The 124,749-nt window shown below is 36.2% G+C and overlaps 22 protein-coding genes and 1 long non-coding RNA gene across 29 annotated transcripts; 12 read left to right on the forward strand and 11 right to left on the reverse strand.

Moving 5' to 3' along the window:
• Nucleotides 1-8,802: 8,802 nt before the first annotated feature.
• LOC110224583 lies at nucleotides 8,803-9,742 on the forward strand. The gene is made up of 2 exons (XM_021010865.1): nucleotides 8,803-9,439; nucleotides 9,536-9,742. The coding sequence occupies exons 1-2, from the start codon at nucleotides 8,972-8,974 to the stop codon at nucleotides 9,623-9,625; spliced, it is 558 nt and encodes a 185-aa protein (XP_020866524.1). The 5' UTR covers nucleotides 8,803-8,971; the 3' UTR covers nucleotides 9,626-9,742.
• A 9,780-nt stretch (nucleotides 9,743-19,522) lies between these two features.
• LOC9327625 (keratin, type II cytoskeletal 2 epidermal) lies at nucleotides 19,523-21,934 on the forward strand. Its single transcript, XM_021010539.1, has 2 exons — nucleotides 19,523-19,549; nucleotides 20,600-21,934. The coding sequence occupies exons 1-2, from the start codon at nucleotides 19,523-19,525 to the stop codon at nucleotides 21,716-21,718; spliced, it is 1,146 nt and encodes a 381-aa protein (XP_020866198.1). The 3' UTR covers nucleotides 21,719-21,934.
• A 129-nt stretch (nucleotides 21,935-22,063) lies between these two features.
• On the reverse strand, nucleotides 22,064-24,540 carry LOC110224373. The gene is made up of 3 exons (XR_002328988.1): nucleotides 23,416-24,540; nucleotides 22,423-22,677; nucleotides 22,064-22,342 (listed from the first exon to the last, which is right to left on the reverse strand). It is a non-coding gene; the product is annotated as an uncharacterized LOC110224373 (long non-coding RNA).
• A 564-nt stretch (nucleotides 24,541-25,104) lies between these two features.
• Nucleotides 25,105-26,047, reverse strand: LOC9327626. 2 transcript variants are annotated; one of them, XR_002328987.1, is made up of 5 exons: nucleotides 25,936-26,047; nucleotides 25,720-25,852; nucleotides 25,537-25,640; nucleotides 25,345-25,453; nucleotides 25,105-25,301 (listed from the first exon to the last, which is right to left on the reverse strand). XR_002328987.1 is itself a non-coding variant. In XM_021010358.1 (4 exons), the coding sequence occupies exons 1-4, from the start codon at nucleotides 25,966-25,968 to the stop codon at nucleotides 25,409-25,411; spliced, it is 315 nt and encodes a 104-aa protein (XP_020866017.1). In that variant the 5' UTR covers nucleotides 25,969-26,047; the 3' UTR covers nucleotides 25,129-25,408. The 2 variants fall into 2 exon arrangements, 1 of the variants encoding a protein (XP_020866017.1); XM_021010358.1 differs by having other exon boundaries at nucleotides 25,129-25,453.
• A 7,869-nt stretch (nucleotides 26,048-33,916) lies between these two features.
• LOC9330306 (pentatricopeptide repeat-containing protein At1g50270) lies at nucleotides 33,917-36,362 on the forward strand. Its single transcript, XM_002891518.2, has one exon. It carries the CDS (start codon nucleotides 34,039-34,041, stop codon nucleotides 35,827-35,829), a length of 1,791 nt encoding a protein of 596 aa, XP_002891564.1. The 5' UTR covers nucleotides 33,917-34,038; the 3' UTR covers nucleotides 35,830-36,362.
• Nucleotides 35,690-38,594, reverse strand: LOC9327627 (BTB/POZ domain-containing protein At1g50280). The gene is made up of 3 exons (XM_002894199.2): nucleotides 38,247-38,594; nucleotides 36,990-38,165; nucleotides 35,690-36,191 (listed from the first exon to the last, which is right to left on the reverse strand). The coding sequence occupies exons 1-3, from the start codon at nucleotides 38,307-38,309 to the stop codon at nucleotides 35,859-35,861; spliced, it is 1,572 nt and encodes a 523-aa protein (XP_002894245.1). The 5' UTR covers nucleotides 38,310-38,594; the 3' UTR covers nucleotides 35,690-35,858.
• A 973-nt stretch (nucleotides 38,595-39,567) lies between these two features.
• LOC9330307 (transcription initiation factor TFIID subunit 15) lies at nucleotides 39,568-43,235 on the reverse strand. 2 transcript variants are annotated; one of them, XM_021014735.1, is made up of 8 exons: nucleotides 43,121-43,235; nucleotides 42,578-42,735; nucleotides 42,140-42,468; nucleotides 41,824-42,024; nucleotides 41,118-41,201; nucleotides 40,648-40,729; nucleotides 40,414-40,537; nucleotides 39,568-39,974 (listed from the first exon to the last, which is right to left on the reverse strand). In XM_021014735.1, exons 2-8 carry the CDS (start codon nucleotides 42,695-42,697, stop codon nucleotides 39,772-39,774), a joined length of 1,143 nt encoding a protein of 380 aa, XP_020870394.1. In that variant the 5' UTR covers nucleotides 42,698-42,735; nucleotides 43,121-43,235; the 3' UTR covers nucleotides 39,568-39,771. The 2 variants fall into 2 exon arrangements, with proteins under 2 accessions (XP_020870394.1, XP_020870395.1); XM_021014736.1 differs by lacking the exon at nucleotides 43,121-43,235 and having other exon boundaries at nucleotides 42,562-42,677.
• Nucleotides 43,236-44,768: 1,533 nt separating this feature from the next.
• On the forward strand, nucleotides 44,769-47,105 carry LOC9330308 (sugar transport protein 9). Its single transcript, XM_002891519.2, has 4 exons — nucleotides 44,769-45,004; nucleotides 45,116-45,438; nucleotides 45,675-46,304; nucleotides 46,426-47,105. The coding sequence occupies exons 1-4, from the start codon at nucleotides 44,866-44,868 to the stop codon at nucleotides 46,885-46,887; spliced, it is 1,554 nt and encodes a 517-aa protein (XP_002891565.1). The 5' UTR covers nucleotides 44,769-44,865; the 3' UTR covers nucleotides 46,888-47,105.
• A 185-nt stretch (nucleotides 47,106-47,290) lies between these two features.
• On the reverse strand, nucleotides 47,291-48,362 carry LOC9327628 (thioredoxin X, chloroplastic). The gene is made up of 2 exons (XM_002894201.2): nucleotides 47,950-48,362; nucleotides 47,291-47,655 (listed from the first exon to the last, which is right to left on the reverse strand). Exons 1-2 carry the CDS (start codon nucleotides 48,289-48,291, stop codon nucleotides 47,449-47,451), a joined length of 549 nt encoding a protein of 182 aa, XP_002894247.1. The 5' UTR covers nucleotides 48,292-48,362; the 3' UTR covers nucleotides 47,291-47,448.
• A 439-nt stretch (nucleotides 48,363-48,801) lies between these two features.
• Nucleotides 48,802-49,407, reverse strand: LOC9330309 (pectinesterase inhibitor). The gene has a single exon (XM_002894202.2). The coding sequence runs from the start codon at nucleotides 49,405-49,407 to the stop codon at nucleotides 48,835-48,837; it is 573 nt and encodes a 190-aa protein (XP_002894248.2). The 3' UTR covers nucleotides 48,802-48,834.
• A 2,078-nt stretch (nucleotides 49,408-51,485) lies between these two features.
• On the reverse strand, nucleotides 51,486-52,097 carry LOC9330310 (pectinesterase inhibitor 2). Its single transcript, XM_002894203.2, has one exon. The coding sequence runs from the start codon at nucleotides 52,059-52,061 to the stop codon at nucleotides 51,489-51,491; it is 573 nt and encodes a 190-aa protein (XP_002894249.2). The 5' UTR covers nucleotides 52,062-52,097; the 3' UTR covers nucleotides 51,486-51,488.
• A 3,083-nt stretch (nucleotides 52,098-55,180) lies between these two features.
• LOC9327629 (probable pectinesterase 56) lies at nucleotides 55,181-57,927 on the reverse strand. Its single transcript, XM_002894204.2, has 3 exons — nucleotides 57,790-57,927; nucleotides 56,668-56,932; nucleotides 55,181-55,959 (listed from the first exon to the last, which is right to left on the reverse strand). The coding sequence occupies exons 1-3, from the start codon at nucleotides 57,925-57,927 to the stop codon at nucleotides 55,262-55,264; spliced, it is 1,101 nt and encodes a 366-aa protein (XP_002894250.1). The 3' UTR covers nucleotides 55,181-55,261.
• A 4,492-nt stretch (nucleotides 57,928-62,419) lies between these two features.
• Nucleotides 62,420-64,774, forward strand: LOC9330312 (E3 ubiquitin-protein ligase RING1-like). Its single transcript, XM_021014469.1, has 2 exons — nucleotides 62,420-63,424; nucleotides 64,432-64,774. Exon 1 carries the CDS (start codon nucleotides 62,497-62,499, stop codon nucleotides 63,421-63,423), a length of 927 nt encoding a protein of 308 aa, XP_020870128.1. The 5' UTR covers nucleotides 62,420-62,496; the 3' UTR covers nucleotide 63,424; nucleotides 64,432-64,774.
• Nucleotides 64,775-66,407: 1,633 nt separating this feature from the next.
• LOC9327630 (myosin-3) lies at nucleotides 66,408-74,096 on the forward strand. Of its 3 annotated transcripts, XM_021012975.1 has the most exons (25): nucleotides 66,408-66,536; nucleotides 66,648-66,801; nucleotides 67,338-67,656; nucleotides 67,809-67,910; nucleotides 67,999-68,142; nucleotides 68,266-68,416; nucleotides 68,502-68,529; nucleotides 68,847-69,012; nucleotides 69,131-69,194; nucleotides 69,286-69,299; nucleotides 69,388-69,472; nucleotides 69,691-69,794; nucleotides 69,886-70,024; nucleotides 70,224-70,342; nucleotides 70,511-70,663; nucleotides 70,798-70,887; nucleotides 71,002-71,079; nucleotides 71,276-71,434; nucleotides 71,596-71,802; nucleotides 72,002-72,207; nucleotides 72,335-72,470; nucleotides 72,557-72,686; nucleotides 72,797-72,943; nucleotides 73,037-73,104; nucleotides 73,235-74,096. In XM_021012975.1, exons 3-25 carry the CDS (start codon nucleotides 67,342-67,344, stop codon nucleotides 73,889-73,891), a joined length of 3,462 nt encoding a protein of 1,153 aa, XP_020868634.1. In that variant the 5' UTR covers nucleotides 66,408-66,536; nucleotides 66,648-66,801; nucleotides 67,338-67,341; the 3' UTR covers nucleotides 73,892-74,096. The 3 variants fall into 3 exon arrangements, with proteins under 3 accessions (XP_020868634.1, XP_020868633.1, XP_020868635.1); XM_021012974.1 differs by having other exon boundaries at nucleotides 66,408-66,801; XM_021012976.1 differs by lacking the exons at nucleotides 66,408-66,536; nucleotides 66,648-66,801 and adding an exon at nucleotides 66,957-67,246.
• A 4,779-nt stretch (nucleotides 74,097-78,875) lies between these two features.
• LOC9327631 (phytochrome-associated serine/threonine-protein phosphatase 1) lies at nucleotides 78,876-82,551 on the forward strand. Its single transcript, XM_002891523.2, has 10 exons — nucleotides 78,876-79,308; nucleotides 79,766-79,912; nucleotides 79,999-80,066; nucleotides 80,281-80,338; nucleotides 80,897-81,007; nucleotides 81,122-81,172; nucleotides 81,273-81,416; nucleotides 81,511-81,606; nucleotides 81,697-81,768; nucleotides 82,169-82,551. Exons 1-10 carry the CDS (start codon nucleotides 79,228-79,230, stop codon nucleotides 82,250-82,252), a joined length of 912 nt encoding a protein of 303 aa, XP_002891569.1. The 5' UTR covers nucleotides 78,876-79,227; the 3' UTR covers nucleotides 82,253-82,551.
• Nucleotides 82,552-82,715: 164 nt separating this feature from the next.
• On the forward strand, nucleotides 82,716-87,001 carry LOC9327633 (protease 2). The gene is made up of 11 exons (XM_002891525.2): nucleotides 82,716-83,196; nucleotides 83,319-83,602; nucleotides 83,702-83,896; nucleotides 84,133-84,479; nucleotides 84,695-84,986; nucleotides 85,276-85,434; nucleotides 85,527-85,892; nucleotides 86,150-86,215; nucleotides 86,305-86,353; nucleotides 86,469-86,592; nucleotides 86,690-87,001. The coding sequence occupies exons 1-11, from the start codon at nucleotides 82,812-82,814 to the stop codon at nucleotides 86,766-86,768; spliced, it is 2,346 nt and encodes a 781-aa protein (XP_002891571.2). The 5' UTR covers nucleotides 82,716-82,811; the 3' UTR covers nucleotides 86,769-87,001.
• A 1,784-nt stretch (nucleotides 87,002-88,785) lies between these two features.
• LOC9327635 (probable mitochondrial import receptor subunit TOM40-2) lies at nucleotides 88,786-91,426 on the forward strand. The gene is made up of 11 exons (XM_002891527.2): nucleotides 88,786-89,082; nucleotides 89,428-89,509; nucleotides 89,601-89,700; nucleotides 89,794-89,889; nucleotides 89,995-90,045; nucleotides 90,140-90,205; nucleotides 90,395-90,496; nucleotides 90,636-90,704; nucleotides 90,787-90,870; nucleotides 90,962-91,057; nucleotides 91,145-91,426. Exons 1-11 carry the CDS (start codon nucleotides 88,956-88,958, stop codon nucleotides 91,196-91,198), a joined length of 927 nt encoding a protein of 308 aa, XP_002891573.1. The 5' UTR covers nucleotides 88,786-88,955; the 3' UTR covers nucleotides 91,199-91,426.
• Nucleotides 91,427-94,668: 3,242 nt separating this feature from the next.
• On the forward strand, nucleotides 94,669-100,197 carry LOC9327636 (helicase-like transcription factor CHR28). Its single transcript, XM_021011451.1, has 11 exons — nucleotides 94,669-94,841; nucleotides 95,355-95,491; nucleotides 95,573-96,162; nucleotides 96,628-96,699; nucleotides 96,772-96,849; nucleotides 96,934-97,864; nucleotides 98,207-98,337; nucleotides 98,547-98,765; nucleotides 98,886-99,464; nucleotides 99,564-99,773; nucleotides 99,867-100,197. Exons 2-11 carry the CDS (start codon nucleotides 95,401-95,403, stop codon nucleotides 99,969-99,971), a joined length of 3,006 nt encoding a protein of 1,001 aa, XP_020867110.1. The 5' UTR covers nucleotides 94,669-94,841; nucleotides 95,355-95,400; the 3' UTR covers nucleotides 99,972-100,197.
• A 163-nt stretch (nucleotides 100,198-100,360) lies between these two features.
• Nucleotides 100,361-102,632, reverse strand: LOC9327637 (scarecrow-like protein 3). The gene is made up of 2 exons (XM_021011452.1): nucleotides 102,431-102,632; nucleotides 100,361-102,220 (listed from the first exon to the last, which is right to left on the reverse strand). Exon 2 carries the CDS (start codon nucleotides 102,074-102,076, stop codon nucleotides 100,631-100,633), a length of 1,446 nt encoding a protein of 481 aa, XP_020867111.1. The 5' UTR covers nucleotides 102,077-102,220; nucleotides 102,431-102,632; the 3' UTR covers nucleotides 100,361-100,630.
• A 1,311-nt stretch (nucleotides 102,633-103,943) lies between these two features.
• On the reverse strand, nucleotides 103,944-107,674 carry LOC9330313 (7-dehydrocholesterol reductase). The gene is made up of 13 exons (XM_021011619.1): nucleotides 107,490-107,674; nucleotides 106,932-107,154; nucleotides 106,789-106,844; nucleotides 106,571-106,673; nucleotides 106,399-106,464; nucleotides 105,875-105,988; nucleotides 105,618-105,744; nucleotides 105,291-105,391; nucleotides 104,802-104,927; nucleotides 104,627-104,691; nucleotides 104,469-104,550; nucleotides 104,299-104,381; nucleotides 103,944-104,213 (listed from the first exon to the last, which is right to left on the reverse strand). Exons 1-13 carry the CDS (start codon nucleotides 107,573-107,575, stop codon nucleotides 104,147-104,149), a joined length of 1,299 nt encoding a protein of 432 aa, XP_020867278.1. The 5' UTR covers nucleotides 107,576-107,674; the 3' UTR covers nucleotides 103,944-104,146.
• Nucleotides 107,675-107,772: 98 nt separating this feature from the next.
• On the forward strand, nucleotides 107,773-109,732 carry LOC9330314 (E3 ubiquitin-protein ligase MARCH2). 2 transcript variants are annotated; one of them, XM_021011621.1, is made up of 7 exons: nucleotides 107,773-107,989; nucleotides 108,066-108,300; nucleotides 108,386-108,471; nucleotides 108,574-108,720; nucleotides 108,988-109,090; nucleotides 109,223-109,335; nucleotides 109,422-109,732. In XM_021011621.1, the coding sequence occupies exons 2-7, from the start codon at nucleotides 108,087-108,089 to the stop codon at nucleotides 109,509-109,511; spliced, it is 753 nt and encodes a 250-aa protein (XP_020867280.1). In that variant the 5' UTR covers nucleotides 107,773-107,989; nucleotides 108,066-108,086; the 3' UTR covers nucleotides 109,512-109,732. The 2 variants fall into 2 exon arrangements, with proteins under 2 accessions (XP_020867280.1, XP_020867279.1); XM_021011620.1 differs by having other exon boundaries at nucleotides 107,773-108,300.
• On the reverse strand, nucleotides 109,614-112,353 carry LOC9327638. Of its 2 annotated transcripts, XM_002894207.2 has the most exons (13): nucleotides 111,988-112,353; nucleotides 111,802-111,899; nucleotides 111,594-111,676; nucleotides 111,337-111,463; nucleotides 111,188-111,251; nucleotides 110,967-111,064; nucleotides 110,792-110,876; nucleotides 110,593-110,716; nucleotides 110,401-110,502; nucleotides 110,244-110,308; nucleotides 110,083-110,164; nucleotides 109,920-109,999; nucleotides 109,614-109,815 (listed from the first exon to the last, which is right to left on the reverse strand). In XM_002894207.2, the coding sequence occupies exons 1-13, from the start codon at nucleotides 112,206-112,208 to the stop codon at nucleotides 109,758-109,760; spliced, it is 1,287 nt and encodes a 428-aa protein (XP_002894253.1). In that variant the 5' UTR covers nucleotides 112,209-112,353; the 3' UTR covers nucleotides 109,614-109,757. The 2 variants fall into 2 exon arrangements, 1 of the variants encoding a protein (XP_002894253.1); XR_002329234.1 differs by having other exon boundaries at nucleotides 110,401-110,716; nucleotides 111,583-111,676; nucleotides 111,988-112,209.
• Nucleotides 112,354-117,636: 5,283 nt separating this feature from the next.
• On the forward strand, nucleotides 117,637-121,483 carry LOC9330315 (hexokinase-3). Its single transcript, XM_021014276.1, has 9 exons — nucleotides 117,637-118,322; nucleotides 119,049-119,199; nucleotides 119,298-119,477; nucleotides 119,708-119,782; nucleotides 119,967-120,122; nucleotides 120,215-120,313; nucleotides 120,419-120,546; nucleotides 120,708-120,786; nucleotides 120,875-121,483. The coding sequence occupies exons 1-9, from the start codon at nucleotides 118,051-118,053 to the stop codon at nucleotides 121,229-121,231; spliced, it is 1,497 nt and encodes a 498-aa protein (XP_020869935.1). The 5' UTR covers nucleotides 117,637-118,050; the 3' UTR covers nucleotides 121,232-121,483.
• Nucleotides 121,484-124,749: the final 3,266 nt, after the last annotated feature.

Below are 124,749 nucleotides of genomic sequence, written 5' to 3' on the forward strand. Positions count from 1 at the left end.
TACATACAGAAGTCGAGGCCCTTTTTTGGGCGATGAAGTGTATGATTGGCGCAAATAATCAAGAGGTAGCGTTCTTTACAGACTGTTCTGATCTGGTGAAGATGGTGTCTTCTCCAACAGAATGGCCGGCGTTTTCAGTGTATTTGGAGGAGTTTCAGAGCGACAAGGAAGAATTTTCAACCTTTTCTTTATCTTTAATTTCTCGCAGTGCTAATGTAAAAGCGGATAATCTGGCACGAAAAGTTCGTACAGAACCGCTTCATGTCACCTATGTAAACAACATTCCGCAGAAATGACTATTCTGAGTACTATTTAATTTCGGATAACAAAAAAAAAAAAAATCTTGACTATTTTATGATACAGTTATAGAGTATACTACACCACTATAATTTAAAACCACAATAGACTAATTGTTTTATTCAATAAAAGTTGGACATATCACATATGTTCTAACGAAAAATTCAATTTAATTTAAAAAAAACAACTTAAAGCATACCTTAGTATAACAACATATATATACATGGTTATTAATTTAGGAAATTAATGGGACCATATATTTACACAGAGATTCTAAAAAGATGTTATCTTATTATTTTATTGAATTTTTTCAAATTTACATTGCCCCGACTTAGGACCGAATAATTTTATTAATTTATAGTGTTTATTAATAATTTATTGAGTATTAATTTATAGAGGTTATACTGTATATACCTCTTTGTACACACCACATTAAAAAAAAAAAAGGACACACCCAAATTAAATAATTATAATTTCAGTTTTTACCAATCTAATATACAGAATCTCAAATTTAAATTGGAAAAACAAATACCGTTTCTCACACGTACAAATTGTAACATACATTCTTTTTTTTTTTCATTGGAAATAAAGATTTCATAGATAGGAATTCTCTGATAGATTACAAAGGGTGGAATACATAAGCCGGCAAGGAAAACAAACCTTCCAGAGACTAAGCCGGCGAGCAAACGAGAACTCCCGGAAACTAAGGGGAAAAAAACCCAAAACAAGTAAAAACACAAACTCTGAACCAAAACTTCCCAGACTCAAGATCCAAAGATTCAAAAATAAAATTACAAAGTCTAAATCAGAGTTAAAAGTAACAGATCTGAGACTAGAAACCCACAAACGAAAACAAATCCAAGACTCTCCTTACCACGAACGGCGGTGTGACAGATCCAACACCCCGAGACCTAAAGGAATGAAAGTCTCTTGAAGAAAGGAAGGAGATCGAGAACTTCGAAGGTGGGAAATCTACATCTGAGGCGGTGAAGGATCGATTAAAACCAGCCTCTGCCTTGGTTGGAATGGCCAGAACTGAAGCTGCATTTGAAAGAGACAAAAACAAGCAACAAAAACCCAAAGGCGAAAAGATTTAGACTTTATAATTCTAGATCTGAAAATCTAGAACTGAAACCGTTGAAAGAAGATATTTCAGACATGTGGGGAAGGAAGATAAAACAAAAATAAAGCAAAGAAGAAAAAAAGACCCCAGTTCCGGTGCTGAAAAAGCCACCGGAACCGTAACACAAGCCAACGGCGGCGACTGTTTTTTTAGAGAGTAGAGAGAGCTTTTAATTTAAGAGAGAGATATTCTTAATATCTTAAAAATGAAAACGATTGTAACATACATTCATTTTGTTGTTGTTGCTGCTAAAATAACAGATATTCTTTGATAGTGCAGAGACCTTGTCTAGTTGTCTTTAAAATAAAAAATGGTGATTCTAGCTAGGGACTAATCCGATTTTACATTTCATCATTGGTTTCTTATTAATATGAACTACGTTGAATGGCTCATTCTTCATTATATGTCTGAGATACATTGCTTTGCTTGCAGTCGATCATAATTTACGCCATTTGCTAATTAATATTTAAATATTAATGTATTCAAATATTAGAAATAAGAGTATTTTTGTTCGCAGGAAAGTGTTTTTTTTTTCCCGTTAAACTTTTATATATCATATCGTATTCCTCTTATCTTTTGTACGTTCTATTTGAAACAAAAAAAGAATTGAACGGCCTCGTATATATAATTTCTCAAAAATCAAATTAAATGACCATGCATGCAGCTCTGCAGCAAATATGCAACAACAATAAGATGGAATTGCGACTGAAGTTAACTACTTCTCAAATATGTGTTAGTGTTACACGCTTTCGCTTAACAAGTATTGTAACATGTTTCCTTATAAATATGTAACAAAAATTTGAATCAAATTTAACTTGGATTAACGACAAAATTCTGAGCAGAAAAATAAAAGAATTACTGGTTTTTTTTTGCTTTTTTCTTATTTTTTGTAATCCTAGTTTCTTAATTTTGCGGCATGATTCATTTTTAATCGCAAATATTCGTGAATTCACCATAAATATCCTTGAAAACTCTTGCATGCATTCAAACTAATAGCTTTCATTAATGGGGCGTTCCAGACCACCAACAACGGTGATCTCCTTTCAATCAAAGTCTTGAATTTGATTATGTTTTCTTTGATGCTTAACCTAAAATTATCTATTAAGATTTCTCTCTTGAATATATTCAGATCCTTATTTGGAATCTGATTAATAAAAAAAAAAAGCTTTGTTTCGAGTCAATTCTTTTTGGGAGTTTTCCAGTTTGCGATATATATGCGTGTGTGATTAAATTTTTTGGTTATTTGAGTGATTGTAGTACCACATGTTTATATATTACTTTCGTGTGATGTCTTTCTTCTGTTTCACTCTATTTTAAAAAATTATTCAGCGATAGCCTTCACTCTACTCTCGTGCAATGCATCGGAACGTGTGTCGGTAGACACCACGAGGTGGGAATTATAAGGAACATAGTATACTATAATAGTTGAAATTATAAGGAACCTCTCTATATGTAATAAGTTGGGCCTTTTTCTTTTCCAACCGTTCCAAAAGCAAACCCATTATATAAGTAAATTGAAATAGAAAATACTATTAAACAGCCATTATAATGATCGGTTGCATTAATTGAATATATATATATATATATATATATATATATATATATATATATATATATATATATATATAAAATAAGTCAGTTGCATTTTCCTTATGCTTCTAATTTTTATTTCCTCCAGAGAAACTACTTAATTTGCGAGCCATTTTTGTTCCATTTTCTTTGAGCATGCGATATCAAAGGAAATAAAATCTAGGCAGATTGATCTTGGTATAGGTAATATACAATGTATTAAGGGAGTCAATTGGCACATCAGTTCGCATTAATCTTAATCACAAAATTCTATTTATTTGGAAACAATCCAATTTTCTTACATAATTGGTATAAAAATTTTCCATTTAACTGGTAAAATAAAATAAAACCATTTTAGTTTCATTTCTAATTAGTATTTCAGTTGAAGTTATATATTAACTAGAGTTTTGTCTCATTAAGTTAGCAATTTTGGTAACTTTACACCATGATGTATATTAAGGAACACATAATTTTGAGCCTCATAGCCGAGTGGCTATTAAGAAGAATCAATCTATATACGGTTTTTTTTTTGATAAACCAAATCTATATACGGGTTGACGCATGAGTCATGACCATTCAAGTGGAAGTTTTTCTTTCCGTGTGTGCTGTGGATGGTTTCCAACTTTCCATTAATATTTTATTGATAAAAATAAAATGAAAATGTAGTTAATAGGAAATCGAAACAAGATTCATGATTCTTGCAGTTGCAGCGAAAGTTGAAGATCTTGAAGGTTGAGGTTATTACTAGTACTCAGGGCCGTGCCTATGGGCAATAAAAAAGACATTTGTTTCAGGTAACAAAAATATAAAGATTTTTTAGGGCACCCAAATTTCACAAATTTAGTGTATCAGAATGGTTTTAGAGAACTCTTTAATGGGTTAACAACCCAAGTTCAAATATGCAAATAATTTTTTTTTTTATATTTATACACAATTAAGCTTTACAATAAAGAAATCGAGATTTCCAAACCGGTAAGAAAACATATCTCAAACAAAAAAAGAAACCAGAATCCTAAATTGAAAAGGAATCGAGTAAAGGTTGTGAATTTTTGGAATTTTTCTATCGTTTGGAATTAAAAAAAAATTACTTAAAAATTATATTAAAAAGGTATTTTTTTGGGTCCCTAATTTCAACTTCGCCTTAAGCCTCGATAATCCTGGGCACGGCACTGCTAGTACTCTTAATTATTTATTATAACTCGAGGTTGAGGTCTTGCTTGCATGGATTGATTACACGCGATACTCTTAAACTAACATTTCTATATTAATTTTGTTTTTTTGTATCAAATATTTCTATTCCAAATTTTGTCCTGTAATATCTAACCTTAAGTTTTTTCCTCTGCCGGCCGAATGCATATATCTATAACTAGAGTTAATAAGTGTCTTGTATATTGGTCTGTATTTGACATGCATCTAATATATACTCCTTTAAACCATTTTTCCAGTTACATATTATCGTTTTCAAATTAATAAAGAATGAAGATGTTAAAAAAAAAAAAAGTTATCCAAGATATAGTCATGACTGTTAGTTTATGGATTTGTATTATCGTTTTCAAATTAATAAAGAATGAAGATGTTAAAAAAAAAAAAAGTTATCCAAGATATAGTCATGACTATTTGTCAAAACTATACGTACTACTTGGTTACACATATATAATTTATATAAATATTTTTATAATTTGATCGTTTGTCAGTTGAATAATGACTATTTGTCAAAACTATACGTACTACTTGGTTACACATATATAATTTATATAAATATTTTTATAATTTGATCGTTAGTATCACAGTTTTGTCTATAATTCCTTAAAAGTCGTAACCTAAATATTATAGTCATAAGAAGAAAAATCTAGTAGATTTGTCTATAAAAAACATTTCACCCTCATAAAAACCTGAGCTTTTGAAATAATTGAATACTTGTTATAGTATTAGATTAAAAGAGTATATATATATATATATATATATATATATATATATATATATATATAAAAGAGTAATTTTAAAAGTTATGATCATATAATATATCTTCACAACATTTAGTTACACGTTTGAATTAAAATTGTTACACTTAAAACAGAGAAACAAAAGACAATGATTTTTTTTTCTGTTACAAAATTAGTATCATCTTCATAAACATCTAAAAACCCAGTGACTCATAATAATAAACATCAGTCGCTTCAAAATTAACAAGAAGAAAAAAGCAACCTTTTTCCAAAAAGCAACCTATATCCCAAAACCCTCTTACAACCCTAAGGTAAAGAGCCTCACCCAAACAGCAGAATCTCATATATCTGAGAAATGAGAATGGCTTCATCTCGTGCCTTCTTCTCTTACCGTCGTAGCCTGAGAGCTTTAAGGAACCCAAACCTTGAAAAACTGGTGGTGTGTTATCATACTTCTGGCCGTCTGGTGGAAGAGAGTCTTGAGGTGAGTATTGCTTCAAAAGTTTGAAGCTTTATGTCCAATTTTTGTTGATTTCTTAACACCATTTTTTTTTGCAGACGAAAATAGGGTTTTTTCTCTCAAGGAACGTTTTTTGTCGAGAACAAGTTTATGGATTTTCTCTCAAGCACTGGTGGACGAAATCTCCGCCGGAAAATGCTTCTCGTCGGTGATAAAACAGAGGTAGCTAAAGCCATTGCTTGTTGTTTCCTCCCCTGACAAAGTTTGAAGCTTTTATGTCCAATTTTTTTTAGGGTAAATTGCATGTTATGGCAGTTGACCAACTTTTATTTTCAAGTTTTGGCAAACTGAGAATGGCCTTTCATGTTTTGACATTTTGGCGAAAATCTGACCATTTTACCCCTACCAACGGACCGATGTACTGTTCACTGTATGGTTCAGTTAAGCGGTTCAGTTACGTACACTGTTCCGGTTAAGCAATATATTTCGTTCATAATTGATTTGTGCGGGAGTACAGTGACAAGTTGGGATTAAAAACATTAAAACACAATGAGACATCAATATTTAATGCCCAAAAAGTTTAGACATGACTCATGTCACAATTAATGCAAAAGTCATCATTACTTTTTCTAATATTAGTTTTTATGCGTGAATAGTTGTAAGAGACAAACATGATCCATGAAACAAACAAATTTTTCTGAACGAATCTGATTTTGCATCGGTTTGATCTTCTTGATTTACAAAGTTTGGAGCCAAGACAAGCATTGAACGTGTAAGTAATGAAATTGGTTAAGAAGTTTTTTGTTTTAACACACTAGGGTCTTGATTGTGTGCTAAGATCAACATTGTTTTTATATAAAAACCCAGAATATTTTTATTTCCACTTTTTTTAGTTGAAATTGCTAAATGAGGATAGATTTATGTTTATAAGTGTGTAGTTGGGAATTCTTTTTGTTTTTTGTAGATATAATCATGCTTTCATTTGCATTTAATGGAGTTCTGCTGAATTTATGATGCAGGTTGGTAATGGATATTCTCGTATTTACTATGGTGGGTGAGTGGAAATGCAAAGAAGAAGAATGGAAATTTGAACCATGGGAAGGCTGGTTTGGTCGTTGTGTACGTGTTAGGCAAAACATGACGTACACGGCATTTGTACGTACATTATGCGAGGTTTTCAGTTTGAAGTGCACCGAATGCAATCCAATAATTAGTTACTGGATGCCGGGAAAGATGTCAGTGATTATAGAAAGTAAACGCCCTCCTGTATACATTGACAATCAAATGAACCTGGATACATTCTTTTTGATTCGTGGTGGGGATCCTAGTGTCACCTTGTTTGTCTCTTTCATTACAACCGTCAAGGCACTCGGGAATACTGTCCCTAGGACCGATGGTGAGAGTGACCGTGTGTGTGGGAGTGCAACGACACCAAATCCCATCGTAGCGGCTTCAAATGTAGATGGAAATAATGAGGCCGTAGATGAGCAAGACGACGTTGAAGACGATAAAACAGATGAGGATGAAGAAGAGGAGGAGGACAACGAAGATGGTGCTGGGTATGATGATTATCAGGGTGATGATGGATCTATGGGGGGAAGTACCCTCGATCCTACTATAGACGGTAGTGAAGGCAGTGGCGAAGATTACGATTACAACAAGTGGAACGATTTAATTATTGAAGAATATGGAATAGGGAATGTTGAGGAGGACGTCATTCTCACTCAACAAACGGTTCAACATCCAGGGGAATTCAGTCGTCTATTAGCAGAGTGTACGTACACAAGTCATCGTGTACGTGGAGGAAATAACTCGGTTGACCGTACACCAACGGTGACTCCAAGACGTACGTGTCAACATGGTTTGTACCAATATACGTACACAACAGAATGTGTACAAGATACAGGCAGCGAAGGTAACACCGATACCAATATTAATGGTATAGACGATGTCTCTGGGGATGATGTTATCGACCGTGGTATTGGAGATTCCCCAAGTGGGACACTGAATGATAATCGGCTAGTTACTGCACCTGGCGGAGATAACATTTCTCATTCGGGTGACCGTACACCAACGGTGACTCCAAGACGTACGTGTCAACATGGTTTGTACCAATGTACGTACACTACAGAGTGTGTACAAGATACAGGCTACGAAGGTAACACGGATACCAATATTAATGGTATATACGAAGTCACTATCGACCGTGGTATTGGAGCTTCCGCAAGTGGGACACTGAATGATAATCGGTTAGTTACCGCAGCTGAGGCTTACGAAGTGTATAATGACTTTTCTACATTACATGGTGGCGAGTTGGAGATTCTCGATAATGATGCTACTCCGGTATTCGATGATTTAGCCAATTTACGAGATGATGAGACACAAGTCGAACTGAGTACGACAGGTGAGACTTTGTATGTCGGGAGTGTTTTTATGAACAGAAAAGTCATACAACAAACAATGTCTTATCTCGCAATCAAACAATGCTTTTGCTACAAGCAACGTAGGTCATGTCCTACAAGATTGGAGATGGTCTGCGTTGATGATACTTGTCCATGGCATTTGACAGCTCAAGTTGTCAAGAATTCAGAATGTTTCAAAATCACATCGTATAATACCACCCATACGTGTGACATCGACACTCGTAAGAATTATAATAAACATGCTAGTTATAAGCTTCTCGGAGAGGTAGTGAAGAGCAGATACAGTTCTACGCAAGGGGGTCCGAGAGCTGTCGATTTACCACAGTTGCTCCTAAATGATCTCAATGTTCGGATTTCATATTCTACCGCTTGGAGAGCTAAAGAGGTTGCAGTGGAAAATGTAAGGGGGGATGATATAAAAAGTTACAGGTTTTTGCCTACCTATTTGTATCTTCTTAAATTAGCTAATCCGGGTACGATAACTCACCTACACTCTACACCTGAAGCTGATGGTACGCAGCGCTTTAAGTATGTTTTTGTATCTCTCGGGGCTTCTATAAAAGGTCTGAAGTATATGAGGAAGGTAATTGTCGTAGATGGAACGCAGCTAGTAGGACGTTACAAGGGATGTCTCCTCATTGCATGTGCCCAAGACGGGAACTTCCAAATATTTCCAATAGCGTTTGGTGTTGTGGATGGTGAGACTGACGCTTCATGGGTGTGGTTCTTTGATAAATTAGCTGACATTGTTCCAGACAATGAAGATTTAATGATTGTATCGGACAGACATTCTTCAATATATAAAGGCCTCAGTGTGGTTTATCCGAAAGCTCATCATGGTGCATGTGCAGTACACCTTGAGCGAAATATCTCCACCCATTATGGTAAGTATGGTGTATCTGGATTATTCTTCAGCGTTGCTAAAGCTTACAGAGTGAGAGATTTTGAAAAATACTTCGAACAGTTAAGGGCTAAGAGTGATGCATGCGCAAATTACTTAGAGGAAATTGGATTTGAGCATTGGACAAGAGCTCACTGTAAAGGGGAACGCTACAATATCATGTCTAGCAACAATTCGGAGTCTATGAATAATGTCTTAACAAGAGCCAAATCATATCCGATTGTGTACATGATATAGTTCATTCGAGAGGTCCTAATGCGATGGTTCGCAGCGAGGAGGCAAAAAGTGGCTAGGTGTAAGTCTTTAGTGACGCCTGAGGTTGATGAGCGTTTTCTCCAAGATTTGCCTGCGTCAGGGAAATTAGCGGTTAAGATGTCTGGACCGTGGAGTTATCAAGTTACAAGCAAGTCAGGTGAGCATTTTCATGTCGTTCTGGACGAGTGTACGTGTACGTGTCTTAGGTACACAAAGTTGAGAATCCCATGTGAACACGGTCTAGCAGCTGCAATCGAGTTTGGAATAGATCCGAAGGTTGTTGTAGGATGGTGGTATGGACTTCAAACGTTTTTCGATTCTTTTCAAGAACCGATTCTACCTATCGCGGATCCGAAGGATGTTGTCATCCCACAACATATATCGGATTTGATACTAATTCCTCCATACTGTAGACGACCACCAGGAAGACCAACAACCAAACGGATTCCATCTAGAGGTGAAAACCGGGTAAGTGCTATCATTCAAACGTGTACAGATTTTTCAAACATTATGTTTTGAGTATAAGATACGTAGATTATTAACTTATTGTTGTTGTCATTTCAGAAAAAGAGACAGAAAAGACTTATTCCGAATCAGTGCACACGATGTAGACAAGCAGGTCATAACAAGAAGACTTGCAAAAATCCTATTTAGTTCTCCTCATAAGCTTTATGTCTCCGCGAAGACAGTGTACGTTTATGTGTGGACAGTGTGTACCAAAGTGTTGTGACGGTGTACGTACGTTTAATGTTTGCCATCGTATAACTATGTACGTTTTTTGAGTGTACGTTTTTGTTAGTGTACGTGTTTGTTGTGTCTGTGTACGTATAATCTTCATGCAATAAACGGTTACAAACAGTTACAAACGGTTACACACTTTTGTATCTCAACCGTTGGAACACTTTCGCACTACCCACCGCGTCCGTTACGGAATTTCCTTATTTAAGCCACATCTCCTCCTCAATTTTATCCACGTTCCTTCAAACGAAAACCCTTTCACATTCGGCAGTTACATCAATCAAACACAAAGTCTTTCGATTGTTCTTGCTAACCGTGTGATGGCCGGGTATCACACCATCTCCGAATTGTGTCCTCAGATCACTGGGTGGACAATTTGTGTATTTGTCGTGAGAGTGTTTAAGAAGTTTGTTGCGCCCAACATCTTCGAACTCGGCCTTATCTTGGCAGATAATTCGGTAGTTTCCCTGTGCCGTGTTTGTGTTTTTTTATCATACGTTAGGTTCAATTCTATATAAATCTGTTATATATCATATTCTGTAGGGATCCCGTTCCCGTATCGAGGCCACCATTGATCGTCGCCTTGCTCCTTTTTACATAGACCGAATCAAAGAAAATGAGTGGAAAATTGTGACCACTTTCTTGGTCCGTAACGTCGCTGACCCAGTGAGAGCAACATCTCATGACTACGGCATATGGTTTATGGATCGGACCGTCGTTACTAACGCCTTACGAAGGGACCCAATATCGTTTTACGATTTCACTCAATTCGACTACATTTTGGAGAAAACAGTTGATAAGAAAGTTTTAGTCGGTGAGATGTTTTTTAAGTTACGTTTTATTTACACATTTTTGAAATTAGAAGTTTGTTTATATTTTTTGGCCCTTGATGTAGATGTCATTGGAGCGTTGTTGGAGGTTGGCCACTTGACCGGAGACTTTTACGGTCTCAAGCTTCCTTTCAAGATCAAAGATAGATAGTAAATGTTCTTTTCACATTTGATTCACTTACACTTTTTAATCTAAACGCTGACTTGATTCTTCTTTTAATCTAATGTAGCAACGAAGTTTTGGAATGCGAAGCACACAATGAACAGGCGTTGGAATTCCAAACCTTCTTTCGGAGTCTAGGTCAGCGCAATGTTGTTGTCGCACTCGTCTTCTGGCGTTTAACCGACAGAGCTAATCCTAAGGTTGTGAGTCATGGTCCTGTGTCAAAGGTCTTTGCCGATCCGGACACACCGGAAGTGGAAGAGATCAAGCAGGTCGTTTTTTAGATAGGGGGATTTGTTTTCCCCAGTCTTCTTATTATTAAAGACCAGATTTATATTAAGTATTGTAAAAATACATAAACTTGTTGTCGTTTTCTAATTACTTGAATTTGTATAATAAACTATTGGGTAACTGTACGTACATTTATACGTACAGTGTCTACAATTACAATTAATTTGCCAGTGTACGTTTTACTAGCTTTTTGGTTATTCAATCAGCAAATTGTACGAAACCCGTGTTCGTACACGAAAACATACATATATCATAATTGTTGTCCTCAAACAACAAAAACTTCATTCATTCATAATTAAATGCCCGAAGAAGGACATACATTTAAGAAAGACAAACTATATATTAGATGCGGAAGCAATAAACTAAAAAGTAGAGTCCGAAGCATACACATGAGCCGGAAAATTGTATGCCTCATCCGTCATTATCAAAGTCATATCTAATAGAAGACACACATCTCCCTCGCGTACCAGTAAAAGAAACACCCTCTGCAGCCGGAACTGTACGTGCAACGGCCAAGACATGCCGGTGTGTGCACATACCTCCATGAACGTTGCCAGAGCCGAGGACCTTCGGTGTGAAGCTGGCTTATGTGATACATCACCATCTCCCCCATTGCGTGAGCTGCCGCTAATGTGGGTGTCATCGCCCAGAACATATCGCTGACTGGAAGAAAGTCGACATGGTTGCCAGTACAAGTTAGGAATAAGCCGGTCGCGAAGCAGGCGAGAGGGTTGGATGGAGCGACGGAGTTGAGTAGTGTAATGCCGTGGGCCACCGTTAGGAAGCTGCTTGCCTGGCGGACACCTTCGAGGTATATAGCCGGGATCGCACCCCTTTCCAGCAAGAGGCTGAAGTAGGCCCTGAAGGGAGACTCCGGCTGCACGAAGTGAGGCCATGTGATGAAGTCGTCCATCACTATTGCGTTTACGTCACTTGCTTCGACCAATTGGTGGAGGGTCTCGATGGGAGTCTGGGATACGGGCAGGTAGTTGATGAGGACGGAAATCGGGTTTGGCAATTGTATTGCAAGGTACATCTCGGTTGGAGGGGTTGCGGGGAAAGCCATGTTGTTAACAAAGGAGGTTTAGAAATAATCTTGCAGTTGATGAAAGAAGGAAGTTTTAGAATAATGTGAGCAAATAAATTAGTGTGTGTGATATCGTTTATATAGGGCCTAAATATTGAGTTCATGTACATGGCTACATTTGGGGGCGGGAACGCATTAATAAAGTGTCATTATTTTAAAGTTCCTCTTGTCTGACAAATGCAAGTGTACAATAATTGCAAACCGTGTACGTAAAGTAAGGAGATTTATGGGAAAAGATAGAGGTCATTCTATGAATAGAGCTTGACAGTATGCATTAAATAACCACTCCAAAACTTGTAGATATGGGTTATTACAGGTCAAATCAATCAGCATTGCATCATCATTTACTACCATCTCGAAAGTCGCTTCTCATATTTCTAGTTTCAAACCAACTAAAATACGTGTACACAGTAACGTATACCCGTGTACGTATGTCTACCATTATTACGTTCTCTGACTAAAAGTTTGAGTTGATGTCTGTCGCCGAATTAGGGGAAAAGATTGAGTTCATGTATATGGCTAAATCTGGAGGAAACGCATTAAAAACCAAATCTCTTTCTTTTGCAATTTCGTTTTATCTGACAAAAGACAGTGTACATTAATTACAGGGATGTGTACGTATATATGTACATTAATTTGCGTTTTTTTTTTTTTTTTTGAAAAGATAGAGGTCATTATCAATGGCTAAATCAGGTCAGTATGTATTTACTGATAATTCGTAAGCCTGTGTAGACAAGGCACCATTATCTAACATTAAGAAACTTGTTTCTCAATTTAATATAAAATATTACAATTATTTGTAACCATTCATAAGATTGAGTAGTATATGAGAAACAAGCAAGGATGTAGATAAAAATATATTCATTACTGATAAGCCTATTTACAATTGCAAAGGCCACATATTATAACATAAAAACTTAGAAATTCAGATAATATTACGTAAGAAATCCCTAGAGAATTTGACTAATTCTTCTCGCACACCACCAGAGGTAACATACGTTGCACACATTCTTGAAGGGTCCAGATCTGATGTAACACAGCATCGCGCAAGGAGGCGTTTGAATACCACGTTCCTCAGGGTACGAAAAGGTTGCGTCGTATGTGTTGTTTAACCTAATTCCATAATTTTTTATTTCTTCTAGGAGTTCTTCACACATGTCACGTGTTTCTTCTGATTCCAAAGCGTAATGGTTGTTTGCGAACAGGCGTAGGTACACACCACCCATGTGAGCATTCCCGTCGCATATGCACAGAATAGCGCAGGCCAGGGTTGCATCGGCGTGCCTTGGTACATTCCGCTGTAAAAGTACAATGGCGCCCTTAATGTCAGATTCATGGGTAACTAGACGCAGTCCTTCATGGTAAATAGCAATCGGGTTACCAGCCTCTAGACACCTTTTGAAAAAGGGTCTATATCGACCTTCAGCGTTGATGTCATTCGGATCATGGCCTGCCGCATGGAAGTCATCGGGATCACTGCACATGCTATAAATATTAGCATCTTTCAAGACATCCGGCATATAGACAATGTTTCTTCCACCACGCCCTGATCTTAACAGAGGTCCGAGGTACCACCAACATTTTTCATCCATTTTTTTGGCTATCTTGGCTAGCAAATCTTCTGGTAGATTTGGTGTAGACATCTCTTGGAATTTGGTGTTTCAAAACAATGCAATTCCTACTCTTAAATAAAGAACAATGAAGTTAGTTGGTTAAGTTATGGTTGTAGTTAATGCAATCTTACGTAAGTGATGATGCAGTGGGGGAGGGTTGTCAAATCAATGTAAGTAAAGAAATAGATATCTTATTATGAGAAAAATCGACTTTGTGTAAAAGACGTACGTTATATAAGATGTACGTACACATGTTGGTTTTTGAATAAGTGTACGATGTGCAGATTGTTTAGAGAAGATAGTTATAACGATTACATAAATATTTTGAGGATCTCCATAATTAATTACGTTGTTCTAATTAGGTTGTTGAAATAAGGAAATAAGTACTTAGAAATAAAAATAATTCAACATCCAGGGATGATTACAATAAACGCCGATTACCACACTCGCGCTTGCCGTGCTCGTAGATTTCTGTTGCGTACACCTGACGGTAGGTGGCCATATCTGCTTCTTGAATATTCACCAAGTCTGACATTGGGTTACCAAACGCCAGCAACTCCAAGAACTTCATTGCGTAAGGCCCGCAATCTCCTGTACTTGGGTTTTGAGCGACCATAACATTTCTCTCATAGGCAAAAGGTTCAACTGAGTACTTCGCAGGCAATACATCCGCGCACATTGCTCTCACTAGGTACGGCATCATCTCGCAGACAGGCTGCATCTTTGACCATGCAACAGACTCCCGCGTGTGTTCTATGAGAGCGTCATAGACAACTATATTCCGGGCTCTGAGGTGGATTGCCAACCCAACCCAATGATCACCTTTCCAGTTCATCGGAGCATATACCACGTCGACATCCTTGAACCACCTAAGACTAGGTTCACGGTGTATGTGTATTCCATTGGCCATGTCGTATAGCCGGTCGCCCCATTTGAACCCAAGCTTATTTATACAATTCCTGAAGCTGACAGCACGCTTAGTAAGCTCATAAAGCAGGAAGGAGTCCAAAACAACGCATCGGTTTGCTATCATTTGTTGACCGTTCTTGTGCCACATCAAGATTGCGAGCATTTCCAAGACCTGAAATGATAATAGCATAGGCAGTCAGTGTACGTACAATTCAGGCATATTTAAAAAATGTACACAAATGTACTATTTCAACTTACCATATTATCCACCCACTGTCCTTGTGCTATAAGCATGGAGAAAAACTCGTTGTCCACTTTGCGATACCCGAAAAGAGTGTGCTTCCTGTATATCCAATATTATAGTATGACTGGTTGTTATAGAAAACCAATGTATCAATTAAGGGATAATTTTGATAATGCACGATACTTACAAATTCGGACCGCGGAGGACATTGGTTAAGAGCTCTAATTTGGAAGCATCAACCTTCTCCAAGGGGTTGTAAGGGACATTTCCAGCCGCTATAACCACCTCTGTATCTTCAGCTCGTCCAGGAACATCCTCCACGAGGACTGTTGTTTCCTTAAAACCTTCCGGAAGGGCGTCATCCATCTCAACAATTATTTGCTTCTTCACTTTTTTGGGTACAACCGGCGTAGGAATTTTAACTGCTTCGACTGCAGCATCGTTGTTTGGTTCATCCTGTAAAGAAGTATTATTGTAAACAGCATGATTAAACAATTTCAAAATGTAATGATAATATTTACTGGGAAGATACTCACAATATTTTCTAGTGTACCAACTGTCGTGTCTGCTTCATCTAACCCTGGGTTTGAATCCTCTTCTTCTTTCACCCCGTCGATAATCCCCTGCTGCTCCAACACTCCCTTTTCAAATTGACGTGCAGAATTATTTAAATGTACGCATACAATCCTATGTACGTATGTTAATAACTGTGTATAATTTTAAACCAAACACGAGATTTTTACCTCCTTTACATTAGCTGCATCCACATCCATGGAGGCTTTCGTTGCCAACTCCTGTAACACCTGCATAATAGAAGATTATAAATTTAAACAAGGCTACACTATTTTATCTAAAAATATAGTTAGCTTACATTCCTAACTACTGCAAATGGTGAAGGGGGATCCCCTAGGGTGCCCTCAAGTACTGAGTCATCCACTTTACTCTCTGCAACTACATTGGGTACATCTCCCGCATCAACCTGTGGCAGTAGTTATCAACTTCATCGGCTATATACTCTATTTTGTGATGTCTGAAACAATCATTACTTATACGTACACGAGAAATAAGAAAGACAAATGTACGTACACTTACACTGGGTTCCTCGTTGTATTCAGCCTGAGAAGATGTATCTCTATCATTATCCTCAGAAATTTCTGGTTGCTCCCCAACATTTGCTTCACTCTCAAGACCGGCACTACGTTCTTCTCCCTGAAAAAAATATACCATACACGTCATTCAGTGAGTACACATATGGAAAACTACATTTGACTATTAGCAGACCATATACCTGTCCAGATGTTGCAGGTAAACCTGATGGATTTTCTACCATCTCTGTGTCAGCAGTTGGTTTTTCATCTGTCCCTCGCTGTGTACCAACTACGACAGGCTCACCACCATCAATTGGTCCTTTATCCTAAAACATAGTAAACCATACACTTCTTAAGCTATATGTACGTGGAGAACTGAAAATAATTGATAATGGTACACTTATGGAAAACAGTATGTGACTATTAGCACAAGACATACCTGTACAGAGGTTGAAGGTACAGGAGATGGAATTTCTTCCATCTCTGTGTCAGCACTAGCTTTTTCCTCGGTCCCTGACTGTGTACCAACAAGGACAGACTCACCACCATCACGTGCTCCTTCATCCTGAAACATAGTATACCATACACTTCTGAAGCCTATGTGTACGTACACAACTGGAAATAATTGAAAAAAATATTTTTACACGACATACCTGATGGGAAGGTGTAGGTCCACCAACTGAAATGTTAGCTACTCCAGTGTCAACCATACCTTCGTCTCTGTTCGAAAAATCTCCTCCATCATTTACAGAAAAACCAACTTCATTGTTGGCTTCATCCTGTACCATAGCAGACAAGTTACAGTTATTAATCTTCATGTACGTACATTTAAAATACTATATATAAATGTACGTACATGCCATACCTGGTCATCTTCCTCAGAGGAAGAGTTACCATCAGAAAGCTGAGTAATCTCAGCAACTGACGTCATTATATTCTTCAGCCTTGAAGACTTTCTTGTTCCAGACTTGAAGACTTTCTTTGTAGACATCTTTTTAGATGCCTTCGTCACACTCATCGGTGCCTTAACCACCGATTTATTTGGGCCCTGTGAAGCATGGGAAGTTTTGGTTGGTTCTGTCTTTTTGACCTTTGGAACTAAGGCAGCACGAATCTCCTTGCGGACAAATTTCTTCAAGTCTTCTTGCATTTGTTTATTTTGTGCTTCCTGCCTCTTGAAACACCTCCTAAGTTCAACTACAAACTTCTCAAACTGGGGATCTTCAGAACAATCCTCAGCAGTGTCCTCATTTTCTTCTTCCACAACAGATTTCTGTTTTTTCAAAGCAGGTGCATTCGGGGCTGGTACATTTCTTTTCCTCTTCTTCACACCTACGATAGACCAGTTTAATCATTGATTGGTCTTCAAGGGACAATAATCAGAAAGTATAAAAACAACATTTACACTCACGTATCTCTCCAAGTTGTGGTGGGCGCTCCTGCTTTGGAAATGCAGCATTACCTCCAACCCATTCTTCCTCCTTCCACTCATGACCAGCTAACAACAGTCGCTCAATGTAAGCAACTCTTGGATCCTCAACTTCATCATCCCATGACAGGGATGGAGGACAAATATTGTCCTCTGGTTTCACAAGATAGGTTACCTCAACCTACACCAATAAGTTTGTTAACCACTTAGAGAATGTACACTTACTTTTTAAATAATGTACGTACATAAACAATTGTACATACCTCTTCAGCAGCCTCACACTCCAAGATGCTGGATGTCCTGATTGCCCGCAGAGAGGCAAGATGATGGATAGACCTCTGAGTAAATGTCCTGTTAGCTTCATCATCAGGTACTAGCTTAGCAAGGGATGGGATTGTTTCGAACGCAAACAGCTGGAGTGCTAATGGGAATCCATGTAGTGCATAAGACCCATCCTTTACACACCTTATCAGTTTTTGAGCATCTGAAGGGGTTTGGAATTTTGCTATCCTCTCCAAAGTACGGGTAAAAGACACCCTTCCCCAAGGGTATTTGCAGAAGAATTGCACGTCCTTCGTCATCTCAACAGTGAACTCAGAAGGCCTTATGGGGTTATTATGGCACCCTATCACACCATCTACCAAGATTATAAGAGATAAGGCCAGCTGCTTCCACCCATCCATGGTTTCCTCCTCCTTCAGCCAGACCACCAAATCATTCACTGTTGGATTCGGCTTCTCCCCAAACTTCTCCTCAAACAGAGTTTTCCAGACACTTTGACTACCAGCTTTAACCTTTAGCACATCCCTCACGTCTTTCTTGTTGGGATATGTCCCACATTCTAGACCAGTTACCAGACTAAATTCTCTTAATCCGAATTTTATTGGATGACCGCCGAAGACCATCCACATCTCATTCACTTTACTCGTCACTAACTGACGACATATTAGTCCAAGAACAAGCTTACCTGAGAAGGAAGACTTGTTAGCAGGTATCCTAAAAAGGTCCCCAAATGGAGACTCGAGAAGAAACTTCATCTCCTCTTTTCCCTTAAGAACTTGTGCTATGTCAGAAAGGTACTCCGGTTTGAAGTACGCGTTCATCTTCGTCTTCATAGGGTACCGGTCTAGGGCAAAGAGTCTAGGTGGTAACTCTTCAACTATAAGATCTTCAGTCGGAGCCACGCTTGTACTGCCTGCAATTACAAGTGATATACAATTAAGTACGGATGTATGAATTCGTGTACGTACACAGTAATTATCAACATTATATACTCAACATCTGAATTTTGGCGGAAAAAGAGATTTCCAATTCATCTTCTCAAATTTTCAAACTACAGATTTAGCAAAATCCGGCAACTTCTATCCCTTTAATTAAACAAGCTTTAAGATTCCGATACACCCAAAGAAACTACAAACGAAATAATATCAGAACTTACCCAATTCCTCCGGCGGCTTTGTCGGAGAGAGTTTCCTCCTCGGGGATACTCTGAGTACCCGCTTCTCCTTCTCGGGGCCTTCCCGCGTATGCTGCTTCCTCGGTACTTCGTCTTTTTGTTTATTCCCAGCCATCTCGAAGGTTTCTATCTCGCCGGAGGTTTCTCAAGTCGTCTTCGCCGGAAAAACTTCAACTTTCTATTCGCCGGTTTTTGGAGTTCAATGCGATGCCTCAAATCAAGTATCCAACAATTCGAACGGTGATGTCGAAAAACGAAGATGGATGAATGAATTTCGAACTGATTTCAACTTCTCTCTCGAATCTCTCCGTCTCTCTCTCCTTCTTCTTCTTCGTTTTCTTCGACAGTTTTTTTTTTTTTTTTTTTAAAACCGCAACAAAAATCAAAAGAAACTAAATCGGTCAGTAACTGTGCGGTTTGGTTTAATTTGTTAGGGGCATTTTCGTCAAAAAATGTTGTAACTGTCAAAACATGAGATTGAAATCTCACTTTGCCAATCTGTGAGACAAAATCTTTTTTTCCCCCAAACGTGAAAATTTCTTTTTTTTTTATATCTTAACACCATTTTCTTTTGCAGACGAAAATAGGGTTTTTTCTCTCAAGGAACGTTTTTTGTCGAGAACAAGTTTCTGGAATTTCTCTCAAGGACAAAGAGCCGATATTCGGCTGGAACAGCACCGGTGGACGAAATCTCCGCCGGGAAATGCTTCTCGTCGGTGATAAAACAGAGGTAGCTAAAGCCATTGTTTCTTGTTTCCTCCCCTGACTATTTCGTTTCCACCATGGGTTTTTCGAATGTAGGGTTTATAGGGGTTTTCAGTTTCTCAATTTCGAGGATTTTGTATCCTTTATTTTGGAGATTTTTGATGAATTTCGATTTTTTTTTCAAGGTTTGGGTTTGATCTTGGAGCCTAATTGGTTGATTTGACTTTTGTGAAAGCTGCATTGTCTGTTTCTCCATTATAATTCCTTTTGGTTCTGTGTAGCTTTTTGTTAAGCTCTTGACAAGTGAAACTTTAGGATCTATTTAGTTTCCATTCTTAGTGCAATCTTTATATCTTGCTTTTGGGGAGTTTTATGTTATCTGTTTTGGTGTAGGATTGAAAATGCTTCCTCTTCGACGTTTGTGAAAGCTGCATTGTCTGTTTCTCCATTATAATCCCTTTTGGTTCTGTGTAACTTTTTGTTAAGCTCTTGACAAGTGAAACTTTAGGATTTATTCAGTTTCCATTCTTAGTGCAAACTTTATATCTTGCTTGTGGTGAGTTTTATGTTATCTGTTTTGGTGTAGGTTCTGTAGGATTGAAAATGCTTCCTCTTAAACTTTATTATTTTGTTTGATGTGTGAATTATTCTTTCCTTTTAATAACAAAATATATCTCTCTAACCTATTTATCGGGATTATTGTTTAAAATGCCCTTTTTTGGGAAAAACTTATGAAAATGCCCTTTTTTGAATAGTTTACGGATTTTGCCCTTTTTTAACACTTAAAAATGTACGCATTTAGGATTTTTTTTTCCAAAAACACGTACTTTATACCAAATACTAAACCCTAAGAACAAATGGAACCGACTAAACCCAAACATAACGAGTGAAACGCATGTTAAATCATATTTTTGGAGCATGAAAAAGGGCAAAATGCATAAACTATTCAAAAAAGGGCAAAATCCACAAATGCCCTTATGAAAAAGGACAAAATCCGTAATTTATTCCTATTTATCTTTGTTAAATCTTTCTTAAAAGTCTCACCATCTCTCTTCTTTTCTGAAACGCAACGCAGAAGGTCCACTTTTCATCCAAAAGTGAGGCTGGTGATGGTGGATCCGGTAAGGCTGGTGATGGTGGATCCGGTAAGGCTGGTGATGGTGGATCCGGTAAGGCTGGTGATGGAGGATCCGGTAAGGCTGATGATGGTGGTGATGGAGGATCCGGTAAGGCTGATGATGGAGGATCTGGTAAGGCTGATGATGGTGGATCCGGTAAGGCTGATGATGGTGGATCCGGTGAGGCTGATGATGGTGGTGATGGAGGATCTGGTAAGGCTGATGGTGGAGGATCTGATAAGGCTGATGGTGGAGGATCTGATAAGGCTGATGATGGTGGTGATGGAGGATCTGGTAAGGCTGATGGTGGAGGATCTGGTAAGGCTGATGATGGTGGATCCGGTAAGGCTGATGATGGTGGATCCGGTGAGGCTGATGATGGTGGTGATGGAGGATCCGGTAAGGCTGATGGTGGAGGATCTGATAAGGCTGATGATGGTGGATCCGGTGAGGCTGATGATGGTGGTGATGGAGGATCTGGTAAGGCTGATGGTGGAGGATCTGATAAGGCTGATGATGGTGGATCTGGTCAGGCTGATGATGGTGGATCCGAGGATGATTATAAGCCTAATGAGGATCCTGAGTCCACTTGGTTCAAAGTGGTTAAACTGCTGATAACAAGATATGTCTACAAGGTGGCCAAACGATCATGTGAGAGGAGTGTAAACCGTCAAAAGAAGTTTATCAGCTTTATGAATGCTTCTCAAGCACAGAAGCTTCATTTACTCAAGAAGGCTACAGGGAAGGACAGCGAATTTGTGAAATACACCGGGTTAAAGAAAGCTTGCAGGGATTTTGCTGAGACATACACATCATTTTTCATATGGCTGGCTTTGGGATCATTTACCTTGATCTCCGCAGGTTGGGAGTTGCACAGTAGATCTCAAATGGAGAAAGGATTAGCATCACTAAGGGTGGAGATGAACAACAACGCTGTTGTTATTTCTGAATTTAAGAAGGAGATGAGTTCAAAAGATGCCTCTTATATGCATCGATTTGAAGAAATTACAAGGATTGCAAACCAAAAGCTTGAAGATTTGGAGAAGAAGATCGAGCTTCTCACATCCAAAAAGTGAAAGCCATGTTGGAGGGATAATTTAGTTCTGGATTTCTATCTATCAATGACCTAAACTATAGACAATTTGGTTGTGTTGTCATTTGTATTATGCTCTTTTGCAAATGATGTCTTTTGAATGGTTCAAATACTACTACTAGTTGCCACTGAATGAATCTTTGTTGTGAATCTTGAGGATGAAAAATTGATAACATATGTTCTTTTACCACCAATGCTCTTTTGCTGCCTGCATCTTCTCCCTTTCAAAACTTGGATGTCTTATTCTGGCTCCTGCTTATTCCCAAGCAAGCAGAAATAAACTCTCTTTTTGTTTCTGTAATCGTAATGTTTCCCAAGCAAGCAGTAGTACAATAATGAGGAAAGATTGAATTAATCGAGTCAACACAAGACAATAGAGGAAGAAATGTTTCTGTAGTTTTATCCTTTAACCTCACGACAAACTCTAAGCTACCTAAAAGCTGAAACTAGTAAAACATGAAACTATGTTTTCAGGTGCTTCTCCAATTTATCCACATGCTTTTCTTTAACTCCTTAGCATGGTCGGCTGCCTTTAACTCATCATGTTGCAAGCTTTGTCTGTGTTGGGAGCTTATAGACCATTTCACTTCGACATGGTTTAATAAGCCTGCACCAGATTTTAACTCTTTAGCGCCGTCACAGGTCATAGCACGCAAGTAATGGGTTTCTAAAATTTGATAACCAGACCTGTTTTAACTTCACTTACTGCTTCCTGCTTCAGTGTCCCATTAACTGGAGATAGTTCTCATTTGACGACATGAGGGGACTCCAATTCTGTTTTCCTCTTATGTGTGTTTTGCCTTCCACTTTGGAAAACTGCCAAGAATTAAATCAGACCTGAGAGCTGGATCTCAAGATAGAGAAGCTCAAAAGGTGTTGATATGCTTAGCTGAGATGTCTTCCCAATTATTTTCCCAATCTCGAAGCCAGAACCTCAGGAACCTGTAAAATGTCCACAAAGCAGAAAATCATGAAGTGTTATAATCATATAATGGTGGCAACTTAAAAATCAACAAACAGGTCTTGTTTAATTAGACGAGGCCGCAGAAGTACAATTCAAAAGATACCATGAAAGCCTGATATGCAGATGGAGAGATCATTTAATATGTGGCCACACGGCACCAGTCTCATTCCAATATGCAAATGGGGCCATTTATTAGTATATGGCAACACATTATCAGTCTCGTTCCAATAAGAGAATATTACCCTAAAGCAAGCAATCTACAAAGATACCAAACCAAAACCAAAGGGGATAGAAGCCATCTAATGGTAGCAACCGAACACAACTTAACACAAGAAACAGATCTGTTAAGGTAATTGAGAATTATGTGGTAAGATATATGTAGCTTTATAGTGAACTTATTTTCAGTAGAGACAAAGTAGTGATAAAACGGAGATTAGGCCACATAAACAAATTAAAAGTTTCCCTGAAAGCATGATATGCAAATGGTGAGGTTAAATAATATGCGGCAAACAAAGCATCAGTTTCGTACCAATACAAGAATTTGACCCTAAAACAGGCTATTTACAGAGATACCAAACAAGGGAGAAATATTCAGTAAAACGTCAAAGAATTAGAGAATGGTATGAAGTGTCAACAGATATTGGATAGCTAGAAAAATTCACATGTATATATACGTTTTTCCAACATATTTGAATAAGCAAAACTGTGAAACGTACCATGGCGCCATATTGCTCTGGTTTCGCTACAAGTTGCATACAGCAGTTATCGACAAGGATACTTTTTAGCAACCTCGCGACAAGATAGCAAGAACAAACAATCTGCAGGTTTCATGATGTTAGCCTTATGCACCGCTGCAATTTTCTTCCTGTTGTTGAGGTAGGCATACTCAAAAGCATACTCTGCAATACCCTCCGAACGGAACTTTGTGATCGCCTCTAGCAGAGAAATAGGATCAGAACAATTCACGGAAAGTGAAATACACACAACAGTGATAAGAAACTAGCTCATGCGTAAAGCTGCACTAACAACAAGATCATTTTCAAGAAGTAGGCATAATTTTCAGTCATAGATAGTTAGCCCATAATCGTCGATTTACGGCATACAATGTTCAACGAACAATGTTTCAAGTTTCAAATTAGATGCCAGTGGAAATGACCCTAAAGAACATGCCAATGACAGGGCAATTCCCCCCAAATCTTTATGGAATATACAGAAGCTAGCATAAAAAACCTTTGCTCTAAGCTAAGATTTCCACAAATTCAAGATAAGATGCAGGAATCTCAGACTGAAACCACACGAAAAGGCATAGCATAAGGCCGTAATCCAGTTGAAGAATTCACCAAAGAAGATTAAACAAAGAGCAGAATCAGAATGCCCAAATGAACAATAAATAGTGTACTCGAGTCCAAGTTGAGCTCAGCATTTAGCACTTACATATCCATGCTAAGTTGGATAATTCTATCTACAATTAGAGAAAGAGCTAGGAGCAATCAAATGGTAGCAACCGAGGGCAGCTTAAGACAAGAAACAGATCTGTTAAGAGTTAATTGAAAATCCGAGGGGCAAAGGAAATATATCTATGCATATAGAAACGATCGAGTTCATTTCCCGCCCCACGTAGACATCATGCAAAAACATATCCCACCGGCCAAGGTGCAAGAAATGAACGCATTATTGGGAAGGCTATCAAAAAGGAGAGAAACAAAAAAAGAAGGTATAGCAGTGAATTCAGAGGAACGATCGTTGGTGCAACAACGCCAACATTTTGACAGACGCTGCAATTCTTCAGGGCTGAAAGTTTTAACCTGTCAAGAACCAAGACCACATCTGAATCAGGTTTGCTAGCCAAAAGACCATGGAGTGGCACGCCAAGAACGAGACCACATCTGAATCAGGTTTGCTAGCCAAAAGACCATGGAGTGGCACGCCAAGAACGAAACCATAACATCAGCTTAGGATTAAGAATTTAAACATACCAACCATACCAACCAGCTACTGTAACGAGCATGTTGCTCTTTGAGAAGCACAGGGGATGCAGACAGGGATAAGGATATTTAGGTAGACAAGGCTGAGATGCAAACACAAATAACATATATCTTCACAATAGAACATGCAAGGATGGATATCAAGGTAGCCAGCGATGAGGTGCAAAAGACAGTAACATATTATCGCAATAGAACATGTGAAAGAGTCAGATGTTTTGTGGAACTGTTTATTTCCTTTCATAGTTGTGTCGGGTTAAGAAGTTGCATGGTTGGTTCCTCGATTCAAATGTGAGGGTGAAGCAATAAAGCACAAAGACCCTAACAGTAAAATATAGTGTGCAAAGTTCAACATCAAGATACCAGTGGTAAGGAAGGAAAAATGTCTAACAAATTAAGCAGAAAATGTAATTAGAAGAGAGATGGAAGAAAAACGGAGCCACACAATGCAAAATGAAGTCATCCAAGCAAGGCACAGAAACCACTATCTTAACCAATCATGGCCTTTCAGCAGCGAATATAAAAATGAAACGCTATGTGTAAACAACAAATTACAAAACCATTAATAGATAAGATCCATACATAGATACTGCAACTCCATTAACAAGAGTACTTAACAACAAACCCATAAAAGCATTACACAAATACATAGTCCAAAATAACATTGGATTTGGGGCAGAACATAGAACACCACAAAACAAGAAGATGCCGGCAAGGACTGAATTGTTCAGGGCCTGGATTTACCCTCCTCGAGCAAAAACAGCGTAATTGCCTGCAACAAGACCAGTAAAACATAATGGCTAGATTGAACACATTCATCTTCTTCTATAGGACAAGAATCAAACTATTACTTACATTACGATATCGGACAGATCTATCATACAGCTCCATCGTACGCTTGACGTGCTCCTTGTACATTCCGTCTACTTTGTGCAAATGCTCTCTTCTCTTGTAAAGATTTGAAAAACATCAATGTGCTTCACAACTGGGATTTGAAACGCATAATCAAAATTCATGCAATAAATTCAAAGACATTACTTCTGCAAGCATGGCCAAAATATCCGCCCAGAAATGCCACAGCAAGAACCAAGCCGTCCTGCTCCTTCCACCCATGCTTGACGCTCGAGGACAGTGGGGAAGATGCCATGGTTGAATACGCTCTTCCACAGTACTACAAATCTCGATTCAAACAATACAATCAAAAACAACGAAACTGTTTACAGAATCCGGACGAAAGGAATCATTTTTGCTTACCTTTGCGACAATCTTTTGCGTGTGCTTCATCATCTTGCTCCTGCGTCTCGCTGATGAATTAGGGATTCTGCTTTACCAATCTTCTTCCTCGACCAAGTTTCTTGTTTATTTATTTAAGATAACACATGAGTACAAGTTTGACCCAAAACAAATGAGTATAAACAGGCCCATTAATTTGAAACAGGCCCAATATCTTTTTTCACCTCAAGTGATTGTATGCAAATTGGTGATTTGGATCGCTGTTACACAAACCACAAATATTTCATGTCACAGCACTCAGTAAATATAAATTTACCTACGTTAAGTTTTCAAATGGTCGCGGTTGTGTCCAAATGCTTTGTGCCATGACACCGTAAGAAGTTGATTTATGACTACATGTACCAACCGAATATGCGGCAACACTGTTGAAGGTTGTTCTCTTTGATTTCTCCCGTAAAAAGAGAAAGACAACGAAAAGGGTGAAACTAAGATGATGAAGAACAAAGGGATTTGCAAGTAGAAGAAGAAGAAGACGTGATCTTGTCAATAAGAAAAAAGATTATGGGTTTTTGTATTTTAACGAAGGTCCAATCAATAAGTGTGTTTTGTTAGATTAAGCTTAGCTAAGGCCCTAAGTACAGTTGTTGGAGTTGCTAGACTTTTATGGTTAGTTGTTTCAACTTTGCTTGTAAAATTGGACTTCTCTTTAGACGTCTAAGTGGTTGTAGTTAATCTCAAGGTCTTAGTGTGTGTTTATAGTAAGTAGAGAAATCTACCTTTACTTAAGTATGTATGAGAGAACATGCCACATATATATATATACCACCATACTTTTGCCAACTTGGCCAAAATATCCACCAAGAAATGCCACATAAAAAACCAAGCCGTCATGCTCCTTCCACGCTTCCTTGACGCACAAGAACGATGGGGAAGAGGCCATTATATTGTTGAAAACGCTCTTCCACATTATTACAAAAATCGTCCGATTCATCGTCTTCTTGTTCCTTAGCCGATGATTTAGGGCTTTTTTTTTTTTTTGTAAATGCCATTTTTATAATAAGAAGTTTTAGTTTTTGGAAAAAAATATTTTTTTCTATGTAGAAAGACACTTACATCCTTCATAAAAGTTTCAGTTAATATGTTTGCTATAAATAAACTAAAATCATCTTACTATATAAAGTACTAGATAAATTTATGAATAGTAATGTGATTCGGCTACAATCCGTTATCCTATTTTTCTCGAATGACAAAACCATTAGGGTGCGATTAGATGGCAAAATTACTTAAAAAGGATATTAGTTTTATTATTATTGTTATCAATGCTTTACTTATTTATTTGATGTATTTTTCCGTAAAAACGAGTTTTTCATTTATTTATTTTTACTAAAAACACGATTCTATGTCTTTCCGCCAAAAATATGATTTCCGGTTTTTCCGCCAAAAACGTAATTTCATGTTTTTCCGCCAAAACGTGATATCCGCTTTTCCTGCCAAAAAAATATGATTTCCGGTTTTACCGCCAACACGTAACTTCTGGTTTTCTCGCCAAAAACGTGATTTCTGGTTTTCCCGCCAAAAACATGTTTTTCATGATTCCACGTTTTTCCGCCAAAAACTTGGTTCCACGTTTTCCCACCAACAACGTGATTTCCGTTTTCCTACTAAAAATATGATCCCACGTTTTTCTGCCAAAATTCCGTATTTTTCCGCCAAAAATGTAAATTTCTTTTTTTTTTTCTCGAAAAGATGTGAATTTCATGTTTACCGCCAAAAACAGAAATTTTGTTGTAATCATATTTATAATTATCAAATATTAAAATTTGTTAATAGATATAGTAATAAAAATTAAGAATATATTGGTAAATCTATACTATATAAAAGTCGAGGCTATAAGCCTCTCAGACCGTCCACCTAGGATTTTAAACCACCAATTGTAATTAGACATGTCATTAATTATTATTTTTAGATTTTTGAAATTGTCTATATTAAAATTTAAGTAAAAAGGAAAAGAAAAACAATGATGTGGTTAAAAAAGAATTTTAATTGACCAATAACACATGAAAAACAAATTTGTTAATTTTCCTTTTGGTTAAGAAAATTAATTTTTTTTAGATATAGACATATAAATTTGTTTACTTTTTTAGTTTTCCAATTTCTTTCAAGGCCAAAAAAGTTCACTATTTTCTAACACATGTCAACATCTGATCAATAAACTTGATACGTGGCACAATCCTATGAGTTATTAAGTTTGAAAACTATACTTTATATAATAAAGTATGGTTTTCAATGTTAGTAACTCAAACGATCGTGCCACGTGTCAAATTTATCGATCTTAGATTTTGATATGTGTAAATCAAAAAAATTCTACAATGTTTGCATCTAACTGGTCACCACGAACCTATATACAATGCCTCCACTACACCACCTGATCCAGCATCTTGGCTCATTGACAGTGGAGCGACGCACCACATAACAACTGATCTCACCAATCTCTCCATGCACTCACCTTACACTGGCTCGGAGGAAGTGATTGTGGGCAATGGAGATGGTCTTCAGATAACACACACTGGTTCCCTCTCTTTACCACACTCTTATCACATTCTTTCTCTCTATAATGTTTTCCGAATGCCTGCAATTGCCAGGAATCTAATCTCGGTGCGTAAACTATGTTCTTACAACTCTGTTTCGGTGGAATTCTTCCCCGATTGGTTTCAGGTGAAGGATCTCAGCTCGGGAACGCAATTAACCACAGAAAAGACGACTAATGGTGGATATGAATGGCCAGCTTCTGTTTCGGATGAATCTCCTTTATTTTTTTTGCTGCTTCAATAAAAAGTCCAATGCCTATTTGGCACTCTCGTCTTGGACACCCCTCTTCTTATACTTTACAAACAATTGTCTCTCATTATTCTTTGCCTATTTCTAATAAAGATTCATTCCTTCTATTCAATGCTTGTTCCACTTCAAAAAGTCATAAAATAACTTTCTCTATCTCCACCCTCACCTCAACTAAACCACTTGACCTCGTGTACTCTGATGTGTGGACTTCGCCAGTCTACTCCATCGATGGCTACAAATATTATGTCATCTTCGTTGACCACTTCACCCACTACGTTTGGCTATACCCACTCCGCCGAAAATCTGATGTTCTTGAAACCTTCACTCGCTTCAAAAAGCTTGTTGAAAACAAACTCGACACAAAACTCAAAACACTTTATTGATTATTCTGATAATAACGGCGAATACATAGCCATGACCAAATTTCTAGCCGAAAATGGGATTACCCACCTCATACAACACAGCATAATGGTTTCTCTAAACGCCGCCATCGTCACCTTGTTGAAACAGGTCTGACCCTCCTCTCTCACGTTTTCATACCCATATCCTATTGGAGCTTTACCCTCACCCCCACAACTTATCTTATTAACCGTATGCCCACCTCCACTATGGCATACTCCTCTCCTTTTGAATGCCTATTCGGCTAAACACTAAACTACACAAAGCTTCATGTTTTTGGTTCCCTGTGCTACCCTTGACTTCAGCCATACACCAATCACAAGTTCGAACCTCGCTCCACTCCTTACGTTTTCCTTGGCTATTCCCAAACACAAAGTACTTACCTTTGCTTAGACCCTTCCTCCCATCGCATTTACACCTCTCGCAATGTTCAATTCCATGAAACTTCCTTCCTATTTAGTCAAATCCCCTCATCTCAACCCTCTGCCCTGAACATCACTATATGGTTCCCGTCGACTTTACAGCTCCCTGGCCATTCGAATACACCGTCGTCCGTAGTTCAATCGTCCCTAGGCTCGGATCCTTCACCGCCGGCGACCACTCCGACGGACCAATTTCCCGACCATTCTGCTCCTCTGGCTGATGATGTCGTCTCTGGCCAAACAAGTCCCACTACAACGGGGCCTATTTTCGAAACTGGACTCAATTCTGTAAATTCTTAGGTTTCAGCAGATGCGTCAAGCCAAGATGTATCTGGCCCACTAACCTCTATGTAGGAGACTGCAGCTGGACCTACAACAAAACCCACCACCATCACGTCATCGTCTTCCTCATAGACCAACAGTCATCCGATGGTCACGAGAGCTAAAAACAAAATTATCAAGCCGATTCCAAAATTCTCGATGCTTGCCGCATCCACTCTAGAAACCGAACCCAAATCTCTAACTCATGCTATCGGTAACCGAATCCAAAATTCATGATAACAAAATTATCAAGCCGAACCCAAATCGGTAACTTATGCTATGAAGGATGCTCGGTTGCGTGTGGCTATGAGATCCGAGTACGATGCACAGATTAAACATCGAACTTGGGATTTAGTTCCTCATGATCCTTCATATAATCTTGTGGCACAAAGTGGGTTTTTCGCATCAAACAATTTTCTAATGGGAATATAGACAAATACAAGAAAGGATTTATGGTAAAAGGAATTTACCAACGACCCGATCTCGATTTTGAAGAAACTTTCAACCTCGTGATTAAAGCAGCTACGGTTCATCTTGTTCTTGGCCAGGTTGTTGATCGTGGTTGCGATCTCCTACAGCTAGACGTCAACAATGCTTTTCTGCAGTGCAAGCTTGATGAGGACATTTATATTGCCCAACCAGCTAGTTTTGTGGATCGTGATAAACCGGATCATGTCTGCAAGCTTGTGAAAGCGTTGTATGGCCTGAAACAGGCGGCTCGTGCATGGTACATGGAGTTTCCCACATTCCTTCTCAACTCAGGTTTCACTAATTCTCAATCCGACGCTTTGCTTTTTATCTTGCTTCATCCCGGTATTATGATCTTTGTCTTGGTCTATGTCGACGACATCGTCATCACAGGCAATGATTCATCTACTATTGAACAGTTCATTGGGCTCTTGGGTAAACTTTTTTCGCTAAAAGACTTGGGAGCTCTCAGTTACTTTCTTGGCATCGAAGCTCATCGAAATTCCAAAGGGCTCCTGCTCACGCAACAAAAATACATCACAGACTTGCTCGCTCGAAACAACATGTTGGATGCTAATCCTGCCTCCACACCTATGACATCAAAATTCACATTGAATCTCAGCTTTGGTTCTCCTCTTCTTGATGGATGAGAGTAATGTACCGTTGTTGGTAGCCTCCAGTACCTTCACTTCACGCGACCAGATGTGGCTTTTGCGGTGAACAAACTGTCCCAATTTATGCATAAGCCAAATGATCTTCACTGGCAGGCTGTTAAACGTGTTATTCGGTATTTATTTGCCACACGAGATCACATAATTTTTCTTTGCAGCAATAACAATTTGAATCTTCACGCCCTTTCGGATGCTTCATGGGCTGGTGATCATGATGGTTATTCTTCCATGGGGGCGTACATCGTCTATATTGGCTCCCACCCTATTGTCTGGTCCTCCAAGAAGCAGAAAACGGTGGCTCGGTCTTCTACAGAAGCTGAGTATCAGTCAGTTGCAGACACGGCTGCAGAATTTTCTTGGGTGGTATACTTGATGTCTGAACTTGGTCTGTCATCGTCTTTTCAGCTTCTTATCCACTGCGACAACGTTGGCGTCACATACCTAGCTGCGAACCCAATTTTTTCATTCTCTTATGAAACATGTGGCGCTTGACTGCCACTTTTTTCGTCAACTTGTTTAATCTCGGTTTCTTTGGGTTGTTCATGTTTCCTCCGATGATCAACTCGTTGATGCTCTCACGAAGCCGTTACCTCGTCTGCGGCTTCAACATTTAAATTCAAAGATTGGGCTCTCTAACGATCGCTCATATTGCGGGAGCGTATAGGAGATAAATGTAGATACATATTGTTATGATCCTCTCAAGGGATATTCTGTATATTGCAAGAATATCTCCATGTATATTGTTTGGCTAGATCTCTTCTTATCTCCAACCTTTGTATCTATATAAACGTTGTACTCTATTTATATTCAATAACACAGAACATACATTTCTCTCATCTACTACATTAGCAAAATCACGAAAACCCTAGCAGATTTTGAGAATATCCATAAAAGGAATTAACTTGCTCCTCAAGTTTATCCTTTCCATATGTTGATTAGGAGAATATTTAGTGAATCTTCGAATCAACAACCACACCAACAACGTGCCACATCAGTTACTTGCTTTGTCAGCATGTCGCAAACTCCTGATACAGACTCATGTTGACATCAACTGGATGTCTTCAACATCAGCTTGCTGTTTCAGAGTGAAAACTTTGTAGAACCAACTCACAAACTCACGACGAGATGTGGAAAAAACCAAAACTAAGACCTTTTAGGTACTCTTAAATGAACCAAACGGAGCAGTATTCTGTTTGCGTAGCCCCAATCTTCCTTTGCGAACCACGAACACGAACACGACCATCTGAACCAATAACTAGTTAAGCCCGACAACGACTAGATGTCTTCCCCTTTAAAGTTGAAAGTATGTAGATGAAAAACAAAAACGTGCTCTGTTTTGATCACTCTTCCCACTACAGAAAGGAGCAGTAAGAAGCACAAGTCAAGGTCTGTAAAATATTGTCAGTCGTGATGATCCTTTTAGTCTGAAAATGGTTTCGCAGTCTGTCACACACCTCAACAAAAGGACTCGCTTGCACTCTGGGGTATGAAGGTATGTAAACTACTCTTGTAGAATCAACATAAACAGTGTTATTGGAACAACAAAGTGATTTTTCTTAAAGGGTCAAAAAGTAAAGCTAAGGATTGTACAATCGACCATGGAGCTTCACAGACCTTAAAAACGGGAGATACGGTTGTGGTTGATGATGCTGAAAGAGACTTATTCGTGATGTCTAATGGTGGCTAAGAAAATTTGAGTTGGGCTTAAAGGTATGTTGTTCTATGAAATTTGATGTTGTTGTGATGTATGCATTAGATTAGGTTGATTTTGAATCAATTATGCCACTCAAACAGGGGGAGAGTTAATGGCATGATACAATCTGAACCTGTTTAAGAGGAATTTAGAATTCTGGGGGAGTTTAGGATTCAGGGGGAGTGTTTAGTGTTTGAACTTTATCTTGTATTTTGCATTTGGATGTTGCTTGGTTTTGTATGTTTTTGGTTAAGTTCACAAACATGTTGCATGTTGGAGGATGCTGCTTAGTTGATTTGAGGATTTGTCATGATCTTTAAGCCTACTGAAAATTACTTATGATTTGCTTCCGTGTGATATGATGTTTGCTTGTGAGTTTTATTGCAGGATAGCTTGAATCAACAAATTGGATCAAAATGGGAGAGATTGTAAGTGCATATAGTTCTTGGATCTGAAGAACGCACAAAGCTTTGCCGTAAGGATGCACAAAGCTTTGGTCTGAAGGACGCGGTCAAAGTTTGGGTCTGAAAGACGCAGAAAAGTTTGGCTTGACGGATGCGCCCATCCTGCTGTTGAAATTTGCAAGAAGCTGTTTCAGACTTGAAGAGTAATCAGCAAGTAAATTAGCTGACGTGGATACTCTTACTAACTGAAGACATGACGTGGATAACACGAGATTGGGGTCAGTTAGGAAAGAATATATTCACAAGAAAATTTGGAGAGATCCAAGATCCAAGCCACTAACCTAAAATGTTCTCTGTCCGATGAATATAAAAAAGGGCTGTTGTGAAGCTTGCTAGGGTTAGCCGTTTGAAGAGAGAAAAAATTGTACTAAGCTTTTTCTCTAGAGAGAGTAAGGTTTACTCTTGAATCGGTATACAAGAAGGATAAGGAAGAGCGTGTTCTTCATATCTGTTCTTGTTTAGGTTAGAAATCTCTGGTAACAAGCTAAGGTAGTTTAGATCTTGTGTAAAACCAATTAAGAGTGTTGTAAACATCTTAATAAGATTTCTAATAAAGGATACTCAATATTTCTGGATTTGGAGAAAACGGCCTTAAATTCATCAAGTTTTTTCACAGAGCAAAACGCGAGACACATCTCATGTTTCATAGAGCAAAACGCGAGACACATCTCATGTTTCACAGAGCAAAACACGAGACACATCTCATAAATAAATAGAAACTAAACCGACTGATTCAGAGTCAGTTCGGTTCAATTGAATGGGAATTTTGGTTTAATTCGGTTTGGTTCCTTTGAAATTTGAAAACTGGAAGAATCAAACTTGTCGTTTGCTTATACTTGTCAATTCTCATGTTTCATCAGCTCAAAGCCTTGCTCGATCTTCCATTACTGTTTCTTCATCTCAAGCAGATCCATTGCTTAGTCCTCACTTCTCCGATCTTCTACACTCGCCGCGATCTCTTTCTCTCCCGTCTTCTCCGTCGCTGCACCGCCGCTACTCAATTCCGGTACGCTCGTCGTTTATTATGTCAAATCCAAACTCCCAGCATTCAACTATGGGATTCGCTCGTTGGTCACTTCTCCGGTCGGGTTACTCTCAACCGTCGGTTATCGTTTCTTTCTTATCGTCAAATGCGGCGAAACGGCGTCGTCCCTAGCCGCCACACGTTTCCTCCGCTTCTCAAGGCGGTTTTCAAACTGAGAGACGCTAATCCGTTTCAGTTTCATGCTCATATCTTGAAATTCGGGTTCGATTCGGATCTTTTTGTGAGGAATTCGTTGATTTCGGGTTATTCTAATTGTGGGTTATTCGAATTTGGAAGCCGTGTTTTTGATGGAACTGAAGATAAGGACGTGGTTTCTTGGACTGCGATGATTGATGGGTTTGTGAGAAACGATTCTTCTTTGGAAGCAATGACGTACTTCGTGGAGATGAAGAGGTCTGGAGTCGCGGCTAACGAAATGACTGTTGTTAGCGTCCTGAAAGCTACACGGAAGGCTGAAGATGTTCGATTTGGGAGAAGCATTCATGGGTTTTACTTAGAAGCAGGAAGAGTGAGGTGTGATGTGTTCATAGGAAGTTCTCTAGTAGATATGTATGGGAAATGTGGTTGTTATGATGATGCCCAGAAAGTGTTCGACGAAATGCCTAGCAGAAACGTAGTTACTTGGACCGCATTGATTGCTGGATACGTGCAAGGCCGTTGCTTCGAGAAAGGGATGTTTGTTTTCGAAGAGATGTTAAAGAGTGATGTTGCACCTAATGAGAAGACTCTAAGCAGTGTTCTTTCAGCATGCGCTCACGTAGGGGCACTTCACCGAGGAAGAAGGGTGCATTGTTATGTGATTAAGAATTCGATTGAGATAAACACTACAGTGGGAACAACATTGATTGATTTTTATGCCAAGTGCGGGTGTTTAGAGGAAGCTATATTGGTTTTCGAGAGACTTCGTGAAAAAAATGTGTATACTTGGACAGCGATGATTAATGGATTTGCAGCGCATGGATATGCAATAGGCGCTGTTGATCTCTTTCATACCATGTTGAGTAGTCATGTTTCACCAAATGAAGTTACTTTCATCGTTGTCTTAAGTGCCTGCGCTCATGGAGGCCTTGTGGAAGAGGGTCGAAGGCTTTTCCTAAGCATGAAGGAACGTTTCAATTTGGAGCCAAAAGCGGATCACTATGCGTGTATGGTTGATTTATTTGGAAGAAAAGGTTTGCTAGAAGAGGCAAAAGCTTTGATAGAGAGAATGCCAATGGAGCCAACAAATGCGGTATGGGGAGCTCTGTTCGGGTCTTGTTTGATACACAAAGACTATGAGTTAGGTAAATACGCAGCTTCCCGTGTGATCAAGCTGCAACCTAGTCACAGCGGGAGATACACACTCTTGGCTAATTTGTACTCGGAATCCCAAAACTGGGATGATGTCGCTCGGGTAAGAAAGCAAATGAAAGATCAACAGGTGGTGAAATCACCGGGATGTAGCTGGATCGAAGTGAAAGGTAAGCTTCATGAATTCATAGCTTTCGATGATAAGAAACCCCTTGAATCTGATGATTTGTACAAGACTCTCGACAACGTAGGGGTGCAAATGAGATTGCCAGATGAATTGGAAGATTTGACTTCTCAATCTTGAGTCTTGACTTGGGACCTTTAGCATTTTCCTCATAAGCCTTCTCTGAAACTATCCATAACACTCAAGTTATATCCTCCTCTACTCTTCAACCTCTCGGCTAATTTCTCGGATATCTCAAGATGCAATAGCACAGGCTTCTTCTTCTCTTCTGAATATCTACAAGAAAAACTCTTGTTTGCAACTTTAACATCTGAAGTTGTGTGTTCTTGATTGTCACATCTGGACTTAAGTGCTTCAATGGCGATTTCTGGAGGGATCTTAGGGTTTCTGGCGAGCTGTTTGCACGTCTCCATTGTTAGTTTCTTGTAGTTGAGACATCGACATATCTCTGTTCGATCTTGGGGTGTTAGATTCGGATGAGACTGTACAACAACAACAACAACAACAACAAAAATTAGAAACTGACAAAATCATTATTTCCATAATTTGTTTTTGAAAATTTGAACTGTATCTTTAAATTCCAATAAAACATGTAAAATGAATAATATTTACGTGAAACTGTATATGAATAAAATAAACTGTTAGTTTTCACTTTTCGCATATACTATATCTTAAGTGTAACTGAGAGTACCAGAAATATTCCTTTTACAGATATTTTTACAAACTCCATAGTATTACTAGAAAGAAACAAGAAGAAGCATACAGTCAAGACTGTGGCCTTGTGGGTCTGAGTGTCTGACATGAACCCCACGGCAGTAACATGACAGAGTGAAGAATCTAAGGATGACTCCAAACCTTCTTAATCATATATATACATCCATGTGTGTATATTAATTCACATTAATCTCAAACTTCAAATCTTTTCTTTGATACATTTTCGGTTTTATATCAACACTGAAGACTTAGTTTGGCTTTATATCTCAAAGTCTCAAACTTCAAATCTTTATGATGAATAAAAGAATAGTTGACTCTATTTCAACTCTTCTTAATAAATGTATAAAGCCAAAATGTATTAATAAGCAAATGGTATTGAAATCTGTCTGGCACTTGTCATCTTCTATATGTCCAATACATATAGAAAATTAAAATTATTCTCTATTTTCTTGTCTCACTTTTGCAGAAGGAAAAAAATGTATCAAATAGTTGGTGAAGAAATTCAAGAAAACAAAAACATACTATAATATGGACTTAGAGAGGAAAATGCAAAAGAAAAAACTGACCTGTAGATAGATGTCAATTCCTCTGTAAACTCCATCAAAGCAATCTCTAGCTGAATCTGGCAAACTCTCTGCAACACCAAGAAACTTGGAGACTTTCAAATTCTGATCTGGAGATATCTCTCTCAAATACTTATCAATCAATTTCCCAATTTCTTTCATGTTCTTCTCTCTTGATATTTCTTCTTCTCTGTTCTTCACAAACACTTTTAGTAATCTTATCACAAGATCCACATTATAGAAACCGCTCTCTTTGCTTCCTCCTGCAGGTATCAGAAGATCATCAAGTGTTGCTTGTTCCAGCATTTCTCCTATTAGGGTTTCTAAACCAATTCTCGACTCTCTACTTAGGCTAAAACTGGATAAAACCCAAAGAACCCAAAAGAGTTTCCTGCAAGAAAACGCGGTTTTCCCTGCAGAAATCACTCCTTTAGCCGCTGTGTCAGCTAAATCGGAGTATTCGAGCTTGTTCCTCATAAGCTCTGTGGTAGTTCTTGATTTGGTTTGGAGTTTTGTCTTGAGATAATGGAGAAGAAATCTGGTTTGGACTAAGCTTTTTATGTTGGTCTTGTAAGCTCCAATGATCATGATTAGTCTCAAAATAATACTCGGGGAAAGAGTTGTCATATCGTCGAACCACCACTCGTTGCTTCTTCCGCAAGAAACAGACCGCGAAATATACCTACTGTCTGATTCCGGCGTGTTCTTGGTCATCTCAGGAGAAAGAGAGGAGGCGAAGGAAGAGAGCGAAGAAGAAGAAAATGTTTCTGAATTCCGAGAGATTTTGGTCAAAGCTGCGAAGATGAGTTTATCTACAAGACCATACGAATCTGCTTGGAAGAACACTTGCTCGCAGTTCTTGAGACACAAAACGATGTCGCTCCAAGACCCATATAACACTTCTTCTAGAAACTTCTCGGTCTGAAGGAAGAGATTAGAGAAACAGAACTTCTCCGACATGGCTAGAAAAACAGAGCAGCAGTACAAAGTCGAGACATTTGAGACATCGATTGAGATTTCTCCGTTGTTGTAACAGAACCTTGAAACCAGCTCAAACCCATCTGGTCCACCAGGAAAATCATCAATCTCGATAGTGATGATTCTCTTTTTCTTGTTTCTCTTCCTTTTGCTCTGTTTAATCATCTTCCTCAAACTTCCCGAGTACTTTGAGATCACGTCCTAAAACAGAGCACAAAGAGGTTTAAGCATATATAATCAAGATAGTGAATTTTGAATTGAGTTTTAGGTTTGGTTCTTTACCTGATCGAGGAAGAATGTGTATTGGCCATTGAGATTGATCTTAAGATCGTTGAGAGGAGACATTTCATAGAACAACTATGAAGCCTAATGAGTCTTGTGACTTGTGTGAGCTTTTTTTTTTTCTGTTCTTCCTCTGTTTTCTTTTCTTTTTTCTTTTGGATTGTATAGAGCAATAATTATAGTGGGCACATCTAAATGAGTGGAATATATAGTGTTTCATTTGTCTTTATTTACACCTGTAAAATTGCACACCAATAAATATATTAAATCTAACGTTCAAAGGGAAATTAGAGGGAAGTAAGACAAAGTTTATGTTGAACTAGTGTAATGTTACAACAAAATAAAGAAAACCACATAAAATTTCAAATTATCTCAAATTCCCAAAATTTTATTTTTTTTCTGCTTGTTATGTTTTGTTAATTTTTAAGAGAATGATATTGAATGTTGATTTCGATTTCTTTAAGAAGGATTGACTTTTATGAAATAATAACCATTTTAATATTTTCTTATCTTTTTTTCACTGAAATTATATTAGATTTCAAGGTTCGGAAAGGATTACAAACCATAAAAAAACGAGAATAAACTAAAGAGAAACACACTGCTCATCCTTAACCTACAACAAGAAGAGGAATGGAATTTACGAGAACCATTGCTAATATTTTCTTATCCAAGTGCACATTTTTCATGTTAGTAACCATAGTTTTTTACACGAGCTTTTCAAAATTAAACATGAATATAAAAACTTCAAATTATTTGAAAGGTCACTAAATGAATACATCATACTAAACTCAACATATATAAATATTTAATATTTTCTTTTCGTTTTTCCTTTTAACTTCTTTTTTTTTCAGTTTACTGAAGAATTTGGAATTTCGTTGTAGTGCATGTGAATATGTGGGGTCTAGGGGAAAAAGATTTTTCTGTTTTAAGTGCGAGTCCATGACGAGCTTTTTTCATCGTATTTCCATATCCGACCATGTTTATGACAATGAAATGACATAAATATTATAAATATAAATCCTCGTCATCCCCACAAATACAAAAGCCCAGTTTTTTCTTATCCTATTTTAGTTTCAGAAACTATATGATCCACAAAAATCTTCATGCTTTTTTCCATTAAAATCATACAGCGATGAAATGATTGGCAATGACCAAAAATATAAGACATTTAAGAAAAACCAAAGGGCAAAGGGACAACAAAAAATAACACAAAAGACAACTAATTAATACACATACATCTCAATTTGCAAATGGCGTCGCTAACCATATTTTATTTTCCGTCAATATTGGTGTTAATTTTAGTAAATGATATACTCCATGCTTTACCATAATATATCAATTTTCAAAACGATGACATGGGATATTCTCAGAACATAATCAGACCAAAACAAGTGAAAAACAATAGCCATTGATTGAAGTACCAAAAAGACTTTCACTTCACACAATAAGTAAACAAAAGGCCATGCCATTGTATAAGTCGATAAAACAGATGAGAAACTAAACCCTAACACTTATGAGCAATCTCTCAGTTACGATACCTGCTTCCACGTTCGCGACCATAGTCTCTGTCTCTGTCCCGATCCTGGTCATAGTCATAGTCCCGCTCCTTGCCTCTTTCCCTCTCCCGGCTTCTGCTTCTGCTTCTGCGTCTATCCTTATCGTAGTGATGATCTCTCCCACGGTCTCTTTGCCTGTCCCTGCTTCTCTCTCTTCCATCTTTACCAATACCTGCCACATGCATATAAACTATGAACAACCACATTGGATCATGGCCTTTTTATTTTGGGGAAGCAGCAGCAATATACATCTTTAATCTTTGTTATCTTCCTCTATATATAATCAGTTATCAGTTAAAAGAAGAAAACTCTAACAAGGAACAACACTGTTTATTGGAGATTCCCACAAGGCTTGGGCTATATAGGCCAGCTATCTGCAAGCTTAATGTGAAAATTCCAACAAATCCCTCCCTGCATATATGTTAAGTCTCACTAAAGTGTCTAGATGACAAGCGGAAACTTTCTTTGAAGACTATTTTACGACACAGCTAGTAGGTATATATCGAGCCAAATAAATTTCTATCATAGTGGAAGGGTTCTGTTCATAAGCTCAACCTATTTGATGATTGCACAGAGATAGCATTTATAAGTTAGAATTAAACAGAAATTACCTAGTTCCTCAACTTCCCACCCAGCACGACCAGCAGCAACAGCAGGTCTGGTGTCAGCTTGGCTTGCTTTGACACGGTACTTCTTCTTTAGATTCCCAAACTCATCATACATTTCACCATCATCCTGAAATATTTATGACAAGTCAAATGGTATATACCAAAAAACTGAGAACTCCTCCGAATTGCAACAAACAAACAAAAAACAAAGAACTCTTCAGGGAAAGCATATCTAACTTCTTCAGCCTCACGCCTGCGTCTCTTTGTTTCCTCTAATTCTTGTTCATCCAATTCCTTGTAACCACCACCACGACCTCCCCTATTTAGAGAAAAGAAATGAATAAGCACCGGTCTTTTAAGAGAACAACAGCCTTCCAAACTCAAACCTCAACGTTTCTTAATGCAACTCTAATTGGCAAAAATAAAACGTTACAAGTGGGATTATATAGGTTGTCAAAGAAAACAAGCACTCGTTCAAATTGCAGAAGAGAGTATTGAGACTTTTTCCCAGGTATCTATCAGGCCATGTGGCCCATATCTAAAAGCAGAATAAAAATACCCTGCTGACAACAAAACTACAAACATCGATGCAGAAAACCTAATCTCTTCTACATTCACTGTGAAAATCATTTATAATCCAAATTGTCATCTTGAACATTGCAAAATAACAATACAAAGGCAATCTTATCATTGGCATTGAGTCATACCTCACACCACCTTCATTCTGACCAGGTCTATTGGTATTGCAGATATTACATTTTAAACGCTTAGCCCAGTTGACATTGCCACACCTGAAAGAATTAAAACAAAAAGAAAAAGTTGCTTTTGGATTTCTCCTGGATTAAAAACCAAAGAACGAAACCAAAGCATATATTCTGACAAAACAAAAGTACATTCATAAGAACCCGCATTCACACAGAGCAGCCTCTTAGTTAAGCTACTAGAAGACACATAGCATAACTTGCATTTGATTTAAAACTCTTCACCAATATAACTTCCTAGAAAGATCAAGACTACAACCCACCCACGTTTCACATTCCATTTTTCAGATTAACAGCCATCTGAAGGAAAATTACGAAATTAGAATTAACATTCAAAAAGGGAGGAAAAAAAATGTGCCTCCACACATAATTTGGGCCGGTTTTAGTGACACTGACACAGTAGAGCGGGCCATCACTTCTTTCTAAGTAAAGAGTCAACTGACATCATCAAAAACATTGATATACAAGCTACATTACTTCACATACATCCAACAAATTATTTTATATCCAGCAACGCCATATGCCATCTGAATGTTCTCTTTTGCTACTGATGAAAAATAAATATCTATTGCAATGTGTTTTAATCAAGCACCAAACGCTCAATATCCTCTGAAACTGAACTAACTATTTCGAACCTAATAGGAATGCTTACATTGGACAGGCCCAATCATTTGGACCAAAGAGACCAGTAGGAGCACCACTGGGCTGCTTCCCCGGTGCCCCACCATCAGCGCCTCCACCTCGACCCCTTCCACGACCACCAGCACCCATGCTGCCACCAGATGCACCAGCTGGTCTAGCAGTTCCACAGCGGTTACAAACCCCACGGAATGCAAAATTCACATTTGTACAACTGCCAATAGAAGAGTATGAGAACACTAGGGCTAAAAACTACGAAATATAAAAAACTAACAATTTAACGGAAACAAGAGCTAGATGAAGCTCCTCACCGATGTCAAATCACAGACCTTGTATTTGGGCACATCCAGTCACCATCTTGCTGCCATGGCTTTGCCGACGGATCAGCCTGACCTCTACCCCTTCCAGCACCTTCATTTGTTTCCTGAGCACCTCCATCGAATTCAACAAACTCAACTGCATCACCAGCACTTTTATGTCTCGACTCAGCCATAAAAACTCCAATAGTGTTTCCATGAAAATCTTTGTTATTGAACCATTCAACAGCAGCCAAAGCAGCATGCGGATCCTCATAGGTAACAGTAGCATCTCCCTTGGGCTCATCAGTCTCTTTATCCCGGTACAGCCATACCTTAGGAGTGCCAGTTCGTTTGTCTCTCTAAAAACCATGTAGGACAAACGTAAGAAACTCTAAAATCTTGTGACCCATAAAAGATTGCAATGAGGTCAAAACAAAAGCAACAATTAGTACCTGGCCAATACCATACCTTAAGCAACCCAATGGTCCCAAAATACTCAGCCAACATATTCTCGTCAGTTCCTAATGGAAGATTAGAAACGTAGACTGATCCATTAGTAGGAGCTCCTTTGGTTGAATATCCAGCCATCGTAATCCAATTTCATCAAAAACAAAGGCGTCACGAATCTGTAAAAGACAATCCCACAACTTCACTTCAATTCACCATCATAAACACTCACTTCAATTGTTCATCGTAAACATTCAAACAAACAAAGATAGAGACTATCAACATTGAAACCTCATCAAGAATCGTTATAGTCACATCAATAAACATTCAAGATAGAGATCGATAATAAACTTGAAAGCGAGTAAACGCGTGATAGCCATTTCTTATACAAGTCAAGAACGAGCCATAGGACTAGGTACAAATAACATGGAGGCATTGAACCCCAAATTTTGAGCTAAACAACAAACCATGAGAACAAAAAGAAGATTCGATGATACAGCATAACGCAACGAGAGAGGGGAAAAGAAGATGAAAGGAGAAGAGCGAGATAGAGAGGAATCTGACCGGCGATGAGGATCTAGCGGCGAATGAGACCTCGTCGGATTAGGGTTTGGAAGTGCGTCGAGTGAGAGAGAAAGAGAGAGAGACGTAGATCTCGGCGAATAAAGATTATTTTTGGTGGTTATTTGCAATTTCATATATTATTTTTATTTTTTTCCCTTGAACTTGTAATTTTCGTGGTTAAGGAATTAATCCACACATTATTAAATGAGTCAATTATCTGTATGCTAATTATTTGAGAAATAATTAGCTTGTACATACACAACTTTTATTCTTTGCAAAACAAGAGAGATAAATCTTTGGTTTCGAAAAAATCGGACGAATTTATCCCTGAAATAAATTTACAGTGGTTAAGTTCACTTGACTCCGCCTTCCCCACCGGAGTTCGACTCCACTAAATTGCGTTACCCCGTGTAGTAGGGACTGGTTATGGATCGGGCCTTGTCGAATATATGGTCGTTGGAGATTTTGAACCCAAGTTTGAATGTGTAATGTTCAATCTAGGTTGGATCAGCAAAAAGCAACTCGAGCTCTTGAGAAGAAGACGTCGTGGTTTGATTAATCAGGACACACCGAGATTTAGTGTGCTGGTTATAGGTAATGAGAGGGCGGGTGGTAAGGGTTCATGGCTGTTGGGTCAAGTCATGATCACATAACATGTTTATTGGGCTGAATTGAAACGTGATTAAGTTTTCTTGGTCTATCACTTTTCATTTAGACTTATCAAGTAGTGATAAACTTAATTTGTAACATCTTTTTCCATGTTACAAACTCGGACTTCTCTCGTCCATGAGCCTGATATTTGATGATCAAGGCTAATGATATTGAACTGATCCAATCTTCATTCTCGATCAGTTGTTCCACAAACTTACCGATCACATTCCGGAGGTTTTGCTATGTGTTCTTCGTCCAGCCCATCGTCTTAATTAATTACACCGTCACTGACATGATTCAAACTTGGGAACGTTGTCTTTGATGTTGCGTTTTTTTTTTTTTTTTTAATTTGCATCAATCTATTAAATTATATATTTTTTCACGTCATTTTAGAGAAAAGTTACAAAGATAAGAATATCTTAAACATATCTAATCAGAGAACAGTGTGTTTTCATAATGACCATAAGCATTTCATATTTTTACTTTGGTTTTTTCTTCATTTTCAATTATCTTTCTTTGCATTGCAATGTTGTCTCTCAAATTAGCTGGAACAACGATGTACATGCAATGACGTGTATCTATTTACCAATCCTAAATCTGAACCAAACTAAACTAAAATTAATCTCCAAATTAAATAGACTACATTATATATACGTACTAAACTAAAGCACAGTTAGTTCACAGTTAAATGCGATTGTTTTATTATTACAAGTTCCTATTTTAGGGTTAATTAGACTGGTTTTTTCAACATATCTCTTACAGTCTTATATGTAATAAAAATTAAAGAGAAAAGAGCGGAAGTTGTCCCTAAAAAAACCAAAGAAACTGTCAAAAAAAGACTCTAAGATCTCCACTAAAACTGGGTTTAAAGAACATGAAAACAAAAAACAAAAACCACTTCCCCTATTCATAAGCCAAGATAAATCTCAAACAGGTCATATTACAACCCATACCTAATAATAGATCACGAAAACTCTTATATTTAAGAAGCTCACAAGCTCTTCAGTTTTGGATTATAAGCTCACAAGTTCTTGTTTGAATAACAAAGCAAAAGGCACTAATACTAACAATCAATAAGTGAAGAATAAATAATAATGGCTGGAGGAGCCTTTGTATCAGAGGGTGGTGGTGGAGGAAACAGCTATGAAGGCGGAGTCACCGTCTTTGTCATCATGACCTGTATTGTGGCCGCTATGGGAGGTCTTCTCTTTGGTTATGACCTCGGAATCTCAGGTTTGTAAATTCCACATTCGCCTTTTTCTTCTTCGGGTTGAGTTATTTTGGTTTGCTTTTGCTGTCCACTCTAGCTTCGGGCAATGTAATGTGATTTCTTTTGCTGTATAGGAGGAGTGACATCTATGGAGGAGTTTCTGAGCAAGTTTTTCCCGGAGGTGGATAGGCAAATGCACGAAGCGAGGCGCGAGACTGCTTACTGCAAATTCGATAACCAATTGCTCCAGTTGTTCACTTCCTCACTCTACCTCGCGGCTCTCGTGTCTTCCTTTGTAGCTTCGGCTGTCACAAGGAAGTACGGACGTAAAATCTCCATGTTTGTTGGAGGGGTTGCTTTCCTCATAGGTTCTCTATTTAACGCATTTGCCACCAATGTCGCAATGCTCATCATTGGTAGATTGTTGCTCGGAGTCGGTGTTGGATTTGCTAATCAGGTGAGTCAACAACTCAACATGGTCATAGTGTGTTCATTATGTAGTTTAGATCTAGACATTCTGCTTTGGACTCGGTTTGGTTCAATTTTTTTTTATGCGGTTTGTTTGCACAAATCTGGTTGGGATATTTGATTTGTTTGCTATAAAAATATTGTTACCGCTTAGTTTGAAATAAAGTCGGATTTGGTTTCGGTATGGCTAATCTTTCGATCATGGTTAACTTTATTTTTCCACAGTCTACGCCGGTTTATCTCTCGGAGATGGCTCCTGCGAAGATCCGAGGAGCACTTAACATCGGGTTTCAAATGGCTATAACCATCGGGATTTTAGTTGCGAACCTAATCAACTATGGAACATCTCAAATGGCTAGGAACGGATGGAGAGTGTCCTTGGGTTTAGCCGCTGTTCCGGCAGTTGTTATGGTTATCGGATCTTTTGTCTTGCCCGATACACCAAACTCGATGCTCGAGAGAGGCAAGTACGAGCAAGCGAGAGAGATGTTGCAAAAGATTCGTGGAGCTGATAACGTAGATGAGGAGTTTCAAGATCTATGTGATGCTTGTGAGGCTGCTAAGAAAGTGGAGAATCCATGGAAGAACATTTTCCAACATGCAAAATACAGACCCGCGCTTGTTTTCTGTTCTGCAATTCCTTTCTTCCAACAGATTACTGGTATCAATGTGATCATGTTCTACGCCCCGGTTCTCTTTAAAACACTCGGTTTCGCGGATGATGCCTCGCTCATCTCAGCCGTTATTACGGGTGCTGTCAATGTTGTCTCTACCCTTGTCTCCATCTATGCGGTTGACAGATACGGAAGAAGGATTCTCTTCCTTGAAGGAGGCATCCAAATGATCATTAGCCAGGTAAAAATGCTAGTTCCGAAGTTTCGTATACATGTTGGAAAAATGAAATATTTTCAGTTCATAATGTATATAAATGATGACTGCGTTCCTTACATGTATTGTTTGATGGGTCATTCTGCAGATCGTTGTTGGTACCTTGATTGGTATGAAGTTTGGAACCACAGGATCAGGGACCTTAACACCTGCAACAGCAGATTGGATCCTAGCTTTCATATGTTTGTATGTTGCAGGATTTGCATGGTCATGGGGTCCATTAGGATGGTTAGTACCAAGTGAGATCTGTCCATTGGAAATCAGACCAGCGGGGCAAGCCATCAACGTCTCTGTCAACATGTTCTTCACTTTTCTCATTGGACAATTTTTCCTCACGATGCTTTGCCACATGAAGTTTGGTCTCTTCTACTTCTTTGGAGGAATGGTTGCAGTCATGACCGTCTTCATCTACTTCTTGTTGCCGGAGACAAAAGGGGTTCCTATTGAAGAAATGGGAAGAGTATGGAAGCAACATCCGTTCTGGAAACGTTACATCCCAGATGATGCTGTTATTGGAGGAGGTGAAGAAAACTATGTCAAGGAGGTTTGAAGAGCCAAGAAAGTGAATGTTTCAAAGTCTAGGCATTGGTTTTGCTTAAGCACAGGGTTTTTGGTTGCTTTTTCAAGGGAATAAGGCAGCAAGATGTGAGAATCTGCAGCCGAGACGAAAAGAAGAAGAAGAATGGAAGTTGTTGAAAAAAATCTTAAATGTTGAATTCTTTTACCTGATTCATTCCAATAAATCCAAGCAGAATTTGTTTCTTTGCATTCAGTTGCATTTGATTTTCTATTCTTTTTACCACCAAATGGGAATATTTCTAAAAAAATGCAAAAGCCAAATGTGTTCACAGGGAACAAGACTGCAATGATCAGTCATGCTTCCTGTGAACAATCTACGAAAAACCTAACTAGACAATGCCAAGCATAAGCAAATAATTTCCCTATGATGCTTGTTTGGTTCTGATAAGAGCTCAAGTCTTTTCTATTCGTAAAATTCGTTGCAAGATATACACATCAAATGAGAAATGGGGGATGAAGATTACAATTGAAGAGATTTGCTTAAACAAAATCCAGTGTTGAGACAGAGGAATACCGGTGGGAAGAGAGACAATTAAGCAACAGATATCGAGTTCAAGAGACCGTCAATGTACTCCTTAAGCTTGGCCTTTGTAATAGCACCTTCCCTTCTGCTCCCTGGAACTTCCTTCCCGTCCTTGAAGAGAATGAAATGCGGTAAACCGTAAACCTTGAAATCCGCTATTAATTTTGGGTTAGCGTCGTGATCAATCTTTACAATCGTCAATTTGTCACCATATTCCTGAGAAAAAAAGGAAACATTTTGAGTTTTAGAAACCAAGAAAACTCAGAATTGAATCTATTCTCTAAGCACTTCCAAAAAAAACTCACTCGCTGACATTTTTAGCAGTTCTAGAGCTAATGGTATATGATTAACAATAGTTTCTCATACATTAAATCTAAAATTCCTATTTTGGATCACCAAATCATGCGTGAAGTCTCTGATTTCAAATAAACTGATCTCGTTCAATTTCAAACTCTCACGATTCTCCAGCAAGAACTGATGATTACAAAAGAGAGAATCGATATATCAAACCTGAGATAAGGCTTCCATAGCGGGATAGATCAATTTGCAGGGACCGCACCAAGTAGCGACGAATTCAACCAAAACCGGCCGGTCTGATTCGAGAACCGTACTCGAAAACTCACTCTCTCCAATCTCTTTGATTCCGCCGCATCTTATCGCCGAACTAGAGAATTTCTTGCTTCCTCTACCACCGGAGCTTAAGGAAAGCAGGTGGCGGTTAGCCGCGACGGAGGTGACCTGGACTGAGCTCACAGATTTGACGGAAACGGAGGTTGCCGAAGAACATGAACGGACCGGAGGAGTGAGATATGATCGAATAAGAATCGTTGAGCTGGAGACGATAGAGTCCATGGCTTCTTCTTCCACGTTCTCTCCTAATCCTCTGTGTTTGACTCATATTCAGTCAGAAGAAAACGATTGTGTGGCATAGGAAGGAAAGCAGGTGATGACTTTTCTCAAGGTCCACTACTTTTTTATTCTCTTAATTTTGCCCCATACTTTGAGAAAATCATTTAAAGCTCCTTACTAATTGGGCCTATGCCCATTATTGAAAAAAAAGTCCTCGCCAGAGTTTGTGTATAACAATGACTTTAGAACCTCCCTCTAAAGTCGTTCGAGCAGAGCTTTAAAGAAAAATACTTAGGTTTTTCAGTATAGTAATTTTCATTGTTTAAAACACAAGTCGTTTGGTATTTTGGACAAGTCAAAGTCGAAAGCCGGTCCAATCCGATCTATTAAACAAGCTTATTCGTGATTTGGTGTGCTCTTGTGGCGGATTTCGATTTTTTTAACACCAAAACAATTAATTATCGGCATAAATCGGTAATGACAACAACATACCAAACAACATTATTATTATTATTATTTTATTATTATAGATTTGGGTACTGATTCTTAACAGAAAGTTTTTTCTTTTACTAGAAAACATTCCAAAATTACAAGAACAATGTGACCTACATTTTCGACAATAGAAACCCCTTTTAAGAGCTGTGGAATAGGCTTGATGACACTTGACAGCTCGCTTCCACATTCCTCCGCATAGGCAGACATATTACCAACGGTCCTGTTTAAGGTGTCATAGTCATTGGTTGCCAAAGCTTTAAAAGCGATTTCAAGCGAATGGATACCAAGGCTAAAAAGTTCTGAACATAGCTTATAGGAATCCTTAGAACTGCGATCGGTTGTGCTGTTTGTGAGTGACTGGAAATGCTTCATCAGATCTAAGGCTTTTTGAAAATCATAATTGATCAAAAATTTGGCGAGATCAGAAATATCCATTGTTGCAATTTGAGGGTATGATTTCATGAACTCATAGCAAAATGACGCATTGACATTTCTGTGTGTGCAGATGCCCCTGATTTCACTTGTTGTAACCTTCGTACTAAATTTTGCATATGATGAGACAACAAAAAGAAGTAAAACTACTATAGGAACCAATAAAAAGTTGTTCTTGATGTATGCAACCATTTTTTTTTTCTAATTTTCGAGAACTTATGTGAGATTATTATAGGGTGAAAACATATCTTTGAATTTAAAAACTAAAAGATTTTGTTTGATTTTTGCCGTAAATGCTGCAGATTATGTACCATGAAAAAATGATTTGAATTTAAATTCGAAGATATGATTATGATTCTCCTATCTTTGTTTCATTTTTTTCCTAATTGCTTTAACTTATTATATCACTAAATAAGATCCACGTAAATACGTGGGTTAAAAATAAATGAAAAAACTAGTCGACACATTTTTTACAAGATTTAATGTGATAATTTTTGTTTTTAACCAGATTTCAGTCTTACACATTACATTTTTCAAACAATTTGACTATTTTATTATTATAAACCGGATTTTAATAATATACATTCCATATTAACGAAAAATAGCTAAATATTTTAGATAAACATAGTAATGCATTATATCAAATTTATTTATTAGTTATATAGTATTAAAACAATTCAAAAATAAGAAAACATAATAGTAACAAATAAAATCCACAAAAGAATTTGGAAAACCAACATTAATTTAAATATAATTTATATAAATTGTAATCTCATACGTAATAATTTTATCTCATGTCAAACTATTTTGAATGATTTTAAAATAATAAAATAAAATATATGTTAAAAATTTTAGAAATCCTAATATTATCAAGAGGAAATGTTAGAAATGCCTCTTTTAAATACTACTTTCAAAAATACCCCATTTTCTGGCCAATTTTATTTTTTTCCTCTTTTAATTTAATAACTATTTAACCCTCATTTGAAAAATACTTAAGCTTGCAAATAAAAAATTAAATTTTCCCGTATTTTTTTGGCGGGAAACGTGATTCCGTAATTTTGGTTTTAAAATGATTTACAAAGGTTTTTAAAAGGGAAAAATGTCATTTAATCCGCTAACTTTCAAATTGTGGTCATTTTAAACATGAAAGTCATAATAAACCATTTTAAAAATCAACTAAATGTTGACTGCCGTATTGTACATCAGACTGCGTTGACTTAGCCAATATAGACATGACGTTAAAATCTGATAACATAACAACTAGAGCCGTTATCAAGCATTAACTACTCTGTTAGTTGAATCACCAACTTTCAAATTTAAGTCATTTTAAACATGAACTTCGTATGAGACCATTTTAATCATCAACCAAAAGTTGACTAACATATTGGACATCAGATTACGTTGATCTGGAAAAAAAAAGACATGACGTTAAAATCTGCTAACATAACCACCAACAGCTATTATCAGTCGTGAACAACCAACAAAATTAAAACAAAAGAAGACACAATACGTAGAACCAAGACACAAACCAAACACCAAAGACACAAAGACACTAGCAACCAAGAACAAATTTCTCATTTGATGCCTATCACTAAACATCCATCTAGGTGAATTCCACATCATAAACACTCTCATAGAGCATTTCTGCTTTCTAAAAAAAAAATCCATAAATTTTGAAAACGACAAACTCGGTTCTATTTTCTCAATTTTCTTATCATTGTCTAATGTCTTACTTTCACCTTTCTTGATCTCATTATTCGTCTGCACACTAGTAACCAAGAACAAATTTCTCATTTTTGGTTACTAGTGTCTTTGTGTCTTTGGTATTTGATTTGTGTCTTAGTTCTTTGTATTATGTTTTCTCTTGGCTTAGTTTTGTTGTTCATTAACGACAAATAACGAATGTTAGTGGTTATGTTACATGATTCTAACGTGATGCCTTTTTTGGTCGGGGGTCAACGCAAGATCTAGTGTCTATTATGTTAGTTAATGTTTACTTGATGATTAAAATGGCCTAAATTTTAGGGTGAATATCTCAAAAATAATACAAATATCTTATGTTATTGGTAAGATTACTTTGAGAGTCTAAAATAGTCATTAACGAAGATAAGTTATGGGGTGGCATTTTTCGTGATTTGGTGTGCTCTTGGTGGATTTTGATTTTTCTTAACACTAAAGCAATTAATTATCGGCGCCAATCGGTAATGACAACAACATTATTATTACCCTTATTATTATTATTAATTTATTATTATAAATTTAGATACTGATTTTTAACATAAAGTTTTTTCTTTTCTTAGAAAACATTCCAAAATTACAAGAAAAATGTCAGATACATTTTGGACAATAGAAACCCCTTTTAAGAGCTGTGGAATAGGCTTGATAACACTTGACAGCTCGCTTCCACAGTCCTCCGCATAGTCAGACATATTACCAACAGTCCTGTTTAAGGTGTCATAGTCATTGGTTGTCAAAGCTTTAAAAGCGATTTCAAGCGAATGGATACCAAGGCTAAAAAGATCTGAACATATCTTATAAGAATCCTTAGAACTGCGATCGGTTGTGCTGTTTGTGAGTGACTGGAAATGCTTCATCAGATCTAAGGTTTTTTGAAAATCATAATTGATCAAAAATTTGGCGAGATCAGAAATATCCAATGTTGCAATTTGAGGGGATGATTTCATGAACTCATAGCAAAATGACGCATTGACATCTTTGTGTGTGCAAATGCCCCTGATTTCACTTGTTGTAACTTTCGTACTAATTTTTGCATATGATGAGACAACAAAAAGAAGTAAAACTACTATAGGAGCCAATAAAAAGCTGTTCTTGACGTATGCAACCATTTTTTTTTTTCCAATTTTCGAGAACTAATGTGAGATTATTATAGGGTGAAAACATATCTTTGAATTTAAAAACTAACAGATTTTGTTTGATTTTTGCCGTAAATGCTGCAGATTATGTACCATGAAAAAATGGTTTGAATTTAAATTCGAAGATATGATTATGATTCTCCTATCTTTGATTTTTTTTTCCTAATTGTTTTAATTTATTATTTTACTAGATAAGGTCCACGTAAATACGGGAGTTCAAATAAATGGAAAAACTATTAATGTTATTTGAATTCTAAGTAGTAGTCCCCACATTTTTTATAAGATTTAACCTGATAATTTTTATTTTAAACCAGATTTCAGTCTTACAAATAACATTTTTCAATACAATTTGACTGTTTTATTATAATAAACCGAATTTTAATTATATACATTCCATATTAACGAAAAATAGCTAAATATTTTAGATCAAAAAGAATAGATGCATTATATCAAAATTTATTTATTAGTTATATAGTATTAAAACAATTAAAAATTAAGAAAACATAATCGTAAAAAAATAAAATCCACAAAAGAATTTGGAAAACCAACATTGTTTTAAATATAATTTTATATGAACTGTAATCTCATAGTAATAATTCTATCTCATGTCAAACTAATTTGAAATGATTTTAAAATTATAGAATAAAATATATATTAAAAATTTTAGAAATCCAAATATTATCAAAAGGAAATGTTAGAACTGCCTTCTTTTAAATGCTATTTTCAAAAATGCCCAAATGAAATATACTTAAGCTAACAAATGAAAAATTGAATTTTCCCGTATTTTTTTTTGGCATGAAACGTGATTCCGCAATTTTTGGTTTTAAAAGGATTTACAAAGGTTTTTAAAAGGGAAAAATATCATTTAATTCACCAACTTTCACATTGTGGTCATTTTAAACATGAACTTCATAGTAGGCCATTTTAAACATCAACTAAACGTTGACAGTCGTATTGAACATTAGACTATTATATGGTGAAAACATATCTTTGAATTTAAAAACTAACAGATTTTGTTTGATTTTTGCCGTAAATGTTGTAGATTATGTACCATGAAAAAATGATTTGAATTTAAATTGGAAGATATGATTATGATTCTCCTATCTTTGTTTGATTTTTTTCCTAATTGCTTTAACTTGGTGATGGCACTATGGTAAAGGCTTGGTATGATCCATGGCTTCCATTACACCCACCAAGACCACCTGTTAAGAAAACGAGGGTATACAAGATGCTATGGTCTGCGATTGGTTCAATGAAACAAAAGAAGATTGGGATGTTGAAAAGGTGCGAGATTCTGTAGTTCATGAAGACGCTGAAAAGATATTGGCCATAAGATTTGCCCACAAGCGACAGGGGATTTACTTGGTTGGCACTACACAAAAGATGGTTTACATACTGTTAAATCTGAAATTTGGATGAACTCAGAACCGTTTTTCCCCAAACTCAGAAACACTGAGTATTACTTTATTAGAAATCTGGTTAAGAAATTACAACTCTCTTAACTGGTTTTACACAGACATAAAACTACTTTAGGTTGTCACCTGAGATTTCTAAGACTCACAAGAGAATTACAAGAACACACTCTATAATCTCTCTTGTAACAAAAATACAGTAAAGCTTACTCTCTAACATAACAAAAAAGCTTGACAAAACGGCTAACCCTAGCAAGAGCCTTAGCACCCCTTTTATATCCACGAGGTCTTCAGATCTTGTAGGTTTAGTCTTCTCGATCTTGGATCTTTCCAAATCTTCATCGAATATCTTCTTGCCAAACTGAACTCATTTTGTTGTGATCACCACGTCATTCATTCATTTGGCGCCAGTACACGTCAACAACAATTACTTGGTCATTACTCATGTATTCAAGAACAACTTCAATCATGTTCCGGCAACTTGTGCGCCTATCTGAGCTCCTGGTATAGAGTGCACTTACAAAATCTTCTTACTGGTTGGCTACCCATTTACAGCAAGGCATCATGGATCAAGCTCCACGAGGAGATGTGAATATAAAGAAAATCCTCTGGAAAGTTAGAACAGCTCCTAAACTGAAACATTTCTTGTGGAGAATGATATCAGGGGCTCTAGCTACAGGGGAAATTTTAAAGTACCGTCACATTAGCCAACATTCGATGTGTAGGAGATGTTGTGCAGCAGCGGAAACAACGAAGCATATCTTCTTTGATTGCAACTATGCAAGATCAGTTTGGCGAGCTTCGGGTATCCCGGATGCAACCATCTTACTACCGAGCTTCTCTTTAGAAGAAAAATCAAAGCAGTGTGTTTTTCAACACGTCTTCTCGAACTCAACATTTTAACCAACTACCATTTTTGATCCTTTGGAGAATATGGAAGAGTAGAAACATTTTATGCTTTCAACAAAGACACATTCCATGGAGAACCTGTTTGGCGCTTGCGAAAGCTGATTCAAAGGAGTGGCTGGAGGCGGAGGATTACACTACTACATAGAACCAATTTGGACAAGATCACATTGTGCTGAATCTGAAAAGGCATCATTGGAGTGCCCCGGAACCAGGTTGGATTAAATGCAACTTTGATGGATCTTTTGTCAATTCAGGAGTTCCTTCTGAAGCAGGCTGGATTTTACGAGATCAAAACGGAACTTATATTGGTTCTAGTCAAGAAATCGGACGAAACACTGAAACAACACTTGAGAGTGAACTCCAAGAACTCCTTATTGCTATGCAACATTGCTGGTGTAAAGGTTACAAACAGACTTGTTTTGAAGGAGATAACTAGAAAATGATGGAGCTGATAAAGGGGATGAAGCTCAACTTTGTTATCTTTAATTGGATCAGGACCATTCGACAATGGAGCTGCAAGTTTGACGATACTCAATTCCTAATAGCTCTTTATATTTCTATCACAATTTCATTCCTAGTGTAACCTCTGATGCGCTAGCTACATTGTGATTATACTCCTTACTTTTAATCTAATAAAATAGATGTTCAAAAAAAATACAAATATATGTTATTGGTAAGATTACTTTGAGAGTCTAAAATACTCGTTAGACTCATTACACTTACGTGAGCAGGAAGCACAGGAAGATAAGTTTACCAGTTAATATATTTTTCACCATTTAATATCTTTTGTTTATGGATTGACAGATACCATTTTCTTGAATGTTTTAAATACTATTGGTAAACACGATCTAATCAGAGACCCTCGTAAAACGGAACTCCGGTGGCGTTCAGCCAAGAGTCTCTGTTTATGAATTCTCCAACAGTAAACTTTCCCGCTTCTATCGGATCCGTAATTACCTTGAAGCCCTTCCAGTCGACTCTCTGGTTTGTGTTTGCTCCGGGGCCTTTGTTTCGATATTCTCCATAGAATATTGTGGACAATCGTCTAGTGGTGCTGCTATTCCACGGAGTCCATCCAGTAGGATCTATCAAATCATCCATATAAGATTCCATGAACACCACAGTTGAGAGATCACCCCACGGTCTTCCCAGGAACGTTTTCACCATTCTTTTTAGTGGAGCAAGATCTGAACTCGCCTTGATACTGCAGTTCTGAAATGTAAAACCCGAATGTTTGTCATCCTTGCCACGTTGTTGAGCAGTTATGACGTTACTCTGTCCTTCCGTTGGCTTTCGGGCCTCAATCTGACAGTTTTGGAAAACTGCTGATGCACGTCCGCATATGAAGTCTACGGTACCCGTGATGAAGCAGTCACGGTAAAATTGTGTGTTTGAATGGGCATAGAGTGTATCCTGATAAGCATCAATGCGACACTGATAGATGACTACATAATTACCGCTAACTCGAAGAGCAACAGCCTGTCCCTTTGCCGGTCCAGCCGTGTTCTGTATCCAAAGATCCTGGGCCATGAACCAATCTCCATCGATGGCTGCAAGTTTATAAATCACATGAGAGTTTAATTAAGAAATACAATAATAGATAGCTTCGGACATATGATCAAGGTATTTATGTGAATGATATAATAAACCAATTTATGATCAATTCCTTAGATCCATTTGGTTTAATTCGGTTTCTTTTCAATTCACTGATCTATTATACTACGGTTTACACCTAAATTTAAATAATCCATATTGTCATTTTTACAGAAACAAATAATGACATTAAAAGCTTAACTATCGAAGAGCTAGCATACACAGATAAATGATAGAAATACTTTCATAAAACTGATTTGGTTTAATACGGTTTAATTTTTTATTCAATAGTTATGTTTACCAATATATATATATATATATATATATATATATATATATATATCAAAAATATCTAGTCCTATTTTCTTTTTTTGAATACAAACTAGTCCTATTTTCCTGTTTAGAGCAAACAACAAATTCAATATAATCTTATCCATCGGATATTTATTATTTAACAAGAAAACATACTATACTCAACGAATATAGTCCAACACTAAATATGATCAGAATGTAAAACCAATCGAATCTTAGTAAAAATCCAACTATCTTTTTCCTAGATTTCTAATTAGATTAAAAAAAAAATGCATATAATACTATCCAAGATTTTCTCTTATTCTTCACAAGTTAAGAATTGAGTAATAAAGATAAAAAAAGATACTACGTACCGACGGTTGCAGAATCGAAAGTTTTAGTGCCATCTTTGAAATTTAAACTCCCGGTAAGAATGGTTGCATCGCTTCCGTCTCCAACAATTGTTAAGTGTGTTTTCAATTCACCAATGTGGACGATCTCTTTGTAAGTTCCTCTTTTCACATAGATAATGAATCGTGTTTTGCTACCCGTTGGTGCCGCCGCAACCGCCTCGTTTATGGTTTTGTAATCACCCGTACCATCTTGAGAAACGATAAGATCCGCATGACCCCTGAGTGTCTATACAATGAACAACATATAAACTTTTAATAAGCAATTGACAAAAACAAGAAAAATGTGTCAAAATTTATCTCTCCGTTGTTGCTGATTTGAAGACTTCGGGTTTTTTTTAGCTATAGATATTTGGGATGTTCTTCCATGGGGCCTCATTAGTGTATGTTGGATTCTTTCTTTGATATTTTAAATATCTCCTTTGTGGGCTTTTTCCAATTATGATGGGCTACATTTTGTTCTTTTAAAATTTAATGCAAAACATTTTACAAAAAACCCCGAGGAAATAAAAACTGAACATGAAACCAACTTTCAAATACAAACGTTTTCGATTCAAATTGCACTATCTAGAAATTTAGTAACAACAGTTATCAAAATAGTTTTTAAACCCAAGAAAAAAATGAAATCAAACCAATGTTTTAAGAACAAACATTCAAAATAAAATATGTTGGGTATCATCACATCACATGGGTCCTTTTTGGTTCATGGTGGATTCTTTCTTGGATAATATTTTGAATATTTATTTTGTGAGCTCTTTTTTAAATGTAGTGTAAAACATCTATCAAAACAAAATTAAGAAAAACGGGAAGATCGATATTGTTTACTGAAAAAGACCATTTGTAAGAACACACATTTAATTTTAAAAAAACAAGTTATCTTGGTGTTGATATCACTTTTGGCCATGAAAGTATACATTTTAATAGTGGGATTGTTAGCAAATATAAAACACATTTCAGTATTAAGGGACGTTGATAGAATTTGTTATAGGTGTATACATATAAAATTCCAATTTAGAGACAAACAAAATAATATATAATGTTTTAGTAATGAGATTAATGGAACAAATGATGTTATTTTTTAATTACCTTTGTAGGGTTAAAGTCTGTTAACCAGGATGGAAAGTCATCAGAGGGAACAACCATTTCAATCACATCAGAAGTTGAAGATGCAAGTGCAAAAAAAGGTATTAGAGAAAGAATGAAAACTGAGAGCTGAATCTCCATTGTTTAAGGTTTTTTTTTTCTCTAATGTGATGATTTTAGAGAAAAGGTGAAAGGTCAATCCTTTTAAATAGAGAAAACTTAGAACTTATTCTATAAGTTCAGGTATAAATGTGTCATTTACTTCATTTTATAAGAAGAAAGAACTCAACTGTAACATTACTAGCCCCTTCTGATAAAGCTTGTTCGTCTTGAATATATTTTGTTGACCTCGTATAAAAATTATATATAGAGGTGGAGAAAAAGACAAGTAGATTTTGACATAGAACTATTATCTTGTACTTGTCCAGTGGAATATATAGATAAAAATAATAATAAAAGAATTGTGTTGACCTCTTATAAAAATTAAAGTTTGTATTGATTAGCCATAGTACTTCAGGAATTCTGAAACTTAGAGCATCTATTTTTTCAACTAACTCTCCCTTTTTAATTTATTGTAAGAAGACAACTATACTATAATCCCTAAATAATGGGTTGGACCATATGTTATAGTCAGACTATAATAGTCCCTTCAAATATTAGGACTTTAATTCAACATTATATCTCTTCGTTTTCTTGAGAGACCTAGCTTTAGCAAACATCATTACTCTAATATTGAACCAGACAAAGTAGACCTAATAATTAAAATAACTCCAGTTCTGTAGTTTGATCTGCTTTATCTGCAAATGTACTATCTGACGAATTTATAGAAAACTGGTTTCATATTAAAAAAACCCAGAATTACAAACGTTTCTAGGATATTCGTTTTTTCTAACAACTTCTTCCACACAAAAAAACTTCACTTCATATATCACAGATTCGCAACTATATCTAGTCCTATCACAAAGACACAAAGTATAGAAACGTATAGCTTTAAATTAGTATTTGGAGCTAAAGTTTAGTTAGTTATTTGGTCTAGTGGCAATTTCTTATTTTGGCTAATGTTCATGGCAGCTATGGCATATGGGCTATGGTTCAATCCTCAGCCGCACTAATCGAGCATTTTTTTTCTTCCAGTTTATTTATTTGGTTTCTTTTTTTTGTTCTCCCATAATCTCTTTTTATATTTTCGACAAAAAAAGCAACAAGTATCATTTACTATAAAATTTTTATTTTTTAAATTAATTTAAAAGCCATTCGTTTTTTTTTTTTTTTTGAATACTACTATTGATAAATATTATAGTATTCATGAAAATACTCTCCAATAATGAAAATGGAATTTTGTTGATGCTGAGAGTCTGATTAATTATTTAAACATTCTAAAGAATACTTTTAGAGTCAAACACAAAACAGAAATACTTTTTTTTTTCATCTGTTGAATATTGATAAGGAATGTTTACAAATTACAATCAAAAAAGAAAACAACTTAGAAACACAAGAGAAACAAATGACATTTCCAGTCCTACACCTAGGACAGATTTTCACAATGCTGCGATGGTTCCACAAAATAGAAATACTTATAAGACACATATTTGCGATTTACAGTTTTAGTAAAACATGTATATTTATAAATTAAATTTACAATTTTAGTATTGCTAAAACATAAAAATAGATTAGGAGATTAAACATTACTAGATCTGGACCCGCACGTTCGTGCGGGGTAAATTTTAAAAAATTTTAAATCTTAAATTTTTTTAAAAATAGTTAAAAATTATATAAAATGTGAAAATATTATAGTTTTGATTGATATACAGTAGTGTTACAAAAACAATTTTATTTTATGTAGTGTATTAATAGTTTGGTGTAAATGGAAAATTTATGGTTAGTGAAGAGTTGTGTGTAGATGTTTTAAAACAATAGTGTGTTAACCATGGGAAAACACATGATAATTTTTTAATTGTTGTAATAATAATTTTCTAAATTAATCTTTAAACTGATTATATTATTATATGGTCCGACAATTTTAATGTAGTGATACATGTGTTACATATGTTATTTTTTATGTAGTGGGCAACATTTTATAGGTTACTAATAAAGTCTTATTAGCCTAATATATATTTACTGAATTTTTAAAATTATTATATTTAATTAAATAAATCAAAACATGAGATGAAAGTTTGGATTGTCTAGAGCTTATGAATTGCATTCAAATCAGAAAATATTTCGAGATTTTGACGAATCTAAAATCTCTAATTTATTCGAGGAATATTCTATATTTCAAAATACAAAATATCTAGTTTATATTATATTTGGGAAATATAATAACTGTTTCTTAAAACATTGGAATAATCAAATTTGCGTTTTTATTTCTTCCATCTAAACTAATCAAAATTAATTAGTATAGTTTTATTATGGAAATTTTAAAAATCAAAAATAAACTATTGTTTGTTATTTTTCAATTATATTAAATTGGACTGTCGTTTCCGAAAATATCTAACATTACCTCGCCAAATTAAATAAGTTAACATATCTACAATTTCAAAAAAAAAATTCTTCCATTAATCATAATTTTTTTTTTGGTCAAACCATTAATCATAATTTATTTTTATATTTTCTTAAAGAAATAAATTAAAATCGAAAATATATGATGATATTAAATTGATTTTTTTGTTTTCCGGAAATATTTCAAAATATATTACGAAATTAAATAAGTTTACATATATACAATTTTGAAATTAATAGTTAGATTTTTTATGGAAACTACTTTAAAAGATTTCTATAAATTTTGGGTAGTTATTAATTTGTTTATTTTATGGGAACTACTTCAAACAATTTCCATAAATATTGGGTAGTTATTAATTTGTTGATTTAATTTTGGATTTTGTTTTATATAAGAAAACAAATATCAAATGGATATTATATTTTTATTCTTTTTCAAATTTAAAAATACCAATGGCATTCTTTGTAATTAATCTACCAAAATAAGGTTACTTATGTTTGAGTGATTCCCAATTAATAGTATAGATACGAAGAATAGTTTTAACTGTTAACATTAACTATATAATTTAAAATCACTTCAAAACACTATTTATTTTGTCCCAGAACAACGTTAGCATTCAAACCTATAAATACAAAACACATATATAAACGGCTCGTTCAAAGTGCATGGAGATGTGATTTCGTTATGTATATGCAAATAATAATATAAAAAACTTTAATTTGGTCCCACTAATCCAAAATAAATTAGAGCAAACAAAAATCAATCATTATCTTAGTTTGGGATGTTGGTTTGGATTCATCATTAAACCATATCCGTATCATAAAAACTGTTCGTGTAGGAATTAGCACCTCCCACAATACCAGTTTAAATCGGACGAATTACGAATCAAATTGAGAACTCAATGTAAACCGGGGAATCCCGGTTAAGTCTGTTAATGGGCTGAAGAAGGAGATCGCCATGCGAGCTCAACTCGGACAGGAGAGATCGCCCGCAACCGACTTCTTCATTCAAGAAAAAAGAGATTTTTCTAAAGGATTAAGGAGAATCCCGGAAAAAAGGAAAGATTGAAGATTTAACTTTATCAATTTAGAAGATTAACTTATCTCGAAACCGCCTAAAACTTGTATAAATAGAGGGGGTTGTCCTCTATTCAAGGATCCACAACTTTATGCAAAAACCCTAATTGTTCTTGAGCAAAAACCCTAACTTTGTCTCTAAGCAATAAAATTCATCATTCTTTTCGAGTCTTTGATCAATAATTGAGAGAGAGTTAATTGAATTTGTTTTCCTCTTTTAAACAAATTTATTGTGTGATTTTCAGAATAAACAAAAACATATCTTAGTCTTGACTTATTTCATCAAACAACACTCAATAGTCAATACTATATTATTAAATGTGACGACGAAAAAAATATTTATATATATTAAATGTGAAATTTTTCTAACTTTTGCAAATGAAATCTTTGTTGACTTTAGTAGAAATAGCGTATGAAGACAGATGACTCTTCAATAATGAGCTACTTCGACTTTCATATATGAAAGTTATCCTATGAAGCAAAACACATGTTAGTTAACTATCCAAAGAAATGTATAAAGCGGGAATGTTAGAAAAAGTAGACGAATTCTTTCTTATCTTTGTGTTGTTTAACCAGTGTTATGTCATAAAGCTTTAATCCATTTATCTTTTATGGAGAGTCCTATAAGAAATGGATTAACTAATTAATATCAGGAATTGAGGGAAGATCATTTCTGCTTTCATTGACGAACAAATTTCTATAAATTTGACAAACATGGCTATGTGACTAAATAAGTATCTACGATTTTTTAACGTGGAACATCAATATACGAAGATTATCGAATAACATAAGAGATGATAAAGAAAATATTAAGTTTGGAAGCTAGAACATTGCCAAATACAATCGGAAATCGAATCGGTGTTAGAGAGTCAATAGAAATTTTTATTTCAATATCAATTCACTAACAATTTCCGAGTTTTGATGTTAAAAAATTTCAAAAAAATTACAATCACCCTCTCTTTCAGATTCGCTGAATCGTTTAATTTGGCCCCATACTTAAAATCATTTAAACCACCTTCTTAATTGGGCCTAGGCCCATAATTGAAAAACGTCTTCGCCGGAAACGTCTCTCTTTCTCTCTCATCTCTTCCAATTTTCTCGTCTTCTACGTTTTGAGTGAGATTTGTAGATTCCGTCATGACTTCCGGCGGAAACTCAATCGAATCCTCCGTCGTGGCGGCGGCGGCGGATAAGATGTTCTTCTGCTACCAATGCGATCAGACGATCACAATCTCTATTACTTCCTCCGCTGATCCTTTTTGTCCTCTTTGCAGCGGAGGTTTTCTCGAAGAATACGTAGACCCTAACCCTAATCCAATCCCCAATCTGATTCTCCCGATGTCCGATCCAATCTCATCTCGCTTCCCCTTCGTTCCAGTAATGGACTTCACGAATCCGAGTTTCTTAGGTGAATCAATGGAGCCACAGTCTACTCAGCAACAGCCTGATGCTTTTGATCAGGTTAGATTTATCCATAACCATCTCCTGCAACTTCAATCGAGCGGTATCAATGTTCAGTTTTTGTTCGAGAATCAACTCTCGGATCAAGCTAATCCGTTACCAGGAAATCACGGGGATTACTTCTTTGGTCGTGGTCTTGAGGATCTGATTCAACAACTAGCTGAAGATGATCCGAATCGATACGGAACTCCTCCAGCTTCGAAATCTGCAATCGATGCGCTCCCAACTGTGAAAGTGACGAAAGAGATTTTGCAATCGGAGGAGTTGGATCAGTGTGCTGTTTGTATGGATGAGTTTGAAGATGGTGTTGAAGCTAAGCAGATGCCTTGTAAGCATGTGTACCATCATGATTGCTTGCTTCCATGGCTGCAGCTTCACAATTCGTGCCCTGTTTGTCGACATGAGTTACCCACGGACGATCCTGATTATGAGAACAGGGCTCGTGGAGGTCAGACGAGTGGAGACGGGCAGGGATCGTCGGGTGAGACGCAGACGCCGAGGAGGTTTAGTATATCCTTTCCATGGTCATTCAGGAGGCCTGATGCAAATTCGGATTCTGGCAGTGGTTCTGATATGGATACTAGAGAAGACGATTTGGACTAAGGTTCGTGATTGTTTATCCTGCTGGTTCTTGTTCTGATGTTAATTGGATTTGAGAGTGTTGTCTGTATGCAAAGTGCTTTATGTCTTGGTGTCTGAGAATTGATGGATATGAAAACTGATTCATTGTTGGAAGGACCTCATAAATAAAACTGGAATATGCAATTAGGCGTCTCTGTTGATGTGTAATATTTGGTATCTGTTGAGTTGGTTCCATGGCATTAGAATTTTGTATCCCGACTTAGGTAAGATTGTAGATTAAAAGTATGCAAAATTATAGTCTTTTTTTGTTTGCTTGCTCTTTTCTACTCCTCTGGTCTATGAGAAACTAGACCCAGACTGTATGATGCATGAATCTTTGGAATTCATAAACTTTGGCTGATGTCGCAATGTGTTGTATCTTTGAAAGTCATAACCTAGGTCTAGAAAGGAAATGTTCACTGTAGCAATGTGTTATTACGTTTTGAGTTTCTTAGTTCTCTGCTTGCCAGTTTTATATTGCAAGAGTTTATCCTTACTCATGATATTGCATGTGATTTATTATCAACTTGTTGAATAAACACTTCTTGTTTGCCTCTGTTTTAATTGTGATGCTGAAAAAGAATTTAGAATTTTTGAGGATATTTCCCTGCTCCAACATTGGTGTGTATGTTGGAGAACTTGTACTTACCAATTATGGCACATTGCTTTCTGTAAATGGTAACAATGGTGGGATTGGTACAACTGTGTGGTCTAGCCAGGTTGAGTCGAACCGGTCTAGTGTGTTACATTTTGGCTGTAACTTCGGGTTGGTCGTAAAACCAAAAACCACAAGACTGTATCTAAACTCTGGTCAATTCTGAACCAGTTTCAATAGGACTGGCTTGCTGAACTTGGGTCGGTTAAGCTAATCATAACATATTTAGTCCTAGCTAGCTCTTGTGATTGATTACGTAAGATGGTGATCAGTTACTTCATGTTTTGTTTTATGTCATAAAGCTAAAACCCAATGATGGTTCTGTTTGTGTGCAGTGTCTTTGCTTGGATTGGAAAAAAGACGTGAAGGAGAGCCATACGAAACGAAAACAAATTCATTTGTTTTACACTCAAAACTGATAAGAAGATGAAGAAGAAAACTGTAACATTTGTTGAAAAGAAAAAAAAAAGATGAAGAAGAAAGAAAACTGTATATTGCTTTTACTCAGGTTTCACTTAAATCTCTTGTACATATCAAAACGTCTTCATCTTTCGGTTCGTTAGGGATTTAATTATACTTTAAAATTGTAATTTTTCATATGTACTGTAATTGTTATAGTATTGTTGTTTACCACATAGTTTGTATTGTAATAATTTTTAACGAACAATTATAAACTAATAATTTGGGGTTGATGTTAACGTCCAATAGTGCATATAGATAACCAAATAATTGTTTGTCACCGATCAGAACATATATCAAAAACTCAAGGTGTTTCCTAGTATCTACTAAATCGAATCTCGTAAGGTCTGCATCACTCTTTATCATTGATCATCATAATGTTCTTTTAGCAAAGAAAATATAAATTGTTCTTTCGGCATACTAGCTAACTACCCAATTATTATCATTGTTGAAAAATAAGGCCAAAATTGTATTATTTAGTGACATTATACTAGAAATAAAAACTAAGATAATCTAAGGTTATATAATGAATGGTTGACTAAATAAAACAGAGGTGTGATCGAAACATGGACCAATTCTAATTACTCTATTGTTACTTGATAGGCTTGGATTTATTTTAGTATTTTCCCCATTAAATTTATGATTGGATTAGTTGTGGAAACTCATATACTATCATACTGTATTCTAAATAAATGTGAAATTCTCTTGAATTTGAACGGGTAAAATTTAATTTAAATATAATATAATATGAATAAATGAGAAGTCAAAATTAGTACAAAATTTGGGTGGCGTAGCAGAACGGGAAGGCGGTTCATGGGCTACGATTTTTGCGTTAGCCACTTGGTGGGGATGGAAATGGAGGTGTGGTAATGTGTTTGGAGATACCCGATTATGGAGAGATAGGGTTCAGTTCTTAAAAGATGCGGCTAAGGAGGTGAGTATAGCAAATTATTTACATAAAGATACAAGAGAAGCTGCTGGTCGGGTGGAGAAGATGATAGGTTGGGTCGTACCACAAACGGGGCGTCGCGTGGGAACCCGGGATTGGCTACGGCAGGAGGTGTGCTACGAGATGATGCAGGTGGTTGGGTATGCGGATTTGCATTGAATATTGGTCGCTGCTCGGCAACGTTGGCAGAATTATGGGGAGTTTATTACGGACTCTATATAGCTTGGGAGAGAGGAATTACGCGGTTGGAGCTTGAGGTGGATTCAGAATTGGTGGTTGGATTTTTGACGTCGGGGATTGGAGACTCTCACCCGTTGTCTTTCCTGGTACGCTTGTGCCATGGCTTTTTATCGAAGGACTGGAGGGTCCGGATTGTTCACGTGTATAGGGAAGCTAATCGTCTCGCTGACGGATTAGCTAACTATGCGTTTTCATTACCGTTAGGTTTTCATGCTTTTAATGTTATTCCATTAGAGTTGGACCCTATTTTAAAGGAGGATATTGATGGACCGTTGCGTCCACGGCAAGTCCGTATGTAATTGTTTTTAGTTGTTTAATAAAACCCGGGAGAATTTCTCCCGGTTGCCCACCAAAAAAAAAAATTAGTACAATCTCTATGTAGTTCCGAAGAAGAAGACATGTATCATTTTCAAAAGAACAATTCGAAGAATTAATAATTTTGTTTTATTATAATTAAACGAGGAAAAGATCATCATTAAATTCTACGATCACATAATTTGAAAAACAAAAGCTTCGGTTAAGAAAAATATAAGGGTAAAATCGGTATTGCGACCATGTGATGTGCTGAAAAATTCCACTGTTGGTGGCCAAAAAAGACATTCAAAATTGTCGGATAATTCTCTAATTAATTACACAAAAAATAATTATAAATCGAAAGTAAGAAAAAACAATTAGACGAAGAAAGAAAACAGTTTTACTAAGCAGAGAAAAAGTTGCATCTTCTTCTTTTTCCTTTTTTCCGATCTTCGCTCCAATTTTATCAGTCGCCATTGTTACTGTTAAACCCCAACTGTTATATATCTTTCTTTTTCTTCCACAATATATATATATATATATATAATTTTAATCTATATTCCTTCCTTATTTTTTTCATTGTTTCCTGAGTTTTTTTTTTACATTCAGGATCACCGAATTTATTCACAGATTGTGAATTTTGTGTGTATGATTGAGATCGATCTCATCGGGGAATTCAATTTCATACGATTCTGAAATTTCTCCATTACAGTTGGTTTCTGACTGGCGGGTTTTCTCATTTTTGAGTTTCTAAGTTTTAAAGGTATTATATGAGCTAGATCGAATCAATTTCACAACATTTCTATCTTTATGTATTGCCTCATTTCTTATGAAATCGATTAAAGTTTGTATCTTTTTTTTTTTTTTTTTTCTGATTTGTGCTTGTTTCTAGAAATACGAGAAATGGTCTTCTGCTGATGAAGAAAGTGTCATTATTTCTTTTAGAAATCATTATATAATTCAAGATTCAGTCTAAACTAGATTGTTTTCGATCAGATCAATATTTATATGAGTAAGATCAATCTTTAGATTTAGTTTAGTGTGATCTTTGGTGAATATACATCCACTGGATCTTCATTTAGAGAGAGAACCAGAACGTCTCTGCATTTTCTGGTTCTGAGGATTGTCTAAATTTAGAATCTTTTCTTTGATTTTGGAACTCTGTAATAGTGACTCAACATTACATTGAAAGAGCACTTTATTCTAAAGTATGGTCCTCCCCCTATTATATGTTCTATTAGAAAATTGTTTTCTTTATGGTCTCATTGCTTTTGAACTTAACACTTCTGTCTCTTACAGGAAAATGTCACACAAGGTTAAGCCATCTATTCAGTCACTTAAATCGATGCCCGCTGACTATAGATTTCTTGGTTCACCAATCTCTGGTCCCCCTGAGACCAATTTGATTATTCCACCAAATGGTCACTTAAAGAATGGGGTCAATGGCACTGAAAGTTCTGTTGGTGGAATGGATAGTGCTAATGAGGATTCACCATATAGCGTGCGCAGCATTTCAAATGGAGTGCGGTCTTCAATTAGTGATGGAGATTCTAATTTGCCCTTGCCTCAGAGTAATGATCGCAGCTGGAGCGATACAAGTGCATATGCTCGGAAAAAGGTATCGTTTAGGTTCCTTTCTCGTTGTCGGTTTTGGTCTGGTCGTTTGTTGCACGGCCAGGTTGGACTACTAGTTAGGACGAAAAGTTGGAACAAACATTAGCAAACGTTTCTTATGTAGAGGGTATTAAAGTGCCAAATTTTCTATTTCAGGTACTGCAATTTTGGGTCCAACTTCCAAACGGTAACTGGGAGCTGGGGAAGATAGTGTCAACTTCAGGAGAAGAGTCTGTTATTGTGGTACCTGAGGGAAAAGTAAGTGACTTTTTGAATTCCCTGAGGTAGATGTTAACTATTATTTGAAGTGTTTGATCTAAAACTATTTCTACACTTGATTCAACAGGTTTTAAAAGTCAGATCAGAGACGTTAGTACCTGCAAATCCTGATATTCTTGATGGAGTAGACGATCTCATGCAACTAAGTTATTTAAATGAGCCAGCAGTGTTGTACAACCTTGAGTATAGGTACAACCAGGACATGATATATGTAAGCCGTTTGTGCTAATATAGTTTATTGTTTCAATCATGTTGACAGTTTCTTCCCTGAATTCTGTAGTAAAATGTGATAGCCTTTATTATTAGTTTTCTAATTTTTTCTTTATGGTGCTAGACAAAAGCGGGGCCTGTACTGGTGGCTGTGAATCCCTTCAAAGAGGTTCATTTGTATGGAAATCGCAATATTGAAGCATACAGGAAGAGATCAAATGAGAGCCCTCATGTCTATGCTATTGCAGATACAGCAATACGTGAAATGATACGAGGTTGGATCATGTTTCTTAATTTGTTCATTGCTTAATGTACTAGATTCTATGTTTTAAGTCTTATCTTTTCCGGTTTCCATTACAGATGAAGTTAACCAATCAATCATTATCAGGTTAGTCAAAGTTTCCTCCTTATATGTTAACTGTTACAAATTAAGTAGCAGTAAGCAAAAATGTGAAGCTTACTAGTGTCTATATTTCGCTCGTGAATTATTCTTCATGCTAATATTTGCACGTTTTCGTGCATCTGTAGTATTTATATAGTGCTGCCATGGTTCGACTAAATCTATTTTCCAAAATTTATTTGTCTTGATCTGAAAGATGCATTAGTTGCGACTATGGAAACTAGTGGATCGGTTGAACGACTGAGTTCTTCCACTTTGTGCATCTTGAAGTGTTTTCTTATCACAGGATTTTTTTTTTCATTCAGCGGAGAGAGTGGAGCAGGAAAAACTGAGACAGCAAAGATAGCAATGCAATACTTGGCTGCTCTTGGAGGTGGAAGTGGGATCGAGTATGAGATACTAAAGACTAATCCCATCTTGGAAGCATTTGGAAATGCAAAAACATTGAGAAACGATAATTCTAGTCGTTTTGTAAGCCCTCCAAACTCCATTATACCTTTTGTTTACTCTTTTTTCTTTTACTCTGTGTCTTTAAACGTTCTTGGTCTTTATTTATCTCATAATCTTTCTCTGATGCTAAATTTGACAGGGTAAGTTGATAGAGATTCATTTTAGTGAAACAGGGAAGATTTCGGGTGCTCAAATTCAAACATGTAAGCATAAACCTTATTGCTGCTTCACACATTTTGTTAATTTTCCTTTACAGAAGCTGACAGCTGTTTTCTTGTTCTTCAAATTTTGCAGTTTTACTAGAAAAGGTTAGTTCCTCTATATTTTAGCTGCTGATGTTGAAATATGATTCTTAATATTGACATCCTTTCTTTTTCTGTTGTCACACTTAAATAGTCAAGAGTGGTTCAATGTACGGAAGGAGAAAGGTCATATCATATCTTTTATCAACTGTGTGCTGGGGCTTCACCTACACTTAGAGGTATGATTTAGATATCTGATCAACAATTCTCTTTTAAAGATCTTATGTTGGATCTCTTGCAAGTGAAAATGATTAGTGTTTATTGTCAGCTTACTCGATAGACTTTGCAGGTCAATTGTTGTGATATAGAAATTTACATATGTTCATATATGGTTACTGACTAACTGGTGGAACAATATTGTTTATCTGACGTTTTGTTTTGCTCATCGTTAAATCAGAGAAGCTAAATTTGACAAGCGCAAAACAGTATAAATATTTGAAACAGAGCAATTGCTATTCAATTAACGGAGTTGATGACGCTGAACGTTTTCACACCGTGAAGGTAACTCCCTCATTCAGTCAAACTTTTTCTGTTTTTTTCTTTCTCTGCAACTTTGAGACATTTATTTCGACCTTTTACTTTGCCGTTTCAGGAAGCTTTAGATATTGTGCATGTTAGTAAAGAAGATCAAGAAAGTGTATTTGCAATGCTTGCTGCAGTATTATGGCTGGGAAATGTTTCTTTTACCATTATTGACAACGAAAATCACGTTGAACCTGAACCAGATGAAAGTATGGCTCTTCAGTCCTTAATAGTGATATACCTGCTCCTTTAAATTTATCACGTTTTTCTGTATTTTGTGGGAAAATGTCACCTCTATTGTTTTTGTTTCATTCTCTTGGAGAAATTTTGCTGCTTAATCTCTGTAGCTCATTTGGCAGGGTGTGCAATGCAAGGCTATATAACTGCTGTATTTGTTTTTTTTTCCAGGTTTGTCAACTGTTGCTAAATTGATTGGGTGCAACATCAATGAGCTTAAGCTAGCTCTGTCAAAGCGTAATATGAGAGTTAATAATGATACTATTGTACAGAAGCTAACACTATCGCAGGTAGGCCTTTTAGAAAGATTTTTTTTTTCACTTGATTCTTTGTGTGTGATTGTATTCTGAGTAGGTTTGGTTTTCCACACTGTAATCATGATCTATGCCTCTTATTTATTTGGAATCAAACCTTGGTTATTTATTTTTGTGCTGAATTTCTTTCTTATATGCTTTCAGGCCATTGACGCAAGAGATGCTTTAGCAAAGTCAATCTATGCTTGCCTATTCGACTGGCTGGTTGAACAGATAAACAAATCTCTTGCGGTGGGAAAGAGGAGAACTGGCAGATCCATCAGCATTCTTGATATCTATGGCTTTGAATCATTCACTGTATGCTTCCTTTTAGTCTCCCTTTGCGTTTTCCTGCATGAACTTACAAAAGCTATCTGCACATTACATCTTCTATTTTACATTTTGTACCAATGTTAATTTGGTTTGCTGAATAAATACTTTACATGTTGCAGAAAAATAGTTTTGAGCAGTTCTGTATAAATTATGCAAATGAGAGATTGCAGCAACACTTCAATCGTCATCTCTTCAAGCTTGAGCAGGAGGTAACGTGACCCCTTTCTGCTATGGGTTCTTGTAGTATTTCTAGGCAGAGCATGGACATGCCACACACAAGCTACCGAGTTCTGAGGGATTTATATTTCTTTCTGCTTTTCCAGGAATATATACAGGATGGCATTGACTGGACAAGGGTAGATTTTGAGGACAACCAAGATTGTCTCAGTCTCTTTGAAAAGGTAATGTGATAGCTACTGTCCTCTAGAGTCAGCAATCATCATTTGTTACATATCAGTATGTCCATTACTCAGTATAATATATTAACATTTTCGCGATGATTTCCCATCATTAAGCTGCATAGAAACTGTTGAGATGTATCGTATTGTTATACCAAAGCATGTGTTTTAAGACCATTAAGTACCATTTTCTGTGCAGAAACCATTAGGCCTGCTTTCTCTTCTGGATGAAGAATCCACATTTCCAAATGGCACAGATTTGACACTTGCCAACAAGCTTAAACAACATCTAAATGATAATTCCTGTTTTAGAGGAGATCGGGGGAAGGTTTTCACAGTTGCGCATTATGCTGGAGAGGTATTAGCTCTAGAAATTCAGTAAACCATTTTACTTGATATATCAGAACATAAGACATGATATATAGTTGGGTTCATTTTTGAGGTTTAGAAATCAAGAATGAATCAGTAACCTAGTGTGCTTTCTTTTTGACGCTAATTTTACTTGCTTTTTCAACTCAGGTTACATATGAGACAACTGGATTTCTAGAGAAGAACCGAGATTTGTTGCATTCGGATTCTATTCAACTTTTGTCGTCTTGCTCTTGCCACCTTCCTCAGGCGTTTGCTTCTAGTATGCTCATTCATTCTGAAAAACCTGTTTTCGGTCCTTTACACAAAGCAGGTGGAGCTGATTCCCAGCGACTGAGTGTAGCAACTAAATTTAAGGTTGGGTGATTTCCTTAAACACAGCTTGCTTCTATTTCTGCTCTTAAGCCTTTAAAACTTGTTGTGGGTTTACTCATCACAGCTTTCATCTCATTATAATTTGTTGTCCCTTTCTTGTCCAAAAGGCTTCTGCTTACTTTAGAAGGAAACATCATCTTATAATATCTGATTAGTGACCATGCCTGGATATTTTTTTCAGGGTCAACTTTTCCAATTGATGCAACGTCTAGGGAATACTACCCCACATTTCATTCGCTGCATAAAGCCAAACAATGTTCAGTCTCCCGGGTTGTATGAGCAAGGGCTTGTCTTACAGCAGCTAAGATGTTGTGGGGTCCTAGAGGTGGTTCGAATATCCCGGTCTGGATTTCCCACAAGAATGTCTCATCATAAATTTGCCCGAAGGTAACAACTCCATTTCCAGTTGGTGCACTTTCATTGTATTGCAAGTCCTCTTATAATAGGCTTCTCATACTTTTAGTTGCAGTAATGTTGAATGGTCATTCATGTTGTTTTTCTTGTCATACTTTAGGTATGGTTTCCTTCTGCTGGAGAACATTGCAGCAAAAGATCCTCTAAGTGTTTCGGTTGCGATTCTCCATCAGTTTAATATCTTGCCGGAGATGTACCAAGTTGGCTACACAAAATTGTTTTTCAGAACTGGCCAGGTACTATAACTAGTCGTCTAATGTCTTGACTTTAGGGGACACAAACTAGAGATTCTTACTGCAGTATGCTCGCTTCACCATTGCAGATTGGGGTTCTTGAAGATACAAGGAATCGCACTCTGCATGGCATTTTACGTCTTCAAAGTTATTTTAGAGGGCACCAAGCACGCTGTCGTCTAAAAGAGCTTAAAAGAGGAATTACTGTTCTTCAATCATGTATTGCCCCTTGTCTCATTTCGATATCTTGGTTTGTATTTGTTATCTCGTTATAGTAGAGACATTTGTAGCTTAACTTGACAGCTTCCTCATACATCTTTCTGTTTCAGTTGTTCGTGGAAAAAAGATAAGAAAGGAATACACGGAGTTACTGCAGAGGCATCGAGCTTCTGCTGCTATACAAAGCCATGTTAAGAGAAGGATTGCTAGCCGACAGTATAAAGCCACAGTTGATGCATCTGTTGTAATACAATCAGGTAAAAAAGGGTTGATTAATTCTCATGGCTGAAACAAATTAAACATCAAAATGTGTTAAAAAATTCAAGAAATGCTGAAACCTTTTTCTGTAGCAATTCGCGGCGAGCTGGTTAGAAGATGCGCGGGGGATATTGGATGGCTAAATTCTGGTGGCATCAAGGTCCTCTCAAAGCTTTCATTCTCTTCTTGCATTTGACTACAGGATATATATATTTATATGAATATATATATTTACAGGATATATATATTTATATGAATATTGCTCGATCTTAAACCAATTCTTTATGCAGAGAAATGAGTCAGACGAGGTGCTAGTGAAGGCATCATATCTTTCCGAAGTTCAGCGTAGGGTTCTTAGAACTGAAGCTGCTCTTCGTGAGAAAGAAGAGGAGAACGACATCCTCCGACAAAGACTCCAGCAGTACGATAACCGGTGGTCTGAATATGAAACAAAGATGAAATCCATGGAAGAAATTTGGCAAAGGCAGATGAAATCTTTGCAATCCAGTCTTTCCATCGCAAAGAAAAGCCTAGAGGTTGACGACTCGGCGAGAAACTCGGATGCATCGGTGAATGCAAGTGATGCAACGGATTTAGATTCAGGAGGTAGTCATTACCAAATGGGCCATGGCAGGTCAAGAAGTGTAGGTGTGGGTTTAAGCGTGATAAGCCGGTTAGCTGAGGAATTCGGACAACGAGCTCAGGTGTTTGGTGACGACAGAAAGTTCTTGATGGAAGTCAAATCTGGTCAGGTGGAAGCAAACTTGAATCCGGACCGGGAGCTACGAAGGCTGAAACAGATGTTTGAGACATGGAAGAAGGATTATGGAGGGAGACTAAGGGAAACGAAACTGATACTAAGCAAACTTGGGAGTGAAGAAACAGGTGGTTCAGCGGAGAAGGTGAAGATGAAGTGGTGGGGGAGGTTGAAGAGTACTAGGTTTTAGTGGTTTCTTCCTTTCCTTGAGACGCACGTCTCTTTTTTTTACACGTTTGATGTATCTGATTCTGAGGTTATTGGTTTTGCTGCTGAGAAGTGAGAAGGCTCCATGAGACTAAAAAGTCATGTTTCTCATTTCCCATCCAAATCTATTGGCAAATTGAGTAAATAAATTATACATTTATAATATATAGTCGTCAGGGGTTCCAAAATCATGTGGACCAATGTTGTATTAGAAATGTTTTTTTTTTTCCTATAGTTTTGAATATCACTAGGTTTTAACCTGCTATATACCGAGGGACAACTTTTGTTTTATACAATTTTAACTAAAACAGTCTATTCAATATGTCTAATATTAATATTGGTGCTGTTTTTTTTTTTTGGTGTGCTTGGTGATGTTAACTATTAACAAAATAACAAATGAGGATTTAACCCTTATTGAAGTGTCGAATTAATGATATTTTAAATTTGTATTAATTTTGATTCAAATTCGTCTCGTTATATATAACCCGTCCTGCAATATAATTTTGATACAATGAAACAGTTTAACTTTTAATTGGATGCTTATTAAGTTAAGCTTTTGTTCATTCGGATTTGAATTCATTTTGATCTTATTTATGATGTGACTCTGAATCATTGTCTAAACATTTTAACAAATGTGAGACGTTTTTTTTTTTTTTACGGCAAACTGTAATTTATTTAAATAATAGATGATTCTTTACAGATCAAACGTTTTAGCCACATCGGCTTGTGAACAGAGCTAGAGTAGAACTCTCTAGTGAACGAATTGAAACTTGCTAAATTATGAGCTATACAATTTCCTGAACGTTTAGTAAAAGTAAAAATTACAGAGGAAAATTTGGTAGCCCAATAATCAATGTCTTGAAGAAGATTAACTAATTCACAGTGATTTGAATTCCCATTGATCGTGTTGAGAAGAATCTCGCAATCACCTTCAAATTGAACGCACACTTTTTCATTAATTGAGTAATACATATGTGTTTTTAAAATTTTGAATCACAATATATGCAAAAAATTAGATGTTTCATAACTTTATGTATTATATGATGATTCAAAACAATTAAAAACAAAATCAAACAATTATGATAAGAGAATTATAATTTTAAATCCTAACAAAATCTTCTAAATATCTATATTATTAATTGTAAAACATTATATGGATATTTTTAGTTTAATAATTAATGTTAAAATATTTTAATTTGTTTGGTTATATTGATAATCTATATATATGATAGGAGAGTCTTCTCTCCATCTACCCTATCCACCTAAGCATCTACCTAAGCAAGACTACATTTTACATTAAAATAAATTTTAAAACATTCATTTAGTGCATATTTATGTTACTTATACTTAATAGAAATTTTAAATTTTAAATAAATAAAAAACGAATTATGTAAAATAAATGAGATGATAAAATAATAAAAATAATACTATAAATTTTTATTAGTAATAATAATATAATTCAACTTTTAAATGTTAAAAATTAAAAAGGGTCATACTTCAAATTTTTTAATGTGTTAATGAGTTTTAGAATGGAAGTAAATTTTAAATGGATGATAGAATAAAACTAAAGTTATGTAATTCTATCTGTATAACTTTAAACAAGAAAATAAGATTTAAAGTGAAACATTAGTTTCTAAGAACAATATACTACATATTTTTATTTATCATTAAATTTTTACTTAAAAAAATAAAAGATTACTAAACTCAACTTAATTTTATAATTTAAGACGAAGATATTATAAGAGCCACACTTAATCTTGTGAAATTATAAAAAAAATCTTGAAAATTTTAAAACCTCATCATCCATCTTTTAAAAAATAAATAATCAATGATCACATTATTCATGAGTTCTACTACAAAATATATAAAATTGATATGTAAGCCGTTAAAGAAACTATATGTAATTTGCGTAGCATATTCTCAAGTGGAACTACAACTTTATATGATCAAAAGAATAAAATAAGTTTGATATTTCATCAATGGAATCAAATGCTTTTAACCCAAATAATTGAGTATTGAAAGATAGTAATTAAAGAGAAATTAGTTGTGATTTGTCTTGAAAATCAATTCACAATCCAATATATATTATATGTGAGTCAATAGAAGGTGAAAATAAAATAGTTGTCGTGAGGCAACGAGTGCATCATAGAAGATGACGAAAGAATTGGTAGTTAAAAGTGTTTGAAAATAAATTTCTAAAACTTAGAAAAATAATACACATGACTAAGGTAAAATCTTTGAGATCTCATTCATTGCGTGAAACGAATGGGTTCTTAGAAGATACATGACATACATTAATAAAAAAATTATTAGATTCAAAGTTGGGTTTAACCGTTTGACCATGTAATCATGAAAAGTACGATAAATGATGCACATTGATGACTTCGTCGAGAATTCTCTTATGGCACGCTACACTAGCTTTGATGGGTAAAATAAGCTCGCTAAACCGTTTGACCATGTTATTTCTAAGCTCGCTCAAATTGGGCTTAATCGTTTGACCATGTTATTGCTAAGCTCGCTAAACAAGCTCACATTATTTAATGTGAAAAGATGCACATTTACACTAAATAATGTTCATGAAACTCGGTATATTCGCATTTGATATGGAATGTTGTTATGTTCATATCAACATTTAATCATCTACTATACATTTTTGCAACACTTTTTGGGGTTCCTAATCGGGTCAAATTTTATTTAATTTTGACCCGGAAATCTTCAATCGGATCTTTCCTTATTTTTGACAAAATTAAAAAACGAAAATTACTCAATAAAATCTAAAAAATATATACTCAACTAATTACTATACCTAAACTCTTTATTTATGGCATATTCTCTACAATTTTTATAGATAAAGAAATCAAATATGATTATTTAATGCTAATATAACAAATTTGAACTAATTTCCTAAAACCTCTCTACCTAATTAAAACATAAATATATGATTCTCATTTCACTTTTATATGATCTTATATTTATATTATTTTGAACTATTATAAAATATATATACTTAATAAAAAAATTCGATTTTTTCTGCATATGCTATGATTCAAATTTTTTAAAACGGACATATTACTCAATCGATGAAGAAAAAAGTATGTGTACAATCTATATTAACATTTTTGAAAAACAAATTTGCGCGTTTAGTCCGGTCGTATTTTATTTTTTACTCTGACCCGGAATTGAGTCATTCAGATATTTTCTTAATTTCTACAATTATCTAAAACGGGACAATATATCACGGTGAAATCTTAAAATTAACAAATCGAAATACAATTATTTAGTATTTTAATATACATTTTAAAAATATTTTTACGGGTTGGTCTAAAAACACACACTAATTTGAAATATATATATATATATATATATATATATTATAGAAACTATTTGAAAGCAAACTTTTAAATTGACTCGAATTATATGTCTTTTAAATAAAAGTGTTATTAAAAGAAATAACAAAATGATGTTTAATTTTACGGGACATGATTATATGGTGGGACGGGTCGGATTTGGATTGATATTAATACGGGATAATATATCACGGGTGAAATCCTGGGATTAACAAATCAAAATACAAATATACAATTTTAAACACAAAACAAAACAAATACAACTTAAAATTTTCATTTTTAGTTACAACGCATGTGACTCGCAATGTATAACAAAAAATATTATATACAACAAATTCATCAGTTTATAAAAAGACAAAAAAAATCAAATAATTAATCCGCGGTTTACCGCGGGTAACAATCTAGTAAATAATAATTACAATTAGGTCAACAATCGATAATTAATGTCAAAACTTCTAAAATAATGTCTTCATGGAATATGAATAAGAAATGAACTATTTTAGAGATAAAGGATCATTAGATTGTCGTCGATACCGTTTATTCTTCCCGCAAATTTCTTAAGTGATATTTGTTACTACGTGATATATATCAAACTATTTATTTACCTAATATATATGTTGTATATCACTTCGTAAATAAGTTTAGTGTTTATATAGATTTATCTTTCAAAATTTGAATTATTATATTTGTGTTCAAATAGTTATCTTTTAAATTTTAATGATTATATTTTATGCTCAAAAATTTATATTAATAAAAGATATTTAAATTAAATTTCCGCGCAACGCGCAGGTACAAAATCTAGTGGATAATTAATTGTAAAGTTGTTTGGATACATGGATTGAAAGTAATGACATTCTTTGAAAATATTTACTAAAACAAAAGTTACTCTCCAATGTATTATTCAGTTTAAGAGTAAACTAGTAAATTTTGAAAATATTTTTTTTGTTGAAACGCCTCACGCAAATCAGATGCTCCGACTTTACATTGGAGACACCATATCTCTTTCGTTTTTCATTTACCAAAATCTTCGGTCATGAAAGACTTTTTCAACCGTATTCATCACCAAAAGAATTTCAACCCCATTTCAAGAAACCCTTTTGTATCATTACACCAATTCAAACCCTACCAAACACCAAATTGAGCTTAGGATCATCCCTCGAACAAGCCTAAAACTAAACCCACACATTTATTTGTAAAATTTGGCCATCGACGAGTGAGCTTTTTCCAATCTAATTTGAACATTGGAAAGTTTTCAGAAAAACAAATTCAATTTTATCTTTCTAGAAGTCATTGTGACAATGTTTTCTCGTGAAATTATCCCCAATATTGGAATCGAAATGGGAAGACCCGAGCATAAACATCGAGTAAAGTCGAATTGAGTTCGTTCTCAAACGACCAAATCGCCTATCAACAATCATTGCTAACCCATCACATACGACGTTTTCCAACGACGAACAACTTTCTCGATATTCAACATCACATTGATTTAGAAATGTGTCTTTAGACACAATTTATATTAGAAGATTTTTAAAATTAATAAGGTTTAATTTTTTTTTTTTGTGGGATTTTATTTTGGGTTTTTCAATTATCACATTTAGTCTACAAATAAATTACCAAGAAATGGATCGCAAAAACTTTGAAAATGTGTAGTTTTAAAGATTTGTAATAAAGTAATAAAAAAAAATGTTGCCAAAATATGATTAAAAAATAAATATCCGACGGATCGAGTTTGAAGATGGAGGAAGACCAAATTGGGTTTGGGTCCAGATTGTTTGGTTCGTTGTGTTTCACCTTTCTCTCTCTTTCTCCCTCTTTCTTCTTACGTAACCCTAACGAAGCGGACGGAGCAATGCTCTGCTAGATCTATCCTTGCTTCAATTCCCCCACCAAAGATCGTCCATACTCGCCATTGAAATCGACGAAACAGCACCAATTTCTACTTCACCGCAAGAGAGGATAATAAAAGGCCGCCATGGATTTAGATCAATGGATTTCCAAGGTTAAAGACGGCCAGCATCTCTCTGAAGACGAGCTTCAACTTCTCTGCGAATACGTACGCCTTCTTCTTCTTCCTTTCTTCTTTTGCTTGCTTTCTCTCCACCGAAGATTCATGCATCTACAAAACCCAATTCTTCGCGTCCTCTTTTGAGTCTCTAGAGCTTGCTCTGTGGAACTTTACTTTGAATCTGGTCTCTCTACCTTACTGTTTCCTTTGTCATTTTGGTTTACGGATTTTAGGGTTTTTTTCAATAGAGGATTTATTGACTTTGGTGTACGGAGATGGGTTCAATCAACTTGCTAATTCGCTTCTAAATTCTAAGGAATGAGGGATAACTTTAGCTCTTCTTTAGCCAATTTATGGATGCACAAGTCCACGCTCTCGCAAACTGTTTATTTGAGGATTTATTTTAGTAATTTTAGTGTTGAAACCTGTAGTAGCCGCCTTTTCTTTTCATGACAATGATTTGCTAAGATACACTGGTAATCACAAGATGTTTATACTATTGTAGGTGAAAGAAATTCTTATTGAGGAATCTAATGTACAACCTGTCAACAGTCCTGTCACCGTCTGTGGTGATATCCATGGCCAGTTTCATGATCTAATGAAGCTTTTCCAGACTGGAGGTCATGTTCCCGAGACAAATTACATATTTATGGTATAGACTCTGTCTTTGGACATGCTGTCTCGTATGACACTATTATATGTACATATAGATTAATTTGCTGTGGGGGATTTTCTCAGGGGGATTTCGTTGATAGAGGTTACAACAGTCTTGAAGTTTTCACCATTCTTTTGCTTCTTAAAGCAAGGTAAGATTTTTTATAGAATTTATGCTTTCCATATGCCATTGATCGTCATCCTTCCTTTTCACTGTTTATCATAGTTCTCTTGAGAATGCTCTTTAAGCTGTAAACCCATTGCTCCACTGGAAATAGATCTCCCTTGTTTTTCTGGAATTTTATATTTCTAACTTAATTTGCTGTGAGCTTAAAACCACTCTTTTCCTTGTATTTCAATGCGTAGACATCCAGCCAATATCACACTTTTGCGTGGAAATCATGAAAGTAGACAGCTAACTCAGGTATGCAATTTTTTAATCCACTTATGTCTATTGTTGCTGTGCTCTCCACGCAGTTCCTAGTGAAGAAGTAATTTTGATTTTTTTGCTCTATTGTTGTAACTAGTTTTGAAAGTTGTGTCAATGCCATGCTAGATGTTTTAGCTAAGATGCATTTTTATGTGAACTCTTTGCAACCATTAGTTTTCTTCGTGGAAGCTCTTGATTTACCTCTATTTTACACCATATCCAACATCTTTACTATCCACTGTCAAGGAAGAAGATTTTAGTGATATTTTCTTGTAAACCTTCACTTTGATTAGCTGAGGAGTGTACCTCCTGGTGCAAATTAGATTGTATTATATAATCTGGTGACGGTGTGGTCAAAATTTACTTGCATAGTGACAAGTCTTGGAAAGTTGGTACGTAAATAACCCAAGACATCCACAATAAATATGAAATGACAACAAAGATTTTGGGTTCTGGTTAAAGCGTCATATTACACTTGGTGTGATATTTTGTGCCCTGCAGGTTATTTTTTATACTTATCTTAAATAGTCATTCCAATTTTATATTTGCTAGGTGTATGGTTTCTATGACGAATGCCAAAGGAAGTATGGTAATGCTAATGCATGGAGATATTGCACGGATGTTTTTGACTATCTTACACTTTCAGCTATTATAGATGGCACTGTAAGTATTTTCTTCAGTTTCTTTGGCATTGTATTATGATGTGTTCTCGTAGATTTATAGAAATGCATAAGTTATCTGTATACTATGTTAAAAAGAATTGCATCCTCGATGTAGGTTCTATGTGTTCATGGTGGCCTTTCACCTGATGTGCGGACAATTGACCAGGTTAAAATGTGCTATTTTTTAATTTTGTTTTCACCCTGCTAGTGTTATTCATGATAGACTAAATCTCATTCACTCATTTAGATGTTATTTTGTCCTCTAGATAAGATTGATTGAGCGGAATTGCGAAATACCGCATGAAGGACCCTTCTGTGATCTTATGTGGAGTGATCCTGAAGATATTGAAACATGGGCTGTCAGCCCACGAGGAGCTGGTTGGCTTTTCGGGTCCAGGGTTACCACTGAGGTATGGATTTTTTTATGGGGTTGAATTTGAATAAGCTATGCAAAGAAATAAATGTATTTCAGTTCCCTGATCTATGGTTTCGCTTCTTGTGCAGTTTAATCATATTAACAATCTTGATCTAGTATGTCGCGCTCACCAGCTGGTTCAAGAAGGTCTCAAATACATGTTCCAAGATAAAGGTCTCGTAACTGTAAGTGCCTTGCTTTCTTATGATTCATTTTGGATATTTGGAAGTATAATTTGCTTGGTGATGTTTCTTCTCTTTATTTTTTTTGTAAAGGTGTGGTCTGCACCTAATTACTGCTACCGCTGTGGGAATGTGGCTTCTATATTGAGTTTCAATGACAACATGGTGAGGCATTTGTTTCCTTTTTTCTTACTGATATGCCACAATCTCTTGTTTTCATGTTCTTCTTACTTTTATGCACTTGTCTTCGGATTCTACTTGCCTTTTTTTGATGTAATAAGTTGCTCCCTTTGATACTTGTCTCTATACTCAAACATGTACACATGAGCGACTCTTGTAGGATAGAGCTATCATGTTTTAGCCATTCATTTAGTAACTGCAGTATATTGGATCATCTCTCATGGGTTTCTAGCTCTCGTAACAGCTCACAGTTCATTTTAGAACTAGTCTGGCCATATTGATCGTGCTCTCTTTCGTTTCATATATAGACCTGTTCCTGGGAAGTGTTTTAGGATCAGGTCCTTACTGACGGTTATGATTTGTTTGAAATATGCTTAATTACCAGGAAAGGGAAGTGAAATTCTTCACGGAAACAGAAGAGAACAATCAAATGAGAGGGCCAAGAACAGGTGTACCTTACTTCCTGTGATTCATGATGATGATCCTACATCGTTACTAGTCTCGTATTCCTCTGTTCAAGTTAGCCATTATCATGATTGCCATTGGCTTATGTTCTTTTCAAGGTATATCTTCTGATGTTGTTTACACTTCCATTGTTTCTTCCTTTTTCCATTTTGGAAACATTTTCTTGTGAAAGTGAATGTCACTTTGGTAATTTTAGTGGTTTTGATGCACTTTAACCTGAACTTCTTCTGGATGTTATTATTATACGTGCTTCTTTCTTGTTTTGTTTCATCTTTGTTCTGTATGCAAGACCAATTTTTATCATCTCAGCTTATTTTTGTTCAGTGTAGTACAGATTGGTTCAATAGTACATAGAAGACCAATTAATAGATAGTAACGTTTCGAATTATTTTGTTTTGTTCGATAAACCTAGCAAAAATTAAGGAGTGAGCTAAACATTTTGTAGTAATATTATTTTGTAACCGTCGTATTCAAAGATAGGCCGGTTTGTCCAAACCGCGATATAACCGGTCCTCTATGAACAACACGTCGCGAGTCTCTAGGCAACAAAAGCGGACACGTAAATGATAATAAGGCGTGGACTCGCGGTCGGCGGCACTCACTTTCTCGCGACTCGTACGCGTGGTCGTCTTCTCCACTTCGATACTCCTCTCTCTTGCCTCGTTCCTCTTCTTCCTCGCCGCCGCTCTATTCTACGGTTGTCATCTTCTTCTCTTTCTTCTTCCTCGTCCTCTGAAACCGGAGCTGCATCAGTGCGGTTGTCATCACCGGGAGACATGGCGGAATCGAAATCCCCTCCTGTAGCGAAGAAGGTGGAGCATGTGATGGAGATGTTCGGTGACGTTAGGGTTGACAATTACTACTGGCTCCGTGACGATTCTCGTTCCAATCCCGACATGCTTTCTTATCTCCGTGAAGAAAATCACTACACTGATTTCGTCATGTCTGGTGAGTCTTTTCCCTCTGTCTCTGACGTTGCGAGACTTAGAGATTAGGGTTTTTAGCTTTCTTTGTTTTCAGTTTGGAGTATTAGTGACTTGTTGATAATTGGATTGAAAAAATTAAATCAGGGACCAAGCAATTTGAGAATCAGCTGTTTGCTGAAATAAGAGGGAGGATCAAAGAAGATGATATATCTGCACCTCTACGCAAGGGTCCTTACTACTATTATGAGAAAAATCTTCAAGGAAAGGAATATGTTCAGCACTGTAGGCGTTTGATCCCTGACAACAAAGCTGAGCCTTCTGTCTATGATACTATGCTAACTGGTCCAGATGCTCCTCCTGAGCATGTACTATTGGATGAGAATATCAAGGCTCAAGAGCATGACTACTACAGAATTGGTGCCTTCAAGGTTTGACTAGTAAAAGACTTTCATATCCTCTCAAGAAATATCCTTTTCAAACTTGCTCTTTGCTAACTTGATGTTTCCTTTTCTTGATTCTTTTTATAGGCGAGTCCCGATCATAAGTTGGTGGCATATGCAGAGGACACAAAAGGTGATGAGATATATACGGTGAATGTCATCGACTCTGAAGCTCTAAAACCAGTGGGGGAACAGCTAAAAGGATTGACTTCTTATCTTGAATGGGCTGGTAATGATGCTTTGGTCTACATAACAATGGACGAAATCCTGCGTCCTGACAAGGTTTACCTTCAATTCTTTTCCCACCCTGCTATCTTTGTGTATAGTACTGGAGGCAGGGATTAACTTTTGCATGATACATGATCTTTATGAATATAGATTATACCGTTTTAATCAAGTAATGACATTATACACCTCATAGATGCCATATTTTTGTACCATCTTTGACTGTACTTATTATGAGAGACGTCAATATTTGTTGCTTTCAGGTTCTCATCTTCATATATTCTTTGTAACAGGTTTGGTTACATAAGTTAGGGACAGAGCAGGGCAGTGACGTATGCCTTTACCATGAGAAGGATGATATGTTTTCTCTTGAACTCCACGCTTCTGAGAGCCATAAGTATTTATTTGTTGCATCGGAAAGCAAAACTACAAGATTTGTCTTCTCGCTTGATGTGTCCAAGCCTCAGGATGGACTCAGGGTGTTGACACCTCGTGTGGATGGCATTGATTCATCTGTCAGTCATCGTGGGAACCACTTTTTCATCCAGAGAAGGAGCACTGAATTTTACAACTCAGAACTGGTCGCCTGTCCAGTTAATGACACATCAAAGACAACTGTTCTGCTTCCACATAGAGAAAGGTAAACATTTTTTGTTAGAATCTGGTTGCCATTGTCACCTATCCAAAATCCAGATGAAGTCCAACTAATTTTACTCTCATGTATGTCCTTCGGCTTAGATGACATGCATGGCTGGGTTGTTTTCCAGTTGCTAATTTAGTTTTATGATTCATTTAACTTTAAGGTCACTTTTTATGCTTGGCTAAATAATTATATTATATGTTTGACATGGACAGTGTAAAGATTCAGGAAATTCAGCTTTTCCGAGATCATCTCGCAGTATTCGAGCGTGAACAGGGACTGCAGAAGATAACAGTTCATAGGCTTCCTGCTGAGGGACAGCCACTGGAAAGGCTCCAAGGTGGTCGTAGTGTGATCTTTGTTGACCCGGTCTATTCAGTTGACTCAACCGAGTCTGAATTTCCGTCCAGAGTTTTAAGGTTTAAATACAGCTCAATGAAAACACCTCCTTCTGTGTATGACTATGACATGGACAGTGGCACTTCCGTTGTCAAGAAGATTGACACAGTAAGTAAAACTACTTATTCCTTCGGACTCCCTCACTGTGGATAAATTTCCTATGTCCTCTGCGCATTTAGTTGCGAATTATAAAATTTGCAATGCAAAAGCGTATCTCATTGAATGTTAATGAGTCGTATTGACAATTTGACCTTAAAGCACATGAAAGAAATGAAAGTTTTCCAGGATTTTCTTTTTGACTGTTACTGTACTTTTACGATTTCTTTTTCTTAACATGCCTTCCCTTTTGAAATGGTCATCGCTTGATCTTTATGATAGTCTGCTATATGTCATTCAGGTATTGGGAGGTTTTGATGTATCAAATTATGTTACAGAAAGAAAATGGGTCACTGCATCAGACGGAACTCAAATTCCAATGTCTATTGTGTATAACAAAAACCTTGCAAAGCTCGATGGATCTGATCCATTACTCCTTTATGGATATGGTTCATATGAGGTATTTTTAGTTGAAGCTTTTATGGTCCCCAGATTCTCGGTCCTTTTACTTCTTTCGAGTGGAACTATAAAGTGCTCTTATCTTTATTACAGATTTCTGTTGATCCATATTTCAAGACATCAAGGTTGTCCCTGTTAGATCGTGGGTTTATCTTTGTAATTGCTCATGTTCGTGGGGGTGGTGAAATGGGGAGACAGTGGTATGAGAATGGGAAGCTGTTGAAGAAGAAAAACACATTCACTGATTTTATTGCTTGTGCTGAGCGTTTAATAGAACTAAAGTATTGCTCGAAAGAAAGACTGTGCATGGAAGGAAGAAGTGCTGGTGGATTGCTGATGGGTGCTGTTGTTAATATGAGGCCTGACTTGTTCAAGGTGGTTGTCGCTGGAGTTCCTTTTGTAGATGTTTTGACAACAATGCTGGACCCAACAATTCCGCTTACGACATCAGAATGGGAGGTGGGTTCGATACTTGTTCAATGCCTTAAAACATTGAAACATTGAATTACATATATTATTCTTACTTTAAAGAGTATATCATGTGGCATGTCTTCATAGGGATTTGCATTAGGAACTGGAAAAAGCATAAGGATAGATAGATTTCCTTATGAATGAAGTAGCTGTCATTTGATTTTGTATGAGAATGTTTTATCTTTTGTTATTCATCTGAAGAAAGTGCTTATAAATTGTCTTTTTTTTGGCTTCTATCATTGTAGGAGTGGGGTGACCCCAGAAAGGAAGAATTTTACTTCTATATGAAGTCATATTCCCCTGTCGACAATGTGAGTATATGTTTGGGTTCTTTTTATATTATCTGCAAGAAATGGTATGAAAGTTCTCTATGATGATGCATCTATTGGCAAAATAACAGGTAACAGCGCAGAATTATCCAAATATGCTTGTAACTGCTGGGTTAAATGGTAAGTTTTTTTTTTAGTCTATACAAATTGGTAATAAAGTTGCTTCTCCTTTAAGATAGGCGCAGGTTTGTTTCTGACCTATGGACGTTTTAAATTGATTCTATCTGTCCAACAGATCCAAGAGTTATGTACTCTGAACCTGGCAAGTGGGTAGCAAAACTGAGAGAAATGAAGACTGACAACAATGTACTTCTGTTCAAATGTGAGCTTGGCGCAGGGCATTTCTCAAAATCTGGGAGGTATGGGTTTCTTTTATCCCAACGATTCTGCGATTAGAGTAGAGTTAACTCTTGTTCAATTGACCAAGAAGGCTCGGTTTGTTTGATGGACGTGCAGATTCGAGAAGCTTCAAGAGGATGCATTTATGTTTGCATTCATGATGAAAGTTTTGGACATGATTCCTGCTTCTGGGTGATTCCTCAAATTTAGTTGCGTGATGATCAATTGATGATCTTCTTACGTTGTTGAGATGAGAAGTCTTCACAATTTAGGTTTGTAATTGTTTCCTTCTTTTGTTCGTCTTTTCTTTAAGCTCAGATTCCGTAGACATTTTTTTTTTTTTTTTTTGTGTGTGTTGCTAAAGACTTTTAGAAAAAGAGCAAATAAAATCATCAAGTTTAGAAAATCAATTGAATTTTCTTGAATGTCTTTAATCATACAAATTAAACTAGAACTCGAGTATTGCAGATCAATTGAACTCGAGTATTGCAGATCAATTGAACTCGAGTATTGCAGATCAATAGGTTTATTACTTGATCTTCAAGTATTTACATATATGAAAATATAAATTTTTTTAATCTATTTAACAATTAGTAAATAAATATTTTTTTTTTATAGTAATAGCGTTTCCAAGGTCCATCCGGATGTAATTTACTGTCAAAAAATAAAATCGTAATCTTTGAGATCTATTTTCATACAATTTGTTTATTATTTGATGATCTTCTTAATTGTTTTGTAAATTGTAGTTTACATGTTCTGGTCTATTGTAGTTCGTCACTTGCTTGTATAAAGTTCGTTTTCCAAATTGCTAACTCACATTATCGTTTCTTAAAGGAAAATAAAAATTGAAGAAGAATAATTTTTCAGATTATCTTCTGATTTTATTTTTGTTTTATCTCTACTAATTTTATTTTAATGATATAAAGGTGACAAAATATAAAGATGATAAATTAGGGTTTTTAAAAGGAAATTTGAAGATTTTAAAACAAAATATTAATAAAATTTAATATATTCAATAAAATTATAATTAATGCCTTGCTATTTAAAAATTAATAACTAATCAAAATGGTAAAAATAAAATTAGATTTTTTTTGTTTAGAGATCGTGAGTATGAAAATTATAAATGTTTTATTTTTTGATTATTAAATCGTTTGTTTTAATTAAATTGTGTATTTTTCTTCAAACCGAGGAAAATATATTTGGGTATTAAAATTTCAAATAATTTTTTTTTGGAATTTTTCTCAAAAATAAAATAAAGAATTATGAGCATGATTGAGAGTAAAGTAAATGTGACCCAACTCTCATAGATCAGATTTGAACTCACAATCCCAACTCTCTGATAGCTCTTTGGCCAGTCCAATTTCCCAGCCTCCTCAGATGTCTACTCCACCGGCGGATTATGATGATATGTCAGAGGCTCTCCCCTCTTTCCATGGTTCTAGTGCTGATGATACTGACGTCTTTACAGTCCCTGGACCACGTTCTTGTCATAGAAGGCGACATCTTTCAGAGCACTCTCATAGTAGTCTCCATTCTCATGGATGTGTTCCTTCAATGGGATTTACAAATTTAGAGCCAGGGGAGTCTTCCAAAAGAAAGAGCTCAAGTGTATCACCTCCGGTGTCTGACCAAAGAATGAAGAAGAAGTATCCAGGAATCATAATAACAGAAAGCCAGCTGCCACCCAAGAAACATTAAGTACTTGGGATAAATGATCACTCCACTCAAGAAAAATTCTGTCACACTTTTTGGCTCTGCAATGGATTGCAGAATTTACGGTTATCTTTAATTACAGTCCTTAGTTTAGTTTGAACGGAAAATGGTTGTAGTATAGAAATGGAAATAAAGGTTGATGGGTGTAGTATAGGTCTGGATAAACGACTGATGTGTGTAGCATACTGTTTGGTAGCTTTGGACATAGGTGCTTGCTTGATGAAGTCACAGTTAAACTGCCAAGGGTTTTTTGGAAGATACTCATAAGCAGTACGCTTAAGAAGTATGATCCCTCATATTAGTTTCTTTGAAGCAGAAGTTACAAAGGTTGTAACATTCTCTGAAGCTAGTTTTGTAATAATGCTCCCACTAATATGATGTAATACTGTACTGTGGTTTACCTTGTAATTAATAAAATCAACTTTTTGTGGAAAAAAAAAAAGTAAATGTGACCCGGAATAGGTCGGTTCCGACCCGTTTGAAAAAAAGTATAATAATAAAACCGGGCCAAAGTAATATTGAGACGATTACAAAACCCTTGACGCACACGCTGCGACAAAAACCAAAAACCCTTGAAAGACTCTCTCTTGGCCTTCTTCTTCTTCGATTCCTCTGCAATTTTCTCTTATAGCGGACCTAAAGAGTTCTTCCTTGACGGGAAACAACAGCGATGGACGGCTTTCCACCACCGATTTACACAGCGCAAGTCGATGCGAAGACCAAACTTGACGAGAAAGTGGATTACTCAAACCTCCCTTGCCCTGTCGTCTATGAGGAAATCCACCGTGAAGCTCACAGTTCAGTATTACCCCCCCTCTCTCTCTCTACTGTTTTATATATTCGTTCTTGAACTCTACTTTTGGAGATCACAACCTGTCTTTGTCTTGGGATTCTGATTTCTGGGTCTTTTATATCTCTGCGTTTGAATCAACGATCGGAATTAAAAAAAACATGAGTATTTTCGTATCATAAAGTTTTGATGTCTTGTTATGCTTCTGATTCCACAAATTCGAGATCTTTAAGTTTCTGAACCTTTACTTTACTTAGCCTGTGATTTTTCAGTTGTTAATCACATTTTGATTTGGGTGTGATTTTGAGATCATGTGTGGATTTGTTTTGACTGGTTTGATTTCACTTTGCAGTGGCTTTAAAGCCAGACCTATTTGAGGGTTTCCGCCTCGACTATAACAAGTTGTTAAACCAGAAGTTTTTTCTCAGCCATAGGTAGTGAGATTTTTGGTTAATAAGTATTTTGTGGCTCGTCATTCTTTATTTGTCTTCTTAATTAAGACCTGTGTATTGATCTTTCAAACAGCGTATTGATGGGACCAGCTGAGGTTCAATCTCCATCATCCGAAATAATCAAAATCCCAACTGCCAATTATGAATTTGGTGCTAATTACGTTGATCCAAAGGTATGTTGTTTATTGATTGTCATTATTAGCTAGGTGGTACTATGTATAATGGTTGTCATCAGAAAGATATAACATTGACAAACTTCTAAACAGCTATGGCTTTTCGGAAGGATCACAACGGATGGTAGACTAAATGCGAGAGTCAAGTACGATTTGACTGATAATTTTTCCATCAAGGCTAATGCTCTGGTAAAATTTTCTCAACCAGAAATTATTATGTGTCTGGTCTACGGTGTAGTAGCTGCATAATATTTTCTTTCTATCTATAACCATGTTATTTCTTTTCTCTGCCAGCTGACAGATGAACAAGATAAGTCGCAAGGCCACTTCACCTTTGATTACAAGGTGAGGACTTTTCTCTGATCAGTATGTTTTTTTTATACGTCACACCTTTTAGCTTTTATTTGGGTTTGACAATTCACGGTTTACACCTATTTAGGGGTCAGACTACAGAACTCAGCTTCAGCTTGGAAACAATTCCCTTTATGGAGCTAACTATATACAGGTAAATTGAACAACTTACCCCTGCTAATATGTTATTAGCTTTACCATTTTAAACTGTTATATTGAAATTCTGTGGTTAAGTGTATAGTTAGGTAGCTTTCCTTTATCCCTGGACAAGCTTTTTTAAGCTTTTGTTAGTTGCCGAATAGAAATCCGTTTCTTTTCACTGAATCATATCTTTTTCTTCCAGCATGTGACACCACACCTGTCTTTGGGTGCTGAGGCTTTCTGGCTTGGTCAGCAACTGATGTCGGGTGTTGGTTATGCAGCTCGATATGAGACCGACAAAATGGTAAAATGTTTCTTCTTAATTAGAATGAGGCAACTCACGACTTTTTCTATATAGAATTTGTTTTACTATTACCCCACAAAACACAATCAGAAAATCGGTTCTTCTTTTCTATCTCTTTAAATGTTTTATAATCCAACAGGTTGCCAGTGGGCAAATTGCTTCCACTGGTCTGGCTGTCATGAACTATGTTCATAAGGTTTCAGAGAAGGTAAACATTCCAGTCTTATCTTAATTCATCTTTAATCATATATAGAGTATATAAGCTAATTCTTATTTTTTTCAATACTCAGGTGTCTTTTGCTACGGACTTCATTTACAATTTTTTATCACGAGATGTTACAGCTAGTGTCGGGTATGACTTCATTTTTAGACAGGTACATACCCTCATGCCTTTTGTCCCATTGGAGTTTTGAAATAGCAACTAAAAGCTGTTCTAATTATGGTTATGGTTGTGGTTTGGTTTAGTCTCGATTAAGAGGAAAGATCGATTCTAAAGGTGTTGCAGCTGCTTACCTTGAAGAACAATTGCCTAGTGGACTCAGATTTCTTCTATCTGCGGAGGTAAAGAAAATGATATAATCCGTTACTAAACATTTTGAGTGCATTTGTTAATGACTTGTTTTTGATACTGATGGTTAAATGAACCAGGTGGATCATGTGAGGAAGGATTACAAGTTTGGTTTCGGTGTTAACATCGGTTAATTCCATAGAAAGGCCTTCACAATAAAGTTCGAAACCTCAAGATTTGGTTATTTTTTGCAGTTTAATATTTTCAGATTAGATTTTTTTTTTAGTGTATTGCTCCCAATAATACAAGCCAAGGAGGTTTCTTCATTTCACATTGAGGAAGAGGCTTTCTTATTTTTTATTTCATTAATGTGTCAACATCAGAAACTTTTTTGGTTAGTCTAAATTTCTTTTTCCTTTCAATTAATTTTTTAATTAACAAAATACTCTAATTTTCTTTCACTCTGTTTGTCTAACCAAGCTGCCCATTTATTAGCAAAATATGGATGCAATAATCTTTCTTTCATCTCAAGTTCTGTAAACCCTCCCGAGCAAATAGCTCGAACTCTTTACTGATTTCAACAATTCAATGAGTTCTTTTTGATTAAAAAAAAAAAAAAAAGCTTTTCTACTGTTCCCATTTTCAAAAATTCGGCTATCTATTTTCAAAAATGTCTCTCACTAAATCAGAAAATATTTATAAAGTTTTTCCAATCATTTTTATTTAACTCTACTATTACATTTGCTAAACATATGTTGTTTCCTACTTGATTAACGAGTTTACTTGGGTTATACCGTTAATATTGATAATTTATAAGTGTATGCTACTATGAATATTTTTTTACAATTCAATTCAATGGGTTATTTTTTTTAATATATTTAATTTTAATTTTATATTAACAGATTTTTAATGTAGAGATTTAAATAGATTTAACGTATTTAACAAGATTTGGTTGAAGATTCGATTCAAGTATTTATAATCTACTATACATTTTTGCAACACTTTTTGGGGTTCCTAATCGGGTCAAATTTTGTTTAATTTTGATCCGGAAATCTTCAATCAGATCTTTCCTTATTTTTGACAAAATTAAAAAACGAAAATTAATCAATAAAATCTAAAAAATATATATTTTCTCAACTAGTTACTATACCTAAACTCTTTATTTATGGCAAATTCTCTACAATTTTTTTAGATATAGAAATCAAATATGATTATTTAATGCTAATATAACAAATTTGAACTAATTTCCTAAAACTTCTCTACCTAATTAAAACATAAATATATGATTCTCATTTCACTTTTATATGATCTTATATTTATATTATTTTGAACTATTATAAAATATATATACTTAATAAAAAAATTCGATTTTTTCTGCATATGCTATGATTCAAATTTTTTAAAACGGACATATTACTCAATCGATGAAGAAAAAAATATGTGTACAATCTATATTAACATTTTTGAAAAACAAATTTGCGCGTTTAATCAGGTCGTATTTTTTTTTTTACTCTGACCCGGAATTGAGTCATTCAGATATTTTCTTAATTTCTACAATTATCTAAAACGGGACAATATACCACGGTGAAATCTTAAAATTAACAAATCGAAATACAATTATTTAGTATTTTTATATACATTTTAAAAATATTTTTACGGGTTGGTCTAAAAACACACACTAATTATATATATATATATATATATATATATATATATATATATATTATAGAAACTATTTGAAAGCAAACTTTTAAATTGACTCGAATTATATGTCTTTTAAATAAAAGTGTTATTAAAAGAAATAACAAAATGATGTTTAATTTTACGGGACATGATTATATGGTGGGACGGGTCGGATTTGGATTGATATTAATACGGGATAATATATCACGGGTGAAATCCTGGGATTAACAAATCAAAATACAATTATACAATTTTAAACACAAAACAAAACAAATACAACTTAAAATTTTCATTTTTAGTTACAACGCATGTGACTCGCAATGTACAACAAAAAATATTATATACAACAAATTCATCAATTTATAAAAAGACAAAAAAATCAAATAATTAATCCGCGGTGTACCGCGGGTAACAATCTAGTATTTTATAAGAGTGTAGAAGGTTTCACAATGTATCTATAGAGTTTACAAGTTATTTATAAGGTATTTATAAGGTATTTATAAAATATTTATAGGATTTTCCTCACATATACATGTAATTTGTGTATGCTTTAATAAGATTACACATATATTTGGATAAATCTCAGATTTCATGGATAATTTGATAATGTTTTAGAGAAAGAGTTAGAAAAGTGGTATTGGAAAATTGGTAGGTTTGAAATTTCCCAAAATAAAATTGGTCAATATTTTTTTTTTCCAAAATAAAATAGTTATTAAAAAAATCTAGTCAATGCTAAATATATATTTCGCAAGATTTATAATATTTAGGAAATAAAATTTCCAAAAAATAACCTAGAACTCAAACTATATTGCATCCCCTATATAAATATACGCCTCTCCTAATTCCTAAAATAACAATAAATCTATTACCGCCGCCATATTTTTTTGTTGCCCTTATTTTCGAAAAATCAATAGACTAAACGGCGTTCGAGAAAAACTCTAATCTAATCTTGAGACAAAGTATCGGTGCTTTACTCCGAAAGGTAAAAAATCTTATTTTGATGAACTCCTTCAATGGCTTAAATTTTGTTTTTATGGGTGGTGAATTAGTGATGGACAAAATATTCGGGATCTGAGATCCATAATGAGATTCGACACAATTCGATGTAAAAATAGGTTATGCAAAATCTTTGAATTCGGATATTTTGATTTAAAGATTAGGATACCGAATCTGCTTTTCTATATAATTCTATGAATATATATATATATATATATATATATATATATATATACTTATTTACATAAACTATATAATAAATAGAAGAATTACTCAAAAAATCACCAAAAAACTATATTTTTGATTTTTTTTTGTAAAAGGCACATGATAGGTTCTAAAACTTTTTATATTTGAAATTTTTTTATGATATTTAAATTTATTTTATGATTAATGTTTTTAAATTAGTTTATACTAGTATTTTAATTTTGAGTTATTTTTGGTGGATCTAAATCAAATCCAGATACACACGGATATTGACGGATATTGATCCGGATAGGTATTTCTCAGATCCGATGGATGTGATATGGATCCGAAAATTGTAAAATTCCATGATATATTATTATTTTTCACTTTTAATAATGTAAATGATATCTAAGAAGCTCAATTTTCATTTGTTTTGATGTCAATTTAATACTTTTAAAGTTATAATTTACTTGTTATATAAAATAATAAAACCTTCTATAATAAGAAAAATATAATGGTATATTACATTAAAAAAAAAACAATACTAGTAACTTATAACAAAAAAAAATCGATTTTATACCCATTTATGGAGTGTGAGAATTCACAGTCTAATTTCTTTTTCTCAATTATTCTTTTTTTTTTTTTTTTTTTTTGTCAACAATCATCCTTAGTTCCATCCAATGAAGTAGACTATAAAGTTGAAATAATATGGGCCGAGAGCTTTGGCCCATGGGTGACGTGGGTTCACTGATTTTTTGTTTTTACTATTTATTTAATTTTTATTGGTTGAGATTTTTCCTCGTTTTTAAAAAAAATTGATGAGAGCGTATCTATCTTCATTTTTTTCTCCGATCAAAACGCCGCCGTAGCGTCTCTGATTCTTTCTTTGGGTCAACTTGAGACCCTTCCGTATGAAGAACAACAATTGGCTTCACACTCTCTCTTTTCTCAATTTTGCTTCTTACTTCTTTCCTGGTACTGACTGATTCTTCCCAATTTTCCCTTTTTTTTGTTTTGTTGTTGTCGTGCTCTTAGGGTTTCTTATATCGAAAGTTTGGTTTTTTGATTATATTGTCCCGCCATTGCATGTTGTTGTTGTTGTTGTTGTTGTTGTTGTTGTTCTGTTCTGTCCTAATTGCTTTTCTGGGTTTCGGAATAATCTTGAATTGGAGTTCTTTTGGTTCACTCCGAAGAGTTTCGGTGATCGTCCACTAGAATTTGATGCCAAAACATTACAAAGTTTCCAAAGCCACCGCCCACTTGAAACTTTTTTTGGTGATTATAATTTGTTTATTTCGATTTAGCATTACTTTTACAATATGCAAGTGATTCTCTTCATAAAGTATGTAGCTTTACCTTGTTTGATCTTATCTGGAAGCTCTTACTCTTTTGGTAATCTTAGTTTCGGATTTGCCTTTCGCGATAACAGAGCTCTTTGTAAAAGTTATGCGTTTTAGATGATTAACATTCCTTTCTTGTGTATGTCAGGCTGATTAGAAACTTGACCGCTTAATTCTTCAAAGGAGTTCTTGCCATGGATTCCGCTATTGATATCAGTTCAGATAGTGATGTCGAGATACAAGAAACTAGAACCAGGCCTCAACTTCCCCCACGGACAGCTGAAGGTTACATGTCTGACCTATCTATTTTTTTTTTGCTGTGACGTTAGTTAGGGTAGCTTTATGGAGTTGATGATCTTGGTGCAGGGTCTCATAGGAGGGATCCCTCTACGCTAAGACCGCAATTTTTTAGTGGGAGGTCTTCTGGTGCAAATGGCCACACGGAAACAGGACTTACAAATCCCGCTTCACGTAATGGTTTTGAAGCCAAGTCACTGCCACGGGCAGAACACCGTGCACATTTTGCGGGAAATGGGACTATAGGAACTTCCAGAATTCCCAATATTTCTGTTGGAGATTATGAGAAATTTTCATCTCAACAAGCTCTTAAAAGGACACATTCAACAGCTTTTAGTCGAACTCCTTTTCCTCCCAGACCTGATATTGGCACAAGTAATGGGAATGCGAGTCACTTTCGAGGGGATTATAGTAGTTCAGCTGTGTCAGCTGCAGGGAACAAGAGTAGCATTGGTGATCGTTATGGTGGAGCACATGATGAGATAGGCATGGGGCGTGTGACTAATGGCACTCGGATCCTACCTCCATCTGTGGCGCATGGAACATCTGCGTCTCCTTCACATTTTAATGGTTTAAGTGATCCAATGCATAGGAATGGCATAGCCGAAGAAAGGAATTCGGAAAATGACGAGAGGCTGATCTATCAGGCTGCTCTACAGGTATTCATCCTTATCTCAACTTTTGACTTTCCGATTCCCATCTTAGTTTTCCTTTTGTGCTTCTATTCTATGTGCAATGCACCTCTCTCTTTCACCAGCTGTGGGGTTATTGGACTTCATTATAATTTATAAAGTATTATGACAGTGGTAGTGAACTTGGCCATTGAATGATTGGAATAGGCTCGTTCCTTCCTGTTTGTTTTATGTCAGAAATGAGTAATAGGTTAATAAAGGTTCGGATGTCTCAATTTCTCATTGATGCTTGAGACCTAGTAACATGCTGAATTTCTCTGTTTTAGACCATGTGTGTGGAAGCATTTTTTTTCTTCCTTTTTGAGAAACGATAAAGAATATGAACACTCACTTTTGTTGCATTCGTTTCTTATTTCGCACTGTTGCATCAAGGTTATGATTTCCATTTGTAAGTGCTTAAAATACTGATAATTGAGTACATATTTTTTGCAGGAACTGAATCAACCCAAGTCTGAGGTCGATTTACCTGCCGGTCTTCTTTCTGTTCCCCTTATGAAGCATCAGGTATACATGTTTTAGTTCATCTTTCAGCATCTGTCAGAATGGTCGTGTGTACTAAACACTGTTGTTTCTCAGAAAATTGCATTGGCCTGGATGTTTCAGAAGGAAACTAATAGTTTGCACTGTATGGGAGGGATATTAGCTGATGATCAGGTTACTTTTAATCGTAGTTATTTCCCGCTAAACTATCTATGATTTTACTAGGTTTCCCAAAATTCCATTTGGTGTACTGTGCAGGGCCTTGGTAAGACAGTCTCGACTATTGCTCTTATCCTAAAGCAAATGCACGAGGCAAAATTAAAGTCCAAGAATTCAGGCAATCAAGAGGCTAAAGCATTGGATCTGGATGCTGATGATGAGTCAGAAAATGCATTTGAGAAACCGGAGTCTAAGGTTTCAAATGGTAGTGGTGTGAATGGTAGTTCAGGCATAAAGAAAGCCAAGGGAGAAGAAGCTAGTACTTCAACACGCAAATTCAACAGGATGCGACCAGCTGCTGGCACTTTAATTGTTTGTCCAGCAAGTGTTGTGCGGCAGTGGGCAAGAGAACTTGATGAGAAAGTTACTGATGAAGCCAAACTTTCTGTTTTAATATACCACGGCGGTAACAGGACCAAAGATCCTATTGAACTAGCAAAATATGATGTGGTTATGACAACTTACGCTATTGTTTCAAATGAAGTTCCAAAGCAACCCCTGGTGGATGACGATGAGAATGATGAAAAAAATTCCGAAAAATACGGACTCGCTTCTGGCTTCTCCATCAATAAGAAACGGAAAAATGTAGTGGGTACTACTAAGAAAAGTAAGAAAAAAGGTAAGAATAATGCTGACGATTCTTCGTCTGACCCTGACTCTGGTACTCTAGCAAAAGTTGGGTGGTTCAGAGTTGTACTAGATGAAGCTCAAACAATTAAGAATCATAGAACCCAGGTGGCAAGAGCATGTTGCGGTCTTCGAGCCAAAAGGAGATGGTGTTTGTCTGGAACACCGATACAAAATACAATAGATGATTTATACAGCTATTTCAGGTTTCTAAAATATGATCCATACGCTGTGTACAAGTCATTCTGCCACCAAATTAAGGGTCCAATTTCCAGAAATTCCCTTCATGGTTACAAGAAGCTTCAAGCTGTTCTAAGGGCTATAATGCTGCGCCGTACGAAAGGTACTTTGACTATCTCATTATTCCTTTTAGTGGGTGGATTGGTGATGGACAGGACTTGAAAAAAGTGGTCAATGCCATGCATTTTCTTATTATATCTGCTTATCTCTTAGATACTTTATAATGAGATTAGCTGTGAGCTTACCTGAGCCGTTACCTAGTGATAGACCTAAAGTTAAGTCCAAAACTATTCTTCGGTTTGTGCATTTTTCCATTTCATTTTGCTCTGATCTTCTGCTTTTAGATGATAGAATTTTCATGTTACTCCGATTATCCCCTTACGTAACTGTGCTGCTGTTGAGGGTTTCTGATAAATTGATACTCGTCGTCTGATCTGCTATCTAGGAACATTGCTTGATGGCCAGCCTATAATTAATCTACCACCGAAGACAATAAATTTGATCAAGGTGGACTTTTCGGTAGAGGAGCGGTCTTTCTACATGAAGCTTGAATCCGATTCACGTTCTCAGTTCAAGGTGCTCTTTTTGTGCTCCTCCAAACTATCAGTTTATCCCTGGTTTATAGCTGTGATCTGCACGTTTTTGAAAAAATAAGATAGTAACTAGCAACTCGATGTGGTATAAATATAGTTTGTGGTTATGGAGAAGTTTTCATTGAAGAAAATGTTTTGCAGTGATTCCTGATTTCCTGTCAAGTATGTAAGATGATATTTCTTTCTCTGCAGGCATATGCTGCTGCAGGAACTTTGAATCAAAACTATGCAAACATTCTTCTTATGCTTTTGCGACTACGCCAAGCGTGTGACCACCCCCAACTTGTTAAAAGATATAACTCAGATTCTGTTGGAAAAGTATCAGAAGAAGCTGTTAAAAGGCTCCCTAAAGAGGCTCGATTTAGCCTGCTCAGTTGCTTAGAATCGTCTCCCATCTGTTGTGTCTGCCATGTAAGTGCATAATAATTTAGCGATATAAGTAGCATGTCTTCAGGTTTCACCATAATCTAGTCCTTAGCTGCTAGTTCTTGTTTTCTTTACCCATACATTCTCTCTTTTGTCTCTTTGCAGGATCCACCAGAAGACCCTGTTGTTACTTTGTGTGGCCATATATTCTGCTATCAGTGTGTATCAGATTATATCACAGGAGATGATGACACGTGCCCTGTGCCTAGATGCAGAGAACAGCTTGCACATGATGTTGTTTTCTCTAAATCCACCCTTAGAAGTTGCATTGCTGATGATTTGGGTTGTAGTTCTTCACAGGATAAAGGGCATGACAAAGCAGTTTTTCAGAACGGCGAGTTTAGTTCATCAAAGATCAGAGCTGTCTTAAATATTCTGCAGTCGCTTTCTAACCAAGGCAGTCCAAACTCAACACAGAATGGTCAAATGGCTTCTTCCTCACAGCAGCCGTATGATGATGATGATGATGATGATGATGTCACCATTGTCGAGAAACCAAGTCTGCAGTCAACTCCTTCTAACCAAGGACCAGTAAAAACGATTATATTTTCCCAGTGGACTGGTATGCTTGACTTGGTTGAGCTATCTCTAATTGAAAATAGTATAGAATTCAGAAGATTAGATGGTACAATGAGTCTAATTGCCAGAGACAGAGCTGTGAAAGAATTCAGCAACGATCCAGATGTAAGTCGTATGCATATCTTCAAAACTCCTTTATCGGAAATTATTTTTTCCTAAACGATTTTCTTAGTGGTATGTGTTCCCTCCTTATGTCTTAAACAGGTAAAAGTGATGATAATGTCTTTAAAAGCTGGAAATCTTGGGCTGAATATGATTGCTGCATGTCATGTCATTCTTCTTGATCTTTGGTGGAATCCAACTACTGAAGATCAAGCTATTGATCGAGCACATCGTATTGGACAAACTCGACCAGTTACTGTAACTCGTATTACGATAAAAGATACTGTCGAGGATAGAATTTTGTCTCTCCAGGTATGCTTTAAGATCTTATACCTTTCCTTCTAGCTGATACTTGTTTTCCCCTCAGTTTCTCATTTATGGTTCTGTGATTTTTGTTTATTATAGGAAGAAAAAAGAAAAATGGTTGCGTCTGCCTTTGGTGAAGATCATGGTGGAAGCTCTGCAACTCGATTAACAGTTGATGATCTTAAATATCTATTCATGGTGTAGACAACTCATGTAGCTGTTCTTAAATCTTCGGTTGGCGAAGTTTCGCTTCTTTCAGAATTTTGATCATGAAGAGTTCTTGAGCTGCATTTTTGTGTTCTTCAGGTTTACAGATTTGAAATGAGGAAATATGTAAATAACTTATCTGTTGCCATAGTATATATACATCAGACTCTCTTTGGATGGTGCACAATGCACATGTCCTTATTATAACCTAGTTATATATACACATGTTAGTCGTTTACAATACACAAATGACGAGATCATCTGCTTAAAGAAAGGCAAGCTTTGGTGGTCTCTGCAAGAATTTGGAGTTAAGAACTTTATGTGCCCTTTTAATGCGTGATTTTCATCTTAAAGGATTGATGGTGATTGGTCGATATGACAGTAAATAACTTGAACCGACCATAAAATTAGTTATCTTCAGCTCAATTTGGATTTGGTTTGGTATTACACCAGACCAGACCAAAATGAACCAACACACTGTTGAAAACTAGAAAGGCTTATATGCAGATGCAGTAGAAGCATTTGCCAATATAGCATAAAGAGACAGAAAATCACAATCACAAAACAACTAAGATTGTGTCCCTATGTATACAAAAGAAGGGGACTCTGCTCATAAACGAAAGAGAACACAAAGTGTACATATCATTCATGTTCTTTCACTTCCTGCATCTCCAAGCTGATACCGAGTATAGAGGTCGATCTTGCCAGCAAATCACTGCGCATCCGCTCTCTTCTTTGATTCTATACCCATCAAAACCGCATCCTTGAAGCAATCTTCTAGCCTGCAACATCGCATAGTAGCTAAGAGGAACATTCCCAAAACCAGCCAAATCAATCCTCTGGCTCCATTTCTCAAGCTTCTCGTGTCTTTCTCTTCTCTCAAATCCCTCGCAGGCTATGATGTTCTTGATCTCCTCCCCGAAGAGCATCTTCTCCACTTTGATCCTATCTTGAGACGTTCTTGGAACTTTTGTTTCCAAGCAATCAAACAATGCTGCGTAGGTGTAGAGTGATTCTAAAAGCCTCTCCATTAGTGTGGAGCCGTTGTGGTCTGAGTCTTGCTCAGTGACCACCATGACCTTTGGAGATAAACCCCAAATTGCATTGAGGAAGCAATCAGTCCTTCCTGAACTAGGTAGAGGCAAAGATGAGGCTGAGTCACCACTCGGGCTATACCCATTGTTGCTCATATCATTCTCATGTGCCTCGGCTGCAGAGCCATGGCTCATCATTAGAACTCTCTGCAAGTCAACTCCACTAGGGTTGTTCTGAAACCGTAAAGCGCAGTTCTTTCTCATGAGATCATCATCCGAGGCCAAGAAGGTATGCAATTGAAGAACCGAGCTAACGGCTAAGGCCTCTCCTGTTTTAACCCGCAACTGTTCTACATTTAAACAGTCTAATCTACACACAACAGGATTAAACTGAAACGGGATATCCAGCTTCTCTGCTTCCTCAATGAGTCTATGAGCCATTTGTTCAAGCACTTCCTTCTGATGATGAACACCAGTGATTCTCAAATGAGGTGGACCTTCAGGCCTAGAGTTAAAAGCTTGAATCAAAGCAAGCCATTGAGATGGCTCAGAAGCATCGAGATCAATCACATGAACCATCTTCTCTCCTTCCATAGCCTCAAGTATAGCTCGATTAGTGAGCAAGTAGGAGACTTTGAGTATCGGGAACATCTCAAAGAAGAGTCTTCTAACATGAATCTCCTCAGAGACATTGTTGGTTCTTATCTGAGTTGCGTTAAGAGCCTTGTAGAGACCAGGCCAGGACTTAAGGATTCTGTTAGCGAGCGCTTCGGTGAAGTAAGCAGCGATACGCTGCATCGTGTCGCCGTCAGGAGCAGCGAGGTGAGAGAGCTGCTCGAGCGCTGCGTTAGCGTTTTGGAGGCTACCTGACGCAACGTGGTTGGCGCAAGTTAGCAAGAGGTGGATTAAGTAGAGACCACGCTCCTCAGGTTTGAGATCTTTGAGACAATGAAACGGTGATGAAGAAGCGAGGAGAGTCGGTCTGTTGAGTGACATCGTTGAGAAGACTTGAAGTGGTGATGAAGCTACAGAAGATGTTCCATTATCTTCTTGAAACATAGCCACCATTGAAGGCCAAAGCTTGATTCTGGATTTACTCAGAACCAAAAGAAGAAAAGAATAATCCTTTTTAAGGAAAGATTTAACTTTGAGAGACTCGTAACCAGAAGAACCAAACCCACGATTCGGAATTTCCTTAAAGATCCAGAGAATCTGCAGTTAAACAAAAAGAAGGTTAAAGAACAGAGGAACTAGGGTTTGCAGAGAAAGTACAGAATTTTAAAACCTTTGAATCTAGTAAAGTTTTCAAATAGATATAGACGAAGAAACACACACAGAGAGCTGAATTTAAAGTTTCCTAATTTGATAAAAAAAAAAAAAAAAGTAGCAATGATCAAAGATGATAACCAGAGAAAAACTTACATCAGTGGAAAGAAAAAAACCACATGAATTTCGAAGAAAATGTCTTAAAGCTTTTTTTTTTCTTTTTGGAGTAAGGGGTTCTTCTCTCTATCTTTATCTATCTATCTAAGTCTCTGGTGGTTATCTTGTGAGTAATAGCGTGTGTGTGAATTGTTGTTTGTGTTTTTTGGAAAAAACTTTAAGAAAGAAAACACTAAAACAGAGGCATTGTTCCTTTTGGCTCTACGTACCAGACAATGCGTGATAGTCGGTTTTGTCTTCTTCCTCTTTGTTTTTTCTTTTCCTCTTTCAAATCTCTTTTTTCTTTCCTTGGTTTTAAGGAATTATTAAAAAAAGTTTGTCGAATTTTCAGTCCCATCCATCTATATTATATGGGTACTACATAATGAATATTCACATAAGAATATGTATTTTGATTTTGAGTGATTTTTCACAGCCATTAAAGTGGAGGTATAACATCAATAAATAGCTTGTGTTGCATATCATCATGTTCTTTTTAATTTGAAAAACTTGTAGGAATTAGTCTTATTGATTGGATTACTTATATCTGAAATAAATTGTTTGGCTCACCTATAATAATTCTCTTGAAATTAAGTTAAGTTTCTCGATTAAGAGGAACTAAAAAGAAAAAGCATCACTTATGAAGGAAGAAGAAGTTCAATGAACCCATTTGGCATTATACAATTTGGAATTATCTAATAATAGATACATACACGAATACAACATATATGTCTGTATTCGAGATTGGAACCTCCACTTTTATGGGTTTTTGTCATGGCATGAGGTGGATTTGGAATCATGACTATATTTTTCTACATAGAAAAATTGTTAAAGAGAAAAAAATAAAAAGCTGTTTTGGTAATATTGATTCTGAGAAGACGGAAACGTCCAAACACGCCCTAACAAAGACAAAACAAAACCCAAAAACCATCTCTTTTGTTTTTGTTGTTTTGTTAGAAAAACAAATAACAATAAAAGAGATGAGGCTGAGGCTTGGGTGTGGGATTTGTCTGTCTTCTTTAAATGTTCATTGTCTTCTCATTACTTTTGTCTTTGTCTTTTTCTTCTTTTTAATGCCTACATTTTTGTCGTCTTCTCTGCTTTCTTTCTCTCTTTGTTTTTTACTGTGTGAGAGAGAACATAATACAGTTTAAAAACTAAAAAGACCATTGACCAGAGAGATTCTACAGAAAAAGAATGATGTTATTTTACTATTGTACCTCATCTAACATCCTGCATAATACCAAATCAAATCTAAAATGTGGAGTCAACTTGATAATAGTATAGTAGGTGAGATCTTTGTGATTAAATAATTGAAAGAACACTTCCAGTCCTTTGTGAACATTTTGTAGGGTTCAAGTTCAATTAATGCATTGTACTTATAGGGGTTCAAAACCCGGTTAATGATACCTAGACAACACTAATAATATAAACCGATAATTAAAATATTAGATGATGAATTAACATATTTGGATGCATTAAAAAGCAGTACGTATAATCAAAATATCAAATATAAAAATTAAAACGGCAGGCTAAATTTAAATAATCTAGGGAAATACATAAGCGTAGCTAGAGATTTCAAAACCTATAGCATACAAATCAGCAAAATAATGTCTAACGCATCAATTTTGCTTTTCTCGGTCTTTTGATGATTCCAACGTTCAAATTAAAGAAACAAGTGTAGTATAAAAAAGAGAACAACAGACTTCGTTACAATCAATAGATCCCCGGAATGATCCTGTATTTGACTTTCTCACAGTACAGCTTCCAATATTTCCCATACCTTACCAAAAAAACACACAACCGAAATATTGTCAGCAAATCAAAAGGTACGATGTCTAAATAAATAATTCAGATTTGGTGCTTACTTTGATCGGCATCGGTCATCGTCTCTCTTGGCTCGATCGAAGAGAAGAATGGTGAGAAATATGACGTAGAAGTATGCCAAGAACTGGTTGAAATAGAGCAGAGTGTGTTAAGTTTGTCTCACTTGCAACAAGAGCATATAATATAGCAAAGAGATGGAGAAGGATTTTACATTATCGAAGAGAGCCGGTACAGTCCAGAAGAAAGCACTTAAGATCTCAGGAACATAATGGAAATGACGAGCCAAACCCCACCTGCACAGTCAAAGCCATTGATGATGACAAACGCCTAGTTAATTGTTGTTACAGTGTAAAAGTAGAATAGCCTCACCATCCAGACGTTAAGAGAAGACTAGTTTTAGTTTCACCAGATGTTGTAGTATACGACGCCACAATCTGCAACAAACCGAGAGACCAAGATATATTCATACACATCAAAATGTTTAGATCTGAAAAAAGAATAAAGCTAACTTCACTGAGCTAGTTGAGGCTTATTATGATCACACCTTTGACGGCGCTCTGCCCCAAACCAAACATTTCCCGTTTGTCCTCCTGAACTCTTGCCTTTGTCTATCACAGTCATAGTTTATGTATATGCAGAGAATTCCTGCAACTAGAATGTATATTGCCAACTGCAACCAAAGACGGATATAGTGAAGTCTTAGATACGGAGATAGGCATAAATGTCCCAACGATTGTCGCCTCAGTAGTGTTTCATGAACAGCTTTATTCTACTACAAAGACTGATATCTGACAGCTACAATCATGAGCCATAAGACGCAACGAGCATTTGATCAACATTCTACGTCTAATGTAATGGAAGATACCCAGTAATTCAATTACAAGATTTGAAGTGCAATTACTAGAAATTGGGATTGTCACATTTAGCTAAACGTGACTTTTTTCCATATGAAAAAGTGGTATTTTAAAAGTTTCTCGTTTGATTAACACAAAAAGGGTATTTCTCTCTTCAATACAAATTAAAAATCATGCACCTGAGTTCCAAGTTCGACGGGGTGGTTCACAAGGTACATGCCTGGAGAAGTGTACACAGAAGGCACCCACACTAGACAACCCCAGCATATATAGAACCCAGCTGAAAAATCATAAATTATAAAGCATCAGAAAGTAAGCTTCTGTCCATGGGTCAAAGCTAGAGACAATCATCTGAATAAAAAGCTGCAGCCATATAAACAGAACTGGCAAGGAAATTATAGCCAAACAGTAAAGAAACTTTTGTTGTTGCAACTGGCTTTCTTTCCTTGTACCCTATATGAGGAAGATGATGATTTATAATTTTAATCTATGTACCAGAAGCATACCTCGGTCATGTGCAATGTCCATGGTGTTCCAATAACCAGCTTCCCACCAGAAGAATTTTGTGACATACACCAGCATCAGGATGGTGTTCACCAGCATTGAATCAGATACTTTGCCATTTATTTCATACTGGTTAAAGAAGGTATAGGAATCACAAATCAGAAAGAGGTGAAGTTCTCTAATGAAATAAGGACTTAAAGAAACCTCCAGGTTATGTCGTCAGAGTGTAGTATTTACATAAGAACTATCCAGAAAGTACCTGTTTTATGCAGTACGTGACTGCAAGAACTGCCCAAGACATCATTCCGAATCTGCAGTTAGTAAACACCTTGATGTCAAAGTTCTTACCAATTCGAGGGTACAACTCCATGCCCTGCAAACCACGACGCAAAGAACACAGTGAGAAATAGATTGCCACAAATGGGATTGTCTTAATGATAAGCTGAACAAAAAGAGTACATTGTGAGAGATGATCTCAACTTGAGATTGTTATACAAACTACTGAATACTTTGTTCTTGTCCTTCACCGACTACTGACATTTTAGACGACATTCATACCAAACTAGTTCTCTTGTATCTAGTCAATAAAAAGATAAATACTGCTAAGAACATTGACGAATACAGGTCTACTAGATGTGGAACTTTAGTAAAGCTTGACATCCAAATGTCGAGAAAAGAGGCAACCAAATTATGAGGAGATGGCTAATAAGACACGAGTTCTTCGAATAAATCCCAACGAGTAATTTCAAAAGAATGAGAATCTGATCAGCAGAAATAACTCACCCAATAGAAGTCAATTATTAGGTTACCACATGAACCAGAGTCATTTGATGAAGGTGCAACATGGCCCTGTACAAGAAAAAAAAACAAAGTTTTAGAAACACAAAAGGTCAAATTCTATAATAGTAGAGACTAAGAAAACAAAGAACACACCATTAATGACATAGACACTTACTTTTATGTACAACAAAACACAAAATATGAAGCTTCCAAATATTAGTGCCGAAAATATTTCACCCAAGTGATCATAGACAATTGCAGGGTTGAAGATCCCAAACCTGAATAACGCAAAGAAGTGAACTCACATAAGTGCAACAGTTAATCCAAGCTTAAGATACGTAAGCATAAACTTAATCCAAACCAAAGTCATCAAAAGATTAAAACATTTCTTACCACCAAAGACCAAGATAGGTGGCTAGTGTCACAAAGTAAGCAGCCACACCATTGGCCTGCAAGAACAGAACCGTACAGTTATCATCTGCATCGACTTCCACCACACAAGGCTAATCGAACTCATGCAAGGCCATTTCCAGTACCTTGTAAACTGGTCGGTTTCCTGCTGGAGATATTGGACCCTCAACTCTTTTACCAGGTAGAAGCAGCTGAAGAGCAGCTTCAAATGCGCCATAGCAAAATATAATTTCCCAAGCAATCAAAGTGGGTCTTGGCCAAATGTTGATGAGTCCTTGAACTCCATTCTCCCAAAAGAAGCCAAAGGTCTGAGTAACAGAACCATCCTGATGAACCATTGCGTACCATCTACATCATAAAGAAATGAAACTTGTTTGCATTACTTAAAAACTCACTGAAACTGATGGTCTCGGGATAACTTATAATCACAGCTAACTAATTTCCAACAAGAAAGAATGTCCACTATTCCCCATATTAGATTAAATATGATTTTGTAGCTTTAAAACTACTCTAATTGCCTAAAAATCTGGAAACTCACAATTACCATAGAAAGAATCATTGAATCGCTTTTTCAATCAAAGATTCATACGGTTCCTACTTAATGGGAAATGATTTGAAGATATCGGCTATTCACTTCTCGTTATGAATTCAGGAGATAGAAAAATCTGCGAGGCCGATCTTACAGGAGAATGACGAAAGGTGGACAGAAAGCGAGAAGCGATAACATCGATGCGTAAGTAACGATCGGAGAATGTACAGTCTCCGCCATCTTCTTCTTCTTCTTCTTCGCTTGTCTCGGCCAAAAGCTCAGATTCTGATCTGTGTTGACTAATCCCAACAGAGTCTGCGAAGTTAACGATGAACTTCACAGGACTACTGTGAAAGTGAGATAAATCCCACGTGTCACGTGCTCTCCACATGTTTTTTTAAATTCCAATTTTACCCTTTAGACTTTTCTTCGCCATCGTTATTGATCCCAATCAATCAATCTTCTTTTGCTTCTTCTCTCTCAAACCTCAAAAGTTCATCTTCGTCTCTGTATTCCCCACATAATAGTGATGAATCGAGACTAACAAAATTCAATTCCCATCACTCTGATTCGCAGCCGTAGTTTACCAATTTCTTTTACTTGCAAGCAATGGCTTGTCTTGGAAGAAATTTCTCGAGAATTGGTTGAGTTCGTGTAAGTATCGATTTTTCCCCTGCGAAACCCTAGATCGAGTTTTCTGATGCTGTGTTGAATTCTTTCGCATTCACAGAAATTTTAGTATGTTTAAGAGATGCAATTAGTGCCTAGTGATGATGATGATGATAGGAAGGAACGTATTTTTTTGGACGAATCAACATCCTCGAACGAAATCGTAGCTGCGGAAAGAGGAGATCGTGTTGTGGAGGAAGGACAAGTTTCAGAAATAGCTGAGACTGATGATGACGAAACTACTCTTCTTGTTTCTGGAGATCAACCACAATGTCGAATTTGCCTTGATGTTGGAGGTATAAATTAACCACTTCCTTATCTGATACAAGAATAGGCATATGTTGAGAAAATGAGACGACTTGGTTTGTTTTTTGGTTGCAGGGGAAGATCTGATTGCTCCGTGCAATTGTAAAGGTACTCAGAAGCACGTTCACAGATCTTGCCTTGATAATTGGCGTTCCACCAAGGTAAATTATCGCCATCATTGCCAGACAGTTTGTTCTTGGTTTTGAATTAATGGTTTTACTTAGCTTATCAAGTGTATTTTGTTTCTATGCAATATGTTTCAGGAAGGTTTTGCATTTTCGCATTGTACAGAGTGTAGAGCCTTCTTCAAACTCAGAGCCAATGTACCTGCTGATAGATGGTGGTTGAGATTGAGATTTCAGCTGCTGGTTGCTAGGGATCATGCGTTCATCTTCATTTCTGTCCAGACGGTACTACATGACTCCCATTTTTTCACATCCACACTCTTGTACATATACTAGAATTCCAAAATGAGAATGCTAATCCGTAGCTTATGACCAAATCCTTAGCTTATTGCCATACCACTTTATGACCAAATTCGTGGTTTCTTATTGCATTTGAAAACCGAAACAGGAGATTCCTTGTATGAATTCGGATTGGAGATTCATACAAGATATATGTGATGCTTAGTGAATGCATTTATATATACTAATGAAAAAGGCTTCTCACATCAACAGATTGTAGCATTCTTGGGGTTACTAGTTTACAAGTTCTACGGTGAAGAACTACGAGAAATGTTTGGTTATGAGGAACATCCTTATGGGTTCTACACATTGGCTGGTACAACTATTTTCGTTTTCTATAGGTTCATGGACATAATCGCCCAATCACCAGGCTTAGATTTGATCAAAATCATCTTTGTGCTGAACCACTGAGCGTATAATTAACATGATGGTCTGTTTTATGTTGCAGTTTTGGCCATTGTCTTGGTAGGACTGCTATACGGATTCTTCATCGCCATAATATGTGGTCAAAAGATCAACGAGCGGCATTACCATGTTCTCGCCAAACAAGAACTCACAAAGGTCCGGTTTCTTGCAGCTTTTCCGTTCTTGATTTACAGTAATCGCCTTTCTGGTATACAACACTGTTTTCGTGTCATTCACATCAGGAATATATAGTGGAAGACCGCGACTGCAAGAATGTTCCTGAGCTTGACCAGAGTCATGTGATGGAACTCAAAATGTTGGGACTTTATTGAACATATAGTACAAGGAAAGAGCTTGTTGGATCTTTACTTTTCATGTCACCTGTAAATTATATTCTTCATTGATTTATATGGTTGTTTCAACGGACGATTGTGTCATCGCCAAGTGGTTTTTTGATTTTTTTTCTATGTATCTTTTGATGAAAATGTTTATCTGTAAGAGTATACACATCAGACGCAAATTGGTTTCCAAAGTAAAGTATCGATGATCAATCTATGTTTCTTCTTCCTCGGTCGAACTCATACATATATCCCTAAAACCACCTCCTTCGGCTCGGTCTCAACCATCCAAGGTGGCCTTTAGATTAGAAGACCAAGAAAATATTTTATCAAATTAAAATAGGTGAAATAAAGAATCGATATCTGCAATAAAAGGAAGAAAAAGGAACAAAAATGGCTCACTTGTTCAGTATGAAATTGAATGTTCCTTGTGATGCACGTTTGAGAAGAACTTCCCTTGCCTCTACTGCGATCCCTTGAGGCTGTGTAGAACAAAATTTCAACATTGTTTTTCATCGTAAACAAAAAAAACTTAAGGTCTCTTTGGGAATCTAGAGAGAGACACCTCTTCTGGAAACCAAACCCCTGGCTGTGTGCTTCCTTCAAGCATTGCTACAACAAAAGCCGCGGTTGAAACTCCAACGGATCTGTAAACACAAGATATATCGGTTCTCATACATAGCTTTATACATGTGTGTGTTATATAGGGATGTTAAGGAGACTCACACGGATAGTTTTTTATGACTAAATAACCCAACTGTGGTCCGTCCATCCGAGCACTCCAAATCAACCTTCCCAAAGAGTTAAACATAAGTATCAATGGGTCACCGAAATAACTACTTAATACTGCAGATTATTTTCAATTCTCTGTTTTTTCACTTACCCTCATCGAGACACGCTCTCCAGCAAAGCTATCCATGGCTCTAACGACAGGGTCAAACAGCTCTACCATTTGTTGGACTTTGGTTCTGTCTCTAAGGACCTCCTGAAGCGTGCAAGACAAGCATTGCAATTTGAATACAGGAATATAATTGATCATGGGACCATTGACTCAGGTAAGGTCTGAGCATGATACCGATGGTAAGAGTTTTGTCATGATCTCCATTCCCCAGTTCCAGAAGAAAGGAGCTGTGCCGAATCGAGCAACGACAGTTGGCACTCCTAGAACTTCATGAGTTGATCTAACCTCTGGCAAATTCCTGAAAACAATCACTGTTCTAAGCAAATCCTTTCCAGTATGTTAATGGAGCTTTTGATATGGAAGAGAAACTTACAAAAGATAAACATCTCTTTTCCGGATGCCTTTTCCGAAATCCACGGTTATCATTCCACTATAGGGTCTTAGTTTCACCTTCTCCCCTGATCAAGTCCCACAATACAAGGCTAAGAAAATTTCTGAGAGAAAGATTTGTTTAGATTTCTAAGAGTTAAAAGTCCTATAACACTTACCTTGTTTATATGCAGTAACTTCCTCTCCGAGTAGTAGAAAACTCGTTGCTAATATTGTAGGACCCGCACCGCCAGTGCCTGCTGTGTAATAAGAGAACCTGATATGACATTGCGAGACAAGTAAAAGTCTGAGTCAACTACAAGAAAAAAAATATTGTTGCAATATGAAAACTATAGTTTCACTTACGATGACAAACATGTAAGAAAGTTCTTAGCGTTACCTCAATTTCTCTGGCTTTCCTTTGTCTTCGCTTATTGCTGCAGCGACCATTTCTGCTGCCATCACTATAAGAAAGTCAAACATGTTGTTAAATTATTGCAACAAAACAATCTCAAGCATAAAAGCTAGAGGGACAAGTATTCAGATCACCATTGCTAACTCCTGGATATATTCCAGCCGTTGTTAACGCCGGGATATTCGCAGCAATTGCCTCAGCTTCAAGAGATTTTGCACGGAAAGCATAGCTTGTGTCGTCACAAACATCAAGATATGCAGTCTGTTTCAGATATAAACAGAAAAAAGGACTCAATTCCTAAACTCAAAAACTAAACAGGAGGATTGCTCATCCATTTCGGACAAGGTAAGGTTTGGTGACATTAGAAACTGTGTTTTTACCTTATCCTCACCTTGGTCTTTATAGCAGCTTCAAGAACAGTGCATCGAGGAGCTTGCTGGAATGGTCCAGCGGCATGGACTACAAGATCTACGTCTGGATTCACAAATTTCACGGTGAATTAATAAAACTTCAAAAGCCAAAAGAAATCCCAGAAAAACTTATCTAAAATCCCTACCAAAATTGTCCAATGATAATGTCTTTGGTAAAGTGAAACAAACCTCTTAAACTTGTCTCAAGCATCTTAGCGTCATTGATATCTACTTGAGCAAACTCAGAATTCTCTCCCAATTTAGCCACCATTGCTTCACCTTTCTCTCTGCGCACAGAGGATGATTCATCTTAATGAATTTCGAACCTTTTCGACATTTCCATGGAAATTCAAAAAAAAAAAAATTCTCGCGAACCTGTTGCGTCCACCGACGACGATTTTTAGCTTGGGACATAACTTAGAGAGAGCAGTAGCAGTAGACCCGCCGACCCGACCCGTTCCACCCAACACTAATACCCGGTAGTTCCGGGTAGGATCCGAGAGCTTAACCTCCGGAACGCCGTCGTATTTCGTTTCGCTAGATGAAGCTGCTAGCACCGTGGCTCTGTACGGTTGCAGCAGCAGAGCTCGAGCCATTCTCTCTCCCTCCCTCACTCACCTCATCTCCTTTTGCAGTTTTATCGTAGACGATGATGACGTGTCAGATTTTGAACGGGATAACTTAGTTGGGCCTTTTTAGCCCAGTAAATAAATATATGGGCCTTATACTTGCGTGGTTCGAAGAGAAGAATAAATAGACTACAAGGCCCATCAATTTTTTTTTTGTAATGAATTTATTATATAAGTAATGATTAAATCGGTAGCTGCAGCACTACCAACTTATGTTATGTCGTGCTTCAGACTACCAAAAACAATCACTTCTAAATTTACTAGCGCGGTAGCAAATTTCTGGTGGAGCTCAAATGGTGACTCCAGAGGTATGCACTGGATGACTTGGAACAAATTGTGCGATAGCAAATCGGAAGGGGGAATAGGATTTCGGAATGTGGACGATTTTAATTCAGCTTTACTAGCAAAACAATTATGGCGGTTGATTACGGTTCCAGATTCTTTATTCGCAAAAGTGTTTAAAGGACGGTATTTTAGGAAATCCAATCCTTTGGAAAATATAAAATCATATTCCCCATCATATGGATGGCGGAGTATATGTTCAGCTAGATCTCTGGTTAATAAAAGACTTATTAAAAGAGTCGGATCTGGGACATCCATCTCGGTGTGGGAGGATCCCTGGATTCCAGCTCAGTTCCCGAGACCAGCAAAAAGTAATGGGTCAGTTGCTGACCCATCTTTAAAAGTTAAAGACCTTATAGATAGTCGGTCGAACTTTTGGAATATTGATCTCTTAAAAGAGATGTTTACTCTAGAAGATGTCGCTCTAATCAGCGCCATACCTGTGGTTGCGCCAACAAAAGAAGATTCTTTGGGTTGGCATTTTACAAAATCCGGAAAATATACAGTGAAATCGGGATATCATTCTACACGGATGGAAAAGTCGGAGACCAATTTAAACGTTTTTGGCCCTAACATCAACACATTAAAAGCATATTCTTGGCAAGTGCAGTGTCCACCTAAGATACGCCATTTCATATGGCAAATCTTACTGGGATGTGTACCGGTCACGGAAAATTTAAGGAAAAGAGGAATTGATTGTGACACGGGATGTGCCAGATGTGGCGCATCTGAGGAAACAATCAATCGTACACTCTTTCAGTGCCACCCGGCAAGGCAGATTTGGGCACTTTCACAGATTCCTACGGCTATGGGGATTTTCCCCACGGAATCAAATTTGACGAATTTGGATCACTTATTTTGGAGAATACCTACGGAAGTTGATTCGTCAGTCTTCCCATGGATTATTTGGTATATTTGGAAAGCAAGGAACGAAAAGATCTTTGAAAACATAGATACAGACCCAGTAGAAGTATTACGATTAGCGGAAAAAGAGGCACAATTGTGGCAGTCAGCTCAAATTGAGCTCCATAATGAAAATCATGGTTCTGTGAAATTGGTAAATCAAGATCGAATAAGGGATATTACACTTGAGGCGGAGTATTCGGGATACCGTTGTTTTGTGGATGGATCATGGAAAGAAAGTGATAAGTTCTCCAGTACAGGCTGGTTCTGTACATCGTCAAATGGAGAGCCGTCAACCATGGGAGCTGCGAACCTCCGTAGAAGTCTATCTCCACTACATGCCGAAGTCGAGGCCCTTCTCTGGGCGATGAAGTGTATGATTGGTGCAGATAATCAAGAGGTAGCGTTCTTTACAGACTGTTCAGACCTGGTGAAGATGGTGTCTTCTCCAACCGAATGGCCGGTGTTTTCAGTGTATTTGGAGGAATTTCAGAGCGACAAGGAGGAGTTTTCATCTTTTTCTTTATCTTTAATTTCTCGTAGGACTAATGTTAAGGCGGATAACCTGATATGAAAAGTTCGTACAGAACTGCTTCATATCACCTATGTAAACAACATTCCTTAGGAATGGCTCTTTTGAACTCTAATTAATTGCGGATGACAAAAAAAAAGAAGAATTTATTATATACATCCAGACAATATAAGCTTAGACGGTGTTTAAATATAAATAATTAAATAGCTCAAATCTATAACTATTCAACAACGTGTATAAAATTTTTGATACAAATTAAATGCAATCACTCATAAACTTAAATGCGAAATTGAATTTAGATGAGAAAAAAAAATGTTGTGGTGGAAACTGGAAGGGAAAAGAGAGAGCGTTGCGTCAGCAAAGGGTAAGCAGGTGACGTGTCAAGTCACGTGACCACAAATCTTGAGAGAGCCAAAACGCGGAGAACCTCTAGGGTTAATAAGAGGAGGACGGACGAAGTAGACCCCTACTAGGGTCAAAATAGTAAATATCCTGAAACCTGTGGGTTCCACTGTTGAGTGGCAGTGAGCTGTCAAACTGGGGAAGAGCGAATTTTTATTTTCCTTTTTTTCTTCTTATTCCATTTTTTTTTTGCTTCTTCTTCTTAAATTGCAACGTGCGTTTACATGGGCTCTGACGCTGTTTGTCCCTCGCCATTTGTAGATATTTTAATTTCCCAACAATTTAAACATTTTTTTCCCTTAAAAAAAAAAAACCATAATGTAAAATTAAAATTGCCAGCTTCTATGCTGCTGTTCGCCACATTCATTCATACACCAAAAGGACATTCGAATACTATTTAATAATTGCATATATATTTACAAATTTTTAACTATTGTTGTACTGCATAATTTTTAAAAAATGCTAGCATATTTTGATTTTAAATTGAGTAGCTAAATCAGATTTGTCATTTCATTTTCATTTTAAATATATTAAGTTAGCATGTTCCGACGGTTTATATACTTCAAATTTTAACAGCATGCATCTATATACTATTAAAAGAGAAGTACAAATGAAAATGGGTCGGGTTAAAATCAGAAAATTAACCCGAAATTCTGAAATCGGATCTTTGAAATTTTTTTTGGAATATAAATTCGAATTAATAATGAAAAATCGAATGAAAAATGAAATATTTATGGAAATCAAATAAAATCTGATTGTACTTATGGCAACTAATTATAAAAGCATATTCCGAACAATATTATACATTAATTACGTATAATAAATTTGTTCATATATTTTTGGAACTAATTCGATAACAATCAACGTTTTTATCATTAATTTCGCTCATTTTAGCCAATTATCATTAATTGAAAGATATCTTACTTGCTTCTAAAGATTTCTAGAAAATTTATCACACATAAGTAATACCCCATATGTTTTATAAATTAAATAGATATTTTTATTTTGGTCGTGTACATTAAATAGATATAAAATCCATGTAACTAATTTTAATTTAGTTAGATTAAATTGAAATTATGGTATTTTCATACCTATAACTTACCAAAGAAGTTTAATTTTCAGTTTATAAAGATTTATTGAATATGATTTTAGAATTATTCAATAAGATGATAAGTATTTATTAAATTTTGTGAATCATGAAAAATAATAACTAATTTTTAATCATATATTTCATCTTTCATCTAACAAATAAGATACATATTCTATTATTCTTATATCCAAACTTCATTTTGTTGTATGACTAAATAATATTCCTATTAGAGCTGTCAAAGCGAGTTGATTCGTCCCGTTAAACCCGTTTGCGATAGGCAAAAAATATTTTGACTTGTAGTTGTCGGTCCGCACGATCCGCGGGTAGCATATATGAAATACAAACCCGTCCCGCGAATGTATGCGGATTTGCGGGATTGTCCGTGGATTTTGTTTAAATAGTTTTAAAGTAATCAAAATTTAAAATACTACTAAAATAAATAAATAAATAAAAATACTATTATAGTTTGTCTAAATTACCACATGTTGAATAAATTATAATTTTATCCATAAATACTAACATGCGGGCTGATCCACCAATCCGCGGATGAAAACCGATTAAACGTATGACCCACTGCGAATTAATCCATGTGGCCGGCTTATTTGCGTGTTTAATATATTTTCCCAAATCTACCCCATAGTAAGATGATTTGGGCTCGATCCGCGGTTTTTGACCTATTTTGACTACTCTAATTCCTATGAATCGTCTAATTTTAGAATTTTAAAACACAAAATTCTATTTTGTAAATCATAATTAATACGATGGGTTTATTTATAAAAAAATTTAACATTTTCTCTACAATTCGTTATTATGAATATTTATAAGTATACTACATGATTTGTTATACTGAAAACACACAATATTAAACTCAACGTATGTAAACCAATATTTCCCGTGGTGAACCGCGGGTCCGATCCTAGTTTATATACAGTTCAGGAAACGATTTTAATTTACATTTAAAATTAAATTGCAATAACGAAAATTGAAGTAATTTAATTTAAAATAAATAAGGAAAATTGCAATAATGGCTGGCAGAAAATAATAATGCCAATGCGAAAAAAAAATGCACATAATATTGCCAAGTTGGCTAAAATGTAGGGCATGCTACAAAAAGGAGCAAAAAAAAAAAATTGAATATTACAATTGAACCCCTATACATATAGGGTTTATTGGACTAGATTTAGCCACGAGTCATTATCAATAATTAGCTCATGGACCCGTTTTATTATTGCTAATTAAATTATTCCGATGGTTAGAATTCTTCTAATTATTAATATTTTGGGGTCATGAGAGATTCCCAACGGCAAAAAGAGCACGCCGTTGAAACTTAATTCAAAGCAGAGTCTTAATAAATCGACCGGTCAAAGGTCAAACCAAGTAGTAGTATTACTCTTTTTTACTTTATTTTATTTTTATATGATTTTATGATTGGAGTTTAAATTGGGTTACGTTTGGTAATCTCCTATTTGTAACTGTCCTTAAAAATAAAGTGCGATTAAAGTAAAAGAGATAGACGACTGGGCACGACGGTAATATTATGCAAATAGAGGGTAGAAATGCTAAACAATATTGTTTTGGTGATTATAAACAAAAAAAAATAAAGTCGTTAATATGTAGTATAGTGGAATCAATTATTGACAAAACATCAAATTCCCTCTTTTATGAAATGTTATTTTTTGCCATATATTTAATCATTTTGTTTCTATTATTGTATGTTCAAGATAATTAGGTTGATAAAGAAGCGTAAGTTAAATACATTATGACAAAACAATAAAATAACAACCAAACAAATTATTTTTGTGTATTTTAAATATACCAGAAAAAATTGGAAAAAAAAAGAACTCTTCTGTTTTCTTATTATTAAATTTTTTAATAAATAAATTAACCAAAATATAGCTCAATGTTCCTTACTTATTTTGTGAACCAATTTATTTTGTCAAAATAATATATAGAATAAGTATTAATCAAATGGAAAATTTGTTATCGAAAACAATTTAATAAACTGAAAATTAATCAGGAAGAAAAGGAAAAAAAAAACGAAACCGTCGACATTTAAAAAAGACGAGAGGGTTTATTGTAATTACGCGATATATATACACACTTATATATATATATACACAAGTTCGCTTTCCAGCCCCTTCTCTCTCCTTCCGCTTTTGTCTCTGCCGAAATCCATAAATCTCTTTCTCTCTCTGAATATTTAATCGTCACTTGACCGCCGGTAAGAAGAAACTCGAAAGTTTCAATCGTTTTCTAACCTTTGCCGGAGATTATTGACCATCGAAATCGAAGCAGTTGTAGAGCAGTGACAGCTGAGCAAGAAAGGCGGCGGAGAAAAAAGCAAGTAGAGAAGTCGAGAGAGAAAAGAAAAAACAAAGTAGGTGTTGATGATGATGATGATGATGATTACACAAATTCGTATAGGGTTTTATAATCGACGGTGTTCGCTGTTCGTGAACTCTTTATTGGAGTAAGTAAAAGCTTCAGAGAGATTGTTGTGTGTATTTGTCCTTTTTTGGTTCTGTTTTTGGGTGGTTGTGATGGGGAAAGTGGCGGTTGCGTTTGCGGCGGTGGCGGTTGTGGCGGCTTGTTCTGTTGCGGCGGTGATGGTTGGGAGGAGGATGAAGAGTCGGAGGAAATGGAGGACTGTGGTTGAGATTTTGAAAGAGTTGGAGGATGATTGTGATACTCCGGTTGGGAGGTTGAGGCAAGTGGTTGATGCTATGGCGGTGGAGATGCACGCTGGATTGGCTTCTGAAGGAGGCTCTAAGCTTAAAATGCTCCTCACTTTCGTCGATGATTTGCCCACTGGGTATGATTTCTTTCCTCATTAGGGATTTCTTTTTTTTTCTTAGATTAGTGAACATTGATTGAGTAATGTGTGAAAGATGAATCCTTTCTTCTGTTTCTTGTGTTTGCTTTTTGATTTATCAAGTTTTACTCTTCTCAGGTTCTTTATGTTTCTCTACATTGCATGATCCAAAATCCTTATTCTTACTCTTTGTAACCATCAAGTAAAATTTGTTTACTAAATGTTGAGAAATCGTTGTTGCTTGATACTTCTTTAGCTCTAAAATGCGAGTTACGAGCTCTCTCCTGGTCGTAGTGGCTGTGACTTTGAGCTTTAGTTGGAGCCAGGGAATTAAAGAAGTGTCAGTGGGTACCATTTTGCAGGGACAGATCCTTTGATTCTGTTCTCTCTCTTTTTTGTTTATGTGAAATTTACATATCCGGTAAAAGCTTTAAGGACTTCTCCTCTTTTTTTTTTTTTTTTTTTCTTTCTCTCTTATCTCTTACCTTTACTTTGGTATCTTGTTCCTTTCCACTAGATTGCTACTGCTCAAAATGAACTGGTTTCTTCTTATTGTAGCCATTGGATTCTCTCTTTATTTTAGGAGATGCATTTTTCAATATATTTGCAGGTTTTTAACTTTCGTGTAGACTCATCATTGTCACAACAAGTCTGTTTGTTCAAATGTTTACATCCAATCATTGCAGTTATGTGTTGGATTGCACTGACTGACTGCTTTTATTTCAGGAGGGAGAAAGGTACTTATTATGCACTTCATCTTGGAGGCACGTATTTTAGGATTTTAAGAGTTCATCTGGGTGGTCAAAGGTCTTATCTAGATGTTCAAGATGTCGAAAGACACCCAATACCTTCACATTTGATGAATAGCACCAGCGAGGTGACTAATTTGCTTTTTATTTCCTACCAGTCTTTGCTTGTTATATTATATGCAGACTGCTTAATTTAGTCTCTGTTCTTTTGTTTACATGATTGCAGGTTCTTTTCAACTTTCTCGCTTTTTCCTTGGAAAGGTTTATTGAAAAGGAGGGAAACGGGTCCAATTCACAAGGTGTTAGAAGGGAACTTGCATTTACGTTTTCATTCCCTGTCAAGCATACTTCTATTTCTTCAGGAGTTCTAATCAAATGGACCAAAGGTTTTGAGATTAGTGAAATGGTTAGTACAATGATGCTTACATTGCTTTCTATATTCTCTGCAACCCCGTGGCTCGTCTTTCAGATATCCCTTGGTACTTTTTAGAATAGTACTCAAGTTGATATCCTGAGAGCACTCTTTTGTTGTGATTTTGTGACAATGAAATCCATCTCTTAGTGTTTGGTGTGAGTTCAACATATTCAAATTCAAATTTATTTGAACCTATAACAAGCAAATCCTTACTATTTTAGGTTGGACAAGATATAGCTGAATGTCTACAAGGAGCGCTTAACAGAAGAGGCCTAGATATGCACGTTGGGGCTCTTGTAAGTGCTTTGTCACTGCAACATAATCATTTCCTTGGCCAAATTCTGGCACATCAACCAAAAAATTTCAAACTTTCTTTTTGCTTTCCTTACCTTCTTTACTACTAAAAATATCTATGTAACTGTCAAAAGATCTCATGAAATGTTTCTGCTTAATTCTGATTCAGTTTCCTCGTATGAGCAGGTGAATGATACTGTGGGAGCCTTGTCGCTTGGATATTATCATGATCCAGACACAGTTGTTGCGGTTGTGTTTGGAACAGGTAGTAATGCATGTTACTTGGAACGAACCGATGCCATAATTAAGTGTCAGGGTCTGCTTACAACTTCTGGGAGCATGGTACTAAGAATCATTTCATGGTCTATTTTTAGAAGCCAGCTTATGATCCAAGAGAAAGATGTGTTAAAGATTGATCCTCTCTTATGTTTCAGGTGGTCAATATGGAGTGGGGAAATTTTTGGTCCTCACATTTGCCTAGAACTTCCTATGACATTGACTTGGATGCAGAGAGTTCAAATGCAAATGATATGGTAATTTTTTTTTGCCATACTTCCCTATTTTTCCCGTTCTGTAATGCATCAGGAGTTATCAGGTAACCAATTAGCATCAACATCTTTGTGGGTTTTCTTATATAGGGATTTGAGAAGATGATATCAGGAATGTATCTGGGTGACATTGTTCGTAGAGTAATTCTTCGCATGTCACAAGAGTCCGATATCTTTGGACCCATCTCGCCTGTGTTATCTGAGCCTTACGTTCTAAGGTACACATCCGCATTACCTCTTGCTAAAAATTTGATTATTTTCTAATTGGATGCTTGGTCTCACATCATGTATTATCTGCATCAACATCTTACTGAACATGTACACTCTTTGATCTTCTGTATCAACTATCTAATTAGCAATGTGTACTTGAACCTCTCAGAACAAATTCAGTCTCAGCCATGCATGAAGATGACACACCTGAGTTACAAGAAGTAGCAAGAATCTTGAAAGACTTGGGGGTAAGTTAGAAAGCTCACAATTATTGAACTTATAATGGAACTTGAAGGTTGAAAACGTTATGGAACTTGTTATGAATGAACAAAACAGGTATCAGATTTACCAGTGAAGGTGAGAAAACTAGTGGTGAAAATATGCGACGTGGTTACAAGAAGAGCAGGGAGGCTAGCAGCAGCAGGAATCGCAGGAATCTTGAAGAAGATAGGCCGAGATGGAAGCGGAGGGATCACGAGCGGGAGAAGCAGAAGCGAAATCCAGATGCAGAAAAGAACAGTTGTTGCAGTAGAAGGAGGTTTGTACATGAATTACACCATGTTTAGGGAATACATGGAAGAAGCTCTCGTTGAGATATTAGGAGATGAAGTGAGTCAATACGTGGTGGTTAAAGCCATGGAAGATGGTTCTAGCATTGGCTCTGCTCTCCTAGTTGCCTCTTTACAGTCATGAATCATCGTCGTCGTCGTTGGTATTAATGGTTTATATAATTGGTTATGTTCGTCCTTGTGTGTGTAAATAAATTATTCAATATTTGTTTGTTGTTAATTATTATTATATTGTGTAAATGTTTAGGAAATTTTTATATATTCTTTGTTTCTTCTACTATTCTTATGATGGTGTTTTGGGAAATAGGTATTGGTTTTTTAAGAAAATGATTTACACTATGTAAAGGTGATGATGCTATATAGAATGTCAATTTCCATTATATATCTTTTTTTTGGTGAATTTCTATTATATATCTTTTGTCGCTTTTAGCTCTACTAAAGAAAATCGTTTGTTTAATTGATTAAAGAAGAAGAGAATCTTCTCTTTTCTATCTTTGCTTTGTAGAATTCTTCCAAAATAATAATGTTCAAAAAGAGTTATTAAACTTCATTGGTTTTTTTCTTTCATTACGTCCGGAACAGAATTTTGGAATGAATAGACAGTAAAAGTTGTTCGAAGTTTAGAGGTCATCGATTCGAGTAACACTTGAGATGAAACTAATATTAAATATTGTAATTTCGGGCTTGGAGGGATTATGGGCTTTGGTCTAAAATCTCCTAGTATTCAAAAAAAAATAATAATAATAAAGTTGGTATACCAAATCCTTAAAAAGAAGAATGTATCAAATCAAAGCAGTTGGACACATCTCTTCCTACTTATTGTATGTCTTGTTACATTTTTCTAATCATTCTCATAACCTCTGTTATCTATAACTTTTGGTGGTCTTTGAAAGAGAGATAGAAGATATTATTGACCCGACATGGATAAGATCATAAGATAAAAAAAGATCATGAGATAATTGTGTAAGAGACCTCAAAGATTTTAGCTTAGCCTAGTGGCAAAACAAGGACAGAGATTCCTCAAATCTCCTTAGTCTTTTACTAAGCGGGTAATGCGATTTAATGGAGTCGAACTCCGGTAAAGAATGTGGAGTCAAATGGACTTAACCACTTGACTAAAGACATATCTCCTTTTACTAGCTAGAGTCTATAAAACTAAATATCGAAGTTTCTATGAGGCAGAATAAGGTCATCGATCTAATTATGCTTGTAGATGTATATTATAAAGTGTAATTAATCTCCTAAAGCAAAGGTTGAGATGAGTAGTGGGTAGAGGACATCAAAACTAATGTTTGGAGAGACAATAATTCACCAACGCCTCCCCAAAACATATGAACTAGATTCTGCCATTATTAAAAAAGTAAGGCCGATCCAATGAAAATATTGATTTTTTTTTTTTTTTTTTTTTTGACATCTTTGGATCGACAAGGTCCGATCCATAGTCAATCCCTACTACGCGGAGTAACGCGATTTAGTGGAGTCGAACTCCGGTGGAGAAGGTGTAGTCAAATGAACTTAACCACTTGACTAAAGGCACATCCCTAATATTAATTTAAATTTGAAAAAAAAAATTTGTTGTCTCTTACATAATAATTGCTTTAAGAAAATGTAAAACTATGTTAAAATTTTTTTTTCTCCAAGCAATATTTTTTTCACTAAAACTAATAGGGATCTTTACTGAGATGTATAACATTTTATATGAAATTACCAGATACATACAGATCTTTTTTTTATTACTATCATATTTCGGGTATATTTTTTATACCCAGCGTGCCCCTGTTAAACATTACAGGAAAAAACGTAATTACAAAGAATGCCACTGCCATGTCAGCAAAGCCGCGTCGCCACGTCAGAAATCGCTGACGTGTATTAATGAACTCAGCCGTAAAGCGATACAGCGGCAGTGACGGCTGAGTTACGGTTAGTAGCGGCTGATTTATGGAAAATGACTGAGTTATGAACAAACGGCTGACTTACGAGTATAACTCAGACATTAGTTACGGCTGAGTTAATGAAGTCGGTCTGAGTTATGAGAAAATGGCTGACTTTCGAACATAACCCAGCCTAAGTTATGGCTGAGATTTCACCCGTTGGTTGATTTGTCAAAATTTTGGCTGAGTTATTGCTTCGACACGGCTGAGTTAACTTTTTCCGGTTGGCTGAGTTATCAAAGACAGCCTAGTTATGTGATGTCGTTACGGCTGATTTAGCCTCTAGTGTCATAAATCAGCCGTAATGAGCTGAGTTAATGGAAAACTCGGCCCAATTACGGCTGACTTAGTAGCGAAAGATTAATTACTAGAATAGCTTGCAATTACGGCCGACTTATCAAACGATACGGCTGAGTTAAAGATTTTTGGTTGAGTTACGACATTAAACGGCTGAATTTGGCTGCATTTTTTTCGATTTTTAATTACTGTAATAGTATGCATGTTGCGACTGAGTTAAAGTTTTGTTTGATGGCTGGTTTAATTCGGTTGATTAACATTTTCGTTTGGTGGCTTACTTGCCACTTCATCAATTAAAAAAATGACGTCGGATGCAACATTCCATGTCATCATTCTATGTCAGCATCATCAAGGGAAATATGAAAGGTCTTTTCTACTACTCATCTTCTTCTTGATTGTGTCGATCTTCACATGTGTTTTTTCACATCTCTGGAACTTAAATTTCACTCGACTCGTCATCGTCTTATTTCTTCATTTTCGTTCTTCCTTACCCCGATATGACTGATCCGGTTCCGGTAATGGTTGTTTCCGGTAATTGGGTAAAGAAACACAAATTCGTATTTAACACCGACGATAAAGGGTGTAGAGTTGTGCAGATAGATGCGGAAACAACGCACGACAAGCTTGTGAAGTTGGTGCTCGATGACTACGGATTGAATGAGTTGAGCCATCAGTTAAAGCTGAGCTACATGTTCTCGAAGAAGGCTATGAAAAATATGTCGCTTGATACTCCACCAGTTTATGTCTCCAATGATCGACAGTTGCAATGTTTTCTAAGCCTACGAAAAATCGATCAACTACGTCTCTGTGTGGAATTTACGGTGAAAGAGTATATGGAAATTAGTCGGAAGGACGGATCGAGAGGAAGAATGAAACGGGCATCCAGTTCTGACTCAAAATTAGAATCTAGATACGAAGTTCCCGATGGTGGATTTGAAGGTTTCTGTTATGATTATAGTGAAAATCAAGACGAAGAAGCAGGTGACGAAGAAGCAGGTGACCAAGAAGCAGATGACGAAGAAGAAGATGATGAATTTTCAAGCCGATTTGATGTTTTCGACGACTCCGATGGTGCCTCATCTGATGATGATAACTTTACTGTATACGGTGATCCTCAGAATAAAGACGAAGATTCACCGTCTCTGCCTCCTAAGAAGAAACCTCAGAACATTGAAATGGCCGGATCGGCTGGGAACTCGGAGGCTTTAAGGTTGGAGTTGTCTTCGCTAAACCTCGTTGTAGGTCAACGATACCGGAGCAAAGAAGATTTGGTGTATCGACTCAAACTTCTTGCGGTAAGGGATGGATTTGATTTTAATGTACCAGTATCAAATTCGACAGCAGTGAATATTGTTTGCTGGGTTGATGAATGTCGATGGAGAGTTCGTGCATCTACACAAGGGGATGAGCCACA

Source organism: Arabidopsis lyrata (genome assembly GCF_000004255.2).
Source record: "Arabidopsis lyrata subsp. lyrata unplaced genomic scaffold ARALYscaffold_1, whole genome shotgun sequence".
In the NCBI taxonomy this organism is placed as follows: domain Eukaryota; kingdom Viridiplantae; phylum Streptophyta; class Magnoliopsida; order Brassicales; family Brassicaceae; genus Arabidopsis; species Arabidopsis lyrata.

Excerpts from the sequence above, each read along its gene's own strand:
- LOC9327627 (XM_002894199.2), bottom strand. The coding sequence starts at position 38,309 with ATGTCTCCTCTCAACGATCTTAAGATCAATCTCAATGGCCAATACACA. Across the intron at positions 38,166-38,246 it reads ACACATTCTTCCTCGATCAG|GACGTGATCTCAAAGTACTC; the intron begins GTAAAGAACCAA and ends GCTCTGTTTTAG. Across the intron at positions 36,192-36,989 it reads GAATTGACATCTATCTACAG|TCTCATCCGAATCTAACACC; the intron begins GTCAGTTTTTTC and ends GTTGTTGTACAG.
- LOC9330309 (XM_002894202.2), bottom strand. The coding sequence starts at position 49,407 with ATGGTTGCATACATCAAGAACAACTTTTTATTGGTTCCTATAGTAGTT.
- LOC9330313 (XM_021011619.1), bottom strand. The coding sequence starts at position 107,575 with ATGGCGGAGACTGTACATTCTCCGATCGTTACTTACGCATCGATGTTA. Across the intron at positions 106,465-106,570 it reads GTGTTTTGTTGTACATAAAA|GGCCATGTTGCACCTTCATC; the intron begins GTAAGTGTCTAT and ends TTTCTTGTACAG. Across the intron at positions 104,382-104,468 it reads TACCGGCTCTCTTCGATAAT|TTCTTGGCATACTTCTACGT; the intron begins GTAAAATCCTTC and ends TATTTCAACCAG.
- LOC9327626 (XM_021010358.1), bottom strand. The coding sequence starts at position 25,968 with ATGATGAAGCACACGCAAAAGATTGTCGCAAAG. Across the intron at positions 25,853-25,935 it reads CGCAAAAGATTGTCGCAAAG|TACTGTGGAAGAGCGTATTC; the intron begins GTAAGCAAAAAT and ends CGAGATTTGTAG. Across the intron at positions 25,641-25,719 it reads TTTTGGCCATGCTTGCAGAA|ATCTTTACAAGAGAAGAGAG; the intron begins GTAATGTCTTTG and ends GATGTTTTTCAA.
- LOC9330306 (XM_002891518.2), top strand. The coding sequence starts at position 34,039 with ATGTTTCATCAGCTCAAAGCCTTGCTCGATCTTCCATTACTGTTTCTT.
- LOC9327635 (XM_002891527.2), top strand. The coding sequence starts at position 88,956 with ATGGACGGCTTTCCACCACCGATTTACACAGCGCAAGTCGATGCGAAG. Across the intron at positions 89,510-89,600 it reads AAGTTTTTTCTCAGCCATAG|CGTATTGATGGGACCAGCTG; the intron begins GTAGTGAGATTT and ends TCTTTCAAACAG. Across the intron at positions 90,206-90,394 it reads ATGGAGCTAACTATATACAG|CATGTGACACCACACCTGTC; the intron begins GTAAATTGAACA and ends TTTTTCTTCCAG.
- LOC9327638 (XM_002894207.2), bottom strand. The coding sequence starts at position 112,208 with ATGGCTCGAGCTCTGCTGCTGCAACCGTACAGAGCCACGGTGCTAGCA. Across the intron at positions 111,065-111,187 it reads GGAAAGCCAGAGAAATTGAG|GTTCTCTTATTACACAGCAG; the intron begins GTAACGCTAAGA and ends ATGTCATATCAG. Across the intron at positions 109,816-109,919 it reads TTCAATTTCATACTGAACAA|GCCACCTTGGATGGTTGAGA; the intron begins GTGAGCCATTTT and ends TCTAATCTAAAG.
- LOC9330315 (XM_021014276.1), top strand. The coding sequence starts at position 118,051 with ATGGGGAAAGTGGCGGTTGCGTTTGCGGCGGTGGCGGTTGTGGCGGCT. Across the intron at positions 119,200-119,297 it reads TGATGAATAGCACCAGCGAG|GTTCTTTTCAACTTTCTCGC; the intron begins GTGACTAATTTG and ends ACATGATTGCAG. Across the intron at positions 120,787-120,874 it reads GAATCTTGAAAGACTTGGGG|GTATCAGATTTACCAGTGAA; the intron begins GTAAGTTAGAAA and ends TGAACAAAACAG.
- LOC9330307 (XM_021014735.1), bottom strand. The coding sequence starts at position 42,697 with ATGGCTGGATATTCAACCAAAGGAGCTCCTACTAATGGATCAGTCTAC. Across the intron at positions 42,469-42,577 it reads GGACCATTGGGTTGCTTAAG|AGAGACAAACGAACTGGCAC; the intron begins GTATGGTATTGG and ends CATGGTTTTTAG. Across the intron at positions 41,202-41,823 it reads AATGATTGGGCCTGTCCAAT|GTGTGGCAATGTCAACTGGG; the intron begins GTAAGCATTCCT and ends TAATTCTTTCAG.
- LOC9327633 (XM_002891525.2), top strand. The coding sequence starts at position 82,812 with ATGATAATAAGGCGTGGACTCGCGGTCGGCGGCACTCACTTTCTCGCG. Across the intron at positions 86,216-86,304 it reads CATATTCCCCTGTCGACAAT|GTAACAGCGCAGAATTATCC; the intron begins GTGAGTATATGT and ends GCAAAATAACAG. Across the intron at positions 86,593-86,689 it reads CATTTCTCAAAATCTGGGAG|ATTCGAGAAGCTTCAAGAGG; the intron begins GTATGGGTTTCT and ends ATGGACGTGCAG.
- LOC9330312 (XM_021014469.1), top strand. The coding sequence starts at position 62,497 with ATGACTTCCGGCGGAAACTCAATCGAATCCTCCGTCGTGGCGGCGGCG.
- LOC9327629 (XM_002894204.2), bottom strand. The coding sequence starts at position 57,927 with ATGGAGATTCAGCTCTCAGTTTTCATTCTTTCTCTAATACCTTTTTTT. Across the intron at positions 56,933-57,789 it reads CAGACTTTAACCCTACAAAG|ACACTCAGGGGTCATGCGGA; the intron begins GTAATTAAAAAA and ends TTCATTGTATAG. Across the intron at positions 55,960-56,667 it reads TTTCGATTCTGCAACCGTCG|CCATCGATGGAGATTGGTTC; the intron begins GTACGTAGTATC and ends ATAAACTTGCAG.
- LOC110224583 (XM_021010865.1), top strand. The coding sequence starts at position 8,972 with ATGCGATGGTTCGCAGCGAGGAGGCAAAAAGTGGCTAGGTGTAAGTCT. Across the intron at positions 9,440-9,535 it reads CATCTAGAGGTGAAAACCGG|AAAAAGAGACAGAAAAGACT; the intron begins GTAAGTGCTATC and ends TTGTCATTTCAG.
- LOC9327630 (XM_021012974.1), top strand. The coding sequence starts at position 67,342 with ATGTCACACAAGGTTAAGCCATCTATTCAGTCACTTAAATCGATGCCC. Across the intron at positions 68,143-68,265 it reads ACAACCAGGACATGATATAT|ACAAAAGCGGGGCCTGTACT; the intron begins GTAAGCCGTTTG and ends TTATGGTGCTAG. Across the intron at positions 70,888-71,001 it reads TCTTCAAGCTTGAGCAGGAG|GAATATATACAGGATGGCAT; the intron begins GTAACGTGACCC and ends CTGCTTTTCCAG.
- LOC9327636 (XM_021011451.1), top strand. The coding sequence starts at position 95,401 with ATGGATTCCGCTATTGATATCAGTTCAGATAGTGATGTCGAGATACAA. Across the intron at positions 96,850-96,933 it reads GGATATTAGCTGATGATCAG|GGCCTTGGTAAGACAGTCTC; the intron begins GTTACTTTTAAT and ends TGTACTGTGCAG. Across the intron at positions 99,465-99,563 it reads AATTCAGCAACGATCCAGAT|GTAAAAGTGATGATAATGTC; the intron begins GTAAGTCGTATG and ends TGTCTTAAACAG.
- LOC9330308 (XM_002891519.2), top strand. The coding sequence starts at position 44,866 with ATGGCTGGAGGAGCCTTTGTATCAGAGGGTGGTGGTGGAGGAAACAGC. Across the intron at positions 45,439-45,674 it reads GTGTTGGATTTGCTAATCAG|TCTACGCCGGTTTATCTCTC; the intron begins GTGAGTCAACAA and ends ATTTTTCCACAG. Across the intron at positions 46,305-46,425 it reads TCCAAATGATCATTAGCCAG|ATCGTTGTTGGTACCTTGAT; the intron begins GTAAAAATGCTA and ends GTCATTCTGCAG.
- LOC9330310 (XM_002894203.2), bottom strand. The coding sequence starts at position 52,061 with ATGGTTGCATACGTCAAGAACAGCTTTTTATTGGCTCCTATAGTAGTT.
- LOC9327625 (XM_021010539.1), top strand. The coding sequence starts at position 19,523 with ATGCTTCTCGTCGGTGATAAAACAGAG. Across the intron at positions 19,550-20,599 it reads TCGTCGGTGATAAAACAGAG|AAGGTCCACTTTTCATCCAA; the intron begins GTAGCTAAAGCC and ends AACGCAACGCAG.
- LOC9327628 (XM_002894201.2), bottom strand. The coding sequence starts at position 48,291 with ATGGACTCTATCGTCTCCAGCTCAACGATTCTTATTCGATCATATCTC. Across the intron at positions 47,656-47,949 it reads CTATGGAAGCCTTATCTCAG|GAATATGGTGACAAATTGAC; the intron begins GTTTGATATATC and ends TTTTTTTCTCAG.
- LOC9327631 (XM_002891523.2), top strand. The coding sequence starts at position 79,228 with ATGGATTTAGATCAATGGATTTCCAAGGTTAAAGACGGCCAGCATCTC. Across the intron at positions 80,339-80,896 it reads AAAGTAGACAGCTAACTCAG|GTGTATGGTTTCTATGACGA; the intron begins GTATGCAATTTT and ends TATATTTGCTAG. Across the intron at positions 81,008-81,121 it reads CAGCTATTATAGATGGCACT|GTTCTATGTGTTCATGGTGG; the intron begins GTAAGTATTTTC and ends TCCTCGATGTAG.
- LOC9327637 (XM_021011452.1), bottom strand. The coding sequence starts at position 102,076 with ATGGTGGCTATGTTTCAAGAAGATAATGGAACATCTTCTGTAGCTTCA.
- LOC9330314 (XM_021011620.1), top strand. The coding sequence starts at position 108,087 with ATGCAATTAGTGCCTAGTGATGATGATGATGATAGGAAGGAACGTATT. Across the intron at positions 108,301-108,385 it reads AATTTGCCTTGATGTTGGAG|GGGAAGATCTGATTGCTCCG; the intron begins GTATAAATTAAC and ends TTTTGGTTGCAG. Across the intron at positions 109,091-109,222 it reads TGGGTTCTACACATTGGCTG|TTTTGGCCATTGTCTTGGTA; the intron begins GTACAACTATTT and ends TTTATGTTGCAG.